General features: G+C 47.1%; 3 protein-coding genes and 1 long non-coding RNA gene across 8 annotated transcripts; 2 read left to right on the forward strand and 2 right to left on the reverse strand.

Moving 5' to 3' along the window:
* Positions 1-2,772: 2,772 nt before the first annotated feature.
* Positions 2,773-46,411, forward strand: CLEC16A (C-type lectin domain containing 16A). 4 transcript variants are annotated; one of them, XM_076069865.1, is made up of 24 exons: positions 2,773-3,077; positions 6,425-6,553; positions 8,262-8,395; positions 9,474-9,622; positions 10,880-10,985; positions 11,941-12,064; positions 13,715-13,895; positions 14,583-14,633; positions 16,013-16,126; positions 18,073-18,319; positions 19,249-19,375; positions 20,317-20,417; positions 22,097-22,219; positions 22,876-22,985; positions 24,069-24,113; positions 26,259-26,309; positions 27,548-27,676; positions 28,623-28,743; positions 29,834-29,985; positions 31,469-31,673; positions 31,971-32,138; positions 33,837-34,079; positions 36,306-36,367; positions 44,107-44,235. In XM_076069865.1, the coding sequence occupies exons 1-23, from the start codon at positions 2,998-3,000 to the stop codon at positions 36,323-36,325; spliced, it is 2,910 nt and encodes a 969-aa protein (XP_075925980.1). In that variant the 5' UTR covers positions 2,773-2,997; the 3' UTR covers positions 36,326-36,367; positions 44,107-44,235. The 4 variants fall into 4 exon arrangements, with proteins under 4 accessions (XP_075925980.1, XP_075925981.1, XP_032816981.2 ...); XM_076069866.1 differs by having other exon boundaries at positions 36,309-36,367; XM_032961090.2 differs by lacking the exon at positions 36,306-36,367 and having other exon boundaries at positions 44,107-46,411.
* A 1,262-nt stretch (positions 46,412-47,673) lies between these two features.
* On the reverse strand, positions 47,674-76,614 carry TECPR1 (tectonin beta-propeller repeat containing 1). The gene is made up of 24 exons (XM_032961094.2): positions 76,244-76,614; positions 75,632-75,814; positions 74,720-74,842; positions 73,847-73,969; positions 73,191-73,365; positions 72,158-72,258; positions 70,896-70,997; positions 70,133-70,302; positions 68,369-68,727; positions 67,109-67,230; positions 66,634-66,792; positions 65,477-65,626; positions 64,695-64,846; positions 63,857-63,984; positions 62,547-62,640; positions 61,417-61,513; positions 60,431-60,510; positions 59,598-59,654; positions 58,476-58,653; positions 56,669-56,816; positions 55,300-55,392; positions 53,186-53,292; positions 52,462-52,581; positions 47,674-50,469 (listed from the first exon to the last, which is right to left on the reverse strand). Exons 1-24 carry the CDS (start codon positions 76,472-76,474, stop codon positions 50,368-50,370), a joined length of 3,354 nt encoding a protein of 1,117 aa, XP_032816985.2. The 5' UTR covers positions 76,475-76,614; the 3' UTR covers positions 47,674-50,367.
* Positions 76,615-78,962: 2,348 nt separating this feature from the next.
* On the forward strand, positions 78,963-94,649 carry LOC116946168 (neuronal pentraxin-2-like). Of its 2 annotated transcripts, none has more exons than XM_032961096.2 (5): positions 78,963-82,971; positions 88,490-88,706; positions 89,298-89,545; positions 91,092-91,271; positions 93,296-94,649. In XM_032961096.2, exons 1-5 carry the CDS (start codon positions 82,462-82,464, stop codon positions 93,518-93,520), a joined length of 1,380 nt encoding a protein of 459 aa, XP_032816987.2. In that variant the 5' UTR covers positions 78,963-82,461; the 3' UTR covers positions 93,521-94,649. The 2 variants fall into 2 exon arrangements, with proteins under 2 accessions (XP_032816987.2, XP_032816986.2); XM_032961095.2 differs by having other exon boundaries at positions 78,964-82,971; positions 89,295-89,545.
* A 708-nt stretch (positions 94,650-95,357) lies between these two features.
* LOC142929181 (uncharacterized) lies at positions 95,358-97,510 on the reverse strand. Its single transcript, XR_012945392.1, has 2 exons — positions 96,763-97,510; positions 95,358-96,459 (listed from the first exon to the last, which is right to left on the reverse strand). It is a non-coding gene; the product is annotated as an uncharacterized LOC142929181 (long non-coding RNA).
* Between the last annotated feature and the right edge of the window lie 13,889 nt (positions 97,511-111,399).

Below are 111,399 nucleotides of genomic sequence, written 5' to 3' on the forward strand. Positions count from 1 at the left end.
AGTTTGTTGTCCTTCCCCCGCACCTCCGATTGGCATGGTTGGCTACGTACGGTGCGAAAGAGGTTCAACACGCATACGTCACGTCTCATAGCATTAAAATGATTTCATTTACATCTGTAACGCACAGTGCAATGCAATCTGTTATTAAACAATAACTATTTTGCTTGTGTAGGTTTACCAATAATCCTCATTTTCCCCATTGTGCCTAATTACTTAGCCAAGATGTCATCATTTTTTTCTCAGCCATTTTGTTGGGCTATCATCTGTGGCCAGGTCGCTTTTTGAACAATAAGTTAATACCTAAGTGGGCTTATTCTGGGAGGATGGGGATGGTAAATTTTTATTTGTATGTGTTTGTATTATTTCTTTACCTTTTTATACTTTGCACTACAATCGTGTTTTTGTACTGGACATCTGTGAAAAAAGAGCTTTAAAGCTCATCGGATTCCTCCTGCAGTACAAATAAATATTCCGATTCTGTTTTATGTATTTAAAGCTTTTGTGACTGCAGGGATTCGTATTCTTGGTTCTTTCGGTAAAGTCACGTAGAAGGGAAACAATAAAATAATAAAAAGATAAAACAATACAATTCTCACGACGTTTCGACTGCAACACAAGCAATCATCATCAGGTGTGAAAACCACAGCAAGAAATTTTGAAAAAAGTGGCGGTTTTTTTTTAAACGTTAGCACCACAGAGAGCGATTTGGCAGTTATTCAGATGGACGAGTCCATTTATGTTCGAAAAAGAGGAGGGAGGAGATGAAAATAATGGATGCGATCTGAAAGCCACTGTAAGCGTGAACAATCAATTAAGAACCGAAATGGTTTATCAAAGCCTTCCAATGATTGCTAAGCCAGAATACATCTTCTCGGTTGAAATTGTCTCTGTTTTTGTATATGTGGATAGCCTCATGAACGAATCTGTCATGGTAGCCAGATGGCTTGCAAAGAACCTCTGTCTTGGAGAAGTCAATGTCATGTGAGCCTACTGAATTATAACAGTGATCTGCCACGGCCGAGGTGTTGGTCCTAACGTGTTTTAGGTCTGCTTTGTGTTCACGGATGCGGTCCAAGACATGGCGTTTGGCTTCTCCAATGTAACTACTACCACAGAGGCAACTTAGTTTGTAGATGCCAGGGTACTGTATGTCGGAATCACATCTTTTACAGACGGAACCAGATCACGGATTTTATGAAATGTGTTGAATCGGACCTGGATCTTGTGTTTATTCAAGATTTTGGAGATCTTTTTTGTGATCCCCGCAATGTAGGGTAAAGTGATGGTTTTGAAAGGCTCCTCAAGAGGGTCCTTCATAATGGTTGGAGTGATAGCTTTGCGGATTCTGTAGTCGGAGTAACCATTAGCCTTAAGAGCTTGGTGTACGTGTCCAATGCATATCCGACCAGGAACACATAGGCAGTGAACTCAAGCACGTACACCAAGCTCTTAAGGCTAATGGTTACTCCGACTACAGAATCCGCAAAGCTGTCACTCCAACCATTATGAAGGACCCTCTTGGGGAGTCTTTCAAAACCATCACTTTACCCTACATTGCGGGGATCACAAAAAAGATCTCCAAAATCTTGAATAAACACAAGATCCAGGTCCAATTCAACACATTACATAAAATCCGTGATCTGGTTCCGTCTGTAAAAGATGTGATTTCGGACATACAGTACCCTGGCGTCTACAAACTAAGTTGCCTCTGTGGTAGTAGTTACATTGGAGAAACCAAACGACATGTCTCGGACCGCATTCGTGAACACAAAGCACACCTTAAACACGGTAGGACCAACACCTCGGCCGTTTCAGATCACTGTTATAATTCAGTAGGCTCACATGACATTGACTTCTCCAAGACAGAGGTTCTTTGCAAGCCATCTGGCTACCATGGGAGATTCGTTCATGAGGCTATCCACAAATACAAACACAGAGACAATTTCAACCGAGAAGATGGATTTTGGCTTAGCAATCATTGGAAGGATTTGATAAACCATTTCGGGTCTTGATTGTTCACGCTTACGGTGGCTTTCAGACCGCATCCATCATTTTCGTCTCCCCCCTCCTCTTTTCCGAACATAGATGGACTCGTCCATCTGAACAAACTGCCAAATCGCTCTCCGTGGTGCTAACGTTAAAAAAATCCGCCACTTTTTTCAAAATTTCTTGCTGTGGGTTTCACACCTGATGATGATTGTTGTGTTGCAGTCGAAACGTCGTGATAATTTTATTGTTTTATATTTTTATTATTTTATTGTTTCCCTTCTACGTGACTTTACCGAAAGAACCAAGAATATGTATTCCGATTTTGTTTAAATTCATCAGCGAGTTCAATGGGTTCGGCTGCGTCATGTTCCGGTGACGTCATGACGTCGCAGCGGTATCCGCGTCGCCGCATGGAAACGAGGAGGGGCTGACGTCATCACGCAGCGTGTAAACAAAAGGCGTCGCGTGCTATGACGGTGCACGGCGTCGCTTCGAACCGGCAGGCAGCGAGCACAGCCACCCCAACCAACCCCCTCCTCACCCTCCACACCCCCTACCCCCACCCTACCCACCCCCTCTACACACCCTACCCCCACCCTACCCCCCCCACCCTCCCCCCCTCCACACCCCCTTCCCCCCACCCTCCCCCCCTACACCCCCCTCCACACCCCCTTCCCCCACCCTACACACCCCCTCCACACCCCCAGCCCCCCCCTTCCCCCACCCTACACACCCCCTCCACACCCCCTACCCCCTCCACCCCACCCACCCCCGGCTCTCGTCGCCCCCCGTGGTGCAGCTGCGGCAAACTGCGACGGGCGGCCTCTGCTGCCCCCCGGCGGGCGAGGCGGGAGACGCGAGGGGGTTTCGTGCTCGCGGGTGACGATGGCGGTCAACGCGGCCGATCGCCGCGGCCTCGGCGGAGCCGCCGGGGAGCAGTAGCGGAGAGCGGCTCCCCTCCTCCTCCTCGTCGTCGTCCTCGTCGTCGTCGTCCTCCTCCACCTCGTCATGTTCAGCAAATCCAGGAGCTGGATCGGCGGCGCGGCCTCGCGAGCTCCCAGGGCCTTCCACTCCCTGGAGCAGCTCAAGTGAGGCCCTCCACTCCCCTCCCCTTACCGGGGCCTCGAGCTCCCGAGCCGGGGCCTCCACACAACCCGGACCTTCCTCTACCCCGGGTCTCTCTCTCCCTTCTCTTGCTGCTCCCCAGTCTGGGCCTCTCCCTCCCCTGCGCTGTCCCCCTACCCCTGCTGGTGTTGGTGTCTAGCCGGCTCCCCACCATGCCGAGCTCACCCCCTACCCGTGGGATCTGCTTACCCCGGCTCCCTACCCGGGCCTCACAAAGTACACCACACACACCAAGCTGACAGCACAGCCTCACTAACACAGTACATCTACATAGTACAACCTTACGTAACACAGTACACCTTCATAGTACAGCCTCACTAACACAGTACACCTACATAGTACAGCCTCACGTAACACAGTACACCTTCACAGTACAACCTCACGTAACACAGTACACCTTCATAGTACAGCCTCACTAACACAGTACACCTTCATAGTACAACCTCACGTAACACAGTACATCTACATAGTACAACCTCACGTAACACAGTACACCTTCATAGTACAGCTTCACGTAACACAGTACACCTTCATAGTACAGCCTCATGTAACACAGTACACCTACATAGTACAACCTCACGTAACACAGTACACCTTCATAGTACAGCTTCACGTAACACAGTACACCTTCATAGTACAGCCTCATGTAACACAGTACACCCACATAGTACAACCTCATGTAACACAGTACACCCACATAGTACAACCTCACGTAACACAGTACACCCACATAGTACAACCTCATGTAACAGTACACCCACATAGTACAAGCTCATGTAACACAGTACACCCACATAGTACAACCTCATGTAACACAGTACACCCACATAGTACAACCTCATGTAACACAGTACACCTACATAGTACAACCTCACTAACACAGTACACCTACATAGTACAACCTCACTAACACAGTACACCTACATAGTACAACCTCACTAACACAGTACACCTACATAGTACAACCTCACGTAACACAGTACACCTACATAGTACAACCTCACTAACACAGTACACCTACATAGTACAACCTCACTAACACAGTACACCTACATAGTACAACCTCACTAACACAGTACACCTACATAGTACAACCTCACTAACACAGTACACCTACATAGTACAACCTCACGTAACACAGTACACCTACATAGTACAACCTTACTAACACAGTACACCTTCATAGTACAGCCTCATGTAACACAGTACACCTACATAGTACAACCTCACTAACACAGTACACCTTCATAGTACAGCCTCATGTAACACAGTACACCTCCATAGTACAACGTCACTAACACAGTACACCTTCATAGTACAACCTCACGTAACACAGTACACATACATAGTACAACCTCACTAACACAGTACACCTACATAGTACAACCTCACTAACACAGTACACCTTCATAGTTCAGCCTCACGTAACACAGTACACCTCCATAGTACAACTTCACGTAACACAGTACACCTTCATAGTACAGCCTCACGTAATACAGTACACCTTCATAGTACAACCTCACTAACACAGTACATCTACATAGTACAACCTCACGTAACACAGTACACCTACATAGTACAACCTCATGTAACACAGTACATCTACATAGTACAACCTCACGTAACACAGTACACCTTCATAGTACAGCCTCACGTAACACAGTACACCTTCATAGTAAAACCTCACGTAACACAGTACACCTACATGGTACAGCCTCACGTAACAGTACACCTTCATGGTACAGCCTCACGTAACAGTACACCTTCATAGTACAGCCTCACTAACACAGTACACCTTCAGAGTACAACCTCACTAACACAGTACACCTACATAGTACAGCCTCATGTAACACAGTACACCTTCATGGTACAACCTCACTAACACAGTACACCTTCATAGTACAGCCTCACGTAACACAGTACACCTACATGGTACAGCCTCACGTAACAGTACACCTTCATAGTACAGCCTCACTAACACAGTACACCTTCAGAGTACAACCTCACTAACACAGTACACCTACATAGTACAGCCTCATGTAACACAGTACACCTTCATGGTACAACCTCATGTAACACAGTACACCCACATAGTACAACCTCACGTAACACAGTACACCCACATAGTACACCACGTAACACAGTACACCTTCATGGTACAACCTCACGTAACACAGTACACCTACATGGTACAGCGTCACGTAACACAGTACACCGGAATGTTGTGAGATAATTAATTAGAGGACAGTTTTTGTGTTTAAAAAGACAACTGACTACATTCAACTTTGATGCCATGAGTAGCAGCAACCTGCGTTTTCGCTATGAACCTGGCAACCAAGAGTTAAATTCCCGGCCAAAGATAACATCAGTGGCAAGTGATATTTGAGACGGTCTTGGGAAGCTATTATCACCAACCTGCACTGGTGAAGTAAGGCCGTACAATTCTGGAGACTTGACACGGCAGACTGTGTGGCCTTTAACCAGCAATTGATTGACAGATGGGTCTACATTATTCATCATGTGATAATTGAATCTCGCATTCAATCCACAGGTCTCATCTCCATAAACCAGTGTGCCGTCACATTTCTAATGCTCACAATAATTCATTCTGCAAATTTAAGCCCTTTTTTCTAAATATTAAATACAGTCTAAATTATTTAATTTAAAAATGAGCATTGAGACAGCGGTGATCTCCCGTTTACAGCCCTGAGCCAGTGGTGCACAACTTATTAATTCCTTTGATAGGGACGAATCTATTTATCTATCCATTGGGATGATGGGCTGTCAGCTCCAAACCAGAATTTGAATCCGCAAAACGTCCATTTATTAGCGACTCAACCACTGGGCCACCAGACTGGATATGTTTGTCATTTTTTCCAAACCACTTTCTTATTAGGCATGTTATTAAAAAAAAATACTTTTATTTTTCTTGTGTATCTGGTGCTCTAGCAATGTAAAAGTCACGTGTAAAAGCATTAGCTAAATAATTTGGCACGTTCAACATAATATTGACAACTATGAACTATATTTTGATTTAAAGCTTTTGTGACTGCAGTAATTCATATTCTTAGTTTTTTCGGTAAAGTCACGTTTGAGTTATGGTCGAAACGTCGTGAGAATTTTTTATTGTTTTATATATATTTTGTTATTTTGTTGTTTCTCTTCAACGTGACTTTACCGAAAAAAACTAAGAATATAACTATGAACTATGTCCGTGACTTGTGTAAATTGTTTTGTGGCCAGATTTTAAATTGTATTATCCCGTGTGCATTCCCTTATAAAACGTTGCATTGTTAACTGTGATTCTCAGATATCTCCATAATGTTCTTGCAAAGAACACAACCGTGACCGAGGGCAACCGCAACTTGCTAGTGGAGACGATCCGTTCCATCTCCGAGATCCTCATCTGGGGCGATCAAAATGACAGCACAGTCTTTGAGTGAGTGAATCACCGACTGCTAATGACACCGATGGCTGCTTTGTGTGTGGCATTTAAGTTGTGAGTTGTTGTTAAGTGCATGCAAACGTGATGCTGGGTCGTTATGTTAACAGCAGCGTCGTAATGTTAACAGCGGGTTTGCACAGTGCAGTGAAATGCTTCTTATCCGCAATGGAATAGAGACCTACTTCTAGAATTGCCAATTTTTCAGATGAGCCAATAAAATGGCTTTAGGAGTTTACAGCCCTTTAATTAACCTTCATTTGAGCTCCTCATACCCAAAACAATAGATAATAGAGTAATTTAGCTTGCAGTACATTTAATAGTTGCTAAGCACAGGTCCAGGTAAAAGCACAACCCTACAATTGCTCACACCATTGCCCGTGAAAGGGCTTCCACTAGAACTGCTGCTTGACTGTGGTGTTCCCATTTATACCGATGGGCAGATAGCTATGGAGGATTTTGCACAACTTGCCCATTTTTTCAACTCAACAAATTATTTGGAGATATCGCATCGGCAAATTAAACACATCCGTCAATAACACTGCCTAGAAAGGAAAAATCTATGATCGGTGACGTTTCAGGTCATGGCCCATCTTCGTAGTACATACAGTAGTGCATTTTACATGCATCGATCGTCAGATTATGTGCAGATAAGAGTTTGTGTCTGAATCGTTAAGTGATGTATTGGCGGTACACCAGTGCAGCATAACACACCGGTCCTCATAAAACAGTATACAATAAAAATTGGAATAAGCAAATCTGTTTAATCAGTCTTGACCCTGTCGCCAAGTTTGACACAATTCGAAGGTGTATTCAGTGTACTGAGACTTACTAAAAAAAAGGTCAATATTGACCATTGATTTGGGTCCGTTGAATCGACGAACCGTTCGACAAGTCTAGGGCACGGGGAGTCAAATCTTCCCTTTGGAACACGGAGCAGCCAATCGTCATCAGGCCGGGTGCTGCTCTATGGAAACGGACTGAAGCTTCGTGTTCAGCCTCTCGTATAAACAGTCGTCTTCCGATTGCTTCGACATAACGTTAACTGATTTTGACGCACCCCACCACCCTGCAAGATTTTCTCACCGGGGTTCCGAGTCGCGGGAAAAGAAGGAATGATTGCAAAAAAAAATCGATATTTTTATTATGTCGCCAACCGATGTATCGCCAATACGGTAAAATGGTGATTTACGTGTTTGAATACATTATAGACTTGCATTGTTTTTCTTGTTAAAAATATTGTGACCCAGGTCACTTTGTGAATGAGAATACACTTCCTATTCTTTGGTTCTTTCGGTAAAGTCACGTAGGTAAAAATAAAACCAAAATTAAAACAACTAAATTGAATCACATTTAATTTGTGATTTAATTCAGTTGTTTTCATTTTTGTTTTATTTTATTTTTACCTACGTGACGTTACCGAAAGAACCAAAGAATATGGATCCTTGCAGTCACTAAAACTTCAAATCTAGAAATGCCCTTCCTGGTCTACTCAAGTTTGCACCTGGTTAAACAAAATACGTGACTTTACCGAAAGAACCAAGAAAACAGAATAAACTTGACACGTTGCACGATTGATGTGAATTTCAAGTGAAGTCTCGAGCTTGAGAAATGGATGACAGTAGGCCGTGCGAGCTCACAAAAGTAACTCTCGTATCGTTGGCGGATTTTCGTTTGCTGATCACATGTCGTCTCCGTTTTTCAGTTTTTTCTTGGAAAAAAATATGTTCGCCTTTTTCTTGAACATTTTAAGACAAAAATCTGGAAGGTATGTTTGCGTGCAGCTGTTGCAAACGCTTAACATTCTTTTTGAGAACATCAGCCACGAGACATCCCTGTGTGAGTATACCTCTCGTGTTCATGATCGATCGTTCACTGTTTGATATTGCCAAACCGCAGTAACTGTGGGCTATTTTATCACTCATGTTTATATAGAGTCAATGTAAACCCCCGGAAGACACTTTCACATTTAAAGCCTCGAGGAATTCCATGTGCAGTGACATACAAACAGTTTAACACGTGGGATTTCGCGGCCAGTATAATTAATAATAAAGGTTTTTTTTTAGTTAGGTCTTGTAAATATAAATCTGTCGTTAAATCACCACCACTGGACACAGCCAATTAGTAAGGTTCGTCACGTAAACAAAATGTGCCAATTAGTTAGTACTTCAGCACACCAGTGTGTTGGAGAGTAAACCCACAACATGTACAATTTGATTCCGAAGTTTTGCTGGTGATTACAAGCAGCCTCATCAGGTGATTTTCGCCGGATGAAGCTGGTTTTGAAAAAAATGTACTCCAGCTGGTTGTAATTACCAGCTAAACTTCGTACTCAAATTGCACCTGTTGTGTGATTACTCTCCAACAAACCGGTGTGCTGAAGTAGCAACTAATTGGCACGTTTGTTTTTTACGTGACAAACATTACTAATTCGCTGTGTCGGGTGGAGGTGGGTTAACGAAACATTTATACTTACATGATCGAACCCAAAAAAACCTTTATTATCAAATTCAAACAGGCTTACTCAGCCAATATTCCTTGTGAGGTCGATAAAATATCTACCACTTTGTGGGGAAGTCAACACTGTCTGTCCTATGGATAGACTCAGCCTCGCAATAAGAATGCGGACTTTCCACCACCAGCTGAGGGCTGTAAACAGGAGATGAACGCTGCCTCAATGCTAAATTTAGCGGGATATCCACTTTCACAAACAGACACAAAAGCAACGTCACCAACTGCGCCATTGCCACTGCTATTTAACAGAAAAATAAAATCTGTACGTGGGTTTTAATGTGTGAGGCTACGGCCCTTATTAGCCAGAGTACTTTGTTGGCATAAGTAAAATTCCAGAGATATTCAATGTAAAATGTATAACGTTCTATTTTTTTTTAAGAACGTTGCTTTGTCTTTTTTTCAGATTATCTGTTGTCGAACAACCACGTGAACTCAATCATTGTTCACAAGTTTGATTTTTCTGATGAGGAAATAATGGCGTATTATATTTCGTTTTTGAAAACGTTGTCGTTGAAGCTTAACAGCCACACAGTGCACTTTTTCTACAACGAGGTAAGCCTCTTTTGTCGGACTTTTAAGATGAAAATATATTGTGGGAAGAAACATTTTTCAATGAATGTGCAGTGCGCCTCATCATTTACAGCGATGCTATTACAATTTTGTGCCTAAACAAATATTACATCCAGAGGAAAGCAATTGTCTCCTAATCTGTCATGTCACACATTCTATTTTGGGCAAAGTAACACGACACTCATCTGGAATACCTGTCTCACTTTCTGTGTCAAATCCAACATTATACATTTTGATAAAACCCATCACGTTAGAAAAATGCGTACAGGCTTGACGCAAACAGTTCAAAACAGAGGTGTGCTCGCTCACAAACAGCAGGAAGGCATATATATCTCGATATTCTACCTTGGCAGATACGATGATTGTGCTTTCTGTTGCCTTGGCAGGATATGGATGTACACGCACACACAGCGTACTCATTGTTTTGAACGCGCCCTCTGAGCAAAGGCCTAAAACGTCCAACGAACAGCACCCTCAATTGTAACAAGATATAAAAGTTGTAATAGATTGGGGGAACAATAAAATATCTGTCAAATAAATTAACACATACCTTATAGCAGATTAATATCCAGTCCCGCTACACGTAGTTAAACATATCTGGTCACAGTGAATATTTATGATAGTGCGCGGTTGCGACTGGTATTCCTAGATGTTGGATCTCGCATAATTCGGTCACCGCTAGTTGGCTCATTGGAGTTGGCTCAGGGGGTGCCCGGGTGGCGAGATGATAACTACCTCACCTGGTATGCAGGAGGTCGTGGGTTTGATCCCGACCCTAACCCCTGTATATTTGGAGTTTGCATGTCTCTCCTCGTGGTTGCGTAGATTTTTCTCCGGGTGCTCGGGTTTTTCCTCTTCACATTTAGAATTAACGTGTGTTTAGAGTAGTTGGCTGCTATAAAATGTCCACGTGATAAGCCACTTCGTTGAGCTATCTTTTGTGATAGCCAGGTCGCTGCTGAATAATAGCTACATAGCTCCTCAGTGGGCCTTTTACCTGGTAAAATAAAAAGTTTAGTTTAGGATTCAACCCAAGGGAGGGCCACGGTGCTGGGGAGTGGTTACGCCTTGAGTACCGAATCCATTGCCTTCCCCCCTCACAGTGGCCATGGAAAAGTGGGCGTAGATTGATCAATTATAAAAAAAATACCTTCACCTTTGCATGCACCCAGAAAAATTGGCGATTGATGCGACGAGCCGTGCTCTCTGTTCATGACCTCGTTGTGTTTGTTGCCCCAGCATACCAATGACTTTGCGCTCTACACAGAAGCAATCAAATTTTTTAACCACCCGGAGAGCATGGTGAGAATAGCGGTGAGGACTCTCACCCTAAATGTGTACAAAGGTGAGTACTTTATGCTACGTTTATTTTTTTAGAACGAACATTTCGTGACGACAATGTGCATGTTTTTTTCTCACCGTTATTGAAAATATTGAATGTCCAAGTTAATAACCCCTTCGTTCTAACCTCTCTTTTTGTCATCATGGTTTGTCAACACCGTTGCTCAAGTTGCATGTAAGTCATTTTAACCTTTCCTCTTTTCACACAACGCCTGTGGACTATCACTCACTGAAACTAGGCATGCAACGATGCAACTTAATATCAGTCCTAACGCTCACGATGCATGCATCGAGTCACACATGTTAGAAACTATTATTTATGATTGGTTCTCGTATTAAATAGGTGCACGCGACAATTCAACCCAGTTTAACACGTAGGCTGGAAAATTAATCCGGCACCTGCCTGACTTCGTCAAAAGTAACGATGAAATCTACTCGTGTGCTGGTACGGGATATAGCGGCGGCTGGGGGAGACTTTTATCCAGCAATGGTTTGGCCATGGCTAATGATGATGGTCTACGCAGCCTCTGGAGGTCTCTGCGGCCACCACAATGGCAAAAAAAAATTCCTCAAACAATATATCAATGCCAAATCATTGCACTTGCATTTCCAAGGGGTTAATTGTTACATACCTTATTAAACCTAAAACGGTAAAACCTTTACAGTAAACATACATTTAATTTATCAAGGTAACGGCACGTATTGTGCATTATGACTGTGATGTGTCTCTTTGGTATTTATTGTTCTCTGGCAAGGTTACATGATTAAAACATGTAAAGTATTGGCGAATTAGAAAAACAAACAACTATATGTATGTTAAAATTATTTTGCACCGTATGTAGCCAACCTTGCTAATAGCCAACCGTGCTATTGTAGGGCAACGTTTATGCGAATGGCCGTTCAGAGTAAAGGATGCGCTGTGCTGATCTGGAGTTGTGCCTCTTCTGGAATGTGTGCAGTGGAAAATGATGGAATGCTTCACTACATTCGAGACAAAACTGCAGCGCCGTATTTCTCCAATCTCGTGTGGTTTATCGGGAGCCACGTCATCGAGATGGACAGATGTGTCACCTCTGATAAAGAGTAAGGTACCAGCGCAGTGTGCAACAAACGTTCACGTAATTACTTTGATCTTTCGGCAATCTGTTTTCTATCTTAACACGCGTCAGGTCAGCGCAACCGCTCGCAATACAAATGCGGTTCTACGGTTTGGGTTTCTTCTTGAGCATTCCCCTTGCCAGCTTTCGCCGCACACACACTAATTCCTTTAGCTGGCCATCGAACAAAGGCGGTTACCGGATCGTGCACTTTTTTTGTTGTTTTATACTTTTACGTGACTTTACCGAATAGAACCAAAGAGTGTGGATCCTTGCAGTCACGAAAGCTCCAAATCTAGAACTTTCAGATCTGTTTTTGCGGCCGTCTGGAATGCTCTTCCTTCCGATATTAAGAAGCCACTGGAGCTGTGCACTTTTAAATAATGGAGATTGAAAACTCATTTCTTTAGAACTTATTTTTATGTAAATGTTGTTGTCCTTCCCCCACACCTCCGATGAGCGCGGTCGGCTACGTATGGTGCGAAAGACGTTCAACTTACGTGCATACATACAATGCAGGCATCTTCAGGAGTTGATCTTGAGTTCAACTCCTGAAGATGCACACAGAAGTGCATGGCAAAAGCTTGAGAGGGGAAACGCTGGAATTGAAGCCTCAGTTCAACTTCTGAAGTTCCCCACAGTATTGCGTGGCGAAAGCTTGAGAGATGAAATGCTCAAAAAGCAGCCCAACTACAGAAACCCATACTTGTTTTTTTGCCTTAGTGGTGTTTCACACGTACACATTTGATATATATATTTTTTTACTCGAGCATTCTTACTCCGAGGTGTTGATGGCTGTAAACTCTTTAAAACAAATATTTAAGACATACTCTTTGGTTCTTTCGGCGACTTTACCAAAAGAACCAAAGAGTGGATCCCTGCAGTCACAAAAAAACCCAAATCTAGATTGAAATATTTTAGAGTGAGATGTGTCCACCACTGGCTCAGGGTTGTAAACCAGAGATAAAAACCAGCTCAATGCCCATGTTCGCCAGAAAACACTTCGTTTGATGGGCCAGGTGGCTCAGTGGAAGCTTGTAAGATGAAATCCTGGTTCGGGGATTCACTGAGCCCATCGTCACTCCGGGGTCGATAAAACGAGTACTACACTATGGGGAAGTCAACAGCGGTTGTCCTATGGATACCCTCGCTCCCCGATATAGGAACGCAGAATTCCCACATCAGCCTCAGGGCTGTGAACGGGAGATGGAAATCCACGTTGGGCAGAACATCCACGTTGCTGAGTTTGTACGTATGTATGTTGAACTTATTTCGCACCGTACGTAGCCAACCGTGCTAATCAGAGGTGTGGGGGAAGGACAACCAACCTAACACAAAAAGCAGTTCTAAAGAAATGAGTTTTCAATATATATTTAAAAGTGCATAGATCCAGTGGCTTCCTAATATCAGAAGGACGAGCATTCCAGATGACTGCAGAAGTGCATCTTGAAAGTGTGCGATGCGGTGACTGTCCTTGTTCGATGGCCAGCCAAAAGCCGCAGTGAGGATAACCGGAGCTCGCTTGATCGTTTATGCTCCATGACGAGATCAGCGGGGTATTGCGGTTCATTTGTGGTGAGCGCTTTGTGTGCAATGAGTGCGACCTCACACTTTGTGCAATTCGTGTCGAATTCAGGCACAAGAACCGTGGACGTCTCAGCGACCTGGTAGCAGAGCACCTGGACCACCTTCACTATCTCAATGACATTCTCATCATCGACTGTGGCTTCCTGAACGACGTCCTCACCGATCACCTGCTGAATCGTCTCTTCCTGCCACTCTACACGTACTCTCTCGTGACATGGGATCCGCACCAGGTGCCTCAACCAGAGATGTAGAGTGCTCTTTGCAGAAGCTCGCCCGCATGCGTAGAGCACGATAAAGGCATTCGGGTCTTGGTAAATATGTAAGAGAATATCAATGTTGCTTGTTCACTACATTCGCAAGATGACGGGACTTTTAAGGCTCCCTGGGTTCAAGTTTATATTTTTTAACCAGGTGAGAACTCTGACAACCAGGGTAGTCTAATTTGCAATAGTTACCTGGGATAATGCGAATAATTAATTTGTTTATTTAGCGTGGTAGAATTGGAGCTCGTGGTATTTGGTCGCTGCTGCTTGGATCGTTAGCTTCACCGGAGGGGTGGTGGAGCGTGTATTGTGAACATTGAATCCATTGCCCCGAGGTACTGAGGGTGATGGAAAACTTTCCTTAATATTTTGTTTACCGTTGCGACTTAAGAACACGCCTCGCTAATATTTGATGATTTTAAAATCCCACCTGAAGTTAAATTCGTTAAAACAAAAAGGTTTTTAATAACATTTGACTTGATAGCAAATAGCACTGTTTTATTTCGCTGATGTGAATGTTTTTTTTATATATAGTAACTCTACATTTGGATTGTTAAGGACTGTGTGAGGACATCATCTTGAAAGGTGCTTAGTAAATGAAATGTTGTTGATCTTGTGACACTTGAGTAATACTTTTTCTTTATATGTTTTCAGTTGGACTGGCCAAAAATTAGTCCCAAAGTTTCTCTTTACCTGCTGTCCCAGGTACGGCCTTCGACTTCATTTATTTACGAACACGAGCAACAATTGTCATCATAAGCTATTGTCTATCCACTGATGTTAAACATCATCAAGTTGACAATACTTGATGATGACTGCCCCATGCTTTCACTGCACCTCATGGTCCGGCTATTCCACAAATGCCTCACTCCTTGCACTTGAAATAATTTCATTTCTCCATCACCACTGATCGACTGCTTGGGCATGTTCTCTCCTTCAGCTGCTATTCCATCACCAGTTTTTGGGCACCATGGTGGCGAGATGTTAACTACTTCACCTGGTTTACAGGAGGTCATGGGTTCGATCCCGATCCTGACGCCTCTATATATGGAGTGTGCATGTTCACCCTGTGGTCGCGTAGATTTTTTCTCTCCACATTTCCACATGATAAGCCACTTCGTTGAGCTATCATTTGTGACCAGGTCGCTTCTGAATCAGAGCTATATAGTTCATTGGGCCTTGCCTGGTAAAATAAAAAAAAAATGTTTAGTTTTTAAAATAGTGAAGTTTTTCGTATGTCGGCTGTACTGCCTTTGAACAATGTGTTTTTCCCAAGCTTACTCTGTATGATGCACATTGATGCTGCGATTCTTGAAAGTCGACAGTTCAACACGGGTCACTTTGTGGGAGTTGACAATACTTGGTTGCATGTAAGCGTGTTAAATCAAGTCACTCCAACGTTTAAACCTTGTTAACTGCTCAAACGCACGTCTGTGTGACATTCATACCACCTTATAGTACATCGCAGCGCTTTTCTGTGTTTTTTCCTTTGCCAGGAACTTGGTTACATCACATTCTTCGCCACCACATGATACACTGTTTGTGGCCATCTTAGAAATACCCAGACTGCTTTGCAGCTGAGTCTCTGTTGATGACACTACCGCTCCACATTGTCAATTATCTCATTATTTTGAGCATATCCAGAGTAAAATGTGTAGGTTATGTTTAACATATCGTATGTATATACGATATATAAAGCATTTTATCTTGTTTATGACACAAAATGAAAAGCATATACATGTATATATGTATACATACTTGCATATGTACTTGCATGCATTATGAAATTCCAGCCAGGTAGCTTAGTGATGGAGTGAGTGGTGTGCATTCAGTAGGATGGGAGTTCAAATCATGGTTAGGAGGTCGACTCAGCCCAACATTCATCTGCGGTCGATAAAATAAGTTCCACTTTGTGGGGAAATTAACAGTGGTTGTCCTATGGGTAAACTCGCCCCCCACTATAGGAATCTGGAGTCTCCACCACTAACTCGCGGCTGTAAAAGGAATATGAGCGTCACCTCAATGCTCGCCTGAGCAAGAAATCACTCGCATCTTTGACTCTTGTGTTTGTGAATGCAAAATAGGTGTTCTTGATCATCCACCACGGACCCTTGGTAAATTCTCTGGGCGCTGTCATCCTCAACGGAGACATCTCTGTCTTCAACTGTGAACCTTCGCCTGCACACACCCATGCCACGGCAAGTCCCATGTTCAGGCGCTATGGTGACGAATTGCGCTACCTCTGGTGGTACTTGTCGTAAAGGGAATGGGGTACAGGGACTCCTCTACTTAGGTACGAGTTAGGTTCCAGAGATGTGCTCGGATGTCGATTTGTTCGTAAGTCCAACTTTACTCCTGTCGATTCCAAACGTTGTATGGCATGTACGCGGAACAAGGGGAATGGCTTGAAAAGTTATATAATCTCCTGTAGATGTAGATGCCACCACCGACATCTATTGCGCGGCGGTTGAACTTACGACTGTCACTCCGAACAGGCAATTGGACATACGGACAGGTTTGTTCGTGTCTCTGAAAGTTCGTAAGTCGAATGTTCGTAATTAGACGAGCCCCTGTAAAGCATTTTCAGCGTTTGTTATATCTTGATTCATAAGCATGGTCTGGAATTGTGCTAATGAGCTGAATACATTTTATCGTACGATATCCTGCATGTAATGGCTCAAATTTAATCACGCTTGACAGGAACGGTGACGTATTCTAATTACGCTTTGACATCATTACATTACGGGTAATGCACTGCAAATTTCAGTAATTGGAAAACCTGTTTTTTTCAGCAAATCAACTGCCTTGGTACTGATATTAATATAACTACAATGGCCATATTCTATATACTGCTATTAAAAATAATCTGCCTCGAGTTTCCTGGGATGATTGCTGTCTGGGCTCTTCTACACCCCAACAATAACTATTGTTAGTGGCTGTAGCTGCAGAGCTACCTTCCCTCCATCGTCCGATTAGCATGGTTGGTTACGTATGGTGCGAAAGAAGTTAAAAAACATATATACATCCTTCCGATATTCGGAAGCCACTGGAGCTGTGCACTTTTAAATCTAGATTGAAAACTCATTTATTTAGAACTCCTTTTTGTGTTTAGTTTGTTGTCCCCCCCCCCCCCGCAACTCTGATTGGCATGGTTGGCTACGCACAGTGCGAAAGACGTTCAAAATAGATATGTACGGAATGCCATCTCAGTAGAGGCACAGTGTCTGTGGGCATGGGAAAGCACACTCATTCCACCATTTTAGCTGTCAAATAATGTTTATTTTGTGAAAAACAAAAATAGATTTCAATTGTTTGCTTTCGATTGCTGCTTAATGTAAGTTAGGCCCACCTCTACAGCCTGTTTTCCTGAATTATTACCCGGGATTGGAGTGGCCTGCTCAGCTGATTGCAGTCTCCTGCATCTCCTCTTGTCTGTGGGACTTGATAACTGCATGTGGCCTGTGCTCACCAGACCAGAGAAATGTATCCCACACTTCTAGATTTGAAGCTTTCGTGACTGCAAGGATCCATACTCTTTGGTTCTATTCGGTAAAGTCACGTAGGTAAAAAACAAAACAACAAAAAATCACGACGTTTTGGCCACAACACAAGTGGCCTTCATCAGGTGAAGGGACCGACCTGTCCAGAGGACAGCGTTGGAGTGAAGAAAGTCAAGCGCAGGTCGCCTCCTTTGAGCTTCACTCCAACGCTGTCCTCTGGACAGGTTGGTCCCTTCACCTGATGAAGGCCACTTGTGTTGTGGCCGAAACGTCGTGATTTTTTGTTGTTTTGTTTTTTACCTATGTGACTTTACCGAATAGAACCAACGAGTATGTATCCCACACTATCCAACCAGAATTAAACAGTATACAACATATATACTAGCCTTGTGTTTTATATGGTTGTATATTCAGCAGGCAAAAGCAGTGGAATATGCAACATTTATATCTGTTTTATTAAACACATATGATGCCTCTTAATTTTATGTTTGTGTGAATGTTGACTGTGTATATTAGTGTATGTATCATGTGCGAGTGTAAACTTGTGTGTTTCTGCGTGCATGTTGGTGTTTCATATGTGCGCGCGTGTTAATGTCTGCGATTGGTTTGGGCGACTGCGTGTTCTTTGTGTTTGCGGGTTGCAGCTCTCGCCCGGGGTGCGTAGATTCACTCAACCCACTGAGCCACTGGAGAAATCCCTGGAGATGAGTCGTGGCCATATAAGGAAGGTTCCATCCAAGAGGCCCAACTACAAGAACATCGGAGAGGATGAAGATGTGGAGGGGGATGCAGAGAAATCGGCCAGTGCCGAGGCCGAGTCTGCAGGAGCGGGCGTGGAAGGACACCCACGCAGCCAAGAGCACACACACGAGCCGGTGTCTGATGTGGAAGGTGAACCCATACGTTTTACTTCTTTCTCAATCATAATAATCCATAATACAGGTTTTTTTTGGGTTAGATCGCGTAAATATGTAAATGTGTCGTTAAACCCGACACCACCCGACACAGACGATTAGTAAGGTTTGTCAAGTAAAAGGAACATGACAATTCGTTATTAGTACAGCACACCGGTGTGTTAGAGAGCAAAGCCACAACATTTACAATCTGAGTACGACGTTTCGCCAGTAATTGCAACTGGCTTCTTCGGCGACAGCCAGCTTTGTGTAGAAATCCTCCTGTTTATGGATGATATTGGTCGCAAACGCCTACGTGTTAAATTAATCATAATAATGTTTGATATTTCTATAGCGTCGTTCAGGCAGCAGGGCGGTGCATTGGTGGACACTTGTGCCTCACAGCGCAAAGGACCTCTGTTCCACTCAGTTCAGTTTATTTTTAAGTACCCTGTGAGCTAAGAAGCTCCTTAGTCTGGTTTCATCAATAAAAATAAAACACTGTTTCAAAGACAGGCATAACAGAGAATGTTTTATTAATAATACACACTAATACATTTTGAAAAGTGTCAGTGGTAAGACACACCGTTTCCCAAGAAACACTAAATTTTAATTAAAAAAATATATAATTTGGACCTGGTTCCAAATTGTTATGATTGTGAGGGTGTGCTGTGCCTTGACCACGGACTCGATGCTGCTTTTGTGGGACCGAGAATATCACTGCGTATGAAGTATTTTTGCTGTCGGAAAGTGTCTCTGTATATTCCTTTGGTATGAATAATAGTTGAGTGCGCTCGGCATTGCCCACGGACATTACGCTTCACCCGCTTTCTGCGTTGAAGCCTGTTGGTTTTGTTTGTTTGTTTGTTTGAAACGTTTTCTCGGTCGGAGTGATTGGATGAGAATGTACTATGGTGTTGTGCGCAGAGATTGAGATGAAGGTGATGGAAAGAGGAGGCCACGCTCGGTCGTCACCATCGCACATCACCCGCCTCAATACCACGGATGAGGAGAAATCGGCTGCTGCGTCCAGACATCAGGCGCCGACCAGCAGGTACACGCACACTTTCCTTTAGTTTGTTAAGTACAATAACAATGGGCTTCCAAAATGCGAATGCATAATGTATGTTGATTACCATATCAATATGCATTCATTCATCCCCCCCCCCCCCCCCCCCACTTCGTGCAAGAAGAGCGCACAAGTGTTGTCATCACATCTACTACGCCTCTATTTAAGGAACGAAACAGGAGGACTTCTCCACAAATCTGGCTGCTGCCGGATGAAGCTAGTTGTAATTACTGGCGAAACGTCGTACTCGGATTGTACATTTTGTGGCTTGGCTCTCGAACACACCGGTGTGCTGTACTAGTGACGAATTGGCCACGTTCTGTTTACGTGACAAACCTTACTAGTTGGCTGTGTCGGGTGGTGGCGGGTTTAACGACATATATTTACGCGATCTAACCCCCCCAAAAAACCCTGTATTATGATTGTTATTAAACTGTTTGACCTGGATAATCGGTTGAGATGAAACATCTTGTTTTGCAGCGGTAGTCCAGTATGTATGCACTTTGAACTTCTTTCCCACCGTACATAGCCAACCGTGCTAATCGGAGGGTGCGGAGTGTGTTGGATGACATACATAGCAAACGCGTAATGACACTGCACGTTGTGTACGGGTCTTCGTAAAAATACGCTGTCGTTTTAATCACATGCATTTCCAACTGTTATACACGTAACAACTTGAAACGATAGCTTACAAAAAACACAAGGGGTTTGGGAGTTTATAATTATGCAAAAGCATTTTCAATATCGGAGCCTCCAGCATCCGTGATCACCTTTTCACCATTAACACGCGCTCGTATTTCAAACAAAACTTCCTGCAGAGTCCGCATTGTTTTGTCTTGCCCTGAGCATTGCATGCTATATCTATGTAGTTGTGCATGTGTTCCGGCATGTCACTGATATGTATGTATACCTTTTGCTTTCCTTAGGCCATTCATTGACGCCATTTTTTCGGCTTTGGAGTGCGAAGAGGATGATTCGACTGCATTGTTTGCCCTCTGCCTTCTGTACGCTTTGCGACATAATAAAGGTTAGCAATTAAGCATAGGCGTGTCTTGCTTAACGAGCGAGACACGCCTGTATTACCTTACGCATGCCGGCTGTGTAGCTATGTCGCTAATGGTCCAGTGGGATGGTGAATGTGGTTTGCAATGAACAACATTCATTAATATGCCACCACCTTCCATAGTTGGTCTCCTGCCCACGAAAAGCTAAAGTATGAGTCAGCATTCTCTCGGTAAACGCGGCATTCCGGGAGTGCATGTTTCCAACAGCATTGGTCGTACGCAGGCAAACTTTGGACCAGCTTTGACATTGTGTAGCCGATGCGATGGTTTTAAAAATACATTTGAATTTTGTGTGGAGAGACAAAAATGGGAAGGTGGCTGATTGTACATCATTTTTCTTTCTAATATTCTCCACAATTAGACTAAACCATTAGTCGGTGTTATTAATTAGCATTTCGAACGTCGAGTTGAACTTCCAGCCGGGGGATTGACCTAGTCCAGCATTATTCTGGGGTTGGTAAGGTGAGTTACATGGTAGCACATGCGTGCAGTATGGCATTCCCACTGCTGGTTCAATGCTACCAACAGAGATGTCCCCTCCGATTGCTTGAGTAAGAATATGAATGTATTTACGTTTTATCCTCTTGTGTGCACTAGTACCGATGGCTACAGTTATGACATTCGTATTTATAGGTTTGGTGTGTTTGTAACCACATAGCTCTCATCAAATGTGGTTATCTCTACGGTTTTGTTTTAACGCCCTGTGAAATCAGTGTCTATTAGACTGGCTCAGTGGTAGAGCGGGTGGCTTGCGGTCGGAAGGTTACGAGTTCGAATCCTGGTTTGGGGAGGGTTCACTCAGCCTATCATCCCTCTGTGGTGGATAAAATACGTTCCGCTTTGTTGGGGAAGTCAACAGTGGTTGCTATATGGAGAGACTTGTCTCTGCCATAAGAATGCGGAATTTCCACAACCGGCCAAGGACTGTAAACAGTAGCAATGCCTCAATTCTCGTTTGAGTACGAAATCACTGCTGTTTGCTCAGTAAATTTTACACGTATTGCTCAGTAAATTTTGCACGTCACATTTTTTGTTTGTTTTAAATAAATGTAAATTAAATAGGTTTAAGGACAGCATTCTATGTAACAATGTGATTGGAACAGCCTTTTGTCTGCTGTTTTGGAGGAAGTGTTTAAAACATAAAAACTGTCCCTTTAATTCTCATGTATTTCATTAATTTGTATTTACTACTTGCCTTATGTGATTTGCTGCGTGCGGTCGCAGTTTACTTTGCGCAGTCGGTGTTAGCCGCTGAGTGTGTGACGGGTTTCCTCTTTCATTCGGGTTACTCCGTGCCCCCGTGTACCGTTCCCGTTCCTATGCGACGTGCACCGATGCACTACTTTATTGAGGGTGATATTGGCACGTAAAATAAAGACTGATTGATGGACACCTAAGTCACAACGTTCCGGTCAATTTCAAATCCTCAATACCATGCAGCTATTACACAGAGCTGTGCATTCACTCACACCTCACAACACGTGGGTGGATTAGAAGCTTGTATGACTTAACTACCCATGGATTGGTGCACGCTCGGGGGTCATCCCATTGCGCGCGGTGCCACTTGCCGATTGACATGCCCGTACTCATCAGTTGTCCACCTCCTGCGGGTGATGCCAGTTTGAATTTTTTTTCCCTGCAGGCATGGATCCTGTCATACTGGACAGCATCCAGATGCCTCTCAGCGACGGAGGAGCAACGCAGGACTACAGCCACTTGCTCGTCGAGAGGATCATCGTCATCCTGAACAAGGCAGCCATGCCCGGTGACCTGCCCCCTAAGCCACTGGGGCCGAACAAATGTTTTTGGTCATCCTCGCAGCAGCAGCGGCGGCGGCGGCGACTTTTGACTAACCATCGAACAAAGACGGTCACCGCATCGCGCGGCGCTTTCAGATGCGCTGCTTCTACGGTCGTCTGGAGCCGCTGTACCTTCCGTTTTTAGGAAGCTACTGGAGCTATGCAGTTTTACATCATCTAGATTGTAAACTTTTATGGCCTTGTCTCATCAGTGTTAGACCAGAGAACGCCAAAGGGTGAACCGTACACAGGCAATGCAAGTATCGGGTTGAGCAGTTGTATAACTGGCGTTCTCTGGTCTAGCACTGGTGAGACAAGGCCATAAAGACGGTTGTCTCTGGTGTACGCCAATCGGTTTCGAAGACAATGCATATATTATTAAAGCATGTTTGTTTGTATGTTTTTTTCCACAAGTACTGTGTGTGGTCAATGCAGACTTTATGCCTTGCAATAGGTTTCTATTTGGTTTTTTAACATCTTAACACCTATTTTATTGTCACAGTGTAAAGCCTATTCTTATTTTTTTATGATTTTGAAACTGACAAAAAGGTACCATACATAAATTAAATCAACTCGCACTCAACCACTAAGCTCCGTGCGTGTGGTGTGTGCGTGAGTGCAGACAGTCGAATTCGCTTGGCCACGCTGGAGCTCGCCTGCTTGTTACTCAAACAGCTGGTCTCCACGGGGGCACACTGCACACTTAAAGACGTTCACCGCGCCTGCATCGAGGTACCCAGCTACACACGTACACGTGCACACATGCTTACTGTGTTTCGTTTGTGATTAGTATTTTATTCTCTTTATTTTATACCTACGTGACTTTACCGAAAGAACCATCGTCGCGAAAGCTTCCAATCAAGATTGATTAGTATTTTGTTTAGCTTGTCCTTCCTCCGCACTCCGATTAGCACCGTTGGGTACGCACGGTGCCAACTCGTGATTGATGTACACTGATTTCGTCTAAAATATGTGCGTACCCTACTGTATGCTATTATAGTTGGTATGCTTAGGCATTGAAATATTTTTTATATATTTTGACCAAAGCGGGGTATTTACCACTATGTCAATGCATGAAGGTGCTGGGAATGTAATTCACATACTTGCATCTTGGCTCGGTGGTAAAGCTCGCAGCTCACAATGTCAGAAGGTTGCCAGTTCAAATCCTGGTTGGGGGTTGACTCATTCTGCCACGGTGGTGAGATGTTAACTCCCTCGCCTGGTATACAGGAGGTCGTGGGTTCCATCCCGACCCTGACACCTGTACATTTGGAGTTTGCATGGGCTCCCCTGTGGTCACGTGGATTTTTCTCCGGGTCCTCCGATTTTTCCATCTACATTTAGAATCAACATGCGTTTCAAGTATTTGGCTGCTGTAAATTTGCACATAAGCCACTTTGTTGAGCTATTGCTTGTGGCCAATTTGCTTCTGAAAAAGAGCTATTTAGCTCAGTGGACCTTATCTGGTAAAATAAAAAAAATTGCTTGGTTTTTAGTTTACATTTGACCATCCCCCCAGGTTCCATAAAATGAGTGACACTTTGTGGGGAAGTCCGCAGTGATTGTCATGGAGAGACTCTCCCTCTGATATAGGAACGAGGCATGGTCACCACTGGCTCAGAGCAGTTAACAGCAGGAAATCGCTAAAAAGAAGATGCTACCCTTGGCCTTCGTACATTGCTATTTGTTCCATGGAAATAGTGGCGCTTACTTAACAGTTACTGCCTTGTTTTGACGATTTACGCGCTCACTGACGCATTTAAGTGGACACTGGTTTGGCGTGATGACACCGTTGTGCCGTTTGATATTTTTCAGGGTGCAAGGCAGGAGAGCGTCGCGCTGTTGCGTAATTTTTACAAGGTAATTTTGACATCCGTTCCACAATTGAAAATAATTTTAAACAGATGTCACATCACAAAAAATGTACTTGATTTCATTATTTGTAGTTTTGTTTGTAGCTAATTAACCCTTTGCCGGTAAAATTGTATTTCCGATTCGGAAGAAAAACTAAAATTAAAAAACTTCATCAGTACCGAGGCTCCCTCAAGGCCATGCGGGAGGGTGTGTGGCACAGTTTGGCACCAGCTTGCCGAGTGCGGTCGTGCCGCTACAGTTCTCTGTGGTGAGTGTGCAATGTCTTTAAAAACAACGACGCTGCTACGCCTCTCTCAATAAAATTAACGCTGAACCGCTCGCGGTTTCCGAGGTTCAGCGGTGAACGGGACCCCCACCCTGCCACTTGCATTTGCCTCGAAAAGGGTGAATAGTTTCATTGTTTCATAGTTTCATTTATTTGGTATAGCCCTGTGAGCCATTCGGCTCTTGAATCGGGTGCAACCGCAACAAACAAAAAAACAAAAACACGAACAAGAAAACATCTTAAAGTGACTTTGTGCATGTGCAAACAGAAAATCCAGGAAAAAACATCAAAATATTCTTGAAATAGCACCATACACCAACGCTGTGTGCAAAAATCCCAGTGGGATGCAATTCAAACAACAACAAGAAAACTTCGATTAAGGCCATCAGTCTAACTCCATACTACAATAAACAAAAAACATGGTCAAACCAAAAAACTTTTAGAAATCACCAAAATAAAGCCATAAATGCAATGTAACAGTGATCATAGGAACTGTGACTGAATTTTTTACAATAAACTACATAAACAACATGTAACACCAAACCCTAGAGCCACATCTGGCTGCATGAGTCACTCCACAAACAACAGGAGCATCAGTCGGAGTATCACATTTTTCAATGCACCTTTAAGATCAGCACACTAAATCAAAATACAGATAATACTTTGCAGCGGTCATCCGGAGCGAAACATTTTATTTTATTTTAGGCCACTGAATAGAAGTGGCAGCTAGGAGTGTACAACTCCTCTAGAGCAGTTTTGAGTGAATGGTACTGGACTCAAGGCATGGGTCACACAGTGCACAGTTGCATCTGCAGTCACCGCTGTACCTTAAACCGCAAGTGTGTCTACTACTTTTGGATATATATCTTTTGAAATTTGATTTGGTAAAATATTTCATATGGTTAATCCGTTCTGGTTGAACACAAAGTGTCCAGGGTGTCAAGTGAATCATCGCCAACACATCATCACGTGCATACACACACCTTTTTTGAAAGCATACAAATTGTACAGTGTACATTTAGAATAGGTATTGTGAGGCTATTCAAGATATAATCACGTGCTTTTTTACATGAGAGTTTATTGTGACATTTCATGCTTAGGTATAGACTTAAGTTGTCTAGTCCTTGCTGTATTTTGTTGCACCCAAAGATCATCGAGACAATCAAAAACTCAGAACCAAATTAACTTTTACTTGAACCCAGAATTTTGGAGGTGTGGGTTCAAGTAATTGTGCATGTGCTGTTTGAGAGATACATCTGACACAATACATTTTGGATATGCGTAGCATTCACATACAACCAAATCTCAAGATATTCTTTAGAAATGTTATCGTTGCATTTTAGATCATTGCTTATCCGCATCTGTCAGGGCCAAAATGCTGGTTATGTAACGGTCCGCACTGGGCACGGGTCACGCTGCGTGGCGATGCGGCTCTGCAGCAGCACGGTTGGCCGCTTGACGCAGAGGTTTGTGGTTAGAAATCCATCATGCTGCCCTGTTTATCGCTGCCGGCGTAGTAACCACGAAGTACGACACGCTGTCTGCTTCAAAAGTGGCCATTAAAAAGTAGATAATTGTGTGTCGGCGTCGTGGTTCGGATTGTCAGATTTGGTAGAAGCGTATCTCTTTGGGAAACACGACATACTGCGAAAATTCGGAACGACAAGTTGAGACTTGGTGAAGCCCTCCTGGGTAAGCAAGCATATTAATGATAATAACAAGAAGCCTTTTACATGGAGTGTCCTTAGGCACATTTGTATGGGGGAGCAATGCAATTGAAACCAAATGTGCTTTAGAGGTCTGTATTTATTTTACTGCTTCTCATCAGAGCTTAATGCGGTATAATGTTGATTCTTTGTTTTCAGGGTGAAGAGATATTTTTGGACTTGTTTGAAGATGAATGTAGAAGTATGAACGTAAGAACATTTTCTTTTTGATAACAACTTGCTATACGTTAAATGTCACGTTCACGTTGAGAAACACGTTTCCATCAGCCTGGAAAAGTGTAACTCACTCGTGTCAAATGATTTTTGTTCATGCATTGAAATTTCTGCTTAGAGTACATCTTCAAATGTTGTCAATGGTTATGTATTATTAAACTGTGTAAATTATTTTGCACAAGTACATAGCCAAATGTAATCGAATTGATGCGGTTGAGGGAATAGCTTTGCATTTTAAAAATCGCATTTGTGGATTGTCACGGCCAATTTCTGGTCTTTTCGGATTTTTGGATAATTTACATTTTGTATTCTTGGTTCTTTTGGTAAAGTCACGTAGAAGGGAAACAATAAAATAAAAAAAATATATAAAACAATAAAATTCTCACGACGTTTCGACTGCAACACAAGCAATCATCATCAGGTGTGAAAACCACAGCAATACAATTTTTTAAAAGTGGCGGGTTTTTTAACTTTAGCACCACGGAGAGCGATTTGGCAGTTATTCAGATGGACGAGTCCATCTATGTTCGGAAAAGAGGAGGGGGGAGACGACAATAATGTATGCGGTCTGAAAGCCACCGTAAGCGTGAACAATCAATTAAGACCCGAAATGGTTTATCAAATCCTTCCAATGATTGATAAGCCAGAATCCATCTTCTCGGTTGAAATTGTCTCTGTTTGTATATGTGGATAGCCTCATGAACGAATCTCTCATGGTAGCCAGATGGCTTGCAAATAACTTCTGTCTTGGAGAAGTCAATGTCATGTGAGCCTACTGAATTATAACAGTGATCTGCCACGGCTGACGTGTTGGTCCTACCGTGTTTTAGGACCACATTCGTGAACACAAAGCAGAGATTATCTGGAATGCCTGTTAATTGCAGCATGGGTGGCTCAGCGGCATAACGGGTGATGGAGCGAGCGGATCACAATCGGAAAGGATGCGAGTTCAAACCTTTGGTGGAGGTTGACTCTTCCGATCATCCCTCCGGGGTCGATAAAAATGGGGACCACTTTGCGGGGGAAGCCAACAGCGGTTGTCCTTTGGACAGATTCGCCCCTGCCATAGAAACGTGGAATTTACACCAATGGCTCAGGGATCGAAAACAGGGGATGAAGCACCACCTCAGGTGCTTGTTTGATCAAGATCTACCACTTTGACTGTTTTTTTTAGATTGAACATTTGGCTCTCGGGTATTTGTCTGCTTGTTCAGGCTAAGGCTCTGAATGTGGAGTACCTTACGATGGACGCCTCCATCCTGCTCCCTCCGACTGGCACTCCCCTCACCGGCATCGAGTTCACCAAGCGGCTGCCGTGCGGCGACGCAGAGAGGGCTCGCAGGGTGAGGCCTGCGTGGGCCCCACGCGCAGCTGTGAAGCATTCTGTGTGGAAAGTACCGTCTCAGCCAGTGCAGGCCCGCGGCACGGATAACGTGCAGGATAAAAAAAATATTTATTTGCTTGGGGATCATCGGGCGCCACTTTGCGACCACAATAGGCACCGATACGTGACGTGAAACAAATGCCTTGCTAACACAAAACACACAGATACACTGTGAAATAGATCCCTTACTACACAAAACACACACATTGACAACGTGAAACAGATGCCTTGCACACAACGCGTTGACGAGAGGCATGGGCATGTGATCTTTGTGTTTTGACCTTCAAAACCTGAGTTGGCTGCCACTGTTCCAGCCCGTTGTATTTTATATTGAAAACTAACACATGAAGCATGTGCTTTAAGGGCCATGTGAAGCATTCAACTAAATGTCTGTGTAATTATAATTTGATACCGGGGTGCTCCGTTGCTGTTTGGGGTGCTTCCATGTGGTTGTGTTATAAGGTTGATTGTGTTGTCATCTTTACATGTGTAGAATTGAGGTATTTGCTTGGTACATGATGTCGCAATATGTGTAGTTATTACCTGTAAGTTGTGCATTGTCCCACATTCAAATGTCAACATGTCTGCTTATTCGCGGAAGTATGAGATGGTGCTATCTCTGTTAACAGCCCTGAGCCAGTGATGGAAATTCCTCATACCTATGGCGGGGGAAAGACTATCCCTCAGACAGCCAATCTTGACTTCCCCGCAAAGTTGTCCTCATCTACCAAAGAGGGGACGATGGGCTGAGTCAACCTCCAACCAGGATTTAACTCGCTAACCTTCCAATTGCAAGCCACCCACTGTATTGCCAAGCAGCCTCGAACATTAATATTATAACAGTGATATGCTTAATTTTCTAGTTGCATTTTTTAGCAACTGCTGTCGCGTGTGGTTTTCGACAGGCCATGCGAGTGTTCCTGATGCTGCGCAGCTTGTCCCTGGCACTGCGCTCGGAACCCGAGATGCAGCTCCCCCTCACAAGGGCTGAAGATCTCATCAAAGCTGAAGACGTCTTGGACCTCAGTGAGTGACGTGGAAAACATATGACGGTGTGGGGCGGGGGTTCCCCAGCCTCTCGGAAAACCCGCGGGCCACTGTCAATTCCTCAAAAAAACTTTGGTGGACCACTGTGCAATAAATTACATGGCGTGTAATATGAATAAGCGTGCAGTAGTTGCGCAGACCACTGCTCAGCACCTCTCCACGACATTACGGAGCACCAGTAGTCCGCGGCCCACGGGTTGTGGGAGCCCCCGGTGTTGAGCGTGGCTCGGCAATGTCAGCGTTGAAGGGCGAGGCCGAATTAAATTCACGGCGGCCCACGTACAAATTGTGCAAATAGGGAAACGGGATGCTGCATGTTGTGAATTTGACATTCTAACGGGTTACCAAAAAGTAATTTAAGCGATTTCCTGCTCAGATTAGCCTCATGGCGGTGCCAATCTCCTGTTTTCACCCCTGAGCCACTGGCGTAAATTCCACGTCCCTGTGGCGAGTGTGACTGAGGTGAATCTATGTGCTTGGACAACCACTGTTGACACAAAGTGGTACTCATGTTATCAACCCTATAACTGTGATTAAACAATGTTTATTTTACCAGGCAAGGTGCAGTGAGCGAAGTAGTTCTTTTTCATAAGCGACCTGGCCACAAATGATAGCTCGGCGGAGTGGCTTATCCTGTAGATGTTTACAGCAAATACTCTAAAAGAATGCTTCTAAATGTGAAGTGAAAAACCGGAAAACCCAAATAAAAATCCACGCAACGATAGGGAGAACACGCAAACTCCAAATATACAGGTGTCGGGGTCGGGATCTAACCCACGACATCCTGCACACCAGGCGAGGTAGTTAATAACAGCACGCCACCGTGGCACCCCATCAACCTTGGAGGGATGATGAGCTGAGTCAACACCCTCAAAAATGTTCATTCCCAACCTTCCCGATTACTAGCCATTCACTCAACCGCTGAGCCACCTTGCGGGCCAACTTGCAGACCAGCCCGTACTCGACACCTGGAGCTCATCAGTTTCCTCCAGTTTAAATAAAGATTTGGATGATTCTGACATTTCAAGCACTCTAACAGGTTGCATTCGTCTGCGTGTGCGCGAGCCAGATAACAGCGACCTGCTGTCGTGCGTGGTGAGCGAGCGGGACAGTGGCCGTGTCCGCCGGTTCCTCGTCGTGGACGTGTACCAGGTGCTGCTCGTGGAGCCCGATGAGAAGCGCCTTGGCTGGGGTGCTGTGCGCTTCGCGGGACTCCTCCAGGTGATGCCCCGGCCACCCGCAGACAGACACGTACTCCGTGCCGTTACTTTTAACCCTTTCTCGTTCCGATGACGTCTTCTCATTCCGTTCCGATGACGTACATGTACATCATATAGCTCGGTGGACCTTACCTGGCAAAATAAAAATAGTTTAATAATAGCAATACGGTTGATAACATGAGTACCGCTTTGTGTGAACGGTGGTTGTCCTGCACAAAGATTGGCCCCATGCACACTCGCCACAAGGATGTGAAATTTACGCGAGCAGCGGTTCAGGGGTGAAAACAGGAGATTGGCACCGCACGTCTACATGTCATCGGACCGGAATGGAAAGAAAAACCAAAATAAAATAACTTTATCGGTACCGAGGCTCCCCACAAGGCCGTGCGTGGAGGGTGTGTGGCACAGTTTGGCGCCAGTCATTGTAGAGTACGGTTGTGTCGCTACAGCTCTCTGGGGTGAGAACAATATTTTTAAAAACGTCGCTCTGCCTCTCTAAATAAAATGAGCGTTGTGCCGCTTATGTGTTCCAAGATTCAGCGGTGAACGGGACACCCACCATGCAACTTGCAGACATCTCGAAACGGGAAAGGGTTAATAACAATGTTTACAAATATTTTTTGTCATATTTCAATAGGAGCCCAGTGCAGAGCACAAACCCCGACGCAGAGAGCGGGTACAGAAACTCCACGGACCTTATGCCTGAACACTGTGCACCTGAGTTCAAAGATGGGGGGAGAACAATATTTATTATTTCAACTTGTATCGTACAGCACAATATTCACTCACTTGTTCAAGAGAGAGAGAACGATTCGGAGGCGCGATGAACCGCAGACAAGTGGGAAAGGTAGCCAGGTTGGTGAGCTGGCACCAACATCCCCCCATAGCTCAGCGGTCCTCTATTTATGAAGGTCTTCACGGCCTATTTATGAGTGTTTACACTCTGGAGGAAACCGGAGTTCCTGGTTAAAATCCACACGGGCAAAGGAGCAACACTTAATGCGGATGGAACAGTTGGAGTCCACATTTTGCTGTACCGCCATCTGCTGGCAAGCCATGCTATGGTACCTCGATGCTCACGACAAGGGAGTTTCACAATGTTTGCGTGATCCACCAACTCTCGCCTACAATGGAGAATTCCAGGCATGTGCCAGCACCGCCCAGCAATTGTAATTCTCTTCAGGTGGAACCTGTCAATTTTCTAGGGTTTCCGGAGTGTCGATTGGCAGTCGGCTGATGATTTTTCCGCCCTGAGTACTCCGCATTTGCGTATTGTGTTGTGTAAGGTGCTTTGAGATGCTTCCGCATTGACATGCCTAATATATTCCAAATCCTTATCCTCAAGTGAACAAGTGTAACATGAGAAAAAAATTGGAACAACCCTATTATTGTAACATGAAAGTTCATGTTTACTCTCGGTCGCATTTGAGAGTCCGCATATATTAACATTCACCCCGTCGTTGGGCGCCGGTGTTTCGTGGCAGGACCTGCAAGTGACCGGCGACAAGGAAGACCACCGCTCTCTTCACGTAACAATCCACAAGCCGGGCTCTCCGGCGCATGCGCGACCGCTGCCCCTCCTGCAAGCCACGTTCCAGTTCGACGACCACATCCGCTGCATGGCTGCCAAACAGCGTCTGGCCAAGGGCCGATTGCGCGCACGCCACATTAAAATGCAGCGCATTGCCGGTGAGCTGACAACGGAGGGCGAATTCCTACTCGCGCGACGTAGTTCCGTTCACTCGGTCGCATTGTGTCCAGTTCGCATCCGCGTTATGCAAGAATGCGTTCCTCAATGCCTTCATCGCGCTTATATCCAATCGACGGAATGATAGCGCGCAGCATTCTCGGAGAGAACAGACCGTACTTGTGACGTGACCGTGTCATAATTGGCCCGCGTCCTGCCATGTGTGTTTCCGTCCTGCCGTGTGTGCGTGCGCTGTGTTTCCGTTGCCGCCTCCACCGTTGCCACGCTCGTGCCGTCAGCGCTGCTCGAGCTGCCGGTGCAGCCGTCGCCTGAGGGATCGGGGAACCTGGGATTCCGCGGAACGGGGAGCCAGGGGCTCCCCTTTCGGTTTTACGAAGCCTCGCGCCGAGCGTCCAGCGACCCCGCGAACCCACGCTCGTCCTTCACCTCCACCGACAGAGTTCCTGGTATGAGCCCTCAACTCACTTCCGTTACCGCTGACACTGTGCTTTTTAGCGATGAGGGAGCTCCTAAATGGTAGGCGCACAATTACGGTTAACTCCAAAGGACCGAGCACTGATCTGAAAAGAACACAAGTGAAATAAGACGGCAGATCGTAAGATAGCTCTATTGGCTTTTGGACCCATGTGCTTAACCTTCAACAATGTGAGTTCAACCCCAATGATGCTTGGAGAGCTGAATGCAGTACAAAATAATTTGCAAATACCACGTGGTGAAAGACCCAACGCAAAAGATCCCTGGGTTTGATTTTTCACTAAGCTCATGAGTCACCCAAACCTGCTTCCACTGCACAAACCATGGCACAAGCAGATACCTGATGCACAAATAGAAAATAAAAAAAACTCTCCAGTAGTGTGCAACTATGGTTATCCAGAATAGACCGCACAACAACGTATAACGACACAATACCCCATCCACAAATACGATGGAGACATCACAGCAAGATACACCCCGCTACTCCTGACGGGGTTATCTGGCTTGACCACGTGAATATGAAATTGTTGTCGTTGCTCTTCATCTACATGGTTTGTTATTATTATAACTTCTTAATGCTCTGCAACTGAGGTTGAAAGCATTTGACATTTTTCCACACGCGGGTATGCAATTAGCTCAGTCTGTAGCGTGGCCGGTCACAATAACTCTCTAAAAGATAGCACGACATGGAACAACCCTTTACTGTTCATTTAGATTGCTCTCAGAGACTCGCCTGACGGAGTACACGGGCAAATCAGTCAAAGGGGTTGCCCAAAACCCGTCGATACAAATGCTAACCGCTAAATAATAGATCGCAGCATTTCCGGACGAGGAAATTGCGCCACACGGCTCTCCACGACGTTTTTGTTGTTGTTGCGTGCGGCATCTCGTGCGTTTTGGACAGGGATGGTTAGCAGCGAATGTCACGTGATCCAATCATTTTTTATAAATGTTGGGAAAAAATAGAAAGGAAGAAATTAATATTCACAGTTTGCTGCTGCTCTTCGAAAGTTGGTACATTCATAATAGAGAATCAGAATATTTATTTCTGCTGGAGGAATCCAATGAGTTATTATAAAGTTATTTTTCAGAGGCGTCCAGTGGGGGCGGATAAAAACATTACAACACAAAAACACAATAGGAGTGCAAAGTAGAGGAAAGGTAAATAAATCACTTAGAAATATACAGATAAAACTAAATTATTTTGAACTTACCAGGTAAAGTCCACTGAGGTATTAACTTATTTTTCAGAAGCGACCTGGCCACACATGATAGCTCAGCAAAGTGGCTTATCATGGGGAAATTTATAGCAGCAAGATAATATAAATAACCTCAATGCATGTTTCTAAATGTGGAGGGAAAAACCGGAGGACCCGGAGAAAAAATCCGTGCGACCACAGGGAGAACATGCAAACTCCAAATATACAGGTTGCGTTTTGAACCCCCGACCTCCTGCGTGCTCGGCGAGGAAGATAACATGACACCACCGTCATGTTAAATAACGCAATGAAGTTTATTCATTCTAATTGCATCATCATTTCCCAAGCTTGGGAAAGGCAGTAAAACAACAGCAAAAACAGTCCCAGACCACACCCGAGACAACACACGGTCCCTCAATAAAATTGTACGATCGAGACAAGTGGCGTCATGTTTTTTTTTTTTCCCTCCAGGATTTGCAGTGGCTCGTCAGCAGAGCAGTGGCGCCTCATCGCAGGACAGCCCGGCGAGTTCGTCCGTGCAGGGGTCGGCTCACGGTTCGCCGCACCGCCTGGGAGGCGTGCTTGAGGGTAGCCCTCCTCCTCCTCCTCCCCAAAGGCACAGGAGCGTAGACAGGGCAGGGGCGGACGGCGGCACGCACAGCCGCCGCCAATCGGGGGGCAGCTCCTCCTCCGGCTGCTCTGCCGGCTTCACAGGTACAACACACTTCAGTCCGTACAACAAAGCGATGCTTCTGAAGTTATAAACCGTTACTAATTTCGCCTGGTAAGGGCCCCACTGAGCTGCATTGGTCTTTTTTTCCGGAAGCGACCTGGCTTTCACAAATGGTTGCTCGACGGCAAGTGGCTTGTCGTCACAGTGGACATTTCTAGCAGACAAATACTGTGAACGCGTGACGTTGATTACGACTGTGGAGGGAGAAAAAAACGGAGGACCCGGAGGAAAAAATCCTCGCGACCACGGGGGGAACATGCAAACTCCATATATGCAGCAGGCGTCAGGGTCGGGATCGAACCCATGACCTCGTGCACACCAGGTGAGGGAGTTAACATCTCCTAGCCACCGCGATGCCCCATAATTATAGTCCCCACTCACACAGCATACAAGCGAGTGTTCCTCTAGTATACAGCCAATGAACATTTAATTGTAAGCTGGTGGCTGACAGGTAGAGTGAACCGTTCATAATCTGAAGGTTGCAAGTTCAAATCCTGGTTCGGGGTTGACTCAGCCCATCATCCCTCTGTGGTGCATTAAAAACAGAATCCGAATCTTTATTTATCCTGGAGAAATCCAGTGAGCTATGAAGCTCTTTTTTCACAGATGTCCAGTAGGGGGAGGGTCAGAAAGCTACAACAACAAATTAAATAAAAGGATCAATGCAAAGTATGTGAAAGGAAAGCAAATCACAAAAAGTAAGTAAATGAAATAAATAACTTAGGTAAAATATAAAGTATATAAATAAGCATTGTTTTTTTTGCGGAAGTCGACAGTGGTTGTCGTCTGGATATACCCGTGCCCACCATAGGAATGTGGAACTTACACCACTGGCACACGGCTGTAAACAGGCGATGAACACTGCCTCACTGCTCACGCGAGCAGCGAATCGCCCTGACTGTTAAGTTTACAGTAGGAGAGCCATCCAATCAACGCCGGGAGTAGCACCAATTCTCTCACTCCTCCCCCATCCCAGCTGTTCCAGCACCGCCACGAAAGGTTAGCCCCGTGTCCCCCGACCCGGCCAATTATTCCGTGCATCGCATATGGCCTTGACGCACGTGGATTTGTGGAGCATGTTAATTCTGAACGTTCGCATTTGACCACGGTTTATTTTTATTGAGATCGCTTCGTGCTCTTTAACGGACAAAAACAATGACGGACTACATTGCAACACATGGTGATTGAAACGCTCTGGCACCCGAGAATCGAATGGCTTAGAAGTGAACTCTGCTGGCTGACATTCGTCACTCGCGTCCTCTTCTGGTCAGTGCCCTGTGCCTTTCCTTTTCCTGTGCCTTGGGAATTCTGTTTCATTAGCTTTGCGGATTAGCGGCTCATTGCACACATGTTTTAGGATAAAATATTCGAAAGTTCTGATTGTTGTTCGTTTTAATAATGTAGGTAGTTGTCGTTCGTGCAAGTTGCGTCTCAAAATGGCTGTGGATTTTGTAATGGCGCAGTTTATTTTCTTTTCACGGAGGCTCAGGAAATGACAGACGAAGTGATGACAGTAGTCAGAAGCGGTGCCAAGCAGTCGTCCAAGTTCTGGGATGTTTGGCCAACTACCCATTAATATCAATAACACAGGGTTTTTTTGGCTTAGATCGCGTAAATATATAATTATGTCGTTAAACCCTTAGCGGAACTAAATTACAACTGTAATCATGCTTCAGTACTCTTGTGAATACAGGCCCATTCGTAGTGCACTTGCCGCTTATTGCAAAGATTACGGTTTTGAATCCTGCAGGCTGTCCCCTCGTTAATGATGCTGACATAACCATATAATACACGTCATCTGCTTTCACAATGGGATGTTAAAGATCCCTTTGACGTCACTTTGCACGAGTGGGCCATTTGTGTGCTGGCCTCGTGGTCCAAATTTGCCAACCGCAAAATGACTCGCAAATCATGTGATTGGGAAACACATGATAATCGTCGCCCCCCCCCTCACTACTTGGAAATCCTGGCAAGACCCTCCTGAACTACAGTCTTTTGGACTCGGCGCGGCTTTTCCGTGGGTAAACAAGCGTAATTATTACTGATCTCATACGATACGTTTCACTAGTGTTAAAGCACCTCCGATTAGCACGGTTGGCTACGTACGGTGCGGAAGGAAGTTCAACATGCGTACGTGCATAGAGCAGTCGGGAGCTGTGTTGGCTGATGGCTGCTCTTGCCCTTGATGGTGTGCGGCACGCGAGGAGGAGGAGGAGGAGGCCGCTAGCGTGGCCCCAGCGTGCCCAGCGGGAGACCCCCCCGCGGGCAGGTAGCTTCATTTTTACCGCAGTAGCGGCTTCGCTTTGAATACAAATCTAATACGCTTCTTATTAATTTCCGTTTAAGTTTGACGTATTTGTATAAAGTTATTATTATTTTCTTTGGTTATTCGCATTTGGTGTTTTACATCTTCTATGAACACTCTAAGTTGTCACTTATACCTTTAGCTTTTTTCATGGGCAAAGGAAAATGTTCATTAAAAAATTTGACCTTCCAAAACTCGGCACTATGCCTCATCTTGGGTGTGCACATGGAGGGAATGGAAAATTCCAGGTTTTGAACCCAGATCGCTGTCCAATTGGATCCGTTATTAGTCTTGTGAGAGGTCCCTAAAATTATTTCATCGGGAAACATAGCAATCGTTGCCCCGTGCTGCGAAAAACTTGGCAGGGCCCTCCTGAAAGTCTTGAGAGTCGGCGAGGCTTTCTGGGTAAATAGGTGGAATAAATAAATAAATATTACCTTGAAGGCAGCGTCCCAACGTATTCAGCCTCAATTTGAGTTTTCACACGAGCAACAGAAAATTAACCCAGCAAAGGTCACATTTATCCGATTTTAAATGAAGACCCATGTCCTTTTTTCAAGTAGCCCACACTGTAACTTGAGTAACTACTGGACACCTTTGAAAAAGAGCTTTAAAGCTCATCAGATTCCTCCAGTATAACTTCTGATTCTGATTGAGTTTCAAAATACATCTGTCTCTGCCTCGCAAGTTCTAAATAACACAGCCAAGTAAACGAAGACTACAGTATGGCATTTTAATAATACGATGAGACCATCTCAATTATGAATAACCGTAGCATAAAAAACTGTGAGCAAACTGCGAAGCAATTCGAAACAAAGTACGATTGATATTCTTAGCTCTTTCGGTAAAGTCACGTTGAAGGGAAATAATAAAATAATAAAATATATATAAAACAATAAAAATTCTCATGACGTTTCGACCATAACACAAACGGTCGTCATCAGGTGTGTCGGTTTGCATTAATTTTTTTATTTATAAACGGTGTATTTATTTATAAAAAACCGTCAGCACCACGTGCAGCGATTTGGCAGTTTATTTAGAAGGACTAGTCCATCTATGTTCTGAAAAGAGGAGGGGGGAGACGAAAAATTAATGTATGCTGTCTGAAAGCCACCGTAAGCGTGAACAATCAATTTAGACCTGAAATGGTTTATCAAATCCTTCCAATGATTTCTAAGCCAGAATCCATCTTCTCGGTTGAAATTGTCTCTGTGCTTGTATATGTGGATAGCCTCATGAACGAATCCCTCATGGTAGCCAGATGGCTTACAAAGAACCTCTGTCTTGGAAAAGTCAATGTCATGTGAGCCTACTGAATTATAACAATGATCTGCCACGGCCGAGGTGTTCGTCCTACCGTGTTTAAGGTCTGCTTTGTGTTCACGAATGCGGTCCGGGACATGTCGTTTAGTTTCTCCAATGTAACTACTACCACAGAGGCAACTTAGTTTGTAGACACCAGGGTACTGTATGTCCGGAATCACATCTTTTACAGACGGAACCAGATCATGGATTTTATGTAATGTGTTGAAACGGACCTGGATCTTGTGTTTATTCAAGATTTTGGAGATCTTTTTTGTGATCCCCGCAATGTAGGGTAAAGTGATGGTTTTGAAAGGCTCCTCAAGGGGGTCCTTCTTCATGGTTTGAGTGATAGCTTTGCGGATTGTATAGTCGGAGTAACCATTAGCCTTAAGAGCTTGGTGTACGTGCTTGAGTTCACTGCCTATGTGTTCCTGGTCGGATATATGCATTGGGCTCTATGGTACAGAGTCTTGATGAGAGAATTCTTCTGTGATGGATGGTGGTGGGAATCCGGTTTCAGATACGCATCCGTATGGGTAGCTTTCCTGTAGACAGTGGCTCATTGAACCATCCATCACAGAAGAATTATCTCATCAAGACTCTGTACCATAGAGCCCAATGCATATCCGACCAGGAACACATAGGCAGTGAACTCAAGCACGTACACCAAGCTCTTAAGGCTAATGGTTACTCCGACTATACAATCCGCAAAGCTATCACTCAAACCATGAAGAAGGACCCTCTTGAGGAGCCTTTCAAAACCATCACTTTACCCTACATTGTGGGGATCACAAAAAAGATCTCCAAAATCTTGAATAAACACAAGATCCAGGTCCGTTTCAACACATTACATAAAATCCGTGATCTGGTTCCATCTGTAAAAGATGTGATTCCGGACATACAGTACCCTGGTGTCTACAAACTAAGTTGCCTCTGGTAGTAGTTACATTGGAGAAACCAAATGCCATGTCTCGGACCGCATTCGTGAACACAAAGCAGACCTTAAACACGGTAGGACCAACACCTCGGCCGTGGCAGATCATTGTTATAATTCAGTAGGCTCACATGATATTGACTTTTCCAAGACAGAGGTTCTTTGTAAGCCATCTGGCTACCATGAGAGATTCGTTCATGAGGCTATCCACATATACAAGCACAGAGACAATTTCAACCGAGAAGATGGATTATGGCTTAGCAATCATTGGAAGGATTTGATAAACCATTTCAGGTTTTAATTGATTGTTCAAGCTTACGGTGGCTTTCAGACAGCATACATTAATTTTTCGTCTCCCCCCTCCTCTTTTCAGAACATAGATGGACTAGTCCTTCTAAATAAACTGCCAAATCGCTGCGCGTGGCGCTGACGTTTTTTTATAAATAAATAAATACACCGTTTAAAAATAAATAACTTTATGCAAAACCGACACACCTGATGATGACCGTTTGTGTTATGGTCGAAACGTCGTGAGAATTTTTATTGTTTGATATATATTTTATTGTTTCCCTTCAACGTGACTTTACCGAAAGAGCTAAGAATATGAATTACTGCAGTCACGAAAGCTTTAAATAAAAAAAGTACGATTGATTAAAAAATAGCAGTCTTGCTTTCAAAGTGAACATTTTATTTTTACAAGTGAGTGAATGCCACTGGATTCAGTCACATCACGCAGTAAAAGCGGTCACCATAATTAATACCGCAGGCGGTGTGGTATGAACCATAAAACGTGTACCACACGTCGTCTGCTGCACAGGGGAACGTTAAAGATCCTGTGACGTTAGCAAGAGTGAGCCATTGGGTGGTCGGCGCCACGGTCAAAATTGACCAATTTTTTTAATGCACCTGCAAATTACGTAATTGGAATGTATAGCAATCATCGCTCCCCTACTGAGGACACTTGGCACGCTTGGCCAGGATCCCCCTGAAAAAGAGTCGTGAGACCCGGTGAGGCTTTGCCGAGTAAATGGGCTGAGCAGTAGTAGTGGGGACCCGTAGATTATAGATCTCTGCCTCCAATCACCCGTGCTGTCCATTTCACTGTGCTTAGCTCAACCATGCAGCGCAAAAAAAAATGCTGCCGATTTCACGTGAATAGTGCAAATTCTGAAATGGTGTCGATCGTAAAAAATGTACGCATTTCATTCAAGCACTGCTTCATTAAAAGCGACATTTGATCGACGTCAAATAATCTGAAAAGACACCAATTGAAAGCATCATTTAAAGATTTCATGTTTGCACTCCGCTTCAAATGAATGTCACTTTGCGATTAGTTTCTATTGACTTCCAGATCAATCCAGTAGCTTTTGAATGACAGCGATGAAAAGCCGACAATTATAATGAGTGGAATTTGCTTTAGAACATAATTTAAAATAAATAGTGCATTTATTTGTAAATTGCAAGAGTGGACGTACACAGTGCTTTTCTGGTCATCCTCGCAGCAGCGGCTTTTGGCTAACTATCGAACAAAGACGGTCACTGTATCGCGCGCTTTCAGATGCGCTTCTGCGGCTATCTGGAACGCTCCTCCTGATATTAGGAAGCCACTGAAGTTATGCACTTTTCTATCATCTCGATTGAAAACGTATTACTTTCGAACTGCTTGTGTTTAGTTTGTTGTCCTTCCCCCCCACAATTCCGATTAGCGCAGTTGGCTACGTATGGTGCGAAAGACGTTCAACATACATCTTAAACGAACCGTAAAATGTATGAGTCTTGGAGCTTATGCAGCAGTGAATTGTCTGACACTTGTCAATCCCGATGGCAAACATGCATTCTTTCCCCTGCCCACATCATTTTATTAGCCCAAATGTATTTATGGGTGTGGTGTGGGACTGTTGATGAGTAAATGCTTCCTCCAGGCGCATTATTTAATAAAAAATATATAATTTGACAGATAAATTACCTTTCTAACCCGGTTTGGTAGAGGGTTGTAGTGGTGGTGGTGAGTGGATTCCCCTGTTATTGTCTGATTCTGGGTTGAAGTTAACTTATCACTTTCGTGCGTGTTAAAACTTAAATTGGGGAAAAAAAGATTTTATACAAATTTGCATACCCGTGTGTATAATATTAACTTTTCTCATAATTAGTAATTTAGATATAATTCAAATTGTGAAAACTTAACATATATTGTAGTTATTTGATTATTATTCATGACGCTTGTTTACCCAGGAAACCCTCGCCGAGTCTCTGTTTACAGGAAGGTCTTGCCAGGTTTCTATTAAAGTCGCGGGCACTGTAACCCTAATCGCATCATTCTGCAGGTACATTTTCGGCATTGGGGATGTTTGGCCGATTGCGGTCACTTTGCACATATATTTTTTTAGCTGATGCAATGTTAAGTAAACTTGTTAGCTTCTTAATGTATTTCATTATTAGCATCGCCGAATGTTTTATTTTTCTACGTGCGTGAACTTTTTAATAAACAATCGGGAGGTTTATTTATGCTGGAGGAATCCGATGAGCTATGAAGCTCTTTCACAGACAGCCGGTAAGGGTGGGTCAACGTTACAACAACAAACAATAAATATGATAGTGGGCACAGCATAGGAAAGGTAAGCAAATCACAAAAAAAAACACAAATTTTATTTTACCAGGTAAAGCTCACAGAGCTATTCGCTTTTTCAAAAATGATAGCTCAACGAAGTGGCTTATCACGTGGACATTTAAAGCAGCCAAATACTCTAAATAATCTTAAGCAATCTAAACGCAGCTCACCGACATGAACGCTCTGCTGCCCCGTGCCCCATTGCCTGTGGCGAGCAAGGCCCCAGTATCCCTTTCATTTACAATCCCCACGGTCGTTCAAACTCCCTGATCACACGGATCAAAACCTTGGAAATCTCCGCTCTCCAGCATTGAAGCGGTCATGAAAGTGACCCCCTCCCATCGCCACCATCTCCCCCCCCCCCCACCCTCCGTTGGATTTCAGAATTCGCTTCAACGTCACTCAAATGGCAGAATGGATACATTTTGGCTACGATAAAGGTCGTTATTTGACCTTTGTTTCCCCACCCATGTAAAAAGTCCCGTTGCGTCATTGTTTCATTGCAGTTCTGCTGTTATTTGGATACAGTAGTCCCTCGGTTAACAGTGACATCGGCTAACGGTTTTTCAGTTAACGTGTCGCCTCCCATAGGAACCCCCATGGGGTTTGGCGAACGTTGAAATGTTGATGTGACGGCACCGTGTTTACGTTATGCACGCGGGCGCCAATTTCGGCCAAGCCGAGCGCTTGTTAAGCAGGGGGCTGAGCAATGCCCTCGGCCAATTCACGACGCCCATTCGCGAGCCGTTTCAGACCACGGCTGGCTTTGTTTACATCGGTTTTTTCCTGCTTTGACAGTGGAAACAGCTCTATTGCAGACTCATGTAATTCCTATATTCGATTTACAGTTATTTTGGTTTACAGTAGTTTTCATGGAACGAATTAAAAACGTAAACCGAGGTACTACAGTATTGTACATTTGCGTGTCTGTGTGCATTCTCAATCATAAGATTTATTTTACCCTAGGGATACATTGTGGAAATATACAATTATCTAGTGGTCAAGTTCAAAGGACCGTCTGTAAATAAAACAGATTTAGCTAAGGTATTATGTACTGGTACTTGTACAGCATGTTTATAAGGTAACATATATTCCTGCTTGCCTCTGCACCCTAAAGATTTGAAGTTTTTGGTCTGCCGCCAATTCAATAATCTTCACGATTTTTTTTAAATGAAATTGTTGCCAATCAATATTCCGAGTCTAACGTTGGTTGAGGCAAACGTCAGCTACTTGTCACGGTGTCTGCTGTGTGGGTGTTGCAAATGGTGTGTGTGTGTTGCACATTGTGTGTGCGTGTTGCACATTGTGTGTGTGTGTCCTTGACATTGTCTGTGTGTTGCACATTGTGTGTGTGCGCGTGTTGCACCGTGTGCGCGTGTTGCACATTGTGTGTGTGTGCGTGTTGCACATTGTGTGTGCATGTTGCACATTGTGTGTGTGTGCGTGTTGCACATTGTGTGCGTGCATGTTGCACATTGTGTGTGTGCGCGTGTTGCACCTTGTGTGTGTGCGTGTTGCACATTGTGTGTGTGCGCGTGTTGCACATTGTGTGTGTGCGCGTGTTGGACATTGTGTGTGTGCGCGTGTTGCACCTTGTGTGTGTGCGTGTTGCACATTGTGTGTGTCTTGCACATTGTGTGTGTGCGTGCGTGTTGCACATTGTGCGTGCGTGTTGCACATTGTGTGTGTGTGTGCGTGTTGGACATTGTGTGTGTGTGCGTGTTGCACATTGTGTGTGCGTGTTGCACATTGTGTGTGTGTTGCACATTGTGTGTGTGTGTTGCACATTGTGTGTGTGTGTTGCACATTGTGTGTGTGTGTGCGTGTTGCACATTGTGTGTGTGTGTGCGTGTTGCACATTGTGTGTGTGTGTTGCACATTGTGTGTGCGTGTTGCACATTGTGTGTGTGTGTGCGTGTTGGACATTGTGTGTGTGTGCGTGTTGCACATTGTGTGTGCGTGTTGCACATTGTGTGTGTGTGTTGCACATTGTGTGTGTGTGTTGCACATTGTGTGTGTGTTGCACATTGTGTGTGTGTGCGTGTTGCACATTGTGTGTGTGTGTGCGTGTTGCACATTGTGTGTGTGTTGCACATTGTGTGTGCGTGTTGCACATTGTGTGTGTGTGCGTGTTGCACATTGTGTGTGTGTGCGTGTTGCACATTGTGTGTGTGTGCGTGTTGCACATTGTGTGTGCGCGTGTTGCACATTGTGTGTGTGTGCGTGTTGCACATTGTGTGTGCGCGTGTTGCACATTATGTGTGCGTGTTGCACATTGTGTGTGTGTGTGCGTGTTGCACATTGTGTGTGTGTGCGTGTTGCACATTGTGTGTGCGCGTGTTGCACATTGTGTGTGCGCGTGTTGCACATTATGTGTGTGTGTTGCACATTGTGTGTGTCTTGCACATTGTGCGTGTTGGACATTGTGTGTGTGCGTGTTGCACATTGTGTGTGTGTGTGGCACATTGTGTGTGTCTTGCACATTGTGCGTGTGCGTGCGTGTTGCACATTGTGCGTGTGCGTGCGTGTTGCACAACGTGTGTGTATGTGTTGCAAAACGTGTGTGTGTATGTTGCACAACGCATGTGTGCGTGTTACACAGTGTGTGTATGTGTTACACAGTGTGTGTATGTGTTACACAGTGTGTGTATGTGTTGCACAACGTGTGTGTGCGTGTTACAGTGTGTGTATGTTACACAGTGTGCGTATGTGTTGCACAACGTGTGTGTGCGTGTTACACATTGTGTGTGTGTTGCACAACGTGTGTGTGTGCGTGTTGCACATTGTGTCTGTGCGTGTTACACATTGTGTGTGTGTGTTGCACAACGTGTGTGTGTGTGTGTGCATTCCGCGCAGCCGCGACCGGCAACGCGGGCACAGCCAGGGTGCAAGAGACACCGGTTGCAAGTGACCGCGACTCGGAGCTGCCCGAGACCTCCAGCGCCGTGCCTGCCTCGGCGTCGGAAGACGATTTCGCGTTGCCTCCTAGCTTGACTCTGAGCCAGCAGCCGACGCTCTCCCTCCTCATGGACGACAGCAGCGACGGACTGAGCGTGGAGTCGCTCACACTTCTTCCGCCCACCGATCCGCAGTGCATTCACAGCCTCAGTCAGGCAGGCTCCGCACACCACACCGAACCTTCCTCCCCACTCCTGTGATACGCCTCTTGACACTTGGAGGCTTCGTCCCGTTTGGGAATTGGTATCGTTTGCATTTCCTCGCATTGCTAGACTCGGCGTGCCGTCTAGGTTGCGCGCCGTGCGTTTCTAGAGGTTTCTTGCCGTTTCCCTGTCCATTTTGCATTTGCACATGCCATTTTTTTGTTATTTCAGGATTATGCGTCGGTTTATTTGTTTTACAAATGGGAGGCGTCATTTTCAATTGCTGCAGCACATCTCGGTTTTGGAAGTTGGGGAAAGAAAATGTGCAGAAATGGGGCAAAGTTTTGTGACGTTCTGCACTTTTTAAGCAAAAGGTGGCCCGGATTAGGACCACCTTTTGTCTGTTATGTCACGGAGCAAATACTCATTGAATTACCTTTGGATTTAGTAATTTGTATTAAAAAAAGGGCCTAAATATATCTGGGTTTTGAAAACGTTAATTTTGCCACCCAGTGCGTACAAGTGATTTGTTCATTAAAAATATATAAATATATATTTTAACACTTGTACAGTAAGTAGTGCTTGGAACGGATGTTTGAACAAAATTTGGATGTAAATGTAGCCATCTGTTGTGTATTTGTAGAGTGTACATTAGCTTGTGATTTAATTGATTTTGAACAAAAAACATTGATCTCAATTGTTGTATAAAGCGAATAGCCATTGGCAATTCGAGCAGCTATTATTTTGTTGAAACATCCACGAGAACAAAGTAATTGAATGTAGAGTCTGATAACTTTATTTTCGCGGTGTGCGGTCTGTGCTTTCCCCAAGTTTAATTTTATTTTTAGATCTTTTTTTAGGCGTTATTCAAGTAACTTCGGGCCAGTGCGCGCTGCTGGTGCCAGTCTAATGTTGAAGCATTTTTCACATTGTAACCGATTCCGATAAGAATGCATTTGTGTGGATAGTATCACTGCTCCTCGTGGGTTTACTCATCACCAACAGTTTGTTTGATCCTTTCCACAAGGAGACAGTCCATTTGCATTTGTAAAAAAATATATATTCACTGCTGTGTGACCGAGTTGGTTTTGACCAAGTTGAGTGCAGATAAATTTGGTGACCGAGCTGAGACTTACAATTCGTTTATATGGTCCATGGAAATCGTTAACACCAGGGAACAGACCTTTGACGTAAGGAATTCTGCCCTGAGCTATAACCTTACTATGACCAGTTGCAACCCTTTTGTAACCGCTGTGTTGGCATTAAGCATCTTTAATAGAATTCAAAATGAGAATGACATTTAAAGATGCCAAAAATGTGTATAATAGTATTTTAACAAGTGGAATACCGATATAATCCAGAGCAACTGAGAATATTTGAGATTAATATTGGCAGCTGGGTATCCTCATAGACACCATTGGGGAGCTTTATTTGGTCAATTTATGTGGAATAAATGTTTGATTACTGCCGCTATTCGAAATGTCTGCATAGACTGAGCAGTGTGCCACGTAACTGTTTGGTGATGATGACTACAAGACCCCCAAAGGTTGAGAATTTACTTCCAAATAAATTACTGTCACCATATAATTATGGCTACTCTGGTCTAAAACTATGCCAATTTGTAACGAGCTCTCACCCAGTTAAGCACAAGTGATTGGATGTTTCAGTGAAGTTGTCGCCTGCGTTTAAATATAAGTTGTATGCACTGGAAGAATCGCATTAACTCTTTGCGGTGTTGCAAACATCTAGTTGCTTGTGGTCCGCGGACATGCGTCGTTTTTCTGTTTTGTTTTTTGCATTTCTGAGTTCTATTAGCGGCACCTTTAGCATTCTTATATTTCTATCTTTAGAATGACTTTTAGGTTTCTGTAAAAAGAAAACGTTTTATAAGCAGTTTAATACAAAGCATTTGCAGTACCGTATTCCCACGAAACAAAACGTCATCGGCATTGTAAATGTGTTGCTATTTATGAGCAATGAAATGTCTGGTAAATATGTAAAATACACTAGGATTTTGGTTGTACCTCTATAAGCAATAAACTACTGCATTATATAGTTTACTTCATGGCCTGCTCTCAACCTAGAAGTCAAATGGATTTCCAGTTCAAATTAACATTAAGGCGGTTACCGTCCCCCGTTTACAGCCCTGAATCAATGGTGGAATTTGCGCATTCCTATGGCGGGGGGAAAGTCTATCCATAGGACAATCACTTGACTTCTCCCAGAGTGATAGGCTGAATCAACCTCCAAACCATCTCTGCAGTGTGGTCGTGCTCTCAGACGTGTGCCCTCTCCTTTGGCTGCCATTCCGTCATCAATCTCATGGACTGGCCGTCAATCCGTATAGGCGTGTCCGTCACAAGCCCACTTCTCGTTCGTGGTCCGTGACTCCGAGTTGGTTTTCACCTCGGGCTGCAGTGGAGCGAGCTTTCACGTTTGACTACGAGGTTTGGGTCTGTGAGCTTAAGCATTTAAAAAAAAACACTTTACCAGGTAAAGGCCCACTGAGCTGTATAGCTCTTTTTCAGAAGTGACCTGGCCACAAATTATCTCAACGAAGTGGCTTATCTCGTGGAAATTGACAGCAGCCAATCATGGGACCTCCGTTGCCTGTACCAAAATATGAGAATAGGTTTTCCCATTTTTTCTGGCAACAAAACAGGTGTTAAGATGTTAAAACACCAAACTGAAACCTTTTACAAGGAATCATGTTACTGCATTAACCACAATACTTGTGGTCAGAATGCAAACAAAAACATTCTGATAGTATATGCATGGTCTTTGAAACTGATTGGTCCACACCAGACGCATGTTTCTGAATGTGGAGGGAAAAACCATCCACACGATCACAGGGAGAACACGACCTCCTGTATACCAGGCGAAGGAGTTAACATCTTGCCACCGTGGCGAAAACGTCAATGCGAAGGGAATTCAGTTCCTTTTTTTTGTGAGTGTGGCAGCGGCAGCTGGGAATGATGTGTACAGATGCAACGTGGCGAGAAGTTAACTACCTCGCTTGGTATGCAGGTATGGGTTGATCCCAACCCTGACTCCTGTATATTTGGGGTTTGCATGTTCTCCCACTAATCGCACGGATTTTTTTTCTCCTCCAGTTTTTCCCTCCACTTTTAGAAACATGCATTTAGATTACTTGGCTACCATAAATTCTCACGTGATGAGCCACTTTGTTGAGCTCTCATTTGTGGCTCGGTCGCTTCTCAAAAAGAGCTGTTAAGCTCAGTGGGCCTTACCTTGCAAAATGAAAAAAAAATGAATTGTAAATTTAAGCGTTTAATGTACACGACACAATTCCACTCATTCGTACATGCCACATGGCATCACATGTCGCACAACATGGATTTTATTCCGTTAATATATATTTTTAAATGTATGAGTGTTCACAAGAAAGCATGGTAAAATACAGGGTGCTTCAAAAAAAATGTTAACACTTAAAGATCCTTTGCAACAACACAATAAATGTGTCTCTGGAGGACACCTGGAGGAGATTCCAGGCACGTGTTGACAATGATGGCGAACAAGTAGAGACTTTACTTTTTGAAGCGATTAACATGACATTTGTGATCTGTTCTTTTTCCATTAAAAACGGTAGTCCCATATAAGTGTTAACATTTATTTAAAGCACCCTGTATAGGGGTACAGTTCACCAGAACCATCCTTGGCAACATTAAACCAGCCGTATGTTCGTGACATCACCCACTACACATAGGCAGGGTTTCTACATTACGTTTATTTAAAAAATATTTGGAAGTTTAAGAAAATGTACATCTGACAAACGTGAGTGCAAAAAATACACCTCTTTATTTGCAAACTGACTGTAGTAATTTCCACAGGAGGGTTAAATTAACTATTTGCACGGGGACGGAGTCCGATTCTCGCAGTAACTATCCAGAGCGGTGGTTCAAGAAGGCTCTGCTTTAATGCTTTTGTTGGCAATGGGGATCAGTGCATGTACATGGATTTCTTTCACGTGGGGCAGTATCGATTTAGGTTGTGCATCCTAGGTTTTTTTTTTTACCGGGGCCAGCGAGCGCCAATTGTCCTTAAACAACAAGGGGGAGGCAATGCTGCCCGCCGTGAACACGCGGCCGCCCGTGAACACGCCACCACCCACCCTCCCACTTTTGTGTTTACGGGCGTCACTTCGTTGCGTTCTCGGCAAGTCTGTGCGGCACCGCTCTCGGCCTGCAGCGGAAGCTGGGAGATTCGCGCAAGGTTGCACCCCCCCCCGCCCACCCCCCCCGGGACGGGGAGGGAGGCAGAATCAGTTCTGCTCTTGGCATCCTTCACATGTTCACTTTGAAATAATTTAACGATCGTTTCGACACTTCCACTGACTGCTGTGCTGTCGCTCAGATCGTCGACTGACGTCAATTCTAGGCATCTTAAAGTTGACACGGGGGAGCGCTGGGATCGTCAAGTGAAGCGCATGAGGAGCCGATGTTTGGAGGGCTTCCCCCTCCTGCAAAACACGATGCAGGGCTTGCCTTGCATTTAAAAAAAATGTGCATTGTTCGAACACAAGTACAGTACTGTAACAGCACAAACATCTACGCGTTATAACCCTTGCCGTGGTTATCACAGTTTGGTGTGTGGCTCTGTTAAAACAAAGGTTTCTTATATTGAACCGTTGGTTACGGTCTGTGAGATTGACCACAGCAAACGAACCATTGCAAGATGCATATTTTTTATTCCCATTCCGTCGGTCGCATGGGGAGATGCCATTGCTTACAGGCAAGCGAAAGCTGTTCACCCAAAGTGCACAATGGAGCCACTTGTACTTGGCGATGTTCTGTGGGAACTGGCATTACAAATGCCAAAGTGCTCTAAATACATTCCTGCTGGTTTGGGCGTATTAATGCCCCTGTTAGTTTGGGGCGTAAGTACGGGCTGCACTCCATGTCAAAGGTCAGGTTCTTGGCAACGTGTGACGCTTGAAGTGGAGAACGAGGGATCTGCTCTGATGAACGCAACCCCTTTGAGGATGCTGCCCCGTGCTCTGGGTTCAGGGAATGTTTGCGACGAGGCCAGGCTGGGGAGGAGGGGATCGTGCTGCTCGCTGTGGAGAAATGCTACTGGCTGTCAGCAAAGGGGCACCTTGTTTTTTTTTATTTTAGCAGGTAAGGCCCACTGAGCTATGTATCTCTTTTTCAGAAGCGAGCTGGCTATCGCAAATGATAGCTCAACGAAGTGGCTGGTGTTGTGGAGATTTATAGCAGCCAAATACTCTAAAACGCATGTCGATTCTAAATATGGAGAGGACCCAGAGAAAAATCCACACGGGGAGAACGCGCAAACACCAAATATACAGCAGGCATCGAACCCACGACCTCATGCATACCAGGCGAGGTAGTTAACATCTCGCCACCATGGCGCACCCAGTGGGGGACGGATAACGGGGTAGTAAACCCCCCCACGCCCACCACGCCCGATTTTGTGTGTCACGGATTGGTGGTTCCCAACAGGCGGTCTGCGTACCACTGCCCACCGGCGGCCCACAAGATCGTGGGAATTGCTCCGTGCAGCCGTGACAGATACTACAGTTAAAGTACGGGGGGGGGGGGGGGTTAATTTATAAACATGTTATTGTCTGCAAAAAAAAATTCGGGGTTGACAGAGGATGGGAACTACTGTCTTGAAACGGGTTTTTAACAAATGTAACATTTTAAAATAGATTTATAAAATGCATCCTGATGTGTATTTCATTTGAGATACTTTTATTATTACAATGAAAACGTAATTTATATGCAATCAATTTTTCCCCCTCTGAGATTTTTGGCTGAGCGCGCCACTGGCTCCCAGCGTGGAGGGTACGTGTGTGTGTGTGCGTGCATGTCGAACTCCTATCGCACCGTATGCAGCCAACCCTGCTAATCAGAGGTGCTGGGGGGAGGACAATAAACTAAACTAAAAAAAACTGTTCTAAAGAAATTCGTTTTCAACCAGATGAAAGGGTTGCAAGTAGCAGGCAAGCAGCAGGTCGACAGGGAATAGTGCACTACGGTCGAGGCGTTTCACTCCCAGCAGCAGAGTTTCCCTCCACACCTTGCCGCTGCGGTCGGGTCCAGTTCCCACGCACCGTGATGTAGTCCCACCCTCCCTGGGAAATCAACACGACGCGCGCACACACACACACATACACACAAAGACAAAGGGCCCCCGTGTAGGCTTAACAGACTTTTGGGACAAGCACCGTTAGCGAGTAGCACCTATGAAGGCCGGCACGGCACACGAGGGGGTGGGTGTCCCAACACCACGCCCGGCCGCCTTTGTCTCCCCAGTGGCGATGTTTACACACCGCACCAGGTACTAATTTGATGCCGAGTCGACCTCGGGGAGGCCCAGGACCGGTTCAGATAATCGTCACTCGATGTTGGCTACGAGCGGGAAGCAAACCTGGGTCTCTGGGTTCGTAGCGCAGCGCACTAACCGCTACACTTCCACTCCCCACACCAATACCCGCCATTGTACACACACACACACGCACAGAGACACGTACAGAGACGTGTACAGAGACGCGGGAATTTCAACTCGTGGGGGGCCGTTGACAAACGTTAATTCTTAACCGGTAATTCTGAGCGCTAATATGCATATAGGCCTAAATAATAAACATTACCTCAAGGTTCACCCTGTTTTATGATCATCAGTTTGCAAGGCTTACATTTTGCCTGCAAACTGAAGCCACTGTCAATGTATGAATGTTGAACTTCATTCGCACTGTACGTAGTCAACCTTATTAATCGGAGGTGCGGAAGGACAAACTAAATACAAAAAACAGTTCTAAATAAATGAGTTTTCAATCTAGATGATTTAAAAGTGCATAGCTCCAGTGGCTTCGTAATATCGCAAGACAGAGCGTTCCAGACTGTCACAGAAGCGCATCTGAAAGCGCGCGTTGAGGTGACCGTCTTTGTTCGATGGTTAGCCAAAAGCCGCTGCAAGGATGACTGGAGCTTGCGTGGTGATGGTTTATGCTCCTTAATACCAGTTAAATGTATCTCAAAGCAAGAATAAGCACTCACGTTTCCATGAATTCTCATTTTGGGATAAAAGCTTGTAATGATTGTTTTTTCACAGATTGCATCACAAATTTAAATACACGTTTTTTGCTTGACATATGCACAAATCTCGAGAGTTGGGAGCAAACTTGGCATTTGTGACAATTCGTGAATGAAACAAAGATCAAGTTGGCCGTGGCCAAAGGTGTTTTTGTGGTGTAAAGTAAAAAATACGCCAATTTATTTTCCATAAATATTTACTGGACAAACGACACCAGAGTGCCTATGTACGCGAGAGTGGTAACAAACACCGTACAGATGGGACTACAGATGGAAATTGATCCACTCGTTATGAGGTTGCAATCATTTTACACAAAGTGCTTGCCATAAATGAACCACAATACCATTGTTGATCTTAACAAGGAGCATAAACCATCTCGTGAACTCCGGTCATCCTCGCAGCGGCTTTTGGCTAACCGTCGAACAAAGATGGTCACCGCATTGCACGCTTTCAGATGCGCTTCTGTGGCCGTCTGGAACGCTCTTCGTTGCAATATTAGGAAGCCACTGGAGATATGCACTTCTAAATCTAGATTGAAAACTAATTTCTTAAGAACTGCTTTTTGTGTTTAGTTTGTTGTCCTTCCCCCGCACCTCCGATGAGCACGGTTGGCTACATACGGTGCAAAAGAAGTTAAACGTACGTAGAGCTTCATTTTCATGTTCATTGCCTTTCTACAGGGATGACCAAGGCAACGAACCTTGGTCATCCCTGTAGAAATGACACATAACATCCATTCATGTGCTATTAATAAGAAGCATTACCCGCCAACTATATAATTTGTTTTAAGCATTATTGACCAATACATTGAGTTTTCATGTACAAATGGGAAGCGAGAGAAATGAGAGAGAGAGAGTGGTAGAGTATGCAAGTGTACACCATACATATGTCCACTCGCTTTACTGGCATATCCGGGCGACATCGATTCCCACGGGTAGGGGAGGGATTGCTGGATTTACAGGTGTGCAGCATAGCCACCTGCGTGCCGGTGCGGGCTTCATGCTCCACTCGCACCTCTCCCAACCCCTCTCACCCCAATGCCGTAGTCCCAGGACTGTCCCGTGGGCGAGGCAGGGCCCACTCCGGTCCGACAGCAAACGACTCCCCGGCTCGTGCTCTGACTGCCCTGCACAGCATCTGCTATCCCCCACACCTGCACGTAGCACACACATACACAAACACACAGCAAAGACAAAGCTCCCCCATATAGCCTTAGACTATTGGGGCAAGTGCTGTTAGCGAACACTTATCAAGGCCGTTACGGCACACAAGGGGGTGGCCAGAACCACACCCGGCCGCCTTTGTCTCCCCAGTGGTCTTATTAACACACCAGGTCATCATTTGAGGCCGAGTCGACCGAAGGGAGGGCCAGGACGAGTTCAGAAAATCGTCACTGGTGTTGGCCGTGAGCGGGAATTGAGCTCGGCTGGCCGTGGCTCGTAGTGCAGCACGTTAACCGTTACACTACCGCTCCCCACACACAGCACACGCACACAGCATGCCACTGCTGCCACACCTTGACCTCAAAGTGAGTAAGTTGAGATGGGCACCCTCTCCAAATGAGTGTGATTTTTGTAATCGGAGTGCGTGCATATGTATGTGTGCATGTTGAAGTTCTTTCGCACCGCGCGTAGCCAACCAAGCCAATCGGAGGTGCGGGGGATGGACAAACAAAACTAAACACAAAAAGCAGTTCTAAAGAAATGAGTTTTCAATTTAGATTTCCAAGTGCCACAGGTCCCAGTGGCTTCACGCACCTGGTTCTGTGGCCCCACAGACACGAATCGCACGTTGGGAGACACCATCTCCCAGTTTGTTCCACACGGAGCCTGCGCTTCAATGCCACTTCGGAACCACAGCTGATCTGCAAAGTGCAAACAAAGCACAAGGCACGCCACTTTACTCCCCCCACCGCCCCCACTTCACGTGCTCTGCGCCACTTTTGACAAGTGATTTAGAGTAATGAATCTAACCCCCGGAGACGAATACCTTTAAACGAAAGTGCACAAATATTACGGCAGTCTCAAAGCGCACGATAATTAACGCTTTGAGCTCAAATCTATTGCAAAGACGAAACATGTTGAAGAAAATGACCGCGATTCGTCATTGCAACGTGACGTTACATGCACAAGAGGTGCGACGTAACGGAATTGCCGCCACTGATCTCTCCTGTTTGCTCTGCAGCAGTCGTTTTGAAGGCGTGGTTGTTCTCTTGACTTAGAAGCTGCCCAAGTCTGAATCGCAGTGCTGGCCACCCCCCAATATATGCAACAGATACGTTCTGTGGAAGTTGCCCGTTAAGCGAGATTCCGTTTATCGAACCCTATACCGTAAACCCTTGTTTATTCGACACATATGGGGCTCTGGCCTCGCGGAATTATCCAACATTCTGAATTATATACAATGGTACTCTCCACAGTGCCTCTTGCCCCTATATATATCTAAAAAAATAATCTAAAATGAGTTTTCCAAACTCTTCACACACCATACGCATCGACACGCACCCTGCATCAATTCTATCCCAAACTTTGTATTTGTCTCGCAGACTAAGGGATTTACTCTTCAGTCCCTTTCTATTACTTCTTGATGTAGGTGTAGACGACATTTCTGAGAGGGTTGGCTTACACAGAGTGCACAAACAAGATAAAGTCCAAAGCGACACCGTCTGCACTAACGCTCACCACGCTCACCACGCTCACCACACTCACCACGCTCACCACGCTCACCACGCTCACCACGCTCACCACGCTCACCACGCTCACCACGCTCACCACGCTCACCACGCTCACCGCCACCAGACCGAGTCGTCGTTTTGGTCGTGGCGTGTGGCGCCGCTCCACGTGTATGCCGAAATTGGACCATTACGGTACGACAATTCGGCTCATGGCGAATTACTAATTCTGTATACATGCCGAATGTGCCAGCTGTGCCAAATTATCCCCAATTACGAATGACCAAATACCGACATAACGAGGTTTTACTATATTTCCATTGACTTGCCATGAAGTAATCGAACACGCGTTCCTGTGGAAACACTTTCAGCCCCAAAGACGTCATGAAATCACAACACTTGAGAATGCAGCAAACATTTTTTAAAGCAAATATTTGATGAAAATTCGATCATTTTTCCAGATAAAATATTAAAATACTAAAAATAAGTTGGCGAAATAAAAAAAAATACTCCACCAAAACAAGCCAAGCTTGGGCATTGGCGTGAAGAGCACAGAAAACTTAATACCTGTCAATCCCTTATCAGTGCCCTACCTTATTACAGACCAATTCAGACCTCACTGGTCACCCCGTGCCCTTATAAATCTCAACGTTCATCCTACAAAGTCCCATCACAAGAGAGAAACACAAACAAATAGACACAAACTTTTTTTGCCCATATTGAAACGGCTGTACACTGTATGGACATGAAAAATCAATTTCCCTGCACAAGAATACAGGTAAATCGTATGGGTTGACAGGTATGAAACTTGTACAGTATGTCACGGAAAACCAGTACAGTATGAAAAGTGCACCACCAAAAAAGATTTATAATTTAGAAAATTCAAGATTCCATAAATGCAAATTTGACAATGTATATCGAATTCCTTTTCTAATTTATGAGTTACATTATCACGAGATTGGTATATTAAGTTGATGTATAACAAGAGATGACTGTATTGAGCAAAGCAATTGTAATGTGATGTAGTCACTTAAGCAATGCAACATAATGAAAACATCTCCAGTGCGCAGTATTCTGAACTTCTTCTTTCGCGCCGTATGTAGTTAACCGCACTAATCGGAGGCGCCTTCTTCTCATCGCGCCGTGGACGCGGCCGATCACGTTCAAGTCACAGCAACCCTCTTGCGCGAGTCAACTTACTTTGCTCATCCACTGCAAACACGGTAGATGGCCCGGCAGAAATGTGCTTCAGCTTCTGTTTAGTGGGTGCAGCAAGATGGATCCAGGTTTGTCCTGAACACACAGGACACATTTCAAAAGCACAACACAGCACAGCCCCGACAGACATATTCAGAATGACTATTTAGACTGTAGGAATCCGATGAGCTATAAAGCTCTTTTTCACAGAAGTACAGTCGGGTGCACGGAGTCAGAACGTTGCAACAGCAAACAACACAAAAACACGATAGGCGTGTAAAAGTACAAGTAAGGTAAACAAATCACCCGACTTATTTTTCGAAAACGGCCTGTGCCACAAATTATATCTCAACAAAGTGGCATTCATAGCAGCAAAATAATCGAAATGGCCTAAATGCACCGTTGGCGCCGCACTGTGTTTTACTATGCCGCCTGGGAGCCCTGCCCAACTGTGTAGAACAACAGAAGAATGAGTGCAGGCGGGGGGGGAGGGGGGGAATCAAATAGATTTAACAACGCACAAATGCCCATCGCGTGTCCACAAGCTCTGAGCCGTATCCACAGCACAAGCTCAAAATAACCGACTGTGTGGCCATTTTCATCGCTGGGAACCACCGAACTTGAACGGCTGCCGCTTGGGATGGCCACATTTTCTCAACTTTTGTGAGTTGTTCTAAATGACAAAATCTATGTACGTTGTTATGATCTTCTTTTGCACTGTACAGAGCCAACCGTGCTCATCGGAGGTACGGCAGGACAATAAAGTGGCCATGCATTAAGTGCTTTTGAGCTGGTGGTGTGGATAAAGCTGACAGCTTCTGTACATGCAAAGCACACCTGTGTGTGCTGTTAAATCTATGGGAGCCCTGTACAGAATCGAGACAGAGGGACGGCGGATGGCGTAAGCTAAAACTACTATAAACTATTTTTTATTTTAGCAGGTAAGGCCAACTGAGTCATATAGCTCTTTTTCAGAAGCAATCTGGCCACAAATGATAGCTCAACGAAGTGTATTATCACCTGGAAAAGTATGGTCGCCAAACACTCTAAACGCGTGTTTATAAATGTGGAGGGAAAAAGCAGAGGACCCGGAGAAAAATCCGCACAACCACGGGGAGAGCGACCACAAACTCCAAATATACAGCGGCAGGCATCAGGGTCGGGATCGAACCCACGACCTCCTGCGTACCAGGCGAGGTCGTTAACATCTCGCCACTGTGGTGCTGAGCCACCTGGCCAGGCGTAAATTCAGCTGGCGCCTCCAAATGCCCCAAAAGCCTTTGATATTAGCCAGCCTCACAAAATGATTCACTCCCTTGGTTTGTCATTCTTGGGTGACTTGAGGTGGCGGGCCCAGCTGCTGTAACCGTACCGACTGGGTTGACGTCCGACACTCCGGTTCGCAGGAAGGCAGAGCCGTCCAGCGCCAGGGCCCAGACTGACACAACGCCGTCGCCGCCACTCCCCACGGACACGGCGACAAACGGTTGGTCCGTGCTCACGTGCAGCCAGCTGCTTCCCTGCGTCGGCAAAACAGAGGAGGGAGAGATCTTTCCTTTTGTAATGTCCCTCAAATGGAAGGCGCAGCCGACGCTACCGCAGTAATTGCAGGGTCAAGTTTACTACACGAGTGACCTTGCTGTTCGCAGGGTAAATATTATTCTTAGGCAGCAGGAGGAGAGTATCCACAGCCCTAGCTGCCTGTAGAGGTGCACACCACTTAATTCAACAGAAACTGTTGGCCTACAAACTATTGTCGGTGGGGGACATTTGCTCAGTTTTTGTCTTAATTTGATAGATGTTTATCACGGTTTGTGAAATAGTTTTCCGAATGGTTTCCATCCACCCGAGTGCAGTGGTTCCCAGCCTGTGGTCCGCAAGGTCGTGGGAATGTGGTCCGTGTCACTGTTGCAGATCCTAAGAATGTTGTCTTCACATCACATTTTTTGCTACATGGCTGTCTGCGAAAGATTGAAGCAACTGCGCAGTTGTATGAGTATGGGGGTGTGCCTGGTTACTTAATGCTAGCCACATTGTATCGTAGGATATTAAGTTACATTTGGAAAATGGCGGGCAAATTTTATTGGCAAAAACAAAACCCGAACAGATATGTATGCAGAACTTCTTTCGCACTTTATGTAGCCAATAGTGCAAATCAGAGGTGCAGGGGAAAGGCAACAAAAACTAAACACAAAAAGCAGTTCTAAAGAAATTCGTTTTCAATCTAGATTATTTAAAAGTGCACAGCTCCATCGGCTTCCTAATATCGAAAGGAAGAGCGTTCCAGACGGCCGCAGAAGCGCATCTCAAAGCACGCGATGCGGTGACCGTCTTTGTTCGGCGGCGAGCTAAAAGTCGCTGTCCGGCGTTCGCGTGGTGATGGTTTATGCTCCTCTACAGGTACACAACGTCTTCCACACACAGCTGCTTCAACACAGAACAGCCTCCCAGACGCACGAAACTGTCCCAACCAATGTCAACCTTCACTAAAACTCACTTCTCACGTCACCAACCATCACAGCGAGAGCGCATTCTACGCGAACCGATGGTGTGCACCACTTAATAGTTTACGCATTTATTTATTTATGTGTTTGATGGGGAGTGATAATTATCACGTGATTATAATCATTGCGTGAATGCGTATCGTGCAAGTTACAGACGCATAATGTCTGCATGTGTTGTCATGTCACGTTTGCTACGCTACGTGTCGGACGCACTTGCAAGTGAGACAATTGCATCTCAAGGGACTATTATCCAGGTGCAACAGTGTATAATTAACAAATGCGATTTCATACACAATTAAGAGTGGGCTGAACACCCTCCCCCTACCCTCGGTCATTCCTTCGTGTGTTTAGTTATCTCTCCACCCCACAGCCCCTTTTTCCCTCCCATTGAAATCCCCATCTCCACCTGCCCTCCCACTGTGTGGGTCCCCATTTGGCAGGGGCAGCAGGCCCCTATTCTCTCTCTCCTTCTCGCCCCCACCCATTGTGCGCTCCTGTCGCGCCGAATTGGAATTTCCGCGGACTCTCTGTAAACCCCCTTCAATCGAAGTCCTTCGGCGTGATGTACCGGCCTCGTGTTTTGTTGCAACTTAATAAAAAAAATATTAGAATAAAAAGTGGACTTGAAACCGCCCAGCCGGATGACAGCTGCGGGCTTAGGGAACGGCGACTCACGGCGGGACTGACGCGCGAGACGCCCAGACGGCACAGCACGTCCCCCTTGCGGCTCACGGCCCAGAGGGCGACGGGAGAGTCCGCGGGCGCTTGTGGCGAGGTGGCCTTCAGGGAGAGGTGGCGCAGTGACAGTGGAGGGACCTCCAGCCACGGGCCGTTCGTCACCAACCTGCACCGCCTGCACACCGCCTCGTCGCGCTCAGCCAAACCCGTTGCAGACACGAAGCATTCATACGAGAGCACTTGGCCGCGCATTTGCGTGGGATGTAACTTCACCGCGAGCCCTCGGCCGTGCACGCATTAAGGATTAGATGCCAAGTGCGATGACGTCATCAGTGTCATCAAGCCCGATCGGTGATGTCGCCGCAGTGAAGCCATAGATGTTGTCATCACTGTGGCTAGGAGATGTTAACTCCCTCGCCTGCTATGCAGGAGGTCGGGGGTTCGTTGCGGACCCTGACGCTTGCATATTTGGAGTTTGCATGTCTCTCTCCCCGTGGATTTTTTCTCCGGGTCCTCCGGTTTGTTACTCCATATTAAGAATCGACATCACGCGTTTAGAGTATTAGGCTGCTATAAATTTCCACGCGATAAGCCACTTCGTTGCGCGATCGTTTGTTGCCAGGTCGCTTCTGAAAAAGAAGCTAATAGCTCATTGGGCTTTACCTAGTAAAATTTACTAAAATTTGTGATTGGCACTCCTATCTTGTTTTTGTATTGTTTGTTGTTGTAACTTTCTGACGAGCCCCTACTGAATAATTGTGAAAAAGAGCTTCATAGCTCATCGGATTTCTCCAGTATAAATAAACATTTTTATTCTGTTTGAGGGACAGTGCCATCGTGGGGAACGAGTTTAAATGGAGAACTCAACTTGCAGACTATTCAAACAATAAAAGATGTTGGTTCCCATTGGATTTTTCTAAATTTCGGGGGCAAAATGTTGTTAATTCTTAAGAGCGAAATCTTTAGGGGAACGTCCCCACCAAGAGAAACATGTTTTTTTTTTGCGTTCGATGAATGCAGAGCGCGTCGCTCCGCCGTCTCTGCAGAACGGTAAAAAAAAATGACGCTCGTCATTTAATACCTTGCAGTGCAATTTTTCTGGAGATCTAAAGCAATTACCTTGACCAGCGTCGCCTCCGCACAAAATCCTTGATGGTCTTGTATCCGTGGTACCGCCTGCGCACACAAGAGCCAGCGCGCCAGTCCGGTAACGCTGCCACGGCGAGCGTTGTCATGAGCACTTCCACTGCTGTACTGCATCAGCCAGCCTCGTGTTGCACCGATTCGTAACCTAACTTTATTTTTGTCACACATCCGGAATGTTTAAACGTCTCGTGCAGGGGTCGGCAACCAAAATAACAAGAGCTATATTTTTTTGTCGAATACGGTACACATAATCTATATTTCAAGAGCCGCCAATGCACGCGAATACGTACGTACGTACACAATGACATCACGAAGCAGTCCATATAGAGCCGCATTCGGCTCCGGAGCCGCGGGTTACCGACCCCTGGCCAAGTATGTGTACGCTACGTCTTCGCCATCAATGCTGAACATCGGTCGCATCTCATCATCTCACTATATCGCATTGGTGGTGCTCATAAGAGCACAACCAATGCGATATAACACATGTCAGGAATTGTAAGGCTCCATCCAAATCCAGCCGGGTCGTTCAGCCGCAGGAGCGAGCGGGTCGCAATACGAAAATTAAAAATCCTGGTCGGCGGATCACTCAGCACATCGTCCCTCCGGGGCCGATAAACTGGAGTACCACTTGAGTCGACAGTGGTTGTCCAATGGATGGACTCGCCGCCCCACCATAGCAATGTGTCATTTCAACCAACATCACAGGGTTGTAAACGGGGGGTGAGCACCGATGCCTCACTGCTCAGAGCAGCAGGGAGCGATGAGGACTCGCCACTGAATGGGTGAAAGCGAGCAGTGGCACTCACGCTGGGAAGTCGGCGGCGTACTGCCATCCCTCGCGGTCCGTGCCCCCGGGTACCCCGAAATCCACCGCCCAGTCTGACACCTGCACGGTCGCGAGCGCACAAAGACAAAGATCCCCCGTATAGCCTTGACAGGCATATTGGGCAAGTGCTGTTAGCGAGCACCTATGAAGGCCGACATGGCACACGAGGGGGTGGGTGGCCAGCACCACGCCCGGCCGCCTTTATCTCCCCAGTGGCGATGTTTACACACCGCACCAGGTACTCATTTGAGGCTGAGTCGACCTAAGAGAGGCCCAGGACCGGTTCAGATAATCTTCACTGGTGTTGGCCATGAGCAGGAATCAAACTCGGGTCGCCGGGTTCGTAGCGCAGAGCGCTAACCCCTACACTACCGCTCCTCCCTCACACACACACATGTACACACACACACGTACACATACACAAGCAAACAAGCAGGTGGGCAAACAGTAACGAATATGTTGTGCATACGTGCTGTAATTGGGTTTTCTCAAAGCAGTTTCTGATTCCTAATTGGCATAACACTTTGGGTAAATAAGACACAATTGCCCTATAGAATTAATGTGTTGACAATAAGGTGTAGGGTTGTGTTTGGCTTAAGACTCAGCTGTCAGAGTAAAGGATGGAGAAGTTGTTTGCAAACTGTGCATATATGTTCAAATTATTTCACACCATACATAGCCAACCGTGCTCACATGAGGTGTGGAGACCATTGGTGCTTCACAAGGCTATGGGAAGTGGTCTATGCTACTGCCTATTGTACTACTATTGAGATTTTATTGATGACCCATCAACACAGCTGGCTATTGGACTGAATCTGATAATTGCTGGAATTGGTAGGGGTCATTTATATATTTTAAGAAAGTGTTATTGGTGCACAGTGGTCCGTAATTAGTAATGGTGGGTTGGGAACCACTGGACTCAGTGAGGCCTAGGATTTTAGGATATGGTATTGCAAGTATAAATACCCAGGTCCACTGTGGTGAAGGCGGCTTTGTGTGAGTCTTTGTACGCTCCTGCAGCCCTGTGGTGTCACTCCACATGTAGCGATCAGTAGGCAAGCCGCTGTCACACGGGAGCACAAATGCCACGCACACACAAAGCACACACGCTCGCAAAAGTCCCAAAAAAGCTTCCCCAGTACGCCCCGACTGCAGTGGTCCGCGGGGCCTTGGGGGAGTGGTCCACAGAACTACGGCAGGCACTGCGGTTTAGGGTACAGGGACTCCTCCTACTTACGAACGATCCACGCATCAGTAACAACAACAAAACAACTCAACAGAGTCGTCAATAATTACACTGTGGCTTAAAAATAACAAAAATATAGAATAGGTGAAGTTTTTTGGCAATGGCCCTTCTTCATAGCACACAGATGTAGTCCGGAGAGATAGAGTGGATATAATAAGAGCTGGAAACTGCAATTTACACCACAGGGCCATGTAAAAAAAGTTTTTTTAATTTGGCATATAAATAGTTACATATTAATCAATAGCGACTGAGTAACAGGCAAACCCTTGAGTAATCAAAAATGCATCACAAAATAAACTAATTTGTATTAAAGTTTACGCTACTGGCACATTGCACGTTCAGCAGGGAATCAGTTTAGTTGCAGTGAGGTCGACAAAGCAACTCTGAGCATCACTCACTTTAGCGATGCATGACTGGGCCCAGCTTTCACTTCACTCGGATTGGAGAGGCTCTTAAGAGATGTCGCGATCAAACAAACACGTCGCTAAAGTAGCGGTGACGCCCGGCCGGGAAGGACGAGCGTAAAAATAAGACAAAGATCCCCCGCATAGCCTTCAATAGACCGTTGGGACAAGTGCTGTTAGCGAGCACCTATGAAGGCCTGCACGGCACACAAGGGAGGTGGGTGACCAGCACCACGCCTGGCCGCCTTTGTCTCCCCAATGGCGATGTTTACACACCGCAGCAGGTACTCATTTGAGGCCGAGTCAACCTAGGGGAGGTCCCAGGACCGGTTCAGATAATCGTCACCGGCATTGGCCGCGAGCGGGAATTGAACTCGGGTTGCTGGGTTCGTAGCGCAGCGTAGCGCTCACCGCTGCCCCACCGCTCCCTGCACACAAACACACACCGGGCAGTGTAGCCAGACAGCGGGTTCCAGCGCTGGTTCTCGTAGATGTACACCTGTATCACATCCGTCTGGGGGTGCATGCCATCCGTGCTCCCTGAAGCGCAACAAAAACAAAAAGACAAAGAGATGCACGTGCCTGTGCATGTATGTACGGGTATGAGTGTGCCTGGTTACTTAATTCCTAGCCACCATTATATTGTGGAATATTAAGTTACATTTCAGAAATGGCAGGCCAATCTTATTGGTAAAAAAAACAAACCCTAACAGGTATTTACGTACGTCGAATTTCTTTTGTACCGTACGTAGCCAACCGTGCTAATCAGAGGCGCGGCGGGGGGGGGGACAAACTAAACAGAAAAATATTTTCGAAATAAATAAGTTTTCAACATTGATTTAAAAGTCCATAGCTTCAGTGGCCTACACAACGCAACGGTTGGCAGCTAAGGACTTTAGTTATACTGTACTTCCCCACGCGCCTTTTGACTTATTTTAAAGGACTGCTGTCACCAACAATGTGTTTGAGTGCTTGAGCCTGCCGAATCCAATTACAATCACATTTTTTTTTACGAAACTGAAAATTTCACTGAGGTTCGATTAATCTGGCTCAGACTGTAGCTGCCCAAGAATATGACTTGAGGTGGCTAATCCACAATTACCCCAGCAGGAATTCTAATCAAAGCGGGAACTTAATTTGCACGCTTGTGAACAGAAATATTACGTAAACAGAGGAATAAGAATATGGACAGATTTACACCGTATATATAAATAATAACTCGCTTGGCCCAAAGTGTCTTTAACGCTCCTTGCTGTGTCACAGTGTGACTTGGAATCCTGTCGTGGATTCGATTTGTATAAAACTGGTCCACCACATTTGGGCCACCTAAAAATATGTTGAAAATATGTTGAAGAAATGTAGAGATGTCTGCAAGTGAGTGGTCTTTAAGCATGGGTCTCAAGCGACCTCCCTAAAGCAGTAACAAACAAAAAAATCTCAAATTATCTGGACGCAAAACTATCAGAAAAATGCATCCCTTAGGAGTATTTTTGTGAAAACATCCCACACTTTTTGAGTAATTAAAACATTTCCCCCGAATAATCCCTTGGGATGAAACATCTCATTTGCAAGTGTGTCTGGGGTGTCACTTAACACATACGTTGTAAACCCATTATTGCTCTTCGAGGCTATATTTGTACAACGATAACGTACAGACCAAGTGAGGTCGGACACATGTCCACGGTTTTAATTGGGGATTTCTCCGAACATTCGACGCCCCCCGTTATGTACTGCGTGGGTGGCCTGAGCGTGTTACCCTGCAGGAATCCTCCGCCGTGCCCGCCCGTGTACACCCAAGCCGTGTGGTCGTAGCCGAGGCCCCACACCACACCACTGCCATCACTCTCAACCAGCCGCAGGTGGCCACCGATCTGCCGCCAGAACCTGGGGGGGGGACGCGCACAAACAAAGACAAAGACGCCCCCCCCCCCCCGTGTAGCCTTAACAGACTGTTGGGGCAAGTGCTGTTAGCGAGTTGCACCTATGAAGGGCGGCACGGCACACAGAGGGGTGGGTGTCCAGCGTCACACCCGGCGGCCTTTGTTTCCCCAGCGGCGATGTTTACAGATCGCACCAGTTACCCATTTGAGGCCGAGTCGACCTAGGGGAGGCCCATGACCAGTTCAGATAATAGTCACTGGTGTTTGGCCATGAGCGGGAATCAAACTCGTGTGGTCAATGCAGACTTTATGCCTTGCAATAGGTTTTTATTTGGTATTTTAACATCTTAACACCTATTTTATTGTCAGAAATTGTTATTTCATGGTGTTTCTTGATGATGCAGGCAGTGATGACAATGCAACTGGCACTATTTGGAAACGTATGCAGCATGGACAACATGGAAAAGTAAAATTGTGTTGTTTGGAAAAATGGAAGGAACCGGTAAGAGAAGACCGAACAGAGAATGGCTTGACGACAACATGAGAGATTGATGCCATCAAGATGTGGCACTACTTGAGCATGTTAGCACAAGACAGATTGAAAGTGGAAACAAATGACGAAATGTGCAGGGGACATCCCACGGGCTATCTGCACCATGGATCGTGATGATGACGATGATGCTGATGATGACGGTGTAGATGTATGCAGCGTACATATGGAGGGCAGAGCTTGGGCTGGAGGAAGCCTCGGACGAGCACTCGCTCACAAACACGTCGCCGCGGCAGGTGACGGACCACACGGCGCGATGAGAGGGGCTCCTGGAGAGGCCGCGCGCCTCGCAGCACGCCGTGTTCAGCACCGCCAGCTGATGGCGCGGCAGCCGGCAAACCGAGGCACAAACACAGAGCACGGACACGTTAAGCCTTACCCGTTTCTGACGACTGTAGGCGTGCGTGCCATCGTTGTTTTTTTTCTTCTTCCGGTTCCGTTCCGATGGCGTACGGTTAACACGGTTGGCTTACGTACAGTGCAAAAGAAGTTCAACATACATACATACAAAAATTAAAATATAATAACTTTATCGGTCCCGAGGCTCCCACAAGGCCATGCGTGGAGGGCACCCACCCTGCAACTTTCAGACGTCTCAGAACGGGACAGGGTTAAGCATGCATAGAGGCACCAAAGGTTTGCACAAACACACACCCACTACGCATTCTTACTCCTGACATCCTTTACAAACGTTTAAAAAAAAAATTGTAGTCTCCGGGCCAGATGCACACCTTCACGAAACGACCGAAAGATATCACCTTGGCGATTTGCGCCCCCCCCCCACCCCCTGCCCCCCCCATCCCCCGCCCCCCAACCGTGTTGGCAATGGCGACCTTGGAAAGCTTGAACACAAAGTCGCAATGACAAATTTTGCCACGTCGGCTCAATGTCCTTTTATAGACATACCCTCGAAACGAACGGGTGAAGGGAGAGGGCTGAAACTCACCCAGTCGTGCATGTCTTGCTCAGTTGCAGCAGCCAAGCGTATGGGCGCACGCGATTCCGTGCGCTCCGCCGTGTACACAGCAAAGGTGTGCCGATTCGTGTCCAGCACTGGCACCAGTGCCGTGATCTCGCTGATGAAGATGTGCAGGTACTGCGCTCAGAGCCGCACAAAAAAGGCAAAGATCCCCCGCCCTCTATTATACTCGAAACGGACTGTTGGGGAGACGTACTATTGGCGAGCACCTATGAAGGCCGGAACGGTATTCAAAGGGGGTGGCTGGCCAGCACCACGCCCTTGCCGCCTTTGTATTTTTATTGGCTATGATTACACACGGCACCAGGTACTACTTTGAGGCTTAGTCGACTTAGGCCCAGGACCGGTTTAGATAATCGCCACTGGTGTTGGCGTAGCGCTAACCGCTGCACTGCCGCTCCCCGTAACATTGGTAGCCGCACAAGCACGAAAGTGCGCGCGCACGCACACACGCGCACGCACACACGCGCACGCACACACCCAGAAGACACCACTATGCAATAGCATCACCGACAGGAAACACCATGGATGAAGGAATCAACAATGGAGGGAACATTTAAAAGACCTTCCCTTTTTCTGTGGAATTTTATTTAAAGTTCAGCATCTTTTGACAGGAAGTTACTCCTGTGTCCTACTCTCCTCACAAGCACAGACGGCTCGCTCGTCTGTGCTTATGAGCCTGGGCCGTGGGCATCTACAGAAGTGCGCACCACCGCACAGCACCAGCCTAGCACCAATGCACCGATAACGACAGGATACGGTTGCCCCCATCCCCCCCCACTCTTCGCTGCCCTTTTTCCATATATTCTTCGCTCGCCTTTGAAACACCCTGTCCCTGATTGTTCCCCCTGCCATGATAGGGCGGTGAGCCGGAGTGCTCTCGTCCGTTCTCTGATCGCAAGGATGAAGGAACGTGTCACGTCAACTGTTCGTTTGTTATATCTCGCCCTTCCTCTTGTTATTCCTTCAATACCCTCAGCTCTTTTGAAAGAAATATTTTTTTTAAAATTGACAATACAAAAAAGGACAGGACGAGGACTCTTATTTTCTGCGGACGGCACGGCTGTGGCGGTGGAGTTGGCGGTGGACTGCAAATCAAAAGTTTGTCGTGGGACGTCGGCCACCTTCTTGGTGGTGCCGACCATGTAGTGCAGGAACAGCATGGCCTCGGGTCGCTCCTCTGCGCCTTCCAGCTGCTCGAGCAGCACCGTCAGGTCGATCCAGCGCTGGGGATACCAGTCTTGCCACCACGACAGCACGCCACGCCTCACCCACACCGTTTTCTGTGAGCACACCGCGCAAAACAGAATGGCTGTGAACCAGGGGCGGGACAACATGTAACAGACCAAGAGACAAAAAGTACCCACAAAGAGCCAAGTGTATACATAAGTGTCTATATATTGACAGTTTTCGGCACGGAACGGGAGACATTCATTATACTTTGCTACTGTGATAGTATGTTCTTACGTTACGCCCCTTCGATAGAGCCGTGGATTAAAGAGCCGCATGCGGTTTGGGAGACGTCAGTTGGCCACCGCTGCTGTAAACACCGCAACCGGCATAATCGTCACCTCCCACGGGCGTGGAAACTGCGAGTACCTTGTCTGTGGCCGGCTGGTAGTCCTCAAAGTTGGATATCTCTCTGAGCGAGCGATTGGTCAACTGCTGCACGATGTCCCTCCTCCACGCGGGGTCGCGTACAGGTCCGCTTAGCAGGGAACCTCGTGACGAATGCACATCACACCGCATTATTATACGTCATACCACTATTTAAAACTTTTTATTTAACCAGGTAAGGCCCACTGGGCTTTGTAGCTCTTTTCTTTCAGAAGCGATCTGGCCACAAATGATAGCTCAACGAAGTGGCTTATCATCATGTGGAAATGTATAGCAGTCAATTACTCTAAAAAACACATGTTGATTCTATATTATGAAGGGAAAAACCGGAGGACCAGGAGAAAAATCCACGTGACCACAGGGAGAACATGCAAACTCCAAATATACAGTCGCCAGGGTCGGGATCAAACCCACGACATACACACTTACCATAAAACAGAATATTAATATTTGTGTCATCAACGAGGCTTCATTACATCATGAACGAAAACCAGATATTCCATTTCTACAAACATCCAATCTGTGGCCTTATTACTTACGATCATGCCAATGCTCTGTCTGCGGTACCTTTTACAACAGTGGATGCGGTGCTTCCGAGCACCGTGCTTGGCGCTACGTCGTCCCTACGCTACTGTTGCCATGTATCGGGAGCATGTCGGCTTATTGTCAGATCGTACCACATATTGCATCGTGAATCTTCAATATTCACCATCCCGATTGCAACGTTTACCAAGTGCCCCAATATATTCATAACTTAAGTTGGTTGATCACTGTAAAATAATAATTTGAAAAAGACTAGACTGTACTTTAATGTTTCCTACATTGCTCCATAACAGAAAGTTGTCCATGGAATCAAGTTGAAATATAAAACATTCCACAAATGACCGCTCCAAGGACTATCCGGCCAGATGGCTCAGCGGTAGGAAGAGTGGCTCGCAATTAGAAGGATGCGAGTTCAAATCCTGGCTTGGGGTTGACTCAGCCCATTGTCCATTGTGGTTAGCTAAAATCAGTACCACTTCGTGGGGAAGCCAACAACGGCTGTAATATGTAGTCACTCAACCCCGCCACAGGAATGTGGAATTTCAACCACTGGCTCAGGGCTGTGAACAGGAGATGAGCACCACCAATGCCTCAATGCTCAGTTGAGCAAGAGATCAGTTCGAATTTGTATTCCAATAGGCAGACCGGCAAATGTGTGCACATGAGAACATAACTCTTTGATGTGGTGTACTGCAACACCTGTGGATTGGATGAACCACAGCGGTTGTGATTGGCTGTCGATATCGCAGGCTCCAGTGCTCACCCAGGCCCAAAGGAGGCCTCTGTCCATATTCCCGAGCGTGTCGCCACTGATGCTCCCTCCCCCCAAGGAAGACACACTGCCGGCATCCATACAGTCTTCACCGGGACCCGCAGCCAATTCTGCCCTCGGTGTCGGTGTTATGTTGGGCTTGCTGGAGACAGCTGTCGCAGGTGTGAGGGTGCTCTCAGTGCCTCTGTGCGACTGCTGCGTGTCCTCGGTGGCCATCAACGTAAAATCCGTATCATTGCTTTCAGCGGCATCGTCCCCACTGCTCCTCAGGTTCATGTCAGCTAAACTGTTCAACGGAAACAGGAAAAACGCACATTAACTAATAACCACCTCCGATTAGCATAGTTGGCTACGTACAGTGCGACAGAAGTTCAACAAACTGCATACACGTGACGAACAGATCACGGGAGGCTTATAATTATTAGGCTGAGGGTTAATTTCTCTAATTTACTGCCATAGAACCTCTCTTAACGACGGTAATTTGCTCCACGAAACCGGCTGTTAAGTGATTTGGTCGTTAAGCGAGTACAGGAACGGAACGAATTAAACGCTAAAGGTTTAATTCGTTCCGGTAGCATTTAAAGTTACCCCAAAAAGTACTTTATCATATTTAAACAATGGGCATTAATACATAGAGATACTAAGAACATTATAAACACATAATATTTAAAATAAACATGGTTAATCATTGCAAGAATTTATATTTACTATACCTACAACAGCCCATCGTTAACAGGGGAATAGTCGGTAAGCGAACACATTGGGCTCTATGGAGGCCCTACACTACTATACACTACACTATACACTACTACAACATTCACATTGGGCTCTATGGACGCCCGTCATTAACCAATTAGTCGTTAACAGGGGTGGCCATTAAGAGGGGCTCTACTGCATTATGCTTAATTATCCACAAAAGCCATACCGAGTCTTAAAACTATATTTCAGAAGGGTTTTGCAAATGTTTCAGTCGGAGGTGTTGATTGCTATGTGTTTTCCAACGAAGTATTTTCATTTAACTTAAACAAATTTGGAATACTCTTCTTTGAATAACATGATAGAAGCGTTCATGTTCACTTTGAAACAGACGGTACATATGTATGCTTAATATACCCACAGCAATAACCAGAGCGGCCAGCCAGAATCGAACCTTAAAACTTTTGCTAAAAGCCACGAAATTATGCTGAAAACTATATTATGTATCGGTTGACTTCCATATGTATCTGTGCACTGGCCAAAAGTACGTGTAAACAAAGTGGTACCACCTCGCTAGCTTTTGTATACCTTATCAACAACAAACTAGGGGCCTTGGATATTCTCTAAATAAGCAAACACAGTATCTCAAAATTACATTATGCTAAAAAAAAAAATCTGAATTTGTTTTTTCCAGAAAAAGCTTGGTACCAGATTAAAGGCACACGCATCGTGTAAATCATTCATTTCCACGCCACTTGAGGAATTCAACACATTATGCTGAAGAGCTGCTACGGCACCCCTGTCGTTCAGGTGTGGGAACCTGCTATAGCATCACTGCCCATCAGGTGTGGGCATCTGCTATAGGATCGCTGCCCATCAGGTGTGGGCATCTGCTTGAGCGCCCTTGCCCATCAGGTGTGGGAACCTGCTATAGCATCGCTGCCCATCAGGTGTGGGAACCTGCTATAGGATCGCTGCCCATCAGGTGTGGGCACCTGTTCAGACTGGTGAGGCTGCTCCTGTGGGAGCCCCCTGCTGCCCGCTCCACGCCCTCTTCCGCATCGCGCCCGCACAGTATGGGCTTCCACACCTTCCCGCTCGCCTCGTCGGCACACACACCCTGACGGAAGTACACCATCCGGTCTTCCCGACCCACCCCAAACACCTGGCACGCACACATAAACGCGCGCACACACACAAAAAGACAAACATCCCCCATATAGCCTTAACAGGCTGTAGGGACAAGTGTTTAGCGAGCACCTATGAAGGCCGGCACGGCACATGAGGGGGTGGGTGGCCAACGCCACGCCCAGCCAACGCTGTCTCCCCAGTTGCGATATTTACACATCGCACCAGGTACTCATTTGAGGCCGAGTCGACCTAGGGGAGGCCAAGGACCAGTTCAGATAATCGTCACTGGTGTTTGGCCATGAGCGGGAATCAAACTCGTGTCACCAGGTTCGTAGCGCAGCGAGCTAACCGCTACACTACCGCTCCCCACTTCTACACACGCACACACCTAACCACAAAATACTGTATGGCAAAGATTATGACCGTGCTCTAGTGATTGATTTAAGCCGAACATGTAACAAAACAATGTTGGCGTTACGTAAGTTCACCAACAGTTGCGTCTGGAGCGGTGCCACGTATAAAAAAAATACGTGCAATTTGAAGACTCGTAAAATAAGGGCCACTTCGCCACACCAGATGACAACATGGGAAATGCACACACGTCGAACCGACAGGCCGTGCACACACCTGATCGTTGACCCCCACGCTGACCATCATCATCTTGCTGACCATAGACACCCAGCTGAGGCCAGCGGGACTGTCTGCGCACACGCCACGGCGGAACCACACCTGAGCACACAAACATCGCCACGGCGGAACCACACCTGAGCGACAAGTGATAGCTCAACTAAGTGGCTTATCACGTGGAAATGTATAGCACCAAAATAATATAAACGTGTGATGTTCATTCTCAATGTGGAAGTAAAAGCCGGAGGACCTGGAGAAAAAAATCCACGCGACCACGGGGAGAGACGTGCAAACTCCAATTATACAGGCATCAGGGTGGAGATCGAACACCTGACCTCCATGCATACCAGGCGAGGAAGATAACATCACGTAGAGCCAGCTGTGGAAATTCCACATCCCACGGACTCGCCCTCTTTCTCACATCACTCTACCCGCCCTTCCCATGCTCTTCACCCCAGCAACCATGGCCTTCGCTCAGCCCCCGTCAACCTTCGCTCAGTGGCAGATCACTCCGCCACTGCTGCCCTCATCACCTGGAACTTGCTCTCCCCAGCAAGTTTGAGCTACGTGCCCCTTGTTCAAGTCTAGACTCAGTGATGCTACGAATGTCACACTCTTTTAATAGTGCTTTGAGATGGAGTTTTTTGCATTAAGATGGTATATGAATATAATTTGTGTCACACTGTATTTTAGAGGACAGATTTTGAAAGTCATAGAAATGACGAACGCGTATACAGATGTACTCAGAAGTCGGCGTGAAATGTGCATCAATTTATAGATTTAAATAGTTTTGCACACACAATGCAATTTGTATTTATGTTAATAAGCTAAATATGTATGTATGATAATGGAGAAGACGAACCTGTCTAAATCAGAATAAAACATGAAGACAATATAGTAAACAGAATACATTCTAGAAATAAACTTTGACACCAAATCATGTCAATCAAATCGTCAGAGGTGTGGAATATTTAACGTTTGCTCAGTAGCATTGTGCGTGCTAGGTTGGCAGATGAACAGAACAATCATCCACTGTCTCAATGGATCTAAAGGCACACTGGGACCCGCCAGCCAAATCGGTGTAGTTGCACAGGAAGAGTATTGTCCTGTAGTATTGTGGGAAGCAGTGGCATAGCGGATATAAAGGTGGCCAGGCGTGGTTCTGGCCACCCATAGGTAGTTGCTGGCGACACTTGTCAAAAAGTCTGTCAAGGCTATACGGGGCGATCTTTGTCTTTATAATGGTCACGTGATGTTGTCACCTGTCCATCGCTTGTGATACACCAGATCACCCGCGTGCCAACAGAAACCTGCACGACACCAAACTCGTGATCTGGGGGGTCCACCACCACCCATCCTTCACCTGCAATCGCACAACATTGCGGAAGCAAATTAGGAACGGGTCAATGGACTACAACGTTGTTTAACCACGCGCATTGCAACGTTTAGAATTTAGCATTTTAGATATTATTGCATTATGAGGTGTAATTATCAAATTTCCAATCGAAATTTCCTCTATTATAAATTGTGCTATATTATAATAGGAATCTGCAGATTATAGAAACATCTAAAATACAATTGTGTATCTGGGAACTCTCTATTTCATAATTAGTCTGCACTCCCATAACGCAAATTGGATATAACGCGATGAAGGTATTAGGCTTTGATTTAAAGCTTTCGTGACTGCAGTGATTCATATTCTTGGTTCTTTCGGTAAAGTCACGTTGAAGGGAAACAATAAAATAATAAAATATATCATCACACCTGATGATGACTGTTTGTGTTACAGTCGAAACGTCGTGAGAATTTTATTGTTTTATATATATTTTATTATTTTATTGTTTCCCTTCAACGTGACTTTACCGAAAGAACCAAGAATAAGGTATTAGGTAACAAGTTTTTTTTATAACGCAGATGCTAATTGGATATAACCCGATCGAGTGAACAGAACTACATCGCACGAGTAGGAATAAGCCATTGTACAGCTGCCTTGGCGTAGCATCGCACAAGACGGGATGCTGCTGGATGCTTCTAGATGCTACCCACATGCCTCAGTCTTTGTTCAGTCGACATACACATCTAACGTGTTATCGCGGACTGTGCTTTTTACCCTATATTATAACGCAATTTTTCCATAATGTAGTGTTCATCAGGAATGCAACTACCGCGTTATAGGAGAACAGACTCTATATATATTTTTTACAATTCTCTCAATTCTATACGGAAGCCGTGCTGGCCACCTATTTGAATATGTCAGGCAGAGGGGCAGCACTTGGTGAGTGGCGGCGTGTTTACCCATCGGGTTCTTCTGGTTGACACCTTCACGCGCCAGGAGCTTGCCCTCCCACAGCAAGACCCAGACGAGTGAAATGGGCCCTGCGCTCACTTGCAGGGCTTCGCTCGGGATCTCCACCCCGATCCACTCTCTCCCCTCTGGGTTGGAGTGATGCACGTCATCTCGATAGAGCACCTATATATACACACACACACACATCACCGATTGGCACAGTCGACCACGTGCAGTGCGAAAGAAGTTCAACGTCCATACATGCACGATGGTGGCGATGACGATGATGGTGGTGGCGTTGAGGAGGTACCTGCATGATGAGGAAGTGGGGGGTATTGACGTTGATGGTGGTGATGGTGGTGATGTTGATGTGCCCGTCTCGAACGCTCCTCCTTCCGATATTAGGAATCCACTGGAATTATGCACTTTTAAATCATCTACATTTAAATCACCTTTCTTTAGAACTGATTTTTGTGTTTAGTTGTTGTCCTTCCCCACGCACCTCCGATGGGCACGGTTGGTTACGTACGGTGCGAAAGACGTTCAACATGAAGGGCAGACTGACCTCCAGGCTAAAACTAAATTCAACAAGGGGTGGTGCAGTAACCAAACAAAAGTTTAGAAGCACTGGGATAGAGGGTGGCAGTTGGCGCTGTGTCCTCACCTTGCCCTCGGTGGTGACGGCCCACACGGAGAGCCGTCCGGGTGGCTCTTCTGCAAGGTCCCATCCACCCAAACAAACATCGTGGAACAAATCTTGGTACGAACCCTCTTCTTGAACTGGAATCTGAAATACAAAAAAATAACCTCGTGGATACGTGACGCGCGCCAACAGCGGCGTTTTTTTGTTTATCAAGATCAAGGTGCGGTCGTGGCCAAAGCTGTTGACGCTCACCACACCTCACCGCCAATGCTTTCTACCCTCCCCCGCATCCTGCAGCTGCTGCACAGTAGAAACGGCACCTCCAAGATCTACCCTAACAGGGTCCTAGGTCTTCCCCTTGAGACGCCCGACTAATGTAGACCACGCCAAAGCGCGCGTCTTGGCGATCGGCGCGTCTCCCCCCCTCCTGCACACGCTCCTAGCCAGCGCAAGCGTTTTTGTCGAATAACATCGACAACACTCGCATGCAATGTGCTCTTCCGGCTCTTCTCGTGTTGCGCATCATGGCTTGTCACGAATATCTTAGCATCCATCTCACGTTTGTTTTGCACAGCAGCAGGTATAATGAAGTTCAGGAATAGGTTTTACCCTTTCTGGCAATAGAACAGGTGTTAATATGTTCAAACACCAAATGGATACCTTTTGCAAGGCATCAAGCCTGCATTAAATCACACATGCTCGTGGCAAAAAAAAGATGCCAACAACCATGCTCTGATAATATACGCACTGTCTTTGAAACTGAAAGGGTAAAAAACCTATTCTTATTTTTCATCATTTTTGATACTGGCAAAAAGGTCCCATAGACAAGCCCTGGGTATGTTTTCCAGCACAGAGGCCGTGCTCTAAGCGCGTGCACACAACCGGCGCACGCACCTGAGCCCACTTGTTGATGGCAGTGTAGCGACGGTAGCGGATCCAGCGTCGGCGCCGGACACACGAATTCCAGTGCTTTTTATGGGAATACGGAGCAGGAAAGTCTAAAGCATATGTCCATCCCTGTACGGACACACACAAACAAAAAGATCCGATGTATAGCCTTAACAGGCTGTTGGGGAAAGTGCTGTTAGCGAGCACCTATGAAGGCCGGCACGGCACACGAGGGGGTGGGTGGCCAGCAGTACGCTCGGCTCCTTTTATCTTCCGACTGATGATATTTACACACCACACCAGGTACTCATTTTAGGCTGAGTCGACCTAGTGGGGGGAGGCATGACCAATTAACATTATCGTGTTGGCTGTGAGTGGGAATTGAGCTCGGGTCACTGGGTTCTAAAACTAAACAATTTTGTTTTATTGTACCAGGTAAGGGCCCCACTGAGCTATACAGATTTTTTTCAAAAGCGACCTGGCCACAAATGACAGCTCAACGAAGCGGCTTATCACGTGGACATTTACAGCAGCCAAACAATCTACACGCGTGACGTTGATTCTAAATGTGGAGGGGAAAAAGCCGCAGGACCCGGAGAAAAATCCACGCGACCACGGGGAGAGAGACACCGCAAACTCCAAATAAACAGCAGGAGGCGTCGGTCAGGGTGGGCATCGAACCCACGACCTCCTGCATACCAGGCGAGGTAGTTAACATCTCCTAGCCACCGTGGTGGAGCACGTACAGGTAGGTGGGGTGTTGGTGGAAGACGGCGTTGGGAGCCCGTGTAGGTATGTTGGACTTCTTTCGCGCCGCACGTGGGCCAACCGCTGTATGTTGAAGGCAAAACAAAATACTCGCTCGCAACGAAACATGTGGGGGCCGACGCCGACGACGGTGGTGGTGGGGAAGCTCGCCTGCGCGTCCGTGGGCTCTCCGGCGATGCTGAGAAACAGAGTCCAGTCGCCCTCCCACTCCCAGGCAGGAGAGGGCAGCCGCACCTGGCCCAGGTACCGAGGGCCGAGTCCGTCCTCGGTGCTCCAGCCCCAGCGATCGCTGGGCAGCAGCTTGCCGCCGAAGCCGTCCACGGGGTTCCATCGCTGATCGGTCGAAAGGTTCCCAAACCGCCGCCGCCGCCGTGGGGGTTATTGGGGGGGGGATGCAGCAGAGACACACAGCAGACAAGTGTGTCGCGGGGGGCCAAGCGCTGCTGAGGGGAGAGGTGGTGTGGGTGGGCAACACGGCGCCCGGCCGCCTTTGTCTCCCTATAGCGGCAATGTCTACAGCACACCGCACCTGGTGCTCATTTACAGGTTGAGTCGACCCAGGAGCGGGTCAGATAATCGTCTGCGGCGTTGGTGGCGGCCGTGAGCGGGGATGGAACCCGCCACACCGGGCAGCAGCGGCGTCAGCGGCGTCCCGAATCCACCGGGGGGGACGGCGGCCCCCCCCCGGCCCCCTCTCCTGGCCCCCCGGCCCCCCCCCCCCCTGCTCACCTGCCCACCTGCCCGCCCGCTCGCTCGCCTCACCTGGTTCTCGAAGGCCTCTTCCTGTACCCGCACGGGGATGTCCCCGGGCCGCACGAACGCGTAGACGCGGTGGTCGTAGCCGATGGCCCAGCAGCCCTGCGGCCCAGCCGACAGTCGCTTGAGCTCCAGGCGCGGGTCAGGGCACGGCCTCCAGCGGCTCTCGTGCGGGGCCAGCGTGAAGGCGCCACCCCGCACGTCCAGAGCCCAGAGGCGGCCGCCGATCCCCGCCATGAGCGGCCCCGTGGCGCCCCCCTTGCCTTGCTCAGGCCGCCGGGGGAGGGAGGGGGCGGGAGGAGGGCTCCAACCAGCGCCTTCGATCGCGGCAGAGGCGGGAGGCTGCGACGCTCGGCCCAGCAGGGGGCGCAGATGGACCGCTTCCTGTTACCTGCAGACGCTGACGGGCCACCTCCATGCGATTGGTGATAGACCGGTCTGCAAGGTGGTGACGGACTGCCCTTCAGGTGGTGACAGACTGACCTCCAGGTGGTGACAGATTGACCTCCAGGTGGTGACTGACCTCCAGGTGGTGACTGACTGACCTCCAGGTGGTGACTGACTCCCCTCCAGGTGGTGACAGATTGACCTCCAGGTGGTGACTGACCTCCAGATGGTGACAGACTGACCTCCAGGTGCTGACAAGCTGACCTCCAGGTGGTGACTGACCTCCAGGTGGTGACAGACTGACCTCCAGGTGGTGACTGACCTCCAGGTGATGACTGACCTCCAGGTGGTGTCAGACTGACCTCCAGGTGGTGACTGACCTCGAGGTGGTGGCTGAACCTCCAGGTGGTGACAGATTGACCTCCAGGTGGTGACTGACCTCCAGGTGGTGACAGACTGACCTCCAGGTGGTGACTGACCTCCAGGTGGTGACTGACCTCCAGGTGGTGACAGATTGACCTCCAGGTGGTGACTGACCTCCAGGTGGTGACAGACTGACCTCCAGGTGGTGATTGACCTCCAGGTGGTGACAGATTGACCTCCAGGTGGTGACAGATTGACCTCCAGGTGGTGACAGGCTGACCTCCAGGTGGTGACAGATTGACCTCCAGGTGGTGACTGACTGACCTCCAGGTGGTGACTGACCTCTAGGTGGTGACTGACTGACCTCCAGGTGGTGACTGACCTCCAGGTGGTGACTGACCTCCAGGTGGTGACAGATTGACCTCCAGGTGGTGACTGACCTCCAGGTGGTGACTGACCTCCAGGTGGTGACAGATTGACCTCCAGGTGGTGACAGATTGACCTCCAGGTGGTGACTGACCTCCAGGTGGTGACTGACCTCCAGGTGGTGACAGACTGACCTCCAGGTGGTGACTGACCTCCAGGTGGTGACAGATTGACCTCCAGGTGGTGACAGATTGACCTCCAGGTGGTGATAGATTGACCTCCAGGTGGTGACTGACCTCCAGGTGGTGACAGACTGACCTCCAGGTGGTGACTGACCTGCAGGTGGTGACAGATTGACCTCCAGGTGGTGACTGACTGACCTCGAGGTGGTGACTGACCTCCAGATGGTGACAGATTGACCTCCAGGTGGTGACTGACTGACCTCCAGGTGGTGACTGACCTGCAGGTGGTGACAGATTGACCTCCAGATGGTGACTGACTGATCTCTAGGTGGTGACTGACCTCCAAGTGGTAACAGATTGACCTCCAGGTGGTGACAGATTGACCTCCAGGTGGTGACAGGCTGACCTCCAGGTGGTGACAGATTGACCTCCAGGTGGTGACTGACTGACCTCCAGGTGGTGACTGACCTCCAGGTGGTGACAGACTGACCTCCAGGTGGTGACTGACCTCCAGGTGGTGACTGACCTCCAGGTGGTGACAGATTGACCTCCAGGTGGTGACAGATTGACCTCCAGGTGGTGACAGGCTGACCTCCAGGTGGTGACTGACCTCCAGGTGGTGATAGACTGACCTCCAGGTGGTGATTGACCTCCAAGTGGTGACTGACCTCCAGGTGGTGACAGACTGACCTCCAGGTGGTGACTGACCTGCAGGTGGTGACAGATTGACCTCCAGGTGGTGACAGACTGACCTCCCGGTGGTGACTGACTGACCTCCAGGTGGTGATTGACCTCCAGGTGGTGACTGACTGACCTCCAGGTGGTGACTGACCTCCAGGTGGTGACAGACTGACCTCCAGGTGGTGACTGACTGACCTCCAGGTGGTGACTGACCTGCAGGTGGTGACAGATTGACCTCCAGGTGGTGACAGACTGACCTCCAGGTGGTGACTGACTGACCTCCAGGTGGTGATTGACCTCCAGGTGGTGACAGATTGACCTCCAGGTGGTGACTGACTGACCTCCAGGTGGTGACTGACCTGCAGGTGGTGACAGATTGACCTCCAGATGGTGACTGACTGATCTCTAGGTGGTGACTGACCTCCAAGTGGTAACAGATTGACCTCCAGGTGGTGACAGATTGACCTCCAGGTGGTGACAGGCTGACCTCCAGGTGGTGACAGATTGACCTCCAGGTGGTGACTGACTGACCTCCAGGTGGTGACTGACCTCCAGGTGGTGACAGACTGACCTCCAGGTGGTGACTGACCTCCAGGTGGTGACTGACCTCCAGGTGGTGACAGATTGACCTCCAGGTGGTGACAGATTGACCTCCAGGTGGTGACAGGCTGACCTCCAGGTGGTGACTGACCTCCAGGTGGTGATAGACTGACCTCCAGGTGGTGACAGATTGACCTCCAGGTGGTGACAGGCTGACCTCCAGGTGGTGACAGATTGACCTCCAGGTGGTGACTGACTGACCTCCAGGTGGTGACTGACCTCCAGGTGGTGACAGACTGACCTCCAGGTGGTGACTGACCTCCAGGTGGTGACTGACCTCCAGGTGGTGACAGATTGACCTCCAGGTGGTGACAGATTGACCTCCAGGTGGTGACAGGCTGACCTCCAGGTGGTGACTGACCTCCAGGTGGTGATAGACTGACCTCCAGGTGGTGATTGACCTCCAAGTGGTGACTGACCTCCAGGTGGTGACAGACTGACCTCCAGGTGGTGACTGACCTGCAGGTGGTGACAGATTGACCTCCAGGTGGTGACAGACTGACCTCCCGGTGGTGACTGACTGACCTCCAGGTGGTGATTGACCTCCAGGTGGTGACTGACTGACCTCCAGGTGGTGACTGACCTCCAGGTGGTGACAGACTGACCTCCAGGTGGTGACTGACTGACCTCCAGGTGGTGACTGACCTGCAGGTGGTGACAGATTGACCTCCAGGTGGTGACAGACTGACCTCCAGGTGGTGACTGACTGACCTCCAGGTGGTGATTGACCTCCAGGTGGTGACTGACTGACCTCCAGGTGGTGACTGACCTCCAGGTGGTGACTGACCTCCAGGTGGTGAGAGACTGAGCTCCAGGTGGTGACAGGCTGACCTCCAGGTGGTGACTGACCTCCAGGTGGTGACTGACCTCCAGGTGGTGACAGATTTACCTCCAGGTGGTGACTGACTGACCTCCAGGTGGTGACAGATTGACCTCCAGGTGGTGACTGACCTCCAGGTGGTGACAGACTGACCTCCAGGTGGTGATTGACCTCCAGGTGGTGACTGACCTCCAGGTGGTGACTGACCTCCAGGTGGTGACAGGCTGACCTCCAGGTGGTGACTGATCTCCACGTGGTGACTGACCTCCAGGTGGTGACAGACTGACCTCCAGGTGGTGACTGATTGACCTCCAGGTGGTGACTGACCTCCAGGTGGTGACAGGCTGACCTCCAGGTGGTGACTGACTGACCTCCAGGTGGTGTCAGACTGACCTCCAGGTGGTGACAGGCTGACCTCCAGGTGGTGACTGATCTCCAGGTGGTGACTGACCTCCAGGTGGTGACAGAATGACCTCCAGGTGGTGACTGACCTCCAGGTGGTGACAGAATGACCTCTAGGTGGTGACAGAATGACCTCCAGGTGGTGACTTACTGACCTCCAGGTGGTGACTGACCTCCAGGTGGTAACAGACTGACCTCCAGGTGGTGACTGACTGACCTCCAGGTGGTGACTGACCTGCAGGTGGTGACAGATTGACCTCCAGGTGGTGACAGACTGACCTCCAGGTGGTGACTGACTGACCTCCAGGTGGTGATTGACCTCCAGGTGGTGACTGACTGACCTCCAGGTGGTGACTGACCTCCAGGTGGTGACTGACCTCCAGGTGGTGAGAGACTGAGCTCCAGGTGGTGACAGATTGACCTCCAGGTGGTGACAGGCTGACCTCCAGGTGGTGACTGACCTCCAGGTGGTGACTGACCTCCAGGTGGTGACAGATTGACCTCCAGGTGGTGACTGACTGACCTCCAGGTGGTTACAGATTGACCTCCAGGTGGTGACTGACCTCCAGGTGGTGACAGACTGACCTCCAGGTGGTGATTGACCTCCAGGTGGTGACTGATCTCCAGGTGGTGACTGACCTCCAGGTGGTGACAGGCTGACCTCCAGGTGGTGACTGACCTCCACGTGGTGACTGACCTCCAGGTGGTGACAGACTGACCTCCAGGTGGTGACTGATTGACCTCCAGGTGGTGACTGACCTCCAGGTGGTGACTGACCTCCAGGTGGTGACAGGCTGACCTCCAGGTGGTGACTGACTGACCTCTAGGTGGTGTCAGACTGACCTCCAGGTGGTGACAGGCTGACCTCCAGGTGGTGACTGATCTCCAGGTGGTGACTGACCTCCAGGTGGTGACAGAATGACCTCCAGGTGGTGACTGACCTCCAGGTGGTGACAGAATGACCTCCAGGTGGTGACAGAATGACCTCCAGGTGGTGACTTACTGACCTCCAGGTGGTGACTGACCTCCAGGTGGTGACAGAATGACCTCCAGGTGGTGACTGACCTCCAGGTGGTGACTGACCTCCAGGTGGTGTCAGACTGACCTCCAGGTGGTGACTGACCTCCAGGTGGTGACAGAATGACCTCCAGGTGGTGACTGACCTCCAGGTGGTGACTGACTGACCTCCAGTTGGTGTCAGACTGACCTCCAGGTGATGACTAACTTCCATGTGATAACAGGCTGATTCATCTGCATGTGTTGAGTTCTGTTAATTGGGTCGGTGCACCATCATTGCCAACAAAGCATCACCAGCACATTTGTGGTCAGGCTGTGATGCTGATCTCAAGGTGATAGCACTGATCTCCAGGTGGTGATAGACTGATCTCCTTGTTGTCACTGATTCTTAGTCTGACGACAGGCTGAACAAAGATGTGGTGGTGATTGATTTCTAGACAAACACGACTGCAATGGGGCGCCATAGTGGCAAGATGTCAACTACCTCGCCTAGTATGAAGGAGGTGGTGCGTTCGATTAAGACCCTGACGCCTGTAAATTTGGAGTTTGCACGTGGTAGCGTGGGCATTTCCCAGGTCCCCGGGTTTTTCCCTCCACATTTAGAATCAACATGCGTTTAGAGTGTTTGGCTGTTATAAATGTCCACGTGATAAGCCACTTTGTTGTGCTATATAACTTGTGGCCAGGTCGCTTCTGAAAAAGAGCTATAGTCTTCCAGTGGGCCTCACCTGGTAAAGTATTTGTTTTTAAATAGTTTAAATTAACCCTGCTCGTAGCTATGTTTAAACAGTTGCCCAGCCTGGTCCGAATGTTGCTGTTGTCACAGTGACAGGGAAACCTTGAGGGCAGCAGGCTCTGAGACGAGCGTGGGCGCACGTTTCGGGTAGCGGTACCAATCACGATGAGCACTTTAGAGACTAACCGTTTCGATGCTGGCACAATATTTTGCTCATCAATGTGGACACAACACCGACGTAAATGTAATTGCCAGCGGAAGGATTGTCCGCGTAGAAATATGAAGGTCAGATGTTCAAGTGTGAAAACCGTATTTCAAGAACGCCCCAGAAAATGTTTTAGGCGCTGCGTTGAACACCGCCAAGTTTATTTTTTTGGAGGGGGCGTATTGTGGTGTATATGAGGACACAATGTCACATGACGCCATAGGGTGGCTTAAGCGGCCGATGCATTGTAATCCGTCGCAACCGCTGATCCGCATCTGTCGGCCCACGTACAGTTTGTCCCGTTCCTGTCCGCATGTCAGGGCCACATGCGAGAGAAGCTCTGTGGCAAACCAGGCTGCGGCTTTTTGCACGGTCAACCATGACCAGGTCGCTGGACATGTGGGCAGCCAGGTAGATAGGTAAGGAGAGATCCCGGTTTAATCAAAAAAGAAAAAGGTGTGCAGCATGGATGAACGTATTTCAACCGTGATGCAAGCGAGAATTTGCTTCCCGCTGTTTGTAGCCAACGTAGCATTACTCCTGCTGGTGGGAGCCGAAGCACTGGGGCAACAGGAGCAGGTTCCCCCTCTGCGGCTCGTGTGTGAGCCTGCCCCTGCTGAGCCAGAAGCTGGCATCAAGTGCCCCATGGGGCAGTCGGCATCGGGCGGTAAATTCACTCCCGGGGGTCCCACCGATCCCCGCGTTCTCACGCAGCTTCAAGAAGCAATTCTGCAGCAGCGCGAAACCATCATTAGCCAGAAGGAGGTCATCAAGGAGCTGACGGCAAAGCTCAGTGGCTGCGAGGGTGGCCCCGCGGGAGGTGCTTCAGGTGGGCAGGGAGCCGTACGCCCGGCTCGTAGGAAGGGTCTGGCTCACCCGCCCATCAAGGACACGATGGGTGACCCACCAGGAGCCTCCACAGACCACCTGGCACGCAGCCTGCTCGCTCTTTCCCAGCGGATGGAGATACTCGAGGTATGGACACCGGGGTGGCCCATCCACATGGGCCGGCACAAGCACGCACGTGGAACTCCCAATGGATAGTTCACCGTTTGTGGTAATAATTGCGTTTAAATGCCACGCTATCATGGCAGATTTTCTTTTTAACTGGGGATGTTGGGTAAGGTTGCCATGCGTATCAATCCTTTGTTGATGTTCATTTCGCTGTAAACACTTCCCTGAGCACGCATGGGATTTCACGACCGACACGGTTAATAATTTATTACTGGATCAGATCGCGTGATTACGGATAGTTCACTCTTTTCCGGTAATAATATTGATACGCCATGCGTATCAATATTCTTTGGGTCTTTCGGTAAGTCACGTAAATAGGTCATCCTGATGACGACCGCGTGTTGCGATCGAAACGTCGTAGTTTTTTTTGTTATTTTCTTTGAACCTATCTGCACGACTTTACCAAAAGACCCAAAGAATATGAATCCCTGCAGTCACGAAAGCTTTCAGTCAATGCGTATCAATCCTTTGTTGATGTTCATTTCGCTGAGTAAAATCCTCAATGAAAGCACTTCCCTGAGCCCGCGTGGGTTTATAATTGATTGCTGGGTCAGATTCGCCGTGTGAGAAAAATGTGTTTGTACACCCAGCTCCGCCCGACACAGCCAATTAACAAAAAAAATCTGTACGTGAACGAACTTGAATAAAATCGGCACGTTTGTCCACGTGAACACTTCGTTCATTGCCTGTGTCGGGTGGAGGAGGGTGTGCGACACACATTTGTGTCACGCGGCAATCTGAGACAAACGTTAATTTGTGAATTAACAGCTTTGTAAAACGCGGCAAGGAGGAAGCACAAGGTGTGTGACACATGGGAGATGGGGGGAGTTGGGGTCTTCTACTGCACTAAATGAACATGTATTGGTAATTAACAAGTAATCGTGGATTCTATAGTATACTTTGGTATAAGCTGTGTATTCCCCATGCATGTATGTTGAACTTCATTCGCACCGTACGTAGCCAACCATGCTAATCGGAGGTGCGGGGGAAGGACAACAAACTTAACACAAAAATCCGTTTGAAAGAAATGACCTTATAAAATCTAGATTTAAAAGTGCATAGCTCCAGTGGCTTCCTAATATCGGAAGAGCGTTCCAGACGGCCACAGGGGCGCATCTGAAAGCGCCGCGCGGTGACCGTCTTTGGTCGATGGCTGAGCCAAAATCCGCTGATGCGAGGATGAGCGGAGTTCGCGTGATGGTTTTTGCTCCTTGACAAATTCAGCGAGGTACTGCGGTTCATTTGTGGCAAACACTTCGGGTGTGTAATGAGTGCGACCTGATAACAATGCTTTCGTTTGGCAACCGGAAGTCAATGCAGCTCAGCAAGCACCGGACGACCACGGTCGGATTTTGCAGTACCCGGTAATGACGCGTGTCCAAAGCATTTTGTACAAGTGTACCTATTAGTACGTCATGTGTTACAATTTGCCCGTTAACGCGTTCGCCCTGGGCATGTAAAGAGTGGATTTTGATAGATCAAGGCTTATCTCCTTCCCGCATTCATGTCACACAGACGGAGAGAGTTATTTGCAAGCGGCTGGGTTCATTGATGTGTGCCCTGTCTTAAGAAGTCAAACATTAAAATGTAGAGAATAGCGATGTATCATCTTACGCTCCCTGCAATCGGAATGCACAGTGCGCGCTCCACTCTCTTTTAGGTCTTGCCAGCTAAGTTGAAGTCAACGATTGTTTTTTTCCTCTCTTGCAAAATCTCGTATAAAATAACAATACATGCCAATCGTGAACTGTATATTAAATAATGATTGTGGTAGAATTGTTGAACAAAGTCTATGATGTACGTATTGTAGTTTATGTAAGGAAATGGTGTGTTCATGACTGTATTTAGATGAAATGTTCACTATGTGCCTTACATTATATGCAGTACAGTCTGTTTCCCATAACGCCGTGTGTCGTTTTCATAACGCGAATTGGATACAACGCGATTAATGTATGAATGAACACGTTTAAAAATATATATATAACGCGGACGCGAATTGGAAATAACGCGATTGAGTGGATGGAACGATGTCGTGCGAATGGGAACGAGCCGAGCGGTTGTAACGGCTGCTACGGTGCAGCGTCACACGGGGCGGGATGCTGCTGGATGCTTCGAGATGCTATCCACACACCTCAGTCTTTGTTCGGCCTGTGTTACGCATCTCACGTATTGTTGTGGACCGTGCTTTATGGGGCCGTCCATAAATGACGTCACGCACCTAGGGGGGGGGGGGGTCAGACATTTGTGACGATGTGTGACTTTACCGAAAGAACCAAGAATATGAAGCCCTGCAGTCGCGAAAGCTTTAAATCAAAATTTAACTGCCTCTACGGGGAGGGTTTCCACATAGCTTTCAGATCCTTCAACAAACTCCGGGATAAGAAGGCTCAGCTGGTCGAGTTTCTCACCTTTCTGAAGAGATGCCGTGACTCTGGGGTAATACCAATCGCATTTACACTGACCTTTGCTGCTGTAACTTCTTCTAATGCGAAACGAATTCTTTCCAGAACTAGTTTAGCTCTTATCTCAGAGAAAATCAGACTTATACGCACCAAACTAGATCAGTTAGACAAGACACTCTTCAAATCACACTTATCATTGACGGCAACAATGTCCACATCGGATTGGGAACATGTAGACAATATGACTGCCTCTTCAGCTGCCACTGTCGACCAAATGTAAGGACAACCTGATTTCCAAATTTAACCTCCTCTCCAACAAAAGACCGGATCCACACACCAAAAAGCTAGACGTTAACAAAGTCATAATTAATCGCAGTGACAGTTCTATTTCCGATGGTCTGAAATCCGATTTAGCTAAAGGGCTAAACTTTGCAGTCACACCTAGACTCATACCAGTTAATGATATCATTGCCCAAGTAGACGTGGCTCTCAAGGGCCTGGGTCACATCGCTGCAGACGTAGCAAGATCTAAAATCGCTGCAACCCTCAAACACGCTAAGATGCCAGCTAGCAACCTCAGCAAAGATGAGTGTTTTGAATTATATAAATTAAAAAAGAGGGATGACATTGTCATCCTCTCAGCCGACAAGGGCAATGCCACTGTCATCATGGATAAAATAGAATATAACAACTAAATTCAATAATTACTCAACGATGGCAGCTATACAATAATAAAGAGAGATACCACCAACAGCTGCATCATACAAACCAACAAAATAATTTCTGATTCAACCGCATTAATTGATCAAACCAAACAGTTCACGTTGAAACCTCCTGCTACCAGGCCACCAAGATTATACGGCTTACCAAAAATACATAAAGTAGATACACCCCTTCGTCCCATCGTCTCTACTATCAACTCCCCCACCTACAAACTGGCTCGTTTTCTGTCTGAAATCCTGCGGCCTTTCACTGGAAAAACCACCTCTGCGGTACAAAATTCTACTCACCTGGTAACGACAATCAAGGGTATTTCCCTGTCCCCAGATGACCTGCTTGTCAGTTTTGATGTAGATTCCTTATTCACCAAAGTTTCTGTACCTGACACCATCGCAATCATTGAAGACTTGGTTCATCAAGGACTAAACACTGAGGTACCCCCCTTGGGGGGACACTGCTGAACCAATACATACTTCACTTGGAATGGAACTTTCTACAAACAAACTGAGGGCACCACAATGGGCTCCCCCCTATCTCCGGTTGTAGCCAACATTTTCATGGAGAAATTTGAGACTGACGCCATCCAGACTGCCACTCTGTGCCCAACCTTATGGAAGAGGTACGTGGATGACACTTTTGTCATCTGGCCACATGGCCGGCCTGCTCTAGACCAATTCCTCGACCACATCAATTCCATACACCCAGCCATCAGATTTACCATGGAAGTCGAAAAAGATGGCAAGCTACCTTTTTTGGATGTCCTAATAAAAAAGAGACCTGATGTTTCAATGAGCCACTCGGTCTACAGGAAAGCTACCCATACGGATGCTTACCTGAAACCTGATTCCCACCACCATCCATCACAGAAGAATTCCCTCATCAATACTCTGCACCATAGAGCCCAATGCATATCCGACCAGGAACACATAGCCAGTGAACTCAAGCACGTACACCAAGCTCTTAAGGCTAATGGTTACTCCGACTACACAATCCGCAAAGCTATCACTCCAACCATGAAGAAGGACCCTCTTGAGGAGCCATTCAAAACCATCACTTTACCCTACATTGCGGGGATCACAAAAAAGATCTCCAAAATCTTGAATAAACACAAGATGCAGGTCCGATTCAACACATTACATGAAATCCGTGATCTAGTTCCGTCTGTAAAAGATGTGATTTTGGACATACAGTACCCTGGCGTCTACAAACTAAGTTGCCTTTGTGGTAGTAGTTACATTGGAGAAACCAAACGACATGTCTCGGACCGCATCCGTGAATACAAAGCAGACCTAAAACACGGTAGGACCAACACCTCGGCCGTGGCAGATCACTGTTATAATTCAGTAGGCTCACATGACATTGACTTCTCCAAGACAGAGGTTCTCTGCAAGCCATCTGGCTACCATGAGAGATTCGTTCATGAGGCTATCCACATATACAAACAGAGACAATTTCAACCGAGAAGATGGATTCTGGCTTAGCAATCATTGGAAGGATTTGATAAACCATTTCGGGTCTTAATTGATTATTCACGCTTACGGTGGCTTTCAGACCGCATCCATTTTTTTCGTCTCCCCCCTCCTCTTTTCCGAACATAGATGGACTCGTCCATCTGAATAACTGCCAAATCGCTCTCCGTGGTGCTAACTTTAAAAAAACACCACTTTTTTCAAATTTTCTTGCTGTGGTTTTCACACCTGATGATGATTGCTTGTGTTGCAGTCGAAACGTTGTGAGAATTGTATTGTATTATAGTTTTATTATTTTATTGTTTCCCTTCTACGTGACTTCACTGAAAGAACCAAGAATATAGATGGGGGGGGGGGGGGGGGTTGAGAAATGTGACGTCACATCAAAAGTTAAGGGCAACCTGAGTCACCCAGTGACAACAAAGAGAGTTCATGATTTTGTAATGTTGGCTGATATCGAATTCTTTACAGTATTTGGAGGCATCAGTTGAATTTCCCCTCGCCAGGTGGTTCAGCGCCACGGTGGCTAGGAGATGTTAACTACCTCGCGTGGTACTACAGGAGGTCGTGGGTTCGATCCCGACGCTGATGCCTGTATATTTGGAGTTTGCATGTGTCTCTCCCCCTGCTCTTGTGGATTTTTATCCGAGTCCTCCAGTGACGATTATCCGAACCGGTCCTGGGCCTCCCCTAAGTCGACTCGGGCTTGAATGAGTACCTGGTGCGGTGTGTAAACATCGCCACTAGGGAGACAAAAGCGGTCGGGCGTGGTGCTGGCCACCCACCCCCTCGTGTGCCATTCCGGACCTTCATAGGTGCTCGCCAACACAGTCTGCTAAGGCTGCACGGGGGATCTTTGTCTTTGCGCGTGCGAACACTGCGTTGCAGCAACAGCAGGAGAACGTGAGTGTGCGGCCGGTGAACGTGGCCGGACTCCAGGCGCTGCTGTCGGAGCACGTGGAGCAGCTGGGAGCTCGTCTCCTCGCCCGCGTGCAAGCGCACCTCACGGGCCAGTTGCGCGCTCACAACGAGACGGTGTTGCAGCGGGCGGTGTTCGAAGCGCAGTTAGCTGAGCTTGCGCGAAAGGTGTCCGAGTTGGAGCGAGGTCTGTCACGCGTGCAGCATGACCACGGGCGGCTTCTTTTGTGTGTCGGATTTTTGTGTTGTCCCAACATTCGTGCAGGGCAGCGTAAAAAAAGGTTGCCACGCTTCGTAAATGCCAGCCCTGTGGTCAGTGGTTATGCTTGTTATTTAAAATTGACCCTTTGCGATTATGCAATGCTCGGGGCTTTTAACGAGGGCAAAGCAGTTGTGAATGTAAATATTACCAGTGTGAGCGGTGTTCTGTAAGCGCACCATATGTCTGATTGCAAATCTTGCGTGTGCCTTGAAATTTCACTTTTAAATTATGTATGCCTGTTACGTGTGGCAACACGTTTGATTTTGACATAATTTGCAAATTAAAAATGGTATTCAGTTGCGTAATTTGGAGCCAGCAAATTATGCAGTGATATTTCGTAAACCATGAAAGAGTTATGTGATCTGAACTTAGCTCGTACTTATTAGTAGTTATTCATGAACTGACTAGAACTAACGTAGACTTAAATTGTCTTTATGTAAGCCAGGCCGCCCTTGTATGCCTGGTTGCAAATCCTAAAGTGTTGTGATGCACGTGAAATTTCATTTCTTACAGCAGGAGTGCCAGGCCTCAATCCTCCGGGCGAGTTCAAACTGTCCTTACCGCTCCGAACCAACTATATGTGCGGACGCTTTGAAGAGACGCTGCCTGAGCTGTACGCAGTGACCATGTGCATGTGGCTTCGGGCTGCCCCTGGAGCTGCTGGGCTAGGAACGCCGTTTTCTTATGCTGTTCCGGGCCAGGCCAATGAGCTTGTGCTCATTGAGTGGGGGAACCATCCCATGGAATTTCTGGTCAACGATAAGGTAAAAGCCGTAACTCTGCCATTGCATAATTGTCATCGTAGAAGAAGATTTGGGACATTGCGTGCCAGCATCATGGTCCAAATGTTTTTAATTTGGGAGAAAGAACGACTTGGAAATTACTTAATTGGGAAACACTTCGCCATCGTGATTACGAAAATATAGGACCCTCCTGAAAACGAGATGAGACTGAGGCTTTCTTGGGGGAACAAGCAATATAATAAATTATGTATTCTCGTCAATTGATCCTTATGGCGGTACCCGGGGTACTTTATTTCTGGGACACTATTTTTTCCAGGGGTGTACTTCACTCCACGACTGGGGTACCAATCAATCCGAAATCAGTGCTACTCCGCGATGTCGAAACGCAGCAAGGATAATTGCGCTGAAACCCTGAACGCTCGTACGCATCGTAGTGGTGTATCGTGTACAGCTCGTCAAGATGAGTCGATTGCCGCATCGCCGACCATCAGACTAAAAATGACTGCATCACGGACATTATGCGAGGGGATACCACCATAAGGTTCAATTATCATTATGGCTCCATATCATATCTCAATGTGGGAAAAAGGAGCATCATTTTAAAAAATGTACGACCACGATTATAAAATTCCAATTAAAAATCTTTGATTTTCAACGCTATTTATAATGTTGGACAATTATCTCTAATGCATTACATCATTGCACTAGGATAATTATTTTACCCATGTACGATGAGGCATTCCCATGTTAGCAGACATATGTAGTCCATTTTACAAAGACAAGGTATTCCTTGCCGTGGTAGATCTTGAAATTTGCAAAAAATATTCAGATAAAGTGACTCAAATCTACCAAATATAGAATTTAGGCACTCGAGCCAATTGGGATTATTCATGAAAAATTTGATGTGCCTCATGTGTAGCTCTGATTAGCAGGGTTGGCTGTGTACAGTGCTAAATAAGTTCAACATACATGCATGCGATATGATAACATAAATACAGTCGACCCTTCTGCATCGCGACTTTCCCCATCGCGGTTTCGATATATCGCGGGGTCGGCATAAGAAATGAAATGGGAATTTTTTTGGGAGTTTTTTTGGAGTTTTGCAAAGGCCGCAGACGACACACAAAGGCCAACAGACGACACACACGAAGTTTAGTAACTCATAAATGCATGAAATATATGTACAGTACTGGATAATATTAATGTTTAATCTTTGAATACCATAAATATACGCAATTTTTTTAAAGTAAAATTTTGTTTTAAAAAATGTAGTTTGCGAAAAGAACGCAAAAGCCAGCAGACGACACGCAAAGGCTGGAAATGTAGAGATAACTTTAAAAAGTTTAACTGGAGGTGCTCGCTTCGCTCGCCAAGGAGACCAAAACATTTTATGCGTTTTTTCCAGATCGTTGGGGGCCTGTGCCCCTAACCTCCGCGATGTGGAAGGGTCGACTGTATTCATTTCGTAGATTTTATGCTTAATTGTTATTGTTTCACAACCTTGAACTGAGCTCTCTGGCTTGCGAAACTCTGGCGCCTGACACCGATAATCCTTTGGCTCACGCAGGTAGCCCAGCTACCGCTGTCTGTTAACGATGGTGGTTGGCACCATGTCTGCGTAACGTGGACCACTCGGGATGGTGTGTGGGAAGCCTTCCAAGACGGTGTACGCCGTGGTGTGGGAGAGGGACTCGCTCCCTGGCATCCGATTAAGCCGGGTGGTGTGCTCATTTTGGGCCAAGAACAGGTATGGAAAATTTAATTAATGAAAATTAAATTAATTGTAAGAGTCAAATTCTGTGCAGAAATCTCACGTTTCAGGGCATATTCTGACAGACCTCAGATGCGAACTAATGATATTTCACCCCCTTAAAATCAAGCTGGCGAACCTCTCTATTTTGTAGGGGAATTCCAAGGATGTCCTCATATCTGAAAAACGGCGGACTACTTTAAGCTACGCAGCCGAGCAGTACTATGCAATACAGTATGCGGAATGATACAATAATGCGGCGGTGTACCCTCACTTAGTTGTCCCGCCATCTTACCGTGTCCATCGTATCTCGACAAACTTTGTTACATTATTTATGGGAAAATTGTTTTCACTTTTCACAAACGCATCTACCGTGTTAAACGAGGGCTTACTGTAGTGGTGAGCTCAGTGGTCAGTTTTGTAGCAATTTATTTAGAGATTTTAAGTCTTCACGAAAACATCAAGTGTCCTTATATGGAGAGATGTAATATTTTACAGATTTAACAGCTACCTGAAGATTCTGGCCTAAATCGTCTCATATACGGTATGAGGTTTACATGACCATTAGATATGAGAGCCAGACCATGGCGAGCCATTTCAAGAACTGCCCAGCAGGGTCCTTTTGTTCACCAATTCAAGAACCACAGTTCTGTTGCATGGCCGTCACTATGTACCTGCACTCCTGCTCCCTTCCTCGATGGTTGGAGGGGAAGTGATAAGAATGTTGTATTTGTTCACAAGGTTGCACTTATATTTGGACTAGTTTAGGCTAACCAAAGCCAATATGTATACCGTATGTAATTTTCTGTGGTGTTATTTGACAAAGACGCAACTCTGAATTCAACTTTAATTCAGGACTCCAGGACTGAAATTATTCTTTTGCGTTGACCCCGTTGGCATCACAGCCGTTTACGACGGCGGTTCAGGTGCTGGGTCAACTTTCCAAATGACGAAATTGGATGCGGAAACCGAGTTGGATTAGCCCAGCGAGGCTGCCTTGGGAACTTGGCTCGACTCCAGCTGCCTGGTGTTGGAACTGGGCGGCTCGTTCAGCGACCATGGGAATGTGGCATTCATTTATGGATCTAACCCGAAATAACCTCTTATGGATAATATTGGTCACGAAAGCCTACTACTACTACGTGTTAAACATACATTTTAATATTGTTTCTTGGGGTTATTTTTTGTTATGTAGATCCTGTATACATTTCAAATTGTAATGACTATTACAAAACATTCTAACACTGAACAGTTAATATATAAGGGTGCATACACCATCCCGCACCTCCGATTAGCCCATAGACTAACACTACCCATAAACTCACCGACCATAGATTCAACACCGCAGCTCCGATTAGCACGGTTGACTACGTACAGTTCTAAACAAGTTTAACATACATATTTTAGTCTATATTTTTAATGTAAAATTAATAGTTTGCTTAAAGATTCCACCCCGATAAATTAACAGCAAAGTGACCTGAGGTTTAACACCATTCCCTGACCATAAGACATATTTGTGACACTGCATTGGCAGTGGTATACAAGCACCAATAACCTTGTCAATAAAAAAAAACATTTCGGTGACATTTCGGGCAATTTCCCTTCTGTATGTATCCATGTTGAACTTTTCACACCGTATGTAGTCAGCCGTGCTAATGGAAGGTGCGGGGAGGACAATAAACTAAACAGAGCACGTGATTTCAAGAAGTGCCTTCAACAAAACTGTTGGCTGTTACATCTATTTTGCCTTTTAGGGCAGTATTATTGACAAACCTGTCGAATTGTCAATCGTAAGAGGTTAGCGTTCATATTATTTCGCTGAACGAAACCTTGCAAAATAATCTAATATATATAATATATATATTTTTTTATTTTATTTTTCTACCCACGTGACTTTACCGATAGAACCAAAGAGTATGGATTCCTGCAATCACGAAAGCTTCAAATGAAGATTGAAACCTTGCACGATTATAATTTTACCTGGGTTTTTATTCCCGATTTGGATGTTTTATCCTCTGCAGGACACAGTGGGTGGGCGCTTTGACGCCACGCAGGCTTTTGTTGGGGAGCTCGCGTATTTCAACCTTTGGGACCGCGTGCTGGCCCCTGCGGAGATGGCCTCCATGTGGAACTGCTCCGGCAATCCGTCTGGAAACATCCTTTCTTGGACCGGTGAAACGGTGCAGGTCGTCGGAGGGGCCGCCATGAGGCCTCTGGAGCCATGCCCTGAGCGTGTCTACTCGTAGCAACGCCATTCACAACGCTCACACGAAAAGTGCATGCCTGCAAATCCAACATTTGCAGTACTCCAAATTACGAGAAAACGCCATCACAACAGGAAAATGCATGCAGACTTGAAATATATTTGACAACTATAGGTGTGCTGCTCACAAACAGCAGGGAGGCATGATTCCCATTCATCACTGCACACGAACCTACATCGTGGAGCACACATTGACAACCTATGCACCATGGCCCACACATCGCTACCACATTGTTAATACATGGACCACGTTAGACAAACACATTGCACATCACAAAAGGAAAATGGTTAATATTTTGTTGTGTTATGCATTTTTCCTATTTTTTCCATTCCTTGTCATCAATAAAATACCGAAATCGTCATAAATGAGGCTAGTCTGTAGAAATCTTGATACCTGATGATCATCATGCTAACCACCAAATCATGTCGTGCAGACATGAGTAATATCCTCGTTGCTGCCTATTTTATGCAAGAATTACAATGCTGTAATCCTTCGAACTACATCTCCCCCTTTTGTCATTTCTCAAACACGTCGTGACTTTACTTTACTACTGTACCACTGCCCGATTTGCGTTGCCTCAGCCCACACGTCACCGACAGCATCGTCCGTCCTGTCTGGTATCCGTCGCCTCTCAGCCTTTGCCTCCACCTACCGTGCGAATTGTTTTTTTTATCGACGTCGTTTGACAGTCATCGTCACACCTTTCTGGAAACGCATCCCCGACGTAAACCGGGGTAGTACTCTAGTACATTCTGTGCAGACCTGACTATGCACCATCCCTTTAAAAAAAGTAAAACCCCTTACTGTTATGTCATTCGCCTAAATCTAAACAGAAAATATTCCAAAGTTAATTTTAAACAATATTCGTGCCCCACGCGTAGCCAATTATTTCGCAGAACAGGAACCAATCAATTCACGAAAAAACAATTATATTTGGTTCAGCACTTAATTTGGGAAAACATACAAATCCGAGGATCACAAAAAAAGTATTTTCATCTGACAAACATTACTTTGTGAAGCAGCACGGGTGGGAAAGTGCTGCTCCCAACTGTGTGAATAAAGCTAAATAACCATGCACATTGTGGAAGTTGCATGTGAAAGAAATAAGCAATCGTCTCCTTCGTTTGTCATCTGTCAGAGCATCTCATCAGCAGTCATGATCGAAAACCGGTCTGGGGTTTGCGTATATTGAATCAATGCTGCACTTAGAACTTCGTGGTGTTTTGTTAAAGGAATTTTTGTATTTCATTTGGAGATGTATGAATTGGACATTGTCATAGTATTAGTAGTGCCGTGTAAATGAGGTCAGTTGAAGGTATTTCAGAAGTAGTTTGACATCTTCTGCAGACCGTTCTTTAACATGGGGTGACACGCTGCTCTGCAAAAATTGTTCATCATGACATACTAATAGGGGGAAGGCAAAACATGTTCTAACACGCTCGACTAGAATTTTATATAGCTCTCTTTTATGCCCCCAATAGTTTGTTTTGGGGTTAGATCGCATGTGTCGTTAAACCCACCACCACCCGACACAGCCAACTAGTAAGGGTTGTCACGTAAACAGAACGTGGCCAATTCGTCACTAGTACAGCACACCGGTGTGTTGGAGAGCCCAAGCCACATCATTTACAATCCGAGTACGACGTTTCACCAGTAATTACAACTTGCTTCATCAGGCGATAGCCAGATGTGGATAAGTCCACCTATTTCGTTTCTTATATAGAGGCGTAGATGTGGTTGCAACGGTGCGTCCTCTTTGGACATGCTTGAGGGTTTCAGTCTATACCGGAAACCCTAGGAAGCATCGCTGTGGTTTCGATTATTGTGGGGCCCCTGTGTCACACAACGCCCCAAATGACCGTGTGCAGAATACAAGACCGCTGCCAGTATATGCCAGATTTAGTGTTTACTTAGAACTTCAATTTTAAACACGTTTTAAATTATACCATTGGAAACCTCATTTGCCAGTAACAAAATATGATAATTGTTTTTTTACCCTTTTATCTGGCAACAAAACTGACATCTTTTTTACAAGGAGTCATGTTTACATTGACTGCTTGTAAAAAAGGTGTCAGTGTAAACATGACTCCTTGTAAAAAAGATGTCAGTTTTGATGCCAGATAAAAGGGTAAAAAACCAATTATCATATTTTGTTACTGGCAAATGAGTTTTCCAATGGTGTAAATGCTTACCCCGAGCTCTCATACTCTGATGGTGCATTGTCTTTGAGTTGTGCGCCTTTTGGCGTCTTCTGGTCCAACACCATGTGAGACGAGGCTCTAAAGAAAGCTGTCTCGGGTGTGGACCAATCAATTTCAAGGAAAGTGCATACATTATCAGAGTTGTTTTTTGTTTGCGTTCCGACCGCAGGTATTGTGTTCAATGTAAACATGACTCCTTGTAAAAAAAGGTATCAGTTTTGTTGCCAGATAAAAGGGTAAAAACCCAATTATCAAGTTTTAAATTGTCAAATGGTAACAGGACTGCTACTTCTCCGGAGGAGTGCACACATCACAAGCAATTATAACCAACCCAAAATGGCCCTTGCAACAGCACAAGTCACAACAACCCAACCACCACAGCTTCAGATTTCCTCCACCACGAACACTGGTGGGAGCGAGCTGCTGAGCAAACCCCGAAGCCACGCGCGTAGTATCACCCGACTCTGGAACAGACCAAACAAGACGTTGCAAGCACCACCTCAGAGGATCACCTCCCTTCCTCCCCACACGTCCCAGCTGTCAACGCCCCGCAGTCCTCACGAAGCGTTCCCTTCACGGCAGCAGTAGCAGGTGGTTCGCCGTGATGCCTCACACCTGGCTCCAAAAACGCTGGGTGGAGACGACCCCACTGGTGACTGGACCAGCCGTCCACTTGCAGAACCCCAGTCGATCGTGCCTACCGGCCAGCAAGTGGTTACACTGCAACAACAAAAAAAGGTTGTTCCTGGGTAGTGTTATTTACTTATTGCTTACGCCTCAAAAGTACAGAAAATTGATATTATTCCCCACAAACTTTGCTTTTGCGACCAGGACACTGATATTTTAAAATGTACATATTTTCAATGAAAAAACATGCGCATGCGTGTCTTCCAGTCACATAAAGTCCTGGTCACAAAATCAAAGTGTGGGGGAACAGACATTGTCTATACTTTTTATGCATAAGAAATAAAAAAATAACACTTCGTACCCAGGAACAACAATTGTGTTACATAGTATTATCACCCCCTGGCTGGACTCCCAAGGAGATGGTTGCGGTGCTGAACCACAAAACACGGCTGGTTCCCGGGCCGTGGACGAGGAGGAGTTTCCCCGTGGTCGGCAGTCTCACGTCTCGAGCACAGCAGCCACATCGCGCAGGATGAGGAGGAGGACGCAGGATGAGGAGGGAGAGTGCAGGATGAGGAGGGCGCAGGGTGAGGAGGAGGGCGCAGGATGAGGAGGGCGCAGGATGAGGAGGGCGCAGGATGAGGAGGGCGCAGGATGAGGAGGGCGCAGGATGAGGAGGGCGCAGGATGAGGAGGGCGCAGGATGAGGAGGGCGCAGGATGAGGAGGGCGCAGGATGAGGAGTGCGCAGGATGAGGAGGGCGCAGGATGAGGAGGGAGGGCGCAGAATGGAATCCCCGCCACTGCAGTTCCGTGGCGGGCCCTTTTATTGAGTCCCACCCTTGTTTGTTTTTTTTTCAAAATTGATCATCACGGCGTGCACATGATGAGTCCAATCCGTCGTGCTCCCCAGCTGATCTCATCCCACACACACCTACAACCACCTTCGCACAAAGCCCGCTCACCCGCCGCACATTTCCTCACTCCTCCTCAACCAAGAGACACCCTGCCCCCAAAGCTGTCACTCTGACTGCCACAGTGGTGACCACACTTCTGCGCTCTTGTGCAAAGTGGGGGCGAGGGATTAATGAGTCAACGCACATTATGCATGCGCATTATGCGAGACCATTTGATCTTGTCCTTCCAGTCCATTGTGTGTTTTAAAATAGCCGTTTTGAAGTATGGTGGCCTGTATAGGCATGCATTTAAACAATTTATCATCTTATTCTTAGTTCTTTCGGTAAAGTCACGTTGAAGGGAAACAACAAAATAATAAAATATAAATAAAACAATAAAAATTCTCACGACGTTTCGACCATAACACAAACGGTCGTCTTCAGGTGAAGACGACCGAAAGAACTAATAATATGAATTACTGCAGTCACGAAAGCTTTAAATCAAAATTTATCATCTGTGATTCGCTTCCACGCAGTGCTAAGTCGGTAGCTATCCAAAAGATTAAAGGAATGTCAGACTAATGTTAAATATGTCCTTACTATTACCCTGGATTATATTACAAAGTCATTTCTGATTTTAGAGATTCATTTTTTAACATACCTAATATATTGTGCAATATGTACGTATGTATGTTGAACTTCTTTCGCACCGTATATAGCCAACCCTGCTAATCAAGAGGATGTGCGGAACAAGTGCAACCAACATTTACAAACGATGATCGCATGCCAATTGTCTGACTAAAATACAGCGACACGAAAATGTCACTGAAGGTGTGCTGATAAACGTGGAGCGTGCGCTTCTGTTTGCCTTATGGGAGGCCCTGTTGTGGTGGTGGTGGTGTTTGCGGAGGCCTTTGAGGTGCGCAGCTGAAACTGTTGCAGTGCCGCCTATCAGCAGCTTCCATCTATTTATAGATCGAAAATAATTTCTTTAGAATTCCTTTTTGTGTTTCGTCTAAAGTCCCTCCCCCGCACCTCTGATTCGCACGGTGGGCTACGTATGGTGCGAAAGAAGTACAACATACATACGTGTGTCAAAAGTTATATATTTTCAAATGTGGGATTTCCCTTACAGTTTTTAAAGTATAAACTGCACATTGTTGTCTAATTATCCGATTTAACTATTACGTTAAACACTTTTAGAACACTTTATTTAAATGTATGTAGAATAGGGTACATGCATATACATTCATTCAATACTTACTGACTGGTTGAGTGATGTTAGTATTTTTGTCATCAAACACTACATACAATTTGGCATGTTAAGAGGTTACAAATTGCAGAGTTACGGAAAACGATAAAATAACCATTTGACCCCATCAAAGGGGTAATAGATACGAGTAATGTTAAACATTGAACAGTTCATAATTATAGAGGTATGGCCGATTGCAGGTAACCTATCTGGGCCAGGGAGGATGGGCAGAGTCGCACAGAGAGGTTCTGGAACCATCGGGAAGGTTCCACTAGGGGGCGTGGCTAGAGGCGGAGCCTAGCTCCGCCGGGGTGAATATAAGGAGAGGGAGGGGAAGACTCGTGGTCGGTGTGGGAAGCCTGGTTTTCCGGACCGCATCGCTACTCATCCCCTCCTCGCCACGGGCCACGTGGCGGATCCTCCAATGGAGCTCACCCCTCCTTCCGGCGCGCCTTCAGTCAGCGGCGAGGCCGGGGGAGTGGAGTGAGCCACGGGGGTACTCGGAGAGGGACGCCTCATCTACGGTGTTAAGAAGAGGGAAATCACCCAGAGGGGGAGGGAACGGAGCTGTGCTATACTACCGTTAATTAAAGAAGCACTCTGACAAGCATCGTCGTGGAAGTCTTTTATTACATTGGTGTCAGAGGTGGCCCTTCAAGACAAGACGTTGCCAAGGGTGAAGTATGTTTAAAAACCTCAGGAAGAAGAACCCACCTGTTGGGTCTTCCGATGATGAGGAGGTGGAGACCCAGGACCGGCCGATCCCTGGATCCGTGGTCCCGGTCACAAGCACCATGGACGGGGAAATTGCTGCTCCAGAGGTGGGCGGTGCGGTCGCGGCTCCTCCGTCTTCAAGGGTCATTGACGACGGCTGGAAAAGGGTGGAGGAGCAGCTTGAGTCGCTGCGGGGCGTACTTCTCCAGCTGCTCTCGCTCATCGCTACGTCCATGGTGGTGGGGCGTCCGCTTGAATCGTCCTCGGGAAGCGGCAATCGGGGGTCCGAGGCGGCGATTCCGACGAGTTCCCCGGCTGTGGTGAGGTCCGCCATCGCACACGCGGAGGGGGCCTCCACCATTGCGCGCGTGGAGGAGTCGTCCGCCATTGCTCACGCGGTGGGGACACCCGCCATTACGCGAGTGGAGTCGCCCGCACGGCTGGACTCCACCACCTTGGACAGTGCAGCGAAGCCGGGTTCGGAACCCGCCATTTCCGACGGGCTGTGTGCTGTTGAGGGTGCGGCAGCCGCTGCTGCCGTAAGGGCCAGTGTCGATCGCGGCCGTCGACTTCCTCATGTTAAAGAATTCATTGCGGCCGGCGGCGACTGGAGCGCCTTCACCTGGCATTCCGAGGCGGTGTTCCGTTCGGTCCACTGGACGGAGGAGGAGGCGCTGGTCGCTCTACCGATCGTGTTAGATGACGACGCTCTGGCGGTCTTCAGGTATATTCCTCCGGAAAAGAGAGCAACGTTGCAAAGTGCGTATGCCGAGATGGTGGAAGTTTATGAGCCAACTTCAGACACACGGACACACGGAGGAAGTTTATGCAGCATAAGCCAAGTAGTTCGGAATCTGCCCTTGCCTACCATAGTGCTTTGATGGCATTGGCCGTGGCTGCCTACCCCGATGTGAAACAGGAGGCCCTCGATTGCTTGTAATGGACCGTATGCTAGTGCGGGCAAGGGACATGGGAGTAGTTGTACCTGTATGCCGCCACGAAATGCAATCGTCCCGATGGGCTGCTAGATGCCTTCATGCACACAAGAATCTGCAGTGGTGGTTGCAGATGGCAGCGTGTACGGGTGACCCTAGTCGTGACGGGGAGCCACAGTGCTGGTCACCGGCTAAGGTTGTCGGCATTCCGCCTGAGGACGAGTCTCCTGATGGCGATTTAGCAGCTGCGGCTTATCGATGGGATCGGAAACGGGGCGATGCTGGTCGTCGCCAGGGGTCCGAAGGACCACGCCCCCGTGATGACCGGGGGTCACGAAGGCCGGCCGTCACCTGCTACCGATGCGGCCGGCTGGGTCACTTTGCGAGGGAATGCCGGAGTTGATATTATTCCCCACAAACTTTGCTTTTGCGACCAGGACACTGATATTTTAAAATGTACATATTTTCAATGAAAAAACATGCGCATGCGTGTCTTCCAGTCACATAAAGTCCCGGTCACAAAAGCAAAGTGTGGGGGAACAGACATTGTCTATACTTTTTATGCATAAGAAATTAAAAAAATAACACTTCGTACCCAGGAACAACAATTGTGTTACATAGTATTATCATCCGCTGGCTGGACTCCCAATGAGATGGTTGCGGTGCTGAACCACAAAACACGGCTGGTTCCCGGGCCGTGGACGAGGAGGAGTTTCCCCGTGGTCGGCAGTCTCACGTCTCGAGCACAGCAGCCACATCGCGCAGAATGAGGAGGAGGACGCAGGATGAGGAGGGAGGGCCAGGATGAGGAGGACGCAGGATGAGGAGGGAGGCCGCAGGATGAGGAGGGCGCAGGGTGAGGAGGAGGGCGCAGGATGAGGAGGGCGCAGGATGAGGAGGGCGCAGGATGAGGAGGGAGGGCGCAGGATGAGGAGGGAGGGCGCAGGATGAGGAGGGAGAGCGCAGGATGAGGAGGGCGCAGGGTGAGGAGGGAGGGCGCAGGATGAGGAGTGCGCAGGATGAGGAGGGCGCAGCATGAGGAGGGAGGGTGCAGGATGGAATCCCCGCCACTGCAGTTCCGTGGCAGGCCCTTTTATTGAGTCACACCCTTGTTTGTTTTTTTTCAAAATTGACCATCACGGCGTGCACATGATGAGTCCAATCCGTCGTGCTCCCCAGCTGATCTCATCCCACACACACCTACAACCACCTTCGCACAAAGCGCCCCCCCTCCGCCGCACATTTCCTCACTCCTCCTCAACCAAGAGACACTCTGCCCCCAAAGCTGTCACTCTGACTGCCACAGTGGTGACCACACTTCTGCGCTCTTGTGCAAAGTGGGGGCGAGGGATTAATGAGTCAACGCACATTATGCATGCGCATTATGCGAGACCCTTTGATCTTGTCCTTCCAGTCCATTGTGTGTTTTAAAATAGCCGTTTTGAAGTATGGTGGCCTGTATAGGCATGCATTTAAACAATTTATTTTCTGTGATTCGCTTCCACGCAGCACTAAGTCGGTAGCTATCCAAAAGATTAAAGGAATGTCAGACTAATGTTAAATATGTCCTTACTATTACCCTCGATTATATTACAAAGTAATTTCTGATTTCAGAGATTCCTTTTTTAACATACCTAATATATTGTGCAATATGTACGTATGTATGTTGAACTTCTTTCGCACCGTATATAGCCAACCCTGCTAATCAAGAGGATGTGCGGAACAAGTGTAACCAACATTTACAAACGATAATCGCATGCCAATTGTCTGACTAAAATACAGCGACACGAAAATGTCACTGAAGGTGTGCTGATAAACTTGGAGCGTGGCGCTTCTGTTTGCCTTATGGGAGGCCCTGTTGTGGTGGTGGTGTTTGCGGAGGCCCTTTGAGGTGCGCAGCTGAAACTGTTGCAGTGCCGCCTATCGCCACTTGGCGGACATCTGCGGGTGACGAAATGCTGGCTCAGCCGGTTTCCAGATGTGGCTCAATACTCTTTGGTTCTATTCGGTAAAGTCACGTAGGTAAAAAATAAACCTACGTGACTTTACCGAATAGAACCAAAGAGTATGGATCCTTGCAGTCACGAAAGCTTTAAATCTAGAATTGTGGCTCAATAGTCAGGACACACTTTTTTTTTACAAATAACATCGGGTTATTTAATCTATTTTAACAAACGCTCAAACTGGTTTGCCATTAAAATGAATGCACGCATTCAGTCTCTTGAGATGAAAGCAGGACTTTAAAAAAAGATTAGAAAAATTATTTTTTAAACGAATTGAGCTCGTTTGTCTTTCGTAAAAAATATCTTTCGATTTTTTTAAATGTCATCTGAAATAGGAAGAAGAAAATTATATTAAGATATTAATCATGATAATAGATACAATATTAACTTAAATAATAAACAACGGAAACAAATTCATGGTAGTGTTAATCTGTTTTTTTTTTACAAAAATATATCTCCTGACTTTTGGGCCACCCTGTATAAAGAACAGCTCTGTTTAAAACTCATAATTCTTACACAACCAAGATGCACGTGCATGCGTCCATGCATTGCGATTGTATGGCAGCTTCCATCTATTTATAGATCGAAAATAATTTCTTTAGAATTCCTTTTTGTGTTTCGTCTAAAGTCCTTCCCCCGCACCTCTGATTCGCACGGTGGGGTACGTATGGTGCGAAAGAAGTACAACATACATACGTGTGTCAAAAGTTATATATTTTCAAATGTGGGATTTCCCTTACAGTTTTTAAAGTATAAACTGCACATTGTTGTCCAATTATCCGATTTAACTATTACTTTAAACACTTTTAAAACACTTTATTTAAATGTATGTAGAATAGGGAACATGCATATACATTCATTCAATACTTGCTGACTGGTTGAGTGATGTTAGTATTTTTGTCATCAAACACTACATACAATTTGGCATGTTAAGAGGTTACAAATTGCAGAGTTACGGAAAACGATAAAATAACCATTTGACCCCATCAAAGGGGTAATAGATACGAGTAATGTTAAACATTGAACAGTTCATAATTATAGAGGTATGGCCGATTGCAGGTAACATATCTGGGCCAGGGAGGATGGGCAGAGTCGCACAGAGAGGTTCTGGAACCATCGGGAAGGTTCCACGAGGGGGCGTGGCTAGAGGCGGAGCCTAGCTCCGCCGGGGTGAATATAAGGAGAGGGAGGGGAAGACTCGTGGTCGGTGTGGGAAGCCTGGGTTCCGGACCGCATCGCTACTCATCCCCTCCTCGCCACGGGCCACGTGGCGGATCCTCCAATGGAGCTCACCCCTCCTTCCAGCGCGCCTTCAGTCAGCGGCGAGGCCGGGGGAGTGGAGTGAGCCACGGGGGTACTCGGAGAGGAACGCCTCATCTACGGTGTTAAGAAGAGGGAAATCACCCAGAGGGGGAGGGAACGGAGCTGTGCTATACTACCGTTAATTAAAGAAGCACTCCTGCAAGCATCGTCGTGGAAGTCTTTTATTACATTGGTGTCAGAGGTGACCCTTCAAGACAAGACGTTACCAAGGGTGAAGTATGTTTAAAAACCTCAGGAAAAAGAACCCACCTGTTGAGTCTTCCGATGATGAGGAGGCGGAGACCCAGGACCGGCCGATCCCTGGATCCGTGGTCCCGGTCACAAGCACCATGGACGGGGAAATTGCAGCTCCAGAGGTGGGCGGTGCGGTCGCGGCTCCTCCATCTTCACGGGTCGACGACGACGGCTGGAAAAGGGTGGAGGAGCAGCTTGAGTCGCTGCGGGACGTTCTTCTCCAGCTGGTCTCGCTCGTCGCTACGTCCATGGTGGTGGGGCGTCCGCTTGAATCATCCTCGGGAAGCGGCAATCGGGGGTCCGAGGCGGCGATTCCGACGAGTTCCCCGGCTGTGGTGAGGTCCGCCATCGCACACGCGGAGGGGGCCTCCACCATTGCGCGCGTGGAGGAGTCGTCCGCCATTGCTCACGCGGTGGGGACGCCCGCCATTACGCGAGTGGAGTCGCCCGCACGGCTGGACTTCACCACCTTGGACAGTGCAGCGAAGCCGGGTTCGGAACCCGCCATTTCCGACGGGCTGTGTGCTGTTGAGGGTGCGGCAGCTGCTGCTGCCGTAAGGGCCAGTGTCGATCGCGGCCGTCGACTTCCTCATGTTAAAGAATTCATTGCGGCCGGCGGCGACTGGAGCGCCTTCACCTGGCATTCCGAGGCGGCGTTCCGTTCGGTCCACTGGACGGAGGAGGAGGCGCTGGTCGCTCTACCGATCGTGTTAGATGACGACACTCTGGCGGTCTTCAGGTATATTCCTCCGGAAAAGAGAGCAACGTTGCAAAGTGCGTATGCCGAGATGGCGGAAGTTTATGAGCCACCTTCAGACACACGGACACACGGAGGAAGTTTATGCAGCATAAGCCAGGTAGTTCAATATCTGCCCTTGCCTACTGTAGAGCTTTGATGGCATTGGCCGTGGCTGCCTACCCCGATGTGAAACATGAGGTCCTCGATTGCTTGTAATGGACCGTATGCTAGTGCGGGCAAGGGACATGGGAGTAGTTGTACCTGTATCCGGCCACGAAATGCAATCGTCCCGATGGGCTGCTAGATGCCTTCATGCACACAATAATCTGCAGTGGTGGTTGCAGATGGCAGCGTGGACGGGTGACCCTAGTCGTGACGGGGAACCACAGTGCTGGTCACCGGCTAAGGTTGTCGGCATTCCGCCTTCTGATGGCGATTTAGCAGCTGCGGCTTATCGATGGGATCGGAAACGGGGCGATGCTGGTCGTCGCCAGGGGTCCGAAGGACCACGCCCCCGTGATGACCGGGGGTCACAAAGGCCGGCCGTCACCTGCTACCGATGCGGCCGGCTGGGTCACTTTGCGAGGGAATGCCGGAGCTGTCCTCGTTCTCCATCTTCGGCTGCAGCTCCTGCTCCTGGTGCCCCTTCGGCGGCTCATCCTCCAAACCCGCAGGCGAGTTAGTACACGTCGGACACACGGCTCATTTCGCAACCTCATGCATCTCAGGTCACGGTGCCCGTTCGCTCACAGCTAGATTCGATTGTTAATTATGGCCATTCGGGTTCGGTTATACAGAATTGGCCCAATTCGCTCACACAATGGAAGAAATTGGCGTATCGTGTGGTCGCGGCGGCTGCGGGATCCTCGACGGTACCCGGTTCGATACAGGGAGTGAGCGTTCGCATCTTGGTGGACACAGGACCTTCCACTATGATTATTTCGGATGTCATTTTTTAATTGTTGTCAATTCCCGTAACTCAAATACGGCCAGTCACTGATGCTTGTGTTGCGGCTAATGGGGTTAGCATGGGTACCATTGGCCAGGTGGATGCCCTCATTGTTATTGGTGATGTTGCCATATAGGACCAGTTTTGATCTCTAGGTCATTAGCTGTGCCCTGTTTGTTGGGTACTGGTTTCCTTCGACGTATGCCCGTTAAGATTCTGGTCGATCAGGGTTGCTTGGAGATGCCTTCGGGTCGCAAATTATATTTTTTGCCCTCCCCATTGCTGCATTTGCCACTTGGCGCTGCAGTTCAGGCCCTCGTTGATGTCAAGGTGGCGATTCCGCCGGGTTCCCAGATGCTTGTGCCATTGCGCTATCGTAAGGGGATTGGATGTGTTGATTTGAAGGCTGGGGTTCTTTTGACCCCGTCTAATACCGTGACTCGAGGTCTGGCAATTTCTGGCGCACAAACAATCATTCACTCCGAGCAGGCCCCATTCTTGCAGGTACTCAATGGGGGGCCGGACGTCGTTATAGTTCCCGCTGGTACGGTATTGGCTTATGCCACCACTGTGTTTTCGGACCATGACGAGGTTGAGCCACAGCGGTTGGTGGGAGTGGCTCAGCCCTGCCATGTGCCGGATGAGCGATGGGTTGCCACGTTGTGTGGGGAGAATGCGTCCTTGTCCTCCGACCAACGGGGTAGATTGCGTGCCCTTTTATGTGAATTTTCAGACGTTTTTAATGGAGACAAATTCGATCTGGGGCGCACAACCCTGTTATGCCACCATATTGATACGGGTGAGTCCAACCCTATTTGACAAAACTCACACCGGTTGAGCCCGGTGGAGAAGGAATGCGTGCAACGGGCGGTCAACGACATGCTGGCCGCCGATATTATCTCCCCGTTTAATAACCCTTGGGGCACACCTGTTGTGCTTGTCAAAAAGGACGGTAGCCTCAGATTCTGCGTCGATTTCTGGCGCATGGTATTTTTCCACTCTTGATCTGTCTTCGGAATTTTGGCAGCTACCCCTGGACGACTCGTCAAAACCAAAAACTGTGTTTCGCACGCCTCAAGGTCTCTTCCAGTTAAACTGCCTTCCGATGGGCTTGAATTCGGCCCCGGCCACCTTTCAGCGGATAATGGAGCTCATTTTGACCGGCTTACAGTGGGACACTTGTCTCATTTACTTGGACAACATTATTGTGTTAAGTCGCACTTTCGACGAACATCTGCGGCGATTGCTCTCCGTTTTCGATAGAATGCGCTCCGCTAACTTGAAATGAAGCCGGCCAAATGTTACTTGCTGCAGAATTTGGTACGCTATTTGGGTCATATCGTTAGTTCTGAGGGCATAGCCATGGACCCTGAAAAGACTCCCTGTGTCCGTGATTGGCCGACCCCCACGAGTTTGGGGGATGTGCGCAGCTTCGTGGAATTTGCGTCATACTACCGTAGATTCATGCCGCATTTCGCTGCGGTCGCTAGACCATTGCATGCGTTGACTGCTAAAAATCAGAGGTTTAAATGGGGTCCGGAGGAAGAGGCCGCGTTTTATGCCCTCCGTGAACAGCTGGCTAACGCGTCCGTGCTCGAGTATCCTGATTTTTCGCTGCCATTTCTCCTTGACACCAATGCTAGCAATACGGGCATCGGTGCTGTCCTGTCTCAAATTAAGAACGGTGTGGAAAAAGTGGTCGCATACGGCAGCCGTGTTCTTTCGCCTGTGGAACGTCATTATTGTGTTATCCGGAGGCAACTTTTGGCCATTGTTTATTTCGTCCGCAAATACAGGCCTTACCTTTATGATAGGGAGTTTGTTGTTCGCACTGATCATGCGGCTCTTCAATACTCCTTGAAAATCGAGCAGCCAGCTGGCCAACTTTCTCGTTGGCTAGACATTTTGCAGGAATTCTCTTTCAGCGTTGTTTACCGTAAATGCTCTTGCCATTCCAATGCGGATGCTTTATCGCGACTGCCACAACTGCCTCGTTGCCTGTGTTTGTCTGAGACGAGTCATTGTGGACCCCTTGCCTTTCAGGCGCGTACGGCAATGTCTGCTGTCGCCGCTTCTGAGCCTCCAGACACAGGTGCACCAGTTGACAGCGTGTTGCAGCTTCCTCGCGCCGCATGGATGCGTGAGCAGCTGCTTGATGACTCTTGAGGGGATCTGCGGTGTCGGGCAGGGCACGCGCAGGTGACTTCTGCTTCTGGCGAGGGTGGTCAGTTGACTCTTCACGATGGCATTTTTTTGTGGAGGGAGGAAACGTTGGATCGTTGGCGGGTTGTCGTTCCTCTTGCCCTCCGGGCCGGGTTGGTTCGTGCGCTGCATGGGGAGAAATTGTTACACCTTGGAGTTCAGAAGTCGCTGTTGACATTGCAACGGGATAATTAATTGCCGGGGATGACAGCCGATGTCTCCAAATGGATCCAATCTTATACGGCATGTGCTCAGAGGAAACCGCCGCAGCAGAAATGTCACCCGCGGCTGCAATCAATTTTGGTCTCGCGTCTCAACGAGTTGGTGGCACTTGATGTCTTAAGGCCCTTTCCAGTCACATCTAGAGGGAACAAATTCCTTTTGGTGGGTGTTGAATATTTTTATCGCTGGCCGATGATTTGGCTGCTACCTGACCAGTCGGCGGCCTCCATTGCCAACGCGTTTTTGAACGGGTATGTTATGGATAAGGGTGCTCCCGAACAGCTTCTTGCGGACCAGGGTCGGAATTTCTCCTCTAAATTGTTGTGCCAGGTCTACGATGCTTTGGGCCATACCACCCTCAGACAGACGGAATGGTCGAATGTCTGAACAGGACCCTGTCCGCCATGCTCTGTCAGACGGTGGATGCCAAGCAGGCGGATTGGGATCTGCATGTGCCGAGCGTGCTCACTACGTATAGGATGGCCCCGCATACTTCCACGGGATTTTCACCGTTTTTCCTTATGTATGGGTGGGAGAACGTACCCCCTATTAATGCCCAACTGGGTGCGCCGATTGCTAATGCTAAATCTAAACTGCTGGAACACGTCCGTGATTTCCTGCGACGGATTTTTGAGGCACGAGAAGCGGCTAAAATCAACACCGCCAAGACACAAGCGCGCAATGAACGTTGTGCGCACAGATCTGACAATCACGTGTCTTGGTCTGTCGGCGACAGGGCTTGGCTGCATTGCCCTCAAGTGCCCGTTGGCACCTCCCCTAAGCTGCATAAGCCCTGGCACAGACCTGTGGAGGTGGTCGAAATCAAACGTCCATAGTGTGTGCGTATCCGGGTGGGCCGCCGTCGTTGATTCATCCACCCCTCGCGGCTGAAGCCGTTTGTCCCTCCTCGGCTTGCTCCTTCATCTCCACAAATTGGACTGCTGAAGTCTGACGTGTCTGATGAACATGGGGTTACGTGATGATCGCCCAAAGGGCTCTGTTTTACCGCCCACAGTATCCGAGCCCCTGACTGCCGACATGAACTGCGACCCCGACCGGGCCGACCCTGTTGCGAAGGAGCCCTCCGCTCCGCTATCGCTTACCCTGCCGCCCGGCGTGCCGACCACGGAAGAGCAGGAGGCAGTTTCTGTCATCGGTCCAGCATCGTGGACTCGCTCCAAGATGCTTTGATTTCGTTGAATTCCCCACGCATTGTTCTTATGCCCTTGTTTTGCTGCCTTTGTTCATTTATTCTTTTGTTCATGGTTATATGTTGTTATGGGCCCTCAGCCTATTGGGTGCAATCGCTCTGCACACACACCACATGCTTCCCATGCTTGCGTCTCCTCAATACTTATATTGGGTTCATCTCTCGCTGGGATGGCTAGTCTTTTTATTACGGGGGGGGGAGGGGGGGTGATGTAATGATAGAGCGCCATCCAGGGGGTGCCAGAGGGTAACGGGGACAGGCACCAATCCGAAGGAGGGATAATATCTGGGGCAGGGAGGATGGGCAGAGTCGCACAGAGAGGTTCTGGAACCATTGGGAAGGTTCCATGAGGGGGCGTGGCTAGAGGCGGAGCCTAGCTCCGCCGCGGTGAATATAAGGAGAGGGAGGGGAGGACTCGTGGTCGGTGTGGGAAGCCTGGGTTCCAGACCGCATCGCTACTCATCCCCTCCTTGCCACGGGCCACATGGCGGATCCTCCAACGGAGCTCACCCCTCCTTCCGGCACGCCGTCAGTCAGCGGCGAGAGTGGAGTGAGCCACGGGGGTACTCGGGGAGGGACGCCTCATCTACAGTGTTGAGAAGAGGGAAATCACCCGGAGGGGGAGGGAGCGGAGCTATGCCGTACTACCGTTAATTAAAGAAGCACTCTGACAAGCATCGTCGTGGAAGTTTTGTATTACAATTATGCAAAATCAATAACATGGTCAACGTATTTCTAACTACGTGACTTTACCGAAAGAACCAAAGAGTATGGATTCCTGCAGTCACAAAAGCTTCAAATCAAGATTGGTCAACATAGCCATTTAGTCGTCTGGAAGCCAAATGACTAAATTGCAGCGTGATACAAAACCATGGTCAACGTCACTACTCTGTATTTCTACTGCAGTGTTTGCTAGGGCAGACTACTTTAATTAGTTTAACACATAGGGTTTCACGACCAATGTTATTTCTAATAAAGAATTATTTTTGGTCATATTACATAAATATAAATGTCTTGTTAACTCACCATCACCCGGCAGAGCCAATTGGTAAGGTTTGTTATAACACGTAGGGTTTCGCGACAAATGTTATTTCTAATAAAGAATTCTTTTTGGTCATATTACGTAAATATAAATGTCTTGTTAACTCACCATCACCCGGGAGAGCCAATTGGTAAGGTTTGTCACGTAAACAAAACGTTGCAATTAGATACTACTTCAGCACACGGGTGTATTGGAGAGTAAACCCACAATATTTACAATTTTAGTACCATGACGTTTCTCTGGTGATTACAACCAGCCTAATCGGGCAATTTGTCAGGATTGTGACAAACCTTACTCATTGGCTGTTTCGGGTGTTAGTGGGTTAACAACACATTTATATTTCCGCGATATAACCCCCAAAAAAACCTTTTATAAATAAGACAGTACGTATTTTGAGATTGCACTGTTATTACATTTGTTCGGATTTTTATTTTCTCCTTCAGCTGGAGAAAACCCTTAGCAAGCCATACAGTACAACGTGACGAATTTCATAATCTCAGCAGTTATTGAAAAACCATGGCCTAAAACATGAAAATGCCCTTCCAATCACATTCAAATTTTGGGAACGGTACACTGGTTAGAGAGTGAGGCGAGGAGGGGCAGGGTGGAGTCAGCCGTGGATTGGGAGGTGATGGGAGACATTTTGCTGGTAAGGGAGAAAGCTTGTGGGGAATTTGAAAGGGGAGTTGAAGGTTGATGGAGGGTGGAGGGGGACATGGAAAATTAAGAGCTTTCTCAGTAAACACGCAACGTTTGGCCCGTGTAAACAAAGTTTTTTGGCCCAACGTTCAATGTTTACTCGTTTTTTTAAGTAACTGGATTGGAAAATATTGTGTTTGGGGGTATGGAGAAAATCGCATGTAAATTTTTTTATCAAGTGTACACAAATGTTAAATGTTGAAGGTCAAATGTGAAGTACAGTACAGCAAACCTCTACGTGTGCTTCTGACACAGTGGGTTTTTGACGCGTTTTAATGGTAGTATGCACATGTCCTCTATAATACTGCCACACGAAAACCCCATTCCTTCCTGTAGTTACGTTGACAAACGGGAACGCAACGGTGGAATTAATTCACAATGGGTTTTAAAGCACCCGAATCTAGCTTCATCAGCCTCATAACTCCAGCTCAAATCAATCACACGCGAGCACACACCTTGGGGGGCGGGGGGTGGAGGGTAAAATGGAGGTTGAGCATTGAGGACATTGAAGTGTGTATAGCCTATCCCCCCTCCCACCCCCTAAGGGGTTAAAAAAAATCAATCAAATGCTCTCCAACAGTGGCAAGCCAGGACTGGAAGGCAAAAAAAATCAAG

The sequence above is a fragment of the Petromyzon marinus genome, chromosome 26, assembly GCF_048934315.1.
Source record: "Petromyzon marinus isolate PM22_M1 ecotype Great Lakes invasive population chromosome 26, UKy_Petmar_22M1.pri1.0, whole genome shotgun sequence".
NCBI classification, from domain to species: domain Eukaryota; kingdom Metazoa; phylum Chordata; class Hyperoartia; order Petromyzontiformes; family Petromyzontidae; genus Petromyzon; species Petromyzon marinus.

Coding starts and splice junctions, on each gene's coding strand:
- CLEC16A (XM_032961090.2), top strand. CDS start 2,998: ATGTTCAGCAAATCCAGGAGCTGGATCGGCGGCGCGGCCTCGCGAGCT. Junction 28,744..29,833: donor TGAAGACGTCTTGGACCTCA/GTGAGTGACGTG, acceptor TGCGCGAGCCAG/ATAACAGCGACCTGCTGTCG. Junction 32,139..33,836: donor CTCCACCGACAGAGTTCCTG/GTATGAGCCCTC, acceptor TTTTCCCTCCAG/GATTTGCAGTGGCTCGTCAG.
- TECPR1 (XM_032961094.2), bottom strand. CDS start 76,474: ATGGCGGGGATCGGCGGCCGCCTCTGGGCTCTGGACGTGCGGGGTGGC. Junction 75,815..76,243: donor AAGAGGCCTTCGAGAACCAG/GTGAGGCGAGCG, acceptor TCGACCGATCAG/CGATGGAACCCCGTGGACGG. Junction 50,470..52,461: donor CCTGGGACTACGGCATTGGG/GTGAGAGGGGTT, acceptor TTGATTTCCCAG/GGAGGGTGGGACTACATCAC.
- LOC116946168 (XM_032961095.2), top strand. CDS start 82,462: ATGGATGAACGTATTTCAACCGTGATGCAAGCGAGAATTTGCTTCCCG. Junction 89,546..91,091: donor AATTTCTGGTCAACGATAAG/GTAAAAGCCGTA, acceptor TGGCTCACGCAG/GTAGCCCAGCTACCGCTGTC. Junction 91,272..93,295: donor TCATTTTGGGCCAAGAACAG/GTATGGAAAATT, acceptor TATCCTCTGCAG/GACACAGTGGGTGGGCGCTT.